The sequence below is a fragment of the Dendrobates tinctorius genome, unplaced genomic scaffold (genome assembly GCF_039654945.1).
Source record: "Dendrobates tinctorius isolate UK_male_01 unplaced genomic scaffold, ASM3965494v1 ptg000196l, whole genome shotgun sequence".
Lineage (NCBI taxonomy): Eukaryota > Metazoa > Chordata > Amphibia > Anura > Dendrobatidae > Dendrobates > Dendrobates tinctorius.
Genome location: NW_027361863.1, coordinates 7,103,329 through 7,247,507, shown reverse-complemented (window position 1 = coordinate 7,247,507; position 144,179 = coordinate 7,103,329). Strand labels below are relative to the sequence as shown.

Below are 144,179 nucleotides of genomic sequence, written 5' to 3'. Positions count from 1 at the left end.
TGCATTGTACAGTACAATTAAAGTGAACTTGAAATGAAAAACACTGTGCACATGCTGTGGATTTTTCCGCGCAGATTAGCTGCGGGTTCAAATCAGCAGAATGTCAATTCTTTGTGCGGATCTGCAGCGTTTCTTCATCCATTAGCCAATGATGGGACAGTAGTAGTCCCATCATCCGGCTAATGTGTTGAATGTAAAAAAAAAAACATACAGAACATACAACATATAACATAACATAGAGTATATACTCACAAATCACCTAATTCCCCGAAGCCCTCAATCACCTGTAATAAAAATAAAATAATAAGCCAACCTATACTCACTTTTCTGCCGTAGTCCAATTAATAACGAGTGTCCCACGACGATTTCCCGTGGAGAGCTGCCACATCAGCTGATGTGACCGCTTTCCCGGGGCTCCAGCAATGAAATGACAGGTCTAGGTAATCCTCCGCTGTGTATCCCTCTGCCGGGAAAGAGGTCCCATAAACCTAACCCTATTTCTAACCCTAAACCCTAATTCTAACCCTAACCCTAATTCTCACGCAGCATTGCTGTAAAGTGAGACTCTGAACTCAGGTAACCTCAGTGATGGACTGCAGGAGGCATTGTCTCCTGTCAGTTCATCACTGGGAGGCCTATAGAGCAGTGACATCACCTGTCAGTTCTATATGGGAGATCATTGTGGGGAACTCGTTTTTAATTGGACTGCGTTGGACAGGGAGTATACGGTTGGTTTGTTATTTTACTTTTTTTATAGTAGACCGAGGGCATCGCTTGGATCTGCGAGTACAATAAAAATATGAAAATCGTGTTGTGTTTATTTCATTAAAAGACTTTTTTCTTATATGTGTGTGTGTGTGTTTTTTAACCCTTTATTAATATAAGATTGATAATGGATAATTATCTTATTGACGCCTCTCCATTAATAACCAGGCTTAATGTCACCTTACAATAGCAAGGTCACATTAACCCCTTATATTGCCCCATATCCCACCACTACACGGGAGTGGGAAGAGAGGGGCTAAGTGCCAGAATTGTCGCATCTTACAGATGCGCCTTTTCTGGGGTGGCTGGGGGCTGGTATTTGTAGCCAGGGGGGCCAATATCCATGGCCCCTTCTTAGGCTATGAATATCAGCCCACAGCTGTCTGCGTAGCCTTTCTGGATATAAAATATAGGGGGACCCCACGTAATTTTTTTGGGGGGGTCCTCCTGTTTTAATAGCCAGTAGAGGCTATGCAGACAGCTGCGGGCTGATATTCATAGCCTGGGAAGAGGCCATGGGTATTAACCCCTTCCCAGGCTGCAAATATTGTCCCCCGGCCGTCGGCTTTCCACCTCTGGTGCAGAAAATTGCACGGGAGCCCACGCCATTTTAATTTTTTTTATTAATAAAACATATTGTTCGTTAATAAACATGGATATGGATATGTCGATGGATATATCTATGGAAATATCTATAGATTTATCTATGGAAATATCTATGGATATATCTATGGATATATTTATGGATATATCTATGGAAATATCTATGGATATATCTATGGATATCTATAGATAGATATATGGATAGATATATCTATCCCATATTTATCTCTCTATCTATCTCTCTATCTATCCATCTATCCCATATCTCTATCTATCTATCTATCTATCTATCTATCTATCTATCTATCTATCTATGTGTAATGTAGTGTGGGTTGGACAAATGTAAAAGAGGAGGTTGGACCAGAAACGACAACACAAATCTTTTTTTTTTTTGTTAAATAACATCTTTATTTAGCTTACAAAAATGCATACAAATCTGCAGGCAAAACCGCACTGAAAAACCGCATCAAATACGCACCTGCGTTTTCTGCCAAGAGCTGCATTTTTTGTGGGAAAAATCTGTGTCAGAATCCGTACTGTGTGCACATACCCTTACAGACATCATCACTGTCCCCATTGGGGCTCTCAATCTAGATTCCCCATCAGTATGTCTTTGGAATGTTGGAGGAAACTGGAGAATCTGGAGGAAACCCACACAAACACAGGAAGAACATTCAAACTCCTTGCAGATTTTGCCCTTGATGGGATTTGAACCCAGGACCCCAGTGCTGCAAACCAACAGTGCTAACCACTATGGTAACCACTTAGCCACCATACAGTGCTAACTACTGGGCCACCATACAGTGCGAACCACTGAGCCACCATACAGTGTTAACCACTGAGCCACCATACAGTGCTAACCACTGAGCCACCATACAGTGCTAACACTGAGCCACCATACAGTGCTAACCACTGAGTCACCATACAGTGCTAACCACTGAGTCACCATGGAGTGCTAACTACTGAATCACTATATAGTGCTAACCACTGAGCCACCATACTAAAACTGAGCCACCATACAGTGCTAACCAATGAGCCACCATACAGTGCTAACCACTGAGTCATCATACAGTGCTAACCACTGAGCCGCCATAAAGTGCTAACCACTGAGTCACCATACAGTGCTAACCACTGAGTCACCATGGAGTGCTAACTACTGAATCACTATATAGTGCTAACCACTGAGCCACCATACTAAAACTGAGCCACCATACAGTGCTAACCAATGAGCCACCATACAGTGCTAACCACTGAGTCATCATACAGTGCTAACCACTGAGCCACCATACAGTGCTAACCACTGAGCCACCATACAGTGCTAACACTGAGCCACCATACAGTGCTAACCAATAAGCCACTATACAGTGCTAACCACTGAGCCACCATACAGTGCTAACCACTGAGACATCATACAATGCTAACCACTGAGCCACCGTGCTGCACTAGTTACTAGATTTTTTTTTTAGCATTCTGCAGCGCTGTACGGAGATTGTCATTATTCACATCAGTCCCCGTCCCCAGGGGGCTCACAATCTACTTTCCATATTGTAGATATACAAACTGGGGTCAGTATCATAGGAAGTCAAATATATTTTAGAGGGGCCAGTAAGGCTATGTGCACACATGTGGAATTCCCGTGGAAATTTCTGAATTCCATCCCGCTGGAAATATGCGAGAAATCTGTATTTTAAATTCCCGCGATTTTCCCGCGGAAAAACTAGCGCTTTGCAAGCGTAATTACTTAGCTTGCAGAATGCTAGTGTTTTCCCAGCGATCTGTAGCATCGCTTGGAGAACTGACTGACAGGTTGGTCACACTCGTCAAACATAGCGCTTGACTCTATGATGCGGCCTCAATAGTAAAAGATAGAATGTTATAAAAAATAATAATAAATAAAAAAAATCCTGTTATTCTCACCTTCCGGCGTCCCACGCAGCGTTCCCAATCCTCGTGATGCTCCTGGCAGGTCCCGTGGCGTCATCAAAGGTCATTGTGGCAAGGCATCCCTGGGAACGCGACCTGCCGGGAGCATCTCTGAGGCCTGGCGACGCTGCGCGGGACGCCGGAAGGTGAGATTATGATGATTTTTTATTTTAATTCTATTTTTACAGGGATATGGTACCCAGAGCCTGGAGGACAGTCTCCTCTCCTCCGGACCGTGGGTACCATCCGCAAATGTTCCGCTTACTTTTCACACGGTGGGCACAGCCACATGCAAAGTAAGTGGAACAATGCATTCCTATGTGTGCGGATTTTCCTGCGATTCCGCACAAAGAATGAACATGCTGCATATTTTTCTGCGATGCGATTCCATGTGGAATGCCATAGGATGTGCGGAATGCCATAGGATTGCATGGGATGCTTTTTTTTTTTTTGCGTTTTCGCTGCAAAATTGCTCATTTAAAACCGCCGCGAAAATGCAAAAAAAAAAGCTACGTGTGAACACAGCCTAACTGTTATATATCACACTTGATAACTTTTAGCAATTCTTTTCGGTATGGTGGGAAGTTAGTTATTGATGGCGCCGTGCCCCATTCCAGCCCCTGAATTTGGATCTGGGTGATGCAGCACCCTGGAGAATGTCAGGGAGCGCTGCTTTGTCTTTGCGCAGTGCCTGGAAGACGCGACATCTCTTCCTGTTGTCTTGGACATTTCCCCTTTTTCTATATGTTGAGTATTTAATATACTCTCACATTTCCAGGAGGAATAACAGAGGGAGCGGACAGAAAGGGCCATAGACTATAATGGTGCGGGCAGAGCGAACGTGCGGTCTAGTGTGCACCATTTTCTGAAGTGTACACCGAGGTGCGCACCCTGACGCTGTCCACTACGTCTGAGTGTTCGCCTCCAGTAAGAGTATATGCCCGAAAATTATACACCTCAGTTCGCACGTTCGCTCTGCCCGCACCATTATAGTCTATGGCCCCATCGGCGCAACCAAGACGGGACCCACAAACATGGAAAAAAACGCAATGTCAAAGAACCTTATAGAGCACAGCCATGAAAATCATAAAAGTGAGAGAAGCAGCTGGACGTGTGAGGCTGTACTGCCCTCTGCTGGTCAAAAGTGTCATAACAAGCCTGAAAAATAAAAAGATTTTAAAAACCTGATATTCTTATATTTGGACCAACAACTAAAATCTAGACGTAAATGAAATCATCGACCAGTGATCGATTATATCTGTATTAATGTTATTTTTCATAACGTCTCTGTCGGGCTCCTATTTAGGTGCATGGAGCCTCTACTGTACCTCTGCATTTCTTATGTGCAGCGAAACTATGAACAGGGGACACAAAAATGGTCAAATTTATCAGCATTGTCTACCAGGAAAACTATTAGACTGAGCAGCTTTCATTTTTATCAGAGCTGTTTAGCCAATTAAAGACAGAGAATTTTTGTTTTTGCCATTAAGCTTTCCTGCTCCTTATCTAAGAGCCAGAATTTTGTACGATCGTCTGGAGTTTGATTGTTTCGCCGATTCAGCCATACACATTTTTACCTGTCTCGGTTCAAGAAACTCTTGGTTTTTTTTGTGTATCATGCTACTAGTTTGTGTCCTGCCGGCCGCTCCTCTGCCCTGGACTTTTGTTGCTCCACTCTGCTTTGCTACTCAGATGCTGCTGGACCAGCTCTGCTATATCAGCCATCACAGGGCCATACTTGCTACATCAGTTATTGCTGAGCCAACTCTGCTACATCAGCCATTGCAGTTCCAGCTCTGCGTCGACACTTTTAAAGAATTGTTACTCAGAACCTGCTCGGCACAGTCTGCTACATCAGGAATCGCTGGGCCAGCTCTGCTATATCAGCTATCACAGGGTCATGTCTGCTACTTCAGCCATAGATGAGCCAACTTCGCTATGTCATTTATTGCTGGGCCAGCTCTGTTACACAAGTCACAAGGCTAGCTGTGCTACTGTACATAAGCCATCACTTGTCCAGCTCTGCTACATTAGTTATTGATGGGCCAGCTATGCTACGTCAGCCATCGCTGTGACAGCTCTGCTGAATCTGTCATTGTTAAGCACTGCTACATCAGCACCGCTGCTTAAACTCTGCTATTCCGATAATCACTGTTCCAGCACTGATAGATTAGTCTCCGCTGTTCAAGCTTTGCTACATCAGTTTCTGCAGTTCCAGCTTTACTACATCAGTCTCCGCTGTTCCAGGCTTGCTACATCAGTCTCCACTGTTCCAGCTTTGTTCCATCAGTTTCTGCTGTTCCAGCTTTACTACATCAGTCTCCGCTGTTCCAGCTTTGCTACATCAGTCTCTGCTGTTCCATCTTTGCTGCATCAGTCTCCGCTGTACCAGCTTTGCTCAATCAGTTTCTGCTTTTCCAGCTTTACCACATCAGTCTCCGCAATTCCAGCTCTGCTACATCAGTCTCCATTGTTCCAGCTTTACTCCATCAGTTTCTGCTGTTCCAGCTTTGCTACATCAGTCTCCGCAGTTCCAGCTTTGCTACATCAGTCTCCGCTGTTCCAGCTTTTCTATATCAGTCTCCGCTGTTTCAGCTTTGCTACACTAGTCTCTGCTGTTTCAGCTTTGTTACATTAGTCTCCGCTGTTTCAGCTTTGCTACATCAGGCATTGCTGTTCCAGCTCTTCTATAGCAGTTTGGTAACTCCTCTACAGCCTTTTACATCTTCAAAACTACTTCACCCTGAATGAATTGTCATCCTGCACTGGACACAATAGTCCATGTCAATATTGCTCAAGAACTGCTCTTCTGGACCTGCGGCTTCAAGGATCCACCTGACCAGGCAAGACGTAACACACTGACATCCATAATGGCCATACCTGTGCAATGAAACTGAGCGAAGTATGAACTGTGATAAAACCCTCCGGGATCGCCTTTGCTGGGGTCAAAGGTCACATGCATTCAGCATGAAACTCAGGCGCAGAGCTGGAATTCGTGTATAACTGACACTGGGTCAGGTTTATTAACGGTGAAAGCAATGCATAAAGAAAAAAAACATAAAACAAATCCTTGCCTGTCCGGCACTAACTAAAAAAAGTACAACCTAACTACCAACTGGCGGGCTTCTCCCGTCCAGCCAAACCACAGTTGCAGTGGGCACTGCTTCCACTCACGTGTGTCTCTCACACAGACAGGCCCTGTTAGGAGCGGTGGAACGCACTAAATAAAATTATAAATAAAGTGCGTTCACCGCTCGGGGTCCACCGTGCGGTAGATGGTAAGACCGCTGCTAGGTGGTGGCAGATGTATCTGGCGGTAGAGTGCACAGGGTTAAGGCTTCACCCGAGAGCACTGGACAAGCTCTGTTGCACTCACAGAGCACATGAAGAGATAAGGCTGCAGCGAGCTCTGTTTCACTCACAGAGCTGCAAGCGTACGCAAGCTCTGTTACACACACAGAGCTGCAAGCATACACAGAGCCTGTTACACACACAGAGCTGCAAGCATACACAGAGCCTGTTACACACACAGAGCTGCAAGCATTCACAATCTCTGTTACACACACAGAGCTGCAAGTATACACAAGCTCTGTTACACACACAGAGCTGCAAGTATACACAAGCTCTGTTACACACACAGAGCTGCAAGCATAAACACATCACATGTGCAACAACGCTGAGTCTGTTTGAATGTCACAGGAGCTCAGCGACACAGACGCGGTATCTGGTCACAGGAGCGGCCCTAGCTGACGGCACCAACTCCGTCTAGACCTACCATGAACGTCTGGGAAATAGGGCGTTGCAAGTGCGAACGCACCTAGAGCTGCTACTGCAGCGCGGCGTTAACTAAGCCGCAGTAGAAACGCTGCTGTCAAGCAGGCGCAAGCTGACGCTAGCTGCTGAGCGCTGGAGCAATGGCGCACTGGCACTAGTACTGGCTCTAACTCAAACTCCCACACATTCGTAATAACCAAGGAATGGGGGTTTCAAATGAGTCATTCACCAGTCCATGCATCCATCAACAAACATACAGCAGCAAGCATGACTATACTAGCGCATGGCGGAACAGCCATGCGAGCTTTTTATAGCGTACGGGACCTGCCGGAAATCTCCAGAACTTCAATAGGAGCCAATAGGATTCAGAGCAGGAACTGAGCACCTGACTCCCGAACTCCAATAGGAGCTCGTCCTGTGAGCATGCTCAGACGCTGGCACAAAGGACTTGGCCTCTGGAGATAAATGTGAGGGCCTGGGTTTCTGCATAGGTATGGCAGAACTCAGATTCCTAACAGGCCCTCTGTGTTCCCAGGCTGAGACACTCACACAACCACCTGGCATCCTTTTATATCCTCCTCCCATTATTCATTAGTCACCAGGTGCGATACTGACCAGACTAGGCCACATAGGAAAGGTATCTGGGTGAGATATACCTGCCCTCATCCACTATTCCCACATGATTCTCACATATCCCCCCCCTCTGCTTAGACCACTCCGGTCGAGCAATGACACCCGCCAAACAGTGCACTCGGGACAGGGCATCTGCATTCCCCATCTGTACCCCTGGGCGGTGCTCCACCGTAAAAGTGTAGGCCTGCAGGGCAAGGAACCACCGGGTCACCCGGCTATTCCGTTCCTTGTTCAAGTGCATCCACTTGAGAGGGGCATGGTCAGTGATCAGCCTGAACTTTCGGCCCACCAGGTAATATTTGAGGGCCTCTAGAGCCCACTTAATGGCTAGACACTCTTTTTCTATGACTGCATACCTTTGCTCGTGTTTGTTCAGCTTCCTGCTGAGATAGAGGACTGGGTGTTCCACTCCGTCCCTCACTTGTGAGAGTACGGCGCCGATACCGGTATCAGAGGCATCCGTTTGTACCACAAACTCGCTGCGGAAGTCCGGAGTCACCAGTACGGGTTGAGAGCAAAGTGCCCGTTTTAGGCTATGGAAGGCTTCTTCAGCCGCTAAACTCCATTTAATCATGACGGAGTCTTTCCCTTTTGTAAGATCCGTCAGGGGGGTAGCGATGGCTGCACAATTGGGTATGAACCGGCGATAATAGCCGGCGATCCCCAGAAAGGCTTGCACCTGCTTCTTGTTGACAGGTTGCGGCCAGTCCTGAACCGCCTGAATCTTATCGAGCTGAGGTTTAACAATACCCCTCCCAATTACATACCCCAAATACCGGGCTTCTTCTAGCCCGATGTGACATTTCTTGTGGTTCGCGGTTAGACCTGCCTCCCACAGGTTGTCAATCACAGCTTGTACTTTCTGGAGATGAGTCTCCCAGTCCAAGCTGTAAATGACAATGTCGTCCAAATAGGCCGAAGCGTACTGCCTATGTGGCTTCAGGACTCGATCCATCAGTCTCTGGAAGGTCGCCGGTGCTCCGTGCAGTCCAAACGGCATATACACATACTGAAATAAACCTTCCGGCGTAGCAAATGCCGTCTTTTCTCTGGCAGCCTCCGCCAGAGGGATCTGCCAATACCCCTTTGTTAGGTCTAGGGTCGTTATATACCGGGCTTTTCCTAACCAATCTATTAACTCGTCGACCCGGGGCATGGGGTAGGCATCAAATTTTGAGACTGCATTCAGTTTCCTGAAGTCATTGCAAAACCGGATGGTGCCGTCCGGTTTAGGAATTAGCACAATCGGGCTGGACCAAGCACTGTGCAACTCCTCAATGACTCCTAAGTCTAACATTGCCTTCACTTCTCGGGAAACGGCTTCACGGCGCGCTTCCAGGATTCGGTAGGGCTTTACGTGAACTGTGACACCAGGTTCCGTTACGATGTCATGTTTCATTAGCGTAGTCTGCCCGGGTTTTTCTGAGAAAAACTTTTGGTTGTGAAGAAGAAACTGCCTGACCTCAGTCTTTTGCCGCTCCGAGAGAGTCTCTGCAACTCGTACCTCCGGTACGGTATGCGAGCAGACGGGACGGGCCAGCTCCGCTGACAAGGCAGACCGATCTTTCCAGGGTTTTATCAGATTTACATGATAAATCTGTTCAGGTTTCCGTTTACCTGCCTGGTATACTTTGTAGTTTACTTCACCAACTCTTTCCTTGATCTCAAAGGGGCCCTGCCACTTTGCCAGGAACTTACTGTCCACCGTGGGGACCAGGATCAACACCCTATCTCCGGGTGCAAACGTACGGATCTTGGCGCCCCTATCATAGATTCTTTTTTGGGCTCCTTGAGCCTGCATCATGTGTTCTTTGACTATAGGCATAACAGCCGCAATACGGTCCTGCATTTGTGTGACGTGATCTATCACCGTTTTAAACGGAGTGACCTGACCCTCCCAGGTTTCTTTTGCAACGTCTAACAGTCCGCAAGGACGTCGGGCGTACAATAACTCGAAAGGCGAGAATCCCGTGGAAGACTGGGGTACTTCCCTGATGGCAAAAAGCAAATACGGAAGTATATAGTCCCAGTTCTTCCCATCCTTGTCTATCACCTTTCTCAGCATCTGCTTCAGAGTTTTATTGAACCGTTCGACCAACCCGTCTGTTTGAGGGTGATACACGGATGTGGGTAACGGTTCGATTTGTAACAATCGGCAGAGCTCCTTCATTACCCTGGACATAAAGGGGGTCCCCTGGTCGGTGAGTATCTGTTTTGGTATACCGACCCGACTAAACACATGCACCAGTTCCTTGGCAATCGTCTTGGTGGCCGTGTTACGCAAAGGGATGGCCTCCGGGTAACGAGTGGCATAATCCAAGAAGACCAGGATATGTTGGTGTCCACGTGCAGACCGTGGAAGGGGCCCAACTAAATCCATCCCAATCCTCTCAAACGGGACTTCAATAATAGGTAGGGGTACCAAAGGGCTACAGAACCGGGGCTTAGGTGCAGAGGCTTGGCAGTCAGGACAAGACTCACAATATACACGAATATCGTGATGCATGCCTGGCCAAACAAAACAGTGTAATATCCTTTCGGTGGTCTTCTGGACTCCCAGGTGACCTCCCATCACATGTCCGTGGGCCAGGTCCAGCACCTGCCACCGGTAGGGTTTTGGCACGACTAATAGTTGCACCGTGTCTTCCCCCTTTTTCTCTGATAGAGTAAATCATTCTCCAGAACCATGTAAGGATATGCCAGCCTAGAGCCAGGTTCTACGGGTACCCCATTTATCACTTTTACATTTGTCCTAGCCTGAGAAAGAATCATAGAATCATAGAATCATAGAATCGTAGAGTTGGAAGGGACCTCCTGGGCCATCTGGTCCAACCCCCTGCTCAAAGCAGGATTCGCTAAATCATCCCAGTCAGATGTCTGTCCAGCCTCTGTTTGAAGACTTCCATTGAAGGAGAACTCACCACTTCTCGTGGCAGCCTGTTCCACTCATTGATCACTCTAACTGTCAAAAAGTTTTTTCTAATATCTAATCTGTGTCTCTTCCCATTCAGTTTCATCCCATTGCTTCTAGTCTTTCCTTGTGCAAATGAGAATAAAGTTGATCCTTCTACAATGTGACAGCCCTTTAGATATTTGTAGACAGCTATTAAGTCTCCTCTCAGTCTTCTCTTTTGCAAACTAAACATTCCCAAATCCTGCAACCTTTCCTCATAAGACAGGGTTTGCAGACCGGTCACCATTCTGGTCGCTCTTTTCTGAACTTGCTCCAGTTTGTTGATGTCTTTTTTAAAATGTGGTGCCCAAAACTGGACACAATATTCCAGATGAGGTCTGACCAAAGAGGAGTAGAGGGAAATAATGACTTCACGTGATCTAGACTGTATGCTTCTGTTAATACATCCTAGAATTGCATTTGCCTTTTTTGCTGCTGCATCACACTGTTGACTCATATTCAGTCTGTGATCTATTAGTATACCCAAGTCTTTTTCACATGTGCTGTCACTTAGCCCTATTCCTCCCATTCTATATATGCTTTTTTCATTTTTATTGCCCAGATATAGTACTTTGCATTTCTCCCTGTTAAAAACCATTCTGTTAGTTGCTGCCCACTTCTCCAGTTTATTTAAATCTTTTTGAATCCTCTCTCTCTCTTCTCTAGTATTAGCTATCCCTCCTAGCTTTGTGTCATCAGCAAATTTAATCAGTTTACCCTCAATTCCTTCATCTAAATCGTTGATAAAGATGTTGAACAATACAGGGCCCAGGACAGAGCCCTGTGGTACCCCACTTGAGACATTCTTCCAACTGGATGTGCAGCCATTTACGACCACTCTTTGGGTCCGATCACTAAGCCAGTTATGAATCCACCTAACAGTTGCCTTGTCCATTCCATACTTAGTCATTTTTTCAATAAGGATTGTATGAGAGACTTTGTCAAATGCTTTGCTGAAGTCAAGATATACTATATCTACAGCATTTCCTTGATCCACCCAATCAGTGATACCGTCATAGAAGGAAATTAAGTTAGTCTGACATGACTTATTAGTTAGAAACCCATGCTGACTCTGTTTAATCACTTCATTCTTATCCAGGTATTGACATACATGTTGTTTAATAATTTGTTCAAAGATCTTTCCTGGTATAGAAGTCAGACTCACCGGCCTATAGTTGCCTGGGTCCACCTTCTTCCCCTTTTTGAAGATAGGAACAACATTTGCTCTTCTCCAGTCTTCTGGCACTTCTCCTGTTCTCCAAGAATTTTCAAAGATTATGGAGAGGGGTTCAAAAATTTCTTCTGCTATCTCCTTCAGTACTCTGGGGTGTAATTCATCTGGACCTGGAGACTTGAATTCATTTAGTTTAGCTAAGTGTTTCCTCACTATCTTTCTGTTTATATATATCCTGGATTCTTCTATTCCCTTAATAGGACAGTGAATAACAGTTGATGTTGCATTTCCTTTCTGAGAGAAAACAGATGCAAAATAGGAATTTAAAAGTTCAGCCTTCTCAACATCCTGTCTTACCATTTCATCATTTTCATCCAGTAAAAATCCTATAGCATCTTTGACTTTTCTTTTACTTTTGACATATCCCCAAAATCCTTTATTATTGCTTTTGACATCTCTTGCAAGCCTCAGTTCATTTTCAGCTTTAGTTAATCTGATTTGTGCCCTGCAGGTTCTGCAGACAGCATTATATTCTTCTTTAGATATGCCTCCCTCTTTCCATTTTATAAACATTTTTTTCATCCTTTTTAGCATGTGCTTAAGTTCTGTGTTCATCCATCCTGGTTTCCTTAAATGCTTCCTATTCTTCCCTCTTTTCGGAATTGTTAACAACTGTGCTTTGAGAATTTCATTTTTCAAGATTTCCCATCCTTCCTGGACATTTTTGTCTTTAAGGATATCCAGCCATTGGATCCCTCCAATTCTCTTTCTGAATCCCTTAAAATCTGCCTTTCTGAAATCTAACCTTGACGTCTGAGTCTTCACAGGTCTTCCACCTCTAGTAATCCAAAATTCTAAAAGAGCATGGTCGCTACCTCCTAGGGTCCCAGCCACTTTTACCTCCTCAACCATTTCCTCCCTGTTTATAAGGATTAGATCCAAGGTAGCAGTTCCCCTTGTTTTCTCCCTTACCTTTTGGAAGATAAAGTTGTCAGCAAGAGAGGATAAGAATTTCCTTGACCTGTTAGTTTTGCCTGAGAGAGATTCCCAACAAATGTCTGGATAGTTGAAATCTCCCATGACAACTATGTCATATTTTTTGGAGAACTTGGCCATCTGATGCATAAAGAGTTCATCTATATCTTCGGCTTGCACAGGCGGCCTGTAGTAAATGCCTACAATGGTGTCCTTTCCATTGTTCTGTCCTTGTATTCTTACCCAAACAGTTTCCACAGAACTCCCAGTCTCTGAAGCTTCAATCTCTGTGCAGATATACGCGTTTCGAACATACAATGCGACACCCCCTCCTCGTTTATCAAGTCTGTTTCTTGCAAATAAGTTGTATCCTTCTAGTCTTGTATTCCAATCATGTGTATTGTCCCACCAAGTTTCAGTGATTCCAATGACATCATATTTCTGTTCCTGTGTTAGTAGTTCCAATTCTCCTTGTTTGTTGCCCATGCTTTGTGCATTAGTATAGAAACATTTTAGTTTGTGATTGGTTTCTCTTTCTCCAATATTTTTATCAATTAGATTCTTTCGTCTTTGTTCTTCCTTTCCACTTCTAATAGCAGAGTTCTCAATAGCATTTGTCAGGTGTATGGCTTTTTCTGGTCTTTTGCTTCCCTTCCCATGTTGTTCTAGTTTAAAGCTCTCCTTACAAGTGTAGCAAGGCGACTTCCAAATACATGCTTTCCAGTCTTCGTAAGGTGCACCCCATCTCTAGCAAGTAGTCCATCGTATAAGTAGTTCACTCCGTGATCCAGAAATCCAAATCGTTGCTGACGGCACCATCGACGTAGCCAGTTGTTCACCTGCAGAATCTTATTCCACCTCCTTGTTCCATGGCCATCCACTGGAAGGATGGAAGAGAAGACCACCTGCGCTCCCAGTTCTTTCACTTTCTTGCCTAAGTCTTCAAAGTCTCTGCAGATGGTTTCCAGGTCGTTTCTTGCGGTGTCATTTGTCCCCACATGTAGTAGCAGGAATGGGTAGTCATCTGTAGGTCTGAAGAGTCCTGATATCCTGTCAGACACATCTTTAATTTTTGCACCTGGAAGACAGCACATTTCTCTTGATGTTATATCCGGTCTGCAGATAGCGGCCTCTGTTCCTCTCAGCAGGGAATCCCCCATGACCACCACTCTCCGTTTCTTCTTCACAACATTTTTCTTTCTCCATCCAGGAGGACTCTGAGGGCGTACAAGGTTGCTGTTTGTTGGCAAAGTCTTATCCTGATGTATTTCTTCATCGTTTTCCTGCGTGAGAGCCTGGTACTGGTTCCTGAGCAGTATGGGTGCTGACTGCCTCCTGATCCTCCTGCTTCTCTGGGTCACATGTCTCCATTCCTCTGTTTCTTCAGGTGCACTTCGAATTTCTTCTCTTTCTGTAACATGAAGAGATAATTCTGCTCTGTCCAAGAACTCTTCACCTTCCTTAATGATCTTCAACGTAGCTAACCTCTCTTCGAGATTTTGCAACTTTTCCTCCAACAGGGACACAAGCTTGCATTTGTGGCATGTGAAGTTTGGCTTTTCCACTGGTAAATCTGTGAACATGTAGCAAGAAATGCAGCTCACCAAATGGCTCCTGGCCTCTTCCATCTTGAGATTTCTTAAAAACGATGAAAGATGAGCCAAATTTCGGCGTAGGATCCTTTATTTGCTCGCTTTGGAAGTCATCTTTCTGAACTTCTAAATCCAGCAAACGGGGAGGTGGACGGCTGTCGGCCTCCTCCTCTTCCCCGATCTCCTCCGTATCACCCGCCATGACTGAAAACGGGAACTGTAGGTCATTTCCCGCAGACTCTTCCCCCGAGTCTTCCGGGGAGACCTCTTCCAGGGGTTCGGGACCCACATGCGCCCTGGGAGAAGAATCATGTACACTAGTACCCTGGGGTATCAACTGATTCTCCCACAATTGCCAGAAGTGGGGAAAATCCCGGCCCAGGATAACATCATGCAACAACGCCGGGACGAGTCCCACTTTATGTTGCACAGACCCATAGGAAGTAGTAATGCATATGACCGTGGTGAGGTACGAACAGGTGTCTCCATGCACACACGTTACAGAAAATTTGTCTGATGGTCCAGTTGTGGCTGACACCAGACTGGCCTTCACCAGAGTCACCACACTTCCCGAGTCTAACAATGCCACCACATTTTTTCCATCAACAGTTAAATCACACAAGTGTTTCTCCACATCCTTTTGACCGGCATTCACACTCACTACCCGTGCAACCATAGTCATGCGGTTTTTAGAGTCTGTGACGTCGCACTGCATGGGTTCAGTCGTGAGCGGACAGTTCGCAACAATGTGTCCCATCTCTTGGCAGCGGAAACACCTAACGGGCCCCTTGCTAAGACCATAGTTCGCTACTCAGTGCTGGCAGTCCCGTTTTCCTCCCCCACTGTCTTAGGGATTTTTCCTTCTCCCCTACTCCCTGGAACAGTCTTACCGGTTCCACGTGGAGATGATGAAGAACGAGGTGTGGTAGCATCGTCTCGGAGTCCTTCCGCCACGGAGTAACGTTCAACCAGATCCACCAGTTGATCTGCCGTCGTAGGATTTCCATGGCTTACCCACTTCCTCAGGGCTGGCGGTAGGGCTCTCAGGTATTTGTCCATGACGACTGTCTGGATTATCTCTGGCGCTGTCAACACCTCGGGTTGTAGCCACTTCTTCGTTACGTGGATCAGGTCGAACATCTGTGACCGCGGTGGTTTATCCGGCTGATAAGTCCATTGATGCACTCTCTGTGCACAGACAGCGGTCGTCACTCCCAGCCGGGCCAAGATCTCGGCTTTCAGTTTGTCAAAGTCCTGCGCAGCTTCAGGCTCTAAGTCATAATAAGCCTTTTGGGCTTCACCGGAAAGAAACGGGGCAATCAGGCCGGCCCATCGTGCCTTCGGCCATTTTTCTCTCACCGCTGTCCGTTCAAACGTGGTCAAGTATGCCTCGACGTCATCTTCGGTCGTCATCTTCTGCCAGTACCGACTCACGTGAATCACTCTCGACTCGGCTTCCAGGTTAACCTCAGGTAAGCTTGCCAAGCGCTGCGCCACCTGCTGGAGAAGCGAACGATCGGTAACTGTCATGTCCACCAACTCCTTCAGCTGGGCCATCATCACCCGATTAGCTTCTTGCTGGACGGCGGTGGACTGAACCAGTGCTTTCATCACGTCCTCCATGCTCATGCTTCCCACGTGATGCCCGCGTTCTCCACCACAATGTGATAAAACACTCCGGGATCGCCTTTGCTGGGGTCAAAGGTCACGTGCGTTCAGCAAGAAACTCAGGCGCAGAGCTGGGATTCGGGTGCAACTGACACTGGGTCAGGTTTATTAACGGTGAAAGCAATGCAAAAGGAAATCTAATATATAAAGCTCAAAGTGTGTATGTATGTGTGTGTGTGTGTGTGTGTGTGTGTGTGTGTGTGAGTGTGTGTGTATGTTTGTATGTCCGGGATAGGCATCCGCACCGTCGCAGCTACAGCCACAAAGTTTGGCACAGTCACACGTCTGGACCCCGAGAGTGTCCTAAGCTATGTTGTGAGGCGAAATTTTAACCCCACGCGTTCCAATTCACCAAACAATTTTGCCCCTATCTACATACTGGGGGAAAAAGTGTGTGCGCGTCAAGCCCCGCCCCTCATTGTGATGTCACAATGCCCCTATTTGCATACTGGGGAAGCAGTGTGTGTGTATCAAGCCCCGCCCCTCATTATGATGTCACAATGGTTGCCATGGCGACGCTGATGTCATCAAAGGTTGCAAGCCCTGCCGCCGCTCATTATGATGTCATAATGGTTAACTATGGGATGGAGGATGTGTGATGGGTATATGGGCACCGGACTATGGGATGGAGGATATGTATATGGGCACGGGACTATGGGATGGCGGATATGTATATGGGCACGGGACTATGGGATGGCGGATATGTATATGGGCACGGGACTATGGGATGGAGGATATGTATGATGGGTATATGGGCACGGGACTATGAGATGGCGGATATGTATGATGGGTATATGGGCACGGGACTATGGGATGGAGGATATGTATGACGGGTATATGGGCATGGGACTATGGGATGGAGAATATGTATGATGGGTATATGGGCACTGGACTATGGGATGGAGGATATGTATGATGGGTATATGGGCATGGGACTATGGGATGGAGAATATGTATGATGGGTATATGGGCACTGGACTATGGGTTGGAGGATGTGTGATGGGTATATGGGCATGGGACTATGGGATGGAGAATATGTATGATGGGTATATGGGCACGGGACTATGGGATGGAGCATATGTGATGGGTATATGGGCATGGGACTATGGGATGGAGAATATGTATGATGGGTATATGGGCACTGGACTATGGGTTGGAGGATGTGTGATGGGTATATGGGCACTCGACTATGGGATGGCGAATATGTATGATGGGTATATGGGCATGGGACTATGGGATGGAGAATATGTATGATGGGTATATGGGCACTGGACTATGGGATGGAGAATATGTATGATGGGTATATGGGCATGGGACTATGGGATGGAGGATAATAACCACAGTTAGTTACTATGCCCGGGCACCGCCGGGCTCTTCAGCTAGTAAAACATAAAACAAATCCTTGCCTGTCCGGCACTAACTAAACAAGGTACGACCTAACTACCAACTGGCGGGCTTCTCCCGTCCAGCCAAACCACAGTTGCAGTGGGCACTGCTTCCACTCACATGTGTCTCTCACACAGACAGGCTCTCTGTGTTCCCAGGCTGAGACACTCACACAACCACCTGGCATTCTTTTATATCCTCCTCCCATTATTCATTAGTAACCAGGTGCGATACTGACCAGACTAGGCCACATAGGAAAGGAATCTGGGCGAGATATACCTGCCCTCATCCACTATTCCCACGTGATTCTCACAGAACGATTTCTCTAGGGAAGTTCTTTCACCAATGGACCTTTCTTAAACTAGTAACTATTGGACGCAAATATTAAAAATGGCCGCACAGATTCTCATTGATTGATTCTTTTGGATGAAATCATCAACTTCACACAAACATTAGGAAAAACTGCAGGCCCTATCGCCACCAACAGAACAGCCACGAAATCTATTATTGTTGATGCAATTTACTTTTATGGGATCTTTAATTATTAAGAGAATATGCAAATACAATTATCTGGATAAAAATCATCACCGCATGGATGAAAAATGCATGAGCTGAGAGAAATGTTTGTGTCTTTCATCTGTCCTCTTCCATTGCCCTGTGGCCCCTCAGGAGCTAGGAATTTCCAGATAACATGGAGAATGTGTCCTATACCCTGCAGGCTGCCATATAGAGATGGTTATCTGCGCTGACAGATCCCAGTGTGAAGCTATGCTCTGTATCTACAGACCGGATACAGCCAGTCTACAATATTGGGATTTTTCAGATTTCCTGATTTTAGCGTCAATTTTCCATTTTTTCGTTGCAAAAGGTGAAAAACCTCTCGCTACGGGTTAGAAAATCTGCACAATTCAGCGCTATTTTTTTCTGCTACATGTGAACCTCATCTGCATGTGTGGCACTTTAAAAAATCTGCAGCAATTCCGCAATTTGGGAATTTAATCCTTCCGATACAGGTGGTTTCCAGAATTGTTGATCAATACATATTGAAAATTGCAATTTTTTCTTTAGAGAGGACATGTCAGCACTCAATATGTGTCCAGTTTGGAACACGCTCAGGCTATGTTCACACTTTTTTTTCTGCAAGGAAAACCTGCTCGAAAACTTGCTACAGAAAAAATCAGGTTTTGCTATGTATTTACCGCGTTATTTTGAGGCTTTTTTTTTTAATCTATGGTGCATGTTGATAAAGTTTAGTGCCCCCCCAAAAAAAAAAAAATCACGATGCAACTTCCTTAAGGTTTTTGCACCAAAAAAGTAGCAAAACCTGGCACCTGGGTGTGAGATATGGGAAAATGATATCATTTTAATTTGTGATTAAATTCCCCATCAAGCTACAGTTTGGCCCCAAAATACTTGCATCATGACACTCAACCCCCTCTCTTGGCATTCATTCCCCAGGATCAATGTTATTCTTTAAGTAAACTCTGGGAACAAGCCTTTTGAAACTCTGGTCCCCACCAATTATCACAGGGGTGTGAACTCTACTGCAGGACCAGCCAAACTGGATTACTTTGTCTAAAGGGCCCGTTACACATAGCGATATCGCTAGCAATATCGCTGTAACCTCACTGGTTTTGTGACGTAGCAGCGATATTGCTAGCGAGATCGCTACATGTGATACTTACCTCCGACCGGCTCCCCCGCTGTCTGTCGCTGGTCGCGCGAGAACGTCCTGGACCATTTCTCGTCGTCAGCTTCCTGTGGCGCCGACGAGCGACGCATGGACGCAGGCGGGAGGACATCAGGATCGCCGCGTCTGACAGGTAAGTAGCGACCCCCGACCGCTGCTATGTCACTGGTGAGATCTGCCTGTGTGGCAGCTCACTAGCGACCACTTAGCGATGCACCAGGGGTTATGGACTATATAATGGAGGTTGGTGTTTGGCACATGGTGCGTGTGTGTCTGGAAGTTACAGGAACTTGGCTGGACTTAGCCTGAACTTGTATATAGGATCCCCGTGCTGCAGGACTATAGCAGCAAGACTCTCAACAATCCTGGGAATGGCACCTGGCGGATGCCACGGACCTGGCAGCCGCTTAGTTACGCCCGTCCCGTGCAAGGGGTGAGTCTGGGACCAGTGGTTCTCCAAGCTGGAGTACATTTATGTTTTCCTAATTTAAACCACTGAAGTTGGACTTTGAGCCTGTGTGTTGCCTCATTACTGCAGCCCTGCCATTACCTACCAGAGCGAATCCCTACTATATATATATACTAGCTGAAGAGCCCGGCGCTGCCCGGGCATAGTAACCAACTGTGGTTAGTTATAGCAAATTATAATTATCCTCCATCCCATAGTCCCGTGCCCATATACCCATCATACATATCCTCCATCCCATAGTCGAGTGCCCATATACCCCTCACACATCCTCCATCCCATAGTCCCATGCCCATATACCCATCATACATATCCTCCATCCCATAATCCCATGCCCATATACCCATCATACATATCCTCCATCCCATAGTCCTATGCCCATATACCCATCATACATATCCTCCATCCCATAGACCAGTGCCCATATACCCATCATACATATCCTCCATCCCATAATCCCATGCCCATATACCCATCATACATATCCTCCATCCCATAGTCCTATGCCCATATACCCATCATACATATCCTCCATCCCATAGACCAGTGCCCATATACCCATCATACATGTCCTCCATCCCATAGTCCCGTGCCCATATACCCGTCATACATATCCTCCATCCCATAGTCGAGTGCCCATATACCCCTCACACATCCTCCATCCCATAGTCCCATGCCCATATACCCATCATACATATCCTCCATCCCATAATCCCATGCCCATATACCCATCATACATATCCTCCATCCCATAGTCCTATGCCCATATACCCATCATACATATCCTCCATCCCATAGACCAGTGCCCATATACCCATCATACATATCCTCCATCCCATAGTCCAGTGCCCATACACCCATCATACATATCCTCCATCCCATAGTCCCGTGCCCATATACTCATCATACACATCCTCCATCCCATAGTCAACCATTGACATCATAATGAGCGGCGGGGCTTGCAACCTATGATGACATCAAAGTCACCATGGCAACCATTATGACATCATAATGAGGGGCGGGGCTTGATACACACACACTTTTTCCCCATTATGTAGATAGGGGCAAAATTGTTTGGTGAATTGGAATGCGCGGGGTTAAAATTTCGCCTCACAACATAGCCTAGGACGCTCTCGGAGTCCAGACGTGTGACTGTGCCAAATTTTGTGGCTGTAGTGGTGATGGTGCGGATGCCTATCCCGGACATACACACATAAACACATACATACATACACACTTTGATGTTATGAATGAGTCACCGTAGGAGGCAAAAACAGAAATACTAGCTAAGTCCAGAAAACCAGAGAAGTTGGCAGCTATCGGATTGCAGACCCCTGAACCTAACAACAACAACTAGCAGTAGCCGTGGGGGGTTCCTACGGTGCCCTAGACCCCTCGATCACAGCCGGAGAACAACACAGCCTAAAGACAGAAAGGGAAATCTAAACTGCCCCAGAGCAGACCCCAAAGCAATAGGCAGCCCCCAACATATAATGACGGTGAAGCAAGATGAAAAAACACTCACACAAATAGAAAGATAGACTGAGCAAATGATGGGGCCCAAGCTAACTAAATAGGACAGAATAGAAAAGCTGCTGTCTGCAATCCACCAAAACCCTCTCAAAAACAAGAGCCAACAGACTGATAGGGAAAAAAGCCCTGAAGACGCTAGGCTTCAAAAAGACTATATCAGTACTCAGGTATTTTCTGAAGACAGAGCAAAAAGGAATTCAGCTCACCCAGCAGGGGAAGGCAGAAATCCAGAAAAACAAGGCCAAACAAAACCAAAACACAAATGCAAAAAACAGAACAGAAAACTTAGCTTTTGAGGAGCAGGAATCAGACTGGTGTCCTAGAATCCCTCAGAGAAATCACCCGCAAGGCAGAAGGGTGTCGGCTGCCTTATATCCAGTCAGTAATTCCAGTCACCCAGTCATCATCATTCTGCTCAGGTGCTTTGTAATCAGCTTCACTACCTTCCTTCACCAGAAGAGGGAGTTCATCAGACCTCAATGGTGAAGGGGAAAATGAACTCACAACAGTACCTCCCCCTTGAGGAGGGGTCACCGAACCCTCATCCACACCACCAGGGCGATCAGGGTGAGCCCGATGAAAGGCATGCACCAATCTTTTGGCATGAATATCAGAGGCAGAGACCCAGGAATTATCCTCCTGACCATAACCCTTCCACTTAACCAAATACTGGAGTCTCCGTCTAGCAAGACGGGAATCCAGTATCTTCTCTACCTCATATTCCATGTTACCTTCAACCAATACAGGGTCAGGAGGTGCCACCCTGGAACAACTGGTTCAACAAACCTCTTCAACAAGGACTTATGAAACACATTATGAATTTTAAATGAGACAGGAAGAGCCAAACGAAAAGAGACCGGATTAATAATCTCCAAAATCTTGTAAGGTCCAATAAATCTAGGCTTAAATTTAGGAGAAGCCACCTTCATAGCGATATATTTTGATGATAACCAAACCATATCACCAACCTTAAACTGGGGACCAATGGTCCTATGTCGGTTGGAAAACCGCTGGGCCTTTTCCTGGGAGAGAGATAACTTATCCACCACTTGGTCCCAGATCTGGTGCATTCTCCTCACCACAGTGTCAACACCTGGGCAGGCAGAAGGCTCCACCTGCCCTGAAGAAAATCAAGGATGAAACCCAAAGTTACAAAAAAAAGGTGACATCAAAGTGGCAGAACTAGCTCTATTATTTAAAGCAAATTTGGCCAAGGGCAAAAATGAAACCCAATCATCCTGATCAGCGGAAATAAAACATCTCAAATACGACTCCAAGGTCTGGTTTGTTCTCTCTGTCTGCCCATTGGTCTGAGGGTGAAAAGCAGAGGAGAAGGACAACTGAATTCCCAGCTTGGAACAAAAAGTCCTCCAAAATCTAGACACAAACTGCACTCCTCTGTCAGATACAATGTTCTCAGGAATCCCGTGCAAGCGAACCACCTGTTGCAAAAACAGGGGCACCAGCTCAGAGGAAGATGGCAACTTAGGGAGTGGTACAAGATGAACCATCTTAGAGAACCTATCACAAATCACCCAAATAACAGTCATTCTCTGAGAGACAGGAATATCAGAGATGAAATCCATTGAAATAGGGGTTCATGGCCTCCTGGAGACCGGCAAAGGCATCAACAACCCACTAGTGCGAGAACAAGGTTTAGACCGGGAGCAAGTCCCACAGGACTGCACAAAATTCCTGACATCACGAGACAAGGCGGGCCACCAAAAAGACCGACTCACTAGATCTCTAGTACCAAAAATACCTGGATGACCAGCCAATGCCGAGCAATGAACTTCAGACGTCACTCTCTTCTTCCACTGGTCAGGAACATACAACTTTCCACTGGGACAACGCTCAGGTTTGTCCTCCTGGAACTCTTCCAGAGCACGTCTCAAATCGGGCGAGATGGCAGAAAGAACTACCCCTTCGCCTAAGATGGTAGCAGGCTTGGTCACCACAGGAGAATCAGCAAAGAAGCGCCTAGAGAGGGCGTCTGCCTTGACATTCTTAGTGCCAGGAAGAAAAGAGACCACAAAATCAAAATGTGTAAAAAACAAGGCCCACCTAGCCTGTCTAGGGTTCTAGCGTTTGGCCGACTGCAGGTAAATCAAATTCTTGTGGTCAGTGAGGACCACGACTTGATGTTTAGCTCCCTCCAACCAATGTCTCCACTCCTCAAATGCCCATTTCATGGCTAACAGTTCCCGATTCCCCACATCATAGTTACGTTCAGATGGAGAGAACTTTCGGGAAAAGAAAGCACAGGGATTCATTTTAGATGTTACAGGATCCTTTTGGGACAAAACAGCTCCTTCACCAATCTCAGAAGCGTCCACCTCTACCTGGAACGGGAGTGAGACATCAGGTTGCCGCAAAACCGGGGCACAAGTGAATCTTCGCTTCAGCTCCTGAAAGGAAGAAACAGCCTCCGGAGACCAAGTCAACACATCAGCACCCTTCTTAGTCAGATCCGTCAATGGCTTGGCAATACTAGAAAATTTTGCTATAAATTTCCGATAAAAATTAGTAAAACCCAAAAACTTCTGGAGGGCCTTCAAAGAAGTGGGCTGAACCCAATCATAAATGGCCTGTACCTTGGCCGGGTCCATTTCAATAGTTGACGGAGACAAAATGAATCCCAAAAATGAAAACCTCTGTACCCCAAAAAGGCATTTCGATCCTTTGACATACAGGGAATTCTCCCTCAAGACCCGGAACACAGTCCGAACATGTTCCACATGAGAATCCCAATCCTTGGAGAAGATCAAAATATCATCCAGATAGATAATCAAAAATTTATCCACAAGGTCCCGGAAAATGTCGTTCATGAAGCACTGGAAGACAGAAGGGGCATTAGTGAGCCCAAACGGCATCACCAGGTACTCAAAATGTCCCTCCGGAGTATTAAACGCCGTCTTCCATTCATCCCCATGCTTAATGCGGATAAGATTATATGCCCCCCTGAGGTCAAGCTTGGTAAACCAGCAAGCACCTTTAACTCTGGAGAATAGATCCGAAATCAGGGGTAACGGATACTGATATTTAACAGTAATTTTGTTGAGGGAACGATAATCAATACAAGGCCTTAATGAACCATCCTTTTTGGCCACGAAAAAAAAACCGGCACCTAAGGGTGAAGAGGATGGTCTAATATGACCCTTCTCCAACGCCTCCTTAATATAGGATCGCATAGCCTTGTGCTCGGGTACAGATAAATTGAAGAGCCGACCCTTGGGAAATTTACACCCCGGGCTCAGTTCAATTGCACAGTCATAACTCCTATGAGGAGGCAAAAACGCAGACTCATTCTCACTAAATACATCATAAAAGTCCGCCAAATAGTCAGGAACATCATGCGACTGAGGAGAGGTGGAAAAAACCGGAGCCTCACTAAGGGCACACCGACAACCCCAACTCACCACAGACACAGATTTCCAATCCAAAACTGGATTATGAATTTGCAACCAGGGAAACCCCAGAACAATGGTATCATGCAGATTATGCAACACCAAAAATCTGCAATTTTCTTGATGGTCTGGGGCGACCCGCATTACCACCTGGGTCCAAAACTGAGGTTTATTTTACGCCAAAGGAGTAGCATCAATCCCCCTCAAAGGGATAGGCGTCCGCAGAGGTGTCATCGGAAATCCGCAACGTTTAGCAAAATCCAAGTCCATTAGGTTCAGGGCTGCTCCCGAATCCACAAAAGCCTTGCGGAAAATGTGGACAGGGAGCAGATCAGAGTAATTGCCAGAAGAAACTTAGGTTGAACACCACCCACAGAAAACGTGTGTGCAAAACGTTTCTCTTGTTTAGGACAGACAGAAATAATATGCGAGGCATCTCCACAAAAAAAACACAGCTTATTACGCCTTCTGAACTCCTGATGTTGCTCCCTGGACAAAACTCTATCACATTGCATAGGTTCAGACACTTGTTCAACAGGTGGCAACACCTCTCGTGCAGTCCTGTGTTTACGTAAACGCCGATCAACCTGATTGGCTAATGACATAGAATCGTCAAGACCAGAGGGAACAGTTAATCCCACCATAGTATCTTTTACGGCTTCTGACAAACCCTTCCGAAAGAGAGCTGCCAAGGCATTATCATTCCAGGTAGTAAAGACCGCTCACTTTCGGAATTTTTGACAGTACGATTCTGCAGAATCTCGACCCTGGCTCAATGCCAACAGGGTCTTTTCAGCCTGATCAATAGCATTAGGTTCGTCATACAACAACCCCAAGGCTTGAAAAAATGCGTTCACATTAGTCAGAATAGGATCATCTGGTTTCAAAGAAAACGCCCAATCCTGGGGATCGCCACGCAGCAAAGAGATGACAATTTTAACCTGCTGCGTGGAGCTCCCTGACGAGTTAAGTTTCAAGGCAAAAAATAATTTACAATTATTTTTGAAATTCAAAAATTTAGACCGATCCCCAAAAAACACATCAGGAGTAGGGATCTTTGGTTCAGCAGCATGTGAATGAGCAAGGTAGGCGGAAATTCCCCGCACTTCCGCAGCAAGCTGCTCCACACGATCAGACAATTGCTTTATCTCCATTGAGAGAAAAAAAAATTCCCCCTACGGCCTCAGAGATATAGAGGAAAAAATATACACACTTTTTTTTTTTTACAATTCTTTCCTGCTATTGAGTACCCTAGGATCTGCGGTAGGGCGGGTGATTCTGTTATGAGTGAGTCACCGTAGGAGGCAAAAACAGAAATACTAGCTAAGTCCAGAAAACCAGAGAAGTTGGCAGCTATCGGATTCCAGACCCCTGAACCTAACAACAACTAGCAGTAGCCGTGGGGGGCTCCTACGGTGCCCTAGACCCTTCGATCACAGCCGGAGAACTACGTAGCCTAAAGACAGAAAGGAAAATCTAAACTGCCCCAGAGCAGACCCCAAAGCAATAGGCAGCCCCCAACATATAATGACGGTGAAGCAAGATGAAAAAACACTCACACAGATAGAAAGATAGGCTGAGCAAATGATGGGACCCAAGCTAACTAAATAGGACAGAATAGAAAAGCTGCTGTCTGCAATCCGCCAAAACCCTCTCAAAAACAAGAGCCAAGAGACTGATTGGGAAAAAAGCCCTGAAGACGCTAGGCTTCAAAAAGACTATATCAGTACTCAGGTATTTTCTGAAGACAGAGCAAAAAGGAATTCAGCTCACCCAGCAGGGGAAGGCAGAAATCCAGAAAAACAAGGCCAAACAAAACCAAAACACAAATGCAAAAAACAGAACAGAAAACTTAGCTTTTGAGGAGCAGGAATCGGACTGGTCTCCTAGAATCCCTCAGAGAAATCACCCACAAGGCAGAAGGGTGTCGGCTGCCTTATATCCAGTCAGTAATTCCAGTCACCCAGTCATCATCATTCTGCTCAGGTGCTTTGTAATCAGCCTCACTACCTTCCTTCACCAGAAGAGGGAGTTCATCAGACCTCAATGGTGAAGGGGAAAATGAACTCAACACTTTGAGCTTTATATATTAGATTAGATACGCTATTATAAGCGGCTTTGTGTGTGGAGTGGGCGTAGCTTGATACACACACATACACTCATTTATACAGCTCTAGCAAAAATTAAGAGATCACTGCAAAATGTTCAGTTTGTTTGATTTTTCTCTTTATATTTTTTAGTAAATTGCTCTTTTATTCTATAAACTACTGACAACACTCATGCGTCTTGGCTGCTTTCCACCAGTCTTTCACACTGCTTTTGGGTGACCTTATGTCACTCCTGGTACAAAAATGTAAGCACTTCTTCTTTGCTTGATGGCTTGTGACTATCCATCTTCCTCTTGATTACATTCCAGAGGTTTTCAATGGGGTTCAGGCAGGGGTGGGATTCAGCCGGTTGTCCCCGGTTCGGTGGAACCGGTTGCTAAAAAAGCAGCCGGTTCCCCGAAACGGGGAGCACCAGAGCCGCGATCCGGTACCTTGTTGCAGCTGCCAGCGGCACTGGCGATCAAGTTGACACCACGGAGTGGAGGAGAGGAGCTGAGGAGGGACTCTTGCGCTGCTCCCTAGCCTGCAGTACAAGCACACCACCCCGCCTGCCGGATACTGCGCACTGATACGTCACGTGCACTCACTGTGACTCGGCAGCCGCCGCGCACTAATACCTGCTGCAGTGCAGCGATTGGGCATCTGATCTCTGATTGGAGTCACACGCGCACCATTATCCAGTGTGTAACTTGAGTCTGTCTGCGGCCTGCCATCATCTTCATCATCACCCCGGTCACCAGCGCGGTGGTGTGGCAGTCACCAGTTGGCAGTTAGTGTGTTTGTGTGCACGGACGGTGGAGCAGGACGGTGCAAGGGCGCTGGGGGCGGCGGTGAGTACTGGCATTTTTTTTTTTAAAGCCGGGCCCAGTCTATTGGGGACCTGTGCTGCCCATAGGGAACAATGCTGCCTATTGGGGATTATGCTGCCTATTGGGGACCTGTGCTGCCTATTGGGAATGGTGATGTTTACTTTTAATTACCATTAGGACGCAAACAGACTGTCGTATGAATCAGAATGTAGTGCACAGCCTTGCCAGCCGGTCAGTCAAGTGAGACACCTGCATAGAAATATATGCAGCTGTCACACTCGGGTCAGGAGAGCCGCTGGCCAGAATGTGCACTGTTCTGATCTCATTCCAATTTTTTTTTTCAACTGTTTGACTGCGCCCCTACTTGTATATGTTTGAGGAAAAGGTGCGTGTAAATAGGTGTGGCTTAATAATGGGTGTGGCTTAAAATGGGTGTGGCTTAAAAATAGGTGTGGTTTTCCTACACACAAACACAGAACCTGTTGTTAAAAATTTGAATCCCACCCCTGGGTTCAGGTCTGGAGATTGGGCTGGCCATGACAGGGATTTGATGTGGTGATCCTTCATCCACACATTGATTGACCTAGCTGTGTGGAATGGCGCATTGTCCTCAGAGTTGGGGAACATTGCCTGAGCAGAAGGAATCAACTGTTTTTCCAGGATAACCTTGTACGCAGCTTGATTCATACGTCCTTCACAAAGATTAACCTGCTCAATTCCAGCCTTGCTGAAGCATCCCCAGATCATCACCGATCCTCCACCAAATTTCACAGCGGGTGCAAGACACTGTGGCTTGTACACCTCTCCAGGTCTCCGTCTAACCATTAGATGACCAGGTGTTGGGCAAAGCTGAAAATTAGACTCATCAGAGAAGATTACCTTACTCCAGTCCTCTATGGTCCAATCCGTATGGTCTTTGGCAGACTTCAGCCTGGCTCTCCTTTGCTTCTCATTGATGAAAGGCTTTTTTCTAGCTTTACATGACTTGAGCCCTGCCTCTAGGAGCCTGTTACGAACTGTTCTTGCTGTGCACTTCACCCCAGCTGCCATTTGCCATTCCTTTTGTAGGTCACTTGATGTCATCCTGCGGTTGCTGAGTGACACTTGAATAAGATGACGGTCATCCCGGTCAGTGGTGAGTTGTTTTCGCCCTCTGCTGGTCTGTAGCTTTGTTGTCCCCAATGTCTGTTGCTTGACCTTGTTGTAATGGACTGCCGTCTTAGAAATTTTAAGGATGGCGGCAACATGACGCTCAATATTTCCCTCTGCTAGTAAAGCCAGAATCGAGCCCTTCTTTTCCTCACTCAAGACTTTTCTTTTCAACTCCTTTGGCATGGTGAAAAGTTATTTTTTCATTCCTATTACTTTTGGGATATTACTAGCACTTGTTTTGCCATCCAGCTTGTCCTATTGCAGGAGGATTGTGATCATCACAGCAGGGTTTTTCATACTTTACTTTGTTATATAAGATTTGGTTCAGGTGATCACCTAATCAGAAGCACAGTAAGTAGAATGAGGTGTCCTCTGGATGGAATTCACCTGACACTGGAATGGAATGGCTGTCAGACATGGAGAGAAGCTGATTTTTATAAAACTGTGCAGTGGTCTCTTAACTTTTGCCAGAGCTGTATATATGTATATATACAAGTATTTTTTTTGGCATTTTTCCTCTCGTAGATCTCCATAGTATTTGTTCTAGTGCTCGTATATATATAAATAAACATGTTTTTCACATAATCTTACAAGCAAAATTGGCTGGAAAAAAACAAGTCATAAAGCGCTGCCGGCCCGTCCTCGTTCGTCTGCAGGCCACTCGGCCCGCTCGCCCTCTCCGCCGCTAGTTCTCCATTTGTATTTCTTTCCTCTGTATAAAAAAATAAATAAAATTGCTTTTTCATGCAATTTTGGAAAGGAAAAGGCAAATAACCGCAGCATTAAATAAAAATTGCAGAAAAATAGAAGAATGGAAGTAAAAAGCAAAGAAAGCAAAAATAAAAATTGACCAGCGGGAAAGGGTTAATGCCACTTCCATCAGTAAGGAGCATTTCACTGCAATCTACAGGGACAGAAGCAGCAGGAATCGGGCCAGCTCCAGATGCCGCAGAGAGCTGAGTGTCAGTTCACACTGTGCGGCAGCAGCACAGCCCGGACCCGGCGCTGCTCCATCTCCGTCCTATGCTGCGGTAGCGGGGCGCGCGCTCCGGACCCGCCTCCTGTGACGTCAGAGCAAGTGACTCCAGAATCCGCCCTCCGTGACGTCACAATGACTCCAAACAGGAAATGCTGGAGAGTCCGCACAAGAGGAAGAAGAGGAGAGGAAACACTGGAGGAGCGAGAAGGATGATGTGCCTGTGAGAGGAAGGTGAGAGGTCTGCTGCCGGTACCGCACTCACCCGCACCGTGTGTACTGCCGCGTATACAGCTCCGGCAGTGTCCTCACACAGCGTCCACCCCGCACAGCGTCCACCCCACATCACACAGCGTCCACCCCACATCACACAGCGTCCACCCCACACCACACAGCGTCCACCCCACATCACACAGCGTCCACCCCACACCACACAGCGTCCACCCCACACCACACAGCGTCCACCCCACACCACACAGCGTCCACCCCACATCACACAGCGTCCACCCCACACCACACAGCGTCCACCCCACACCACACAGCGTCCACCCCACATCACACAGCGTCCACCCCACACCACACAGCGTCCACCCCACACCACACAGCGTCCACCCCGCACAGCGTCCACCCCACACCACACAGCGTCCACCCCACACCACACAGCGTCCACCCCACACCACACAGCGTCCACCCCACACCACACAGCGTCCACCCCACATCACACAGCGTCCACCCCACACCACACAGCGTCCACCCCACACCACACAGCGTCCACCCCGCACAGCGTCCACCCCACATCACACAGCGTCCTCCCCACACCACACAGCGTCCACCCCACACCACACAGCGTCCACCCCACATCACACAGCGTCCACCCCACATCACACAGCGTCCACCCCACATCACACAGCGTCCACCCCACACCACACAGCGTCCACCCCACATCACACAGCGTCCACCCCACATCACACAGCGTCCACCCCACACCACACAGCGTCCACCCCACATCACACAGCGTCCACCCCACATCACACAGCGTCCACCCCACATCACACAGCGTCCACCCCACATCACACAGCGTCCACCCCACATCACACAGCGTCCATCCCACATCACACAGCGTCCACCCCACACCACACAGCGTCCACCCCACATCACACAGCGTCCATCCCACATCACACAGCGTCCACCCCACACCACACAGCGTCCACCCCACATCACACAGCGTCCATCCCACATCACACAGCGTCCATCCCACATCACACAGCGTCCACCCCACATCACACAGCGTCCACCCCACATCACACAGCGTCCACCCCACATCACACAGCGTCCACCCCACATCACACAGCGTCCACCCCACATCACACAGCGTCCATCCCACACCACACAGCGTCCACCCCACACCACACAGCGTCCACCCCACATCACACAGCGTCCACCCCACATCACACAGCGTCCACCCCACATCACACAGCGTCCACCCCACACCACACAGCGTCCACCCCACACCACACAGCGTCCACCCCACACCACACAGCGTCCACCCCACACCACACAGCGTCCACCCCACACCACACAGCGTCCACCCCACACCACACAGCGTCCACCCCACACCACACAGCGTCCACCCCACACCACACAGCGTCCACCCCACACCACACAGCGTCCACCCCACACCACACAGCGTCCACCCCACACCACACAGCGTCCACCCCACACCACACAGCGTCCACCCCACATCACACAGCGTCCACCCCACATCACACAGCGTCCACCCCACATCACACAGCGTCCACCCCACATCACACAGCGTCCACCCCACACCACACAGCGTCCACCCCACACCACACAGCGTCCACCCCACACCACACAGCGTCCACCCCACACCACACAGCGTCCACCCCACATCACACAGCGCACACCCCACATCACACAGCGCACACCCCATACCACACAGCGTACACCACATACCACACAGCGTCCACCCCACACCACATAGCGCGCACCCCACACCACACAGCGCGCACCCCACACCACACAGCGCGCACCCCACACCACACAGCGCGCACCCCACATCACACAGCGCGCACCCCACATCACACAGCGCGCACCCCACACCACACAGCGCGCACCCCACACCACACAGCGCGCACCCCACACCACACAGCGCGCACCCCACATCACACAGCGCGCACCCCACATCACACAGCGCACACCCCACATCACACAGCGTACACCACACACCACACAGCGTACACCACACAGCGTGCACCCCACATCACACAGCGTACACCACATACCACACAGCGCACACCCCACATCACACAGCGTACACCACATACCACACAGCGCACACCCCACACAGCGTACACCACATACCACACAGCGTCCACCCCACATCACACAGCGTCCACCCCGCATCACACAGCGCGCACCCCACATCACACAGCGCGCACCCCACATCACACAGCGCGCACCCCACATCACACAGCGCGCACCCCACATCACACAGCGCGCACCCCACATCACACAGCGCGCACCCCACATCACACAGCGCGCACCCCACATCACACAGCGCGCACCCCACATCACACAGCGCGCACCCCACATCACACAGCGCGCACCCCACATCACACAGCGCGCACCCCACATCACACAGCGCGCACCCCACATCACACAGCGCGCACCCCACATCACACAGCGCGCACCCCACATCACACAGCGCGCACCCCACATCACACAGCGCGCACCCCACATCACACAGCGCGCGCACCACACCACACAGCGCGCACCCCACATCACACAGCGCGCGCACCACACCACACAGCGCGCACCCCACATCACACAGCGCGCACCCCACATCACACAGCGTGCACCACACACCACACAGCGTCCACCCCACACAGCGTCCACCCCACACCACACAGCGTCCACCCCACATCACACAGCGTCCACCACATACCACACAGCGCACACCCCACATCACACAGCATCCACCACATACCACACGGCGTACACCCCACATCACACAGCGTACACCACACACCACACAGCGTACACCACACACCACACAGCGTACACCACACACCACACAGCGTACACCACACACCACACAGCGTACACCACATACCACACAGCGTCCACCCCACATCACACAGCGTCCACCACATACCACACAGCGTCCACCCCACATCACACAGCGTCCACCACATACCACACGGCGTACACCCCACATCACACAGCGTCCACCACATACCACACGGCGTACACCCCACATCACACAGCGTACCCCACATCACACGGCGTCCACCCCACATCACACGGCGTCCACCCCACATCACACGGCGTCCACCCCACATCACACGGCGTCCACCCCACATCACACGGCGTCCACCCCACATCACACGGCGTCCACCCCACATCACACGGCGTCCACGCCACAACACACTGATCACAGACACGTCACACACTGACCACAGACACAACACACAGCATACACCCCACATCACACACTGATCACAGACACATCACACGGCGTACACCCCACATCACACGGCGTACACCCCACATCACACACTGATCACAGACACATCACACACGGCGTACACTCCACATCACACACTGATCACAGACACGTCACACACAGACACGTCACACAGCGTACACCCCATATCACACACTGATCACAGACACATCACACGGCGTACACTCCACATCACACACTGATCACAGACACGTCACACGGCGTACACCCCACATCACACACTGATCACAGTCACGTCATGCGGCGTACACCCCACATCACACACTGATCACAGTCACGTCACGCGGCGTACACCCCACATCACACACTGATCACAGTCACGTCACGCGGCGTACACCCCACATCACACACTGATCACAGTCACGTCACGCGGCGTACACCCCACATCACACACTGATCACAGTCACGTCACGCGGCGTACACCCCACATCACACACTGATCACAGTCACGTCACGCGGCGTACACCCCACATCACACACTGATCACAGTCACGTCGCGCGGCGTACACCCCACATCACACACTGATCACAGTCACGTCGCGCGGCGTACACCCCACATCACACACTGACCACAGACACATCACACAGCGTACATCACACAGTGTACACCACACATCACACACTGATCACAGACACATCACACACTGATCAGACACATCACACAGCGTACACCCCACATCACACACTGATCACAGGCACATCGCACAGCGTACACCACATATCACACAGCTTATACTGCACGTCACACAGCGTATATCACACATCACACAGCGTATACTACACGTCACACAGCGTACACCACACATCACACAGCGTGTATCACACGTCACACAGCTTATACTACACGTCACACAGCGTGTACTACACGTCACACAGCGTGTACTACACGTCACACAGCGTGTACTACACATCACACAGCGTGTACTACACATCACACAGCGTGTACTACACCTCACACACCACACATCACACAGTGTATACCACACATAACACAGCGTACACCACACATAACATAGCGTACATCACACATAACACAGCGTACACCACACATCACACACTGATCATAGACACATCACACGGCGTAGACCCCACATCACACGGCATACACTCCACATCACACACTGATCACAGACACATCACACACTGATCACAGACACATCACACAGCGTACACCCCACATCACACACTGATCACAGACACATCACACGGCGTGCACTCCACATCACACACTGATCACAGACACATCACACACTGATCACAGACACATCACACAGCGTACACCCCACATCGCACACTGATCACAGACACATCACACAGCGTACACCCCACATCACACACTGATCACACACATCACACAGCGTACACCCCACATCACACACTGATCACAGACACATCACACGGCGTACACCCCACATCACACACTGATCACAGGCACGTCACGCGGCGTACACCCCACATCACACACTGATCACAGGCACGTCACGCGGCGTACACCCCACATCACACACTGATCACAGGCACGTCACGCGGCGTACACCCCACATCACACACTGATCACAGACACGTCACGCGGCGTACACCCCACATCACACACGGATCACAGACACGTCACGCGGCGTACACCCCACATCACACACGGATCACAGACACGTCACGCGGCGTACACCCCACATCACACACGGATCACAGACACGTCACGCGGCGTACACCCCACATCACACACGGATCACAGACACGTCACGCGGCGTACACCCCACATCACACACTGATCACCGACACGTCACGCGGCGTACACCCCACATCACACACTGATCACAGACACGTCACGCGGCGATCACAGACACGTCACGCGGCGTACACCCCGCATCACACACTGATCACAGACACGTCACGCGGCGTACTCCCCACATCACACACTGATCACAGACACGTCACGCGGCGATCACAGACACGTCACGCGGCGTACACCCCACATCACACACTGATCACCGACACGTCACGCGGCGTACTCCCCACATCACACACTGATCACAGACACGTCACGCGGCGATCACAGACACGTCACGCGGCATACACCCCACATCACACACTGATCACCGACACGTCACGCGGCGTACTCCCCACATCACACACTGATCACAGACACGTCACGCGGCGATCACAGACACGTCACGCGGCGTACACCCCGCATCACACACTGATCACAGACACGTCACGCGGCGTACACCCCGCATCACACACTGATCACAGACACGTCACGCGGCGTACACCCCGCATCACACACTGATCACAGACACGTCACGCGGCGTACACCCCGCATCACACACTGATCACAGACACGTCACGCGGCGTACACCCCGCATCACACACTGATCACAGACACGTCACGCGGCGTACACCCCGCATCACACACTGATCACAGACACGTCACGCGGCGTACACCCCGCATCACACACTGATCACAGACACGTCACACACTGATCACAGACACATCACACAGCATACACCCCACATCACACACTGATCACAGACACATCACACGGCGTACACCCCACATCACACACTGATCACAGACACATCACGCGGCGTACACTCCACATCACACACTGATCACAGACACGTCACGCGGCGTACACCCCACATCACACATTGATCACAGACACGTCACGCGGCGTACACCCCACTTCACACACTGATCACAGACACGTCACGCGGCGTACACCCCACTTCACACACTGATCACAGACACGTCACGCGGCGTACACCCCACTTCACACACTGATCACAGACACGTCACGCGGCGTACACCCCACTTCACACACTGATCACAGACACGTCACGCGGCGTACACCCCACTTCACACACTGATCACAGACACGTCACGCGGCGTACACCCCACTTCACACACTGATCACAGACACGTCACGCGGCGTACACCCCACTTCACACAGCGTACACTACACATCGCACAGCGTTTTTCACACATCACACACTGATCACAGACATATCACACAGCGCACACCCCACGTCATACACTGACCACAGACATATCACACAGCGTACACTACACATCGCACAGCGTGTATCACACACTGATCACAGGCACATCGCACAGCGTACACCACACAGCTTATACTGCACGTCACACAGCGTACACCCCGCATCACACAGCGTGTACTACGCATCACACAGCGTGTACTACGCATCACACAGCGTGTACTACGCATCACACAGCGTGTACTACGCATCACACAGCGTGTACTACGCATCACACAGCGTGTACTACGCATCACACAGCGTGTACTACGCATCACACAGCGTACATCACACATAACACAGCGTACATCACACAGCCGATATTACACATCACACAGCCGATATTACACATCACACAGCCGATATTACACGTCACACAGCCGATATTACACGTCACACAGCGTACGCCGCACGTCACACAGCGTACGCCGCACGTCACACAGCGTACGCCGCACGTCACACAGCGTACGCCGCACGTCACACAGCGTACGCCGCACGTCACACAGCGTACGCCGCACGTCACACAGCGTACGCCGCACGTCACACAGCGTACGCCGCACGTCACACGTCGCACAGCGCACGCCACACGTCACACAGCGTACGCCACACGTCACACAGCGTACGCCACACGTCACACAGCGTACGCCACACGTCACACAGCGTACGCCACACGTCACACAGCGTACGCCACACAGCCGATATTACACATCACACAGCGTGTGTCACACAGCGTACGCCACACGTCACACAGCGTACGCCACACGTCACACAGCGTACGCCACACGTCACACAGCGTACGCCACACGTCACACAGCGTACGCCACACGTCACACAGCGTACGCCACACACTGTATATGACACATTATACACTGATCACACATTGTATATCACACTTTAGATATATAAAAAAAAAATAATAAAAGGTTATTTCCACTTGTTCTGCCGCCAACCCTCCCTGATGGAGCCTCCAACTTTGGATCTTCCAGCACTGACCATTATGCCATTATGGGGTGCGACTCAGATTTTTGACTTTGTGAGAAGAACCGAACATGAGGGAGCGAGCAGAGAACTGTGGGGGCCAGGACACACACGAGTGTGATCCCTGGGTTAATACCCTCCCTCTGCTTATTACGAGATGCTTTATTTTCCTAAGGAATCAATTCAGTTGAAATTTAATTGTCCGGCCAATTTATACAATTTTTAACACCACAAATAAACACCTGTCACATGGTATCCTGGCACACTGGTCATATTAACTCCTCACCGTCCTTTACAATTCAACAAGTGTGATGACGCAATGTATCACAGCCCTCGTTACATTGTATCATCGCACTTGTTACATAATGTGGAGTCGGTAAGCCAAACCTCCGACTCCTCAATTTCCCTTCCTCCGACTCCGACATATATTGCTTATATGTAAGTGAAAAATGTATTGTTGTACAATGTGAACATCAGACATTTAATCATTTCTATGATCCAATAATCAAGATATTTAGATAGAATAGAATATATATTTATTGGAATACAACTTTAGAACACAAAAAACTGTAATAAATTGTAAATATGTAATACACTATGTAATAAACTATGGAAGTGGCAAAAAAACAGTTTTCAACAAAAACGTACTAAATAACATTTGTGCAGTCTATGAATTTGTTCTAAGAAATAAAATTGCCTCCATCAGATCCTCCTTCATATAGGAGACGGAGTGAAATCTTTTTCCTTGCGGCAACGCTTTGCCTGCTCCATGTCATCCAAATACTTGTCAAAGTCAAACTCCGCATCTGATGAGGATGAAGATATGGCAGCAGTAGCACTGTCAGGCTACCTCAGTCAGAGCTTCTTTTCCTTTAGTAAGCTGTTGATCTTCAAGCAATATACGATGACTCGGGTCCACATAAACAGCTGCAAGAAAAATGTTATTTTCCAATAGCTGTGTCTCTCTCCATTTCATTGAAGGAGAAATGCCATCTGCGATTAAACCTCCTCTTTGGGACAGGCAAAATAGCAAGTTCTTCCACTCCCTTATGAAAATGCCAGGAGTTAAATCCTCAGCTTGTAATGTTTTTGTCACTGTAAATGGGTGATTAAGCAATTCCTTCAATTCAGCCACCTGTGTCCATTGACCTTCATTTAGGGTTACCAGTGGGTTCGCCATATCTATAAGAAACGGTTTTAATTCAAGCAATCGCTCAATCATTAAATAAGTGCTGCCCCACCGAGTGGCTTGATCAACAATTGCCCGTTTCCCAGCACGTCTCTTCAAGATGGAATCAATTTTAGGGGTTCTGGCGGCAATAACCAATTTCCTTACTTTTCCAATCAGATTTCCAGCATGTCCCTCTTGCAGACTATAGGCCCCGTCACACACAGCGATATCGCCAGCGATCTCGCTGTGTGACATGGATCAGCGAGCGGCCCCCCTGCCTGGTATCGCTGATCGCGCTTGAACGTCCTGGGCCATTTTTTGATCGTTGGTCTCCTGCTGGCCAGCGCGCATCGCTGCATGTGGCAGCGAGAGACCAGCGATCAGCGACGCTGGTTTCCAAGTTAAACAGCGGGTAACTAAGAGCCACGCGGCTCTTAGATACCCGCTGTTTACATTGGAAACCAGCGTGCTCGCTGGTCCTGATCACTGGAGGGGCTGTCTATGTGACAGCTCACCAGCGATCAGCTAGTGATGTCCCAGCGATCCCATCCACGTCGGATCGTTGGTGGGATCGCTGGGCCATTGATACGTGTAGCGTGGCCTTATCTCATTGCCAGCTGCAGCGTGTGCACAACACAGCGCATGTGATGAACAGGAAAGTGTTTTGAAGCAGCTTCAACAAGATCATCTATTTCTACATTATAATGTTGCTGTTCTTCTGTAGTAATATCTGTTTGTTACATGAACAGCACTGTGGCCTTCCATCTCAAACATACTGAATCCTAAATGTTCCTCTAGCTGTTGTTCATTACTCTCATTCATCAATGTAATTGTACTTATGTTAGAAGCATTGTCCGTTACAAGAACCTGTTCCTGTGTGAATGTAGCCTTAGATCAGGAATAGAACAGCCATTTATAGGACATTTCATAACTTTCCCAAATTCCTATGAAAAAAAATATTCAGCACATTCTGCATTGAATTACTGTACCCAATTTATTATATATTATAGGAGTCGGTCCATTTTATTCCGACTCCACCAGAATGAGCTCCGACTCCACAGCCCTGGTTACACTGTATCATCGCACTCGGTACACTGTATCATTGCACTCGTTACACTGTATCATCGCGCTCGTTACACTGTATCATCGCGCTCGTTACACTGTATCATCGCACTCGTTACACTGTATCATCGCACTCGTTACACTGTATCATCGCGCTCGTTACACTGTATCATCGCGCTCGTTACACTGTATCATCGCGCTCGTTACACTGTATCATCGCGCTCGTTACACTGTATCATCGCGCTCGTTACACTGTATCATCGCGCTCGTTACACTGTATCATCGCGCTCGGTACACTGTATCATCGCACTCGTTACACTGTATCATCGCACTCGTTACACTGTATCATCGCACTCGTTACACTGTATCATCGCACTCGTTACACTGTATCATCGCACTCGTTACACTGTATCATCGCGCTCGGTACATTGTATCATCGCACTCGTTACACTGTATCATCGCGCTCGTTACACTGTATCATCGCGCTCGTTACACTGTATCATCGCGCTCGTTACACTGTATCATCGCGCTCGGTACACTGTATCATCGCGCTCGGTACACTGTATCATCGCACTCGGTACATTGTATCATCGCACTCGGTACCAGGGCTGTGGAGTCGGTAAGCCAAACCTGCGACTCCGACTCCGACTCCTCAATTTCCCTTACAACGACTCCGACTCCACGACTCCCGACTCCCACACATATTGCTTATATTTAAGTGAAAAATTTATTGTAGTACAATGTGAACCTCAGATATTTAATCATTTTTATGATCCAATAATCAAGATATTTAGATAGAACAGAATATATATTGGTGTACTACCCGGTTTTCATTCTTTTTGGTACAGATACTGTACGATATGGATAGACAGATATGGATAAATGGATATATAGATAGAGCAGATTTCTAATCTGCTTTTGCTATTGAAAACATTATCTATGAGCTCAAAAACCTTTCAGGTGATGCAGTTTTTTAAAAAGCTGATCTGCTTTTGCAGCTGAAAAACGTATCCTCAAAAAACACAGGAAAAACGCTGTGTGTGAATGTAGCCTTAGATCAGGAATAGAACAGCCATTTATAGGACATTTCATAACTTTCCCAAACTCCTATAAAAAAATATTCAGCACATCCTGCATTGAATTACTGTACCCAATTTATTATATATTTTAGGAGTCGGAGTCGGTCCATTTTATACTGACTCCAACTCCGACTCCACCAAAATGAGCACCGACTCCGACTCCACGACTCCGACTCCACAGCCCTGCTCGGTACATTGTATCATCGCGCTCGTTACACTGTATCATCGCACTCGTTACACTGTATCATCGCACTCGTTACACTGTATCATCGCACTCGTTACACTGTATCATCGCACTCGGTACACTGTATCATCGCACTCGGTACACTGTATCATCGCACTCGTTACACTGTATCATCGCACTCGGTACATTGTCGTTACACTGTATCATTGCGCTCGGTACACTGTATCATCGCACTCGTTACACTGTATCATCGCGCTCGTTACACTGTATCATCGCGCTCGTTACACTGTATCATCGCGCTCGTTACACTGTATCATCGCGCTCGGTACATTGTATCATCGCACTCGTTACACTGTATCATCGCACTCGTTACACTGTATCATCGCACTCGTTACACTGTATCATCGCGCTCGGTACACTATCATCGCGCTCGTTACACTGTATCATCGCGCTCGTTACACTGTATCATCGCACTCGGTACACTGTATCATCGCACTCGTTACACTGTATCATCGCGCTCGTTACACTGTATCATCGCGCTCGGTACATTGTATCATCGCGCTCGTTACACTGTATCATCGCGCTCGTTACACTGTATCATCGCGCTCGGTACATTGTATCATCGCACTCGTTACACTGTATCATCGCGCTCGGTACTATCGCGCTCGTATCATCGTATCATCGCACGCTTGCTCGGCTGTATACAGGCAGACGTCGGCTTATCTCTGCCGCATACATTGAATATTTTGTGTCTGCCTGTCACAACTTTCTGTTTCTTCAACCAAATATTGTCACATCAGAATTCCCAAAACTGTTGCACCATCTACATTGCAGAATTTCCTCCACTTCTCCTTCTGATGGATCTGTTCCTGTTTTTGAGCAGAAATATCTAGATGTTACTTAATACCCTTGTGTGGCCGTACTCGCAGCCATGTGGTTCTGATCCAGTGTTCTCTTCCGGACAGATTTTTCCTATTTTTATCATGTGTGATTTTGTACAGATGATTTTTTTTTTTTAGCTTAATCTACCTCCAAAACGGTAACAAGAATCATCTAAAAACCACCTGAAAGCCTCCGCCTATTAATTTAGTTTTAGAGGAAAAATAAAGTGCCGGTCAATTCTTTGAAGTGGATGTAATAATAATTCTTATTTTTATGGCGCCAACGTATTCCGCAGCACTTTACAATTTTAGAGCTACACCTAAAAGGAGCGTTTCCTGCAGCTGCTTCCACTTGAAAAACCTGTTTCTGAACCCTACAAACCTTCCTTTTAGGCATATCCTACAACCCCCTATGTGGAATGAGCTGCGCTACAATCCATGTAGGCGACATGTAGCAGAGCTGATAGAGAAACCGTAGAGCAGTGCAGGTGTTTAACTGCTGACTGTGGATCTGGGTCACTTCTCTCACATTTATGAGATTCGTAAATATTTGTGCTTCCTCATCCTAAACAATAAGGTCAAGAAGGTAATGTTTGTCCTAGGGAGGAATGCCTGGAATTATCCACCCATTGTCCCCGATTCTCTCACTAATGACCACAATATGACAACAAGTTCAGCTGATTGTATCTTCTCATCTCCCTTAACCCCTTCACTACCAAGGGTGGTTTGCACGTTAACTACCGGGCCAATTTTTACAATTCTGACCACTGTACCTTTATGAGGTCATAACTCTGGAACGCTTCTATGGATCCCGGTGATTCTGACATTGTTTTCTCGTGACATATTGTACTTCATGTTAGTGGTAAAATCGCATTCAAATAACTTGCGTTTATTTGTGAAAAAAATGGAAATTTGGCGAAAATTTTGAAAATTTCGCAATTTTCCAACTTTGAATTTTTATGCCCTTAAATCACAGCGATACGGCACACAAAAAACTTAATACATAACATTTCCCACATGTTTACTTTACATCAGCACAGTTTTGGAACCAAAATTTTTTTTTGTTAGGAAGTTATAAGGGTTAAAAATTGACCAGCGATTTCTCATTTTTGCAACACCATTTTATTTTTAGGGACCACTTCACATTTGAAGCCACTTTGAGGGGTCTATATGATAGAAAATACCCAAAAGTGACACCATTCTAAAAACTGCACCCCTTAAGGTGCTTAAAACCACATTCAAGAAGTTTATTAACCCTTTAGGTGCGTCACAGGAATTTTTTGAATATTAAAAAAAAAATGAACATTTAACTTTTTTTCACAAAAAAAATACTTCAGGTTCAATTTTCTTTATATTACCAAGGGTAACAGGAGAAATTGGACTGCAAAAGTTATTGTGCAATTTGTCCTGAGTATGCTGATACCTGATATGTGGGGGGGAACCACTGTTTCGGCGCATGGCAGAGCTCAGAATGGAAGGAGCGCCGTTTGACTTTTTAAATGCAAAATTGGCTGGAATTCAGATCGGACGCCATGTCACGTTTGGCGAGCCCCTGATGTACCTAAACAGTGGAAACCCCCCCAAGTGACCCCATTTTGGAAACTAGACCCCCCAAGGAACTTATCTAGATATGTGGTGAGAACTTTGAACCCACAAGGGCTTCACAGAAGTTTATAACGTACAGCGGTACAATTAAAAAATCATATTTTTTCCACAAAAATGATCTTTTCACCCCCAATTTTTATTTTTCCAAGGGTAACAGGACCCTAAAAGTTATTGTGCAATTTGTCCTGAGTACGCTGATACCCCATATGTGGGTGTAAATGACTATTTGGGCGCATAGCAGAGCTCGGAAGGGAAGCAGCGCCATTTGACGTTTTTGGCTAGAATTGAGATCGGACACCATGTCACGATTGGAAAACCCCTGATGTACCAAAACAGTGGAAACCCCCCACAAATGACACCATTTTGGAATCTAGACCCCCCAAGGAACTTATCTAGATGTGTGGTGAGAACTTTGAACCCCCAAGGGCTTCACAGAAGTTTATAACGTACAGCAGTACAATTAAAAAATCATATTTTTTCCACAAAAATGATCTTTTCACCCTCAATTCTTATTTTTCCAAAAGTAACAGGACCCTAAAAGATATTGTGCAATTTATCCTGAGTACGCTGATACCCCACATGTGTGGGTAAACCACTATTTGGGCGTATGGCAGAGCTCGGAAGGGAAGCAGCGCCATTTGACGTTTTTGGCTGGAATTGAGATCGGACACCATGTCGCGTTAGGAAAGCCCCTGATGTACCAAAACAGTAGAAACCCCCCACAAATGACACCATTTTGGAAACTAGACCCCCCAAGGAACTTATCTAGATGTGTGGTGAGCACTTTGAACCCCCCAGTGCTTCACTGAAGTTTATAACGTCCGGGCGTGAAAATAAAAAAATCGTATTTTTTCCACAAACATGATCTTTTAGTCCCCATTTTTTTATTTTCCCAAGGGTAACAGGAGAAATTGGACCCCAAAAGTTGTTGTCCAATTTGTCCTGAGTACGCTGATACCTCATATGTGGGAGAAAACTACTGTATGGGCACACGTCGGGGCTCGGAAGGGAAGTAGTGACGTTTTGGAATGCAGACTTTGATGGAATGGTCTGCGGGTGTCATGTTGCGTTTGGAGAGCCCCTGATGTACCTAAATAGTGGAAACCCCCCACAAGTGACCCCATTTTGGAAACTAGACCCCCTAATGAACTTATCTAGATGTGTGGTGAGCACTTTGAACCCCCCAGTGCTTCACAGAAGTTTATAACGACCGGGCGTGAAAATAAAAATATCGTATTTTTTCAACAAACATCATCTTTTAGTCCCCATTTTTTATTTTCCCAAGGGTAACAGGAGAAATTGGACCCCAAAAGTTGTTGTCCAATTTGTCCTGAGTACGCTGATACCTCATATGTGGGAGAAAACTACTGTATGGGCACACGTCGGGGCTCGGAAGGGAAGTAGTGACGTTTTGGAATGCAGACTTTGATGGAATGGTCTGCGGGTGTCATGTTGCGTTTGGAGAGCCCCTGATGTACCTAAACAGTGGAAACCCCCCACAAGTGACCCCATTTTGGAAACTAGACCCCCTAATGAACTTATCTAGATGTGTGGTGAGCACTTTGAACCCCCCAGTGCTTCACAGAAGTTTATAACGACCGGGCGTGAAAATAAAAATATCGTATTTTTTCAACAAACATCATGTTTTAGTCCCCATTTTTTTTATTTTCCCAAGGGTAACAGGAGAAATTGGACCCCAAAAGTTGTTGTCCAATTTGTCCTGAGTACGCTGATACCTCATATGTGGGAGAAAACTACTGTATGGGCAAACGTCGGGGCTCGGAAGGGAAGTAGTGACGTTTTGGAATGCAGACTTTGATGGATTGGTATGCGGGTGTCATATGCGTTTGGAGAGCCCCTAATGTACCTAAACTATTGAAACTCCCTACAAGTGACCCCATTTTGGAAACGACCCCCCACCGAGCTTATCTAGATGTGTGGAGAGCACTTTGAACCCCCAAGTGCTTCACAGAAGTTTATAACGCCTGGGCGTGAAAATAAAAAAAACATTTTTTTCCGCAAAATTATATTTTTGCCCCCAATTTTTTATTTTCCTAAGGGTAACAGGAGAAATTGGACCCCAAAAGTTGTTTTGTAATTTGTCCTGAGTAGGCTGATACCCTACATGTGGGGGTAAAACACTGTTTGGGCACATGGCAGAGCTTGGAAGGGAAGGAGCACCATTTGACTTTTTCAACGCAGAATTGGCTGGAATTGAGATCAGACGCCATGTTGCCTTTGGAGAGCACCTGATGTGCCCAAACAGTGGAAACCCCCAATTATAACTCCAACCCGAACCTCAACACACCCCTAACCCTAATCTGAGCCCTAGCCCTAACCCTAGCCCTAACCCTAGCCCTAACCCTAACCCTAGCCCTAACCCTAACCCTAGCCCTAACCCTACCGGGAAAATGGAAATAAATACATTTTCTTTTAGTTTTATTATTTTTCCCTAACTAAGGGGGTGATAACGGGGGGTTTGATTTACTGTTTATGGCGGTTTTTATGTTTGGCAGCTGTCGCACGCTAAAAGACGCTTTTTATTGTAAAAATAGTTTTTGCATCACCACATATTGTGAGCTATAATTTTTCCGTATTTTGACCCACCGAGTCATGTGAGGTCTTATTTTTTGCAGCACGAGTTGACGTTTTTATTGGTACCATTTTCGGGCACGTGACATTTTTTGATCGCTTTTTATTCCGATTTTTGGGACGCAGAATGAACAAAAACCAGCGTTTCATGAATTTCTTTTGGGGGGGTGCGTTTACACCGTTCCGCGTGCGGTAAAATTGATAAAGCGGTTTTATTCTTCGGGTCAGTACGGTTACAGCGATACCTCATTTAGGTCGTTTTTTTATGTTTTGTCGTTTTTTTGCAATGAAAACTATTTTATATAAAAAATAATTATTTTTGTATCGCTTTATTCTGCGAGCTATAACTTTTTTATTTTTTTGCGGATGATGCTGTATGGTGGATCGTTTTTTGCGGGACAAGATGACGTTTTCAGCGGTACCATGCATATTTATATGCGTCTTTTTGATCGCGCGTTATTGCACTTTTTGTTCGGTGGTATGATAATAAATCATTATTTTTTTGCTTCGTTTTTTATTTTTATTTTTTAAGGGGTTCGCTAAAGGGGTTAACTAATGGGACAGTTTTATAGGGCAGGTCATTACGGACGCGGCGATACCAAATATGTGTACTTTTATTGTTTTTGGGTTTTTTTATTTTGAAAAAATGGATTTATTGGGGAATATTTTTTTTTTTTTTACTGATTTATTTAGCGATTTTTTTTAAATTATTTTTAACACTTTTTTTTTTTTTTTTTTTTACTTTATTACCTTGTCCCAGGTGGGACATCACTGTCCTGTGACAGATCGCTGATCTGTCACATCACAGATCACTGTGACAGATCAGCGATCTGTCACAGGCACTGCTGCAGACTTCCTCATGCCTGCGCTTTGCAGGCAGTGAGGAAGTCAGCTCCCTGCAGGCCCCCGTCGCCATCTTGGATCCGGGGGCCTGTAGGGAAAGAGCCCCCCGCAGCAGCGCTGCACATTGCGCTGCCGTGGGGGGCTCAGGGAAGCACGGAGGGAGCCCCCTCCCTGCCGATGCTTCCCTTTAACCCCCGGTACACCGCGATCGCGTTTGATCGCGGTGTGCAAGGGGTTAACGTGTCGGGGGCGGTCCGTGACCGCCCCTGACACATTGTGCCGGGTGTCAGCTATGATAATTAGCTGACACTCGGCCGCGATCAGCGGCGCTCACCACGTGGGCGCCGCTGATCGCGATGACGTAATATTCCGTCCATGGTAATTAGGTCCATGGACACATGGACGGAATATTACGTCAATTGTAGGTAAGGGGTTAAAGTGTAACCAAACCTTGGAAATTTTTATATAATATATAATTTTTTTTTTTAAATTTTGCTATGCTAATTGAGGCTTTGACTAGTTTCCCTAGTTTCTTCCATGTTATCACGTCCCTGTGAGCATAATAACAGTTTGCAGGAGCCGACATCATCTCGTGCATGCGCGCGGCTTTTTTCACCCACGTCATTGTGCCAGCTGAGTCTTGTTCCTGCTGAGTCCAGCTGTTCTTCGGCTCCTGGACGTGAGCCAGCTTCTGCACTTCAGGTCATGTGCACTGCACCTCTGAAGCCAGGAAGCGTAAACCCGATTACAGAGGTGCAGTGACGCTGTCGAAATGAGCGGTGCGCATGCGCATGATTTGGCCATGATGTTAGCTCCTGAAAATTACAGTTGTGCTCAAACGTTTACATACCCTGTCATAATTTTTGCTTTCTTGGCCTTTTTTCAGAGAATATGAATGTTAACATCAAAACTTTTTCTCCACTCATGGTTAGTGGTTGGGTGAAGTCATTTATTGTCAAACTCCTGCGTTTTCTCTTTTTAAATCTTAATGACAACCCAAAACATCCAAATGACCCTGATCAAAAGTTCACATACCCCATTTCTTAATACCGTGTATTACCCCCCTCTAACATCAATGACAGCCTGAAGTCTTTTGTGGTAGTTGTGGATGAGGTTCTTTATTTTCTCAGATGGTAAAGCTGCCCAATCTTCTTGGCAAAAATCCTCCAGTTCCTGTAAATTCCTGGGCTGTCTAGCATGAACTGCGCTCTTGAGATCTCCCCAGTGGCTCAATGATATTGAGGTCAGGAGACTGAGATGGCCACTCCAGAACCTTCACTTCGTTCTGCTGTAGCCAATGACAGGTCGACTTGGCCTTTTGTTTTAGATCGTTGTCATGTTGGAACATCCAAGTACATCCCATGTGCAGCATCCAGGTTGATGTTTGCAAATTTGCCTTCAGTATTTGCTGATAATGTGCTACATTCCTTTTTCCTTCAACTTTGACCAAGTTTCCTGTGCGTTTGTAGCTCACACATCCCCAGAACATCAGCGATCCACCTCCGTGCTTTACAGTAGGAATGGTGTTCCTTTCATTATAGGTCTTGTTGAACTCTCTTCAAATATAACTTTTATGGTTGTGGCCAAAAAGTTCAATTTTGGTGTCATCACTCCAAAATTACCTTGTTTCTGAAGTTTTGAGGCTTGGGTGAGATACTTTGTGGCATTTGCACAGTAATGGCTTTCTTCTGGTGACTCGTCCATGCAGCCCATTTTTCTTCAAGTGCCTCCTTATTGTGCATCTTGAAACAGCCACACCGCTAGTTAGTTTTCAGAGAGTCCAGTATTTCAGCTGATGTTGTTTGTGGGTTTTTCTTTGCATCCCGAACAATTTTCCTGGCAGTTGTGGACAAAATTTTTGTTGGTCTACCTGTCCGTGGTTTTGTTTTTACAGAGCCCCTGATTTTCTATTTAACCACAGTTTGAACGTTGTTGATTGGCATTATCAGTTCCTTGGATATCTTTTTGTATCCCTTTCCTGTTTTATACAGTTCAACTACTTTTTCCCGTAGATCCGTTGACAATTCTTTTGCTTTCCCCATGGCTGACAATCCAGAAACATCAGTGGCTGGATGAAAGATGCAAGAGTCTGTCTTGATCCCAGTAACTCATTCAGCTTTCATCCCTCATTCATTCAATTACATGAAGTTTGTCAGTGCTGTATGCTGAAAAACAGTCGCACACCATGATGTTCCCACCTCCAAACTTCACTGTTGGTATGTTGTCTTTTGGGTGATATGCAGTGCCTTTTGGCCTCTAAACATGGTGTGTGTTATGGCATCCAAAGAGTGCAATTTTTGTCTCATCAGACCAGACAGTATTCTCCCAGTATTTCACAGACTTGACAAAATGTTCTTGAGCAAACTGTAAACGCGCTTGAACATGCTATTTGTTCAGCAATGGAGTCTTGTGTGGTGAGCATGAATATACAGGCCATGGAGGTTCAGTGCATTAATTATAGTTTTCTTTGAAATAATTGTACGTTTTGATTCCAGGTCTTTTTGTAGCTTTCCACATGTGATCCTTGGCTCTTGGACAACTCTTCTGATAATTCTTTTCACTCCTCTGTCTGGAATCTTGCAGGGAGCACCTGATCTTGGCCGGTTTATGGTGAAATGATGGTCTTTCCACTTCTGGATTATGGCCCCATCAGTGCTCACTGGAACCTTCAGCAGTTCAGAAATTCTTCTTTAATCAATGCCATCAGTAAGTTTTGCGACAATAAGGTTGCAAAGGTCTTGAAACAGCTCACTGGTTTTACCCATCGTGAGATGTTTCTTGTGTGGCATCTTGGTAATGAGACACCTTTTTATTGACCATCAGCTGATATTATTTTTCCCAAAGTGGCAAAATTGCTTTCTAATTACTGATTGATTTCAGCTGGTGTCAGGACTTTCTATGGCTTTTTGCACCTACCTTTCTACATGTGTTCAATACTTTCACCCTGTGTCATTTCTCGTTATTATGCATGACTTAATTTATGGATTTCTACGGTGATTCCTTTGCCTGTGTGGATTGGATGGGTTTGTTACCGACATCTGGTGAGAATTTCATGCCAATAACACCCTTAGAATATTGGTGACGTGTTCAATATTTATTTCACCTGAGATTTATATATCTCCTTAAATCATGCTGCAGATCATTGAGGGTCCAGATCCTGAGTTCCGCAATGATCACTTAAAAGACGGCTCAGAAGTGCACAATTTAAGAGGCAGAAGCACACGCAGAGTACCGAACCATAGGCCTCCGATTCATCCGCACTACTGTTATTCACGCCACTATAATGTATAATGCGCTCATCAGTTTAAACCTTTCATATAAGTATGTTTGTAAATACCTTATGTTGCCATATTTGCCTGTGAGTGGCGCTATCGCTTCTTGCTCAGTCCCGATCACGTGATCCACTGGCTGCCGCCGCTGCTGATGTCACGTCAACTTCCAGACTCCATTGCATCACGGAGGCATGACCCACTCGCACACGCTGACCATGGTTGACTGGTCTGTGGTCAGAGTTTCACCACACGTCACAGCCCAATAGCCAGCGCGCTCTTGTGGACAATGATATAGGTCTGTTAATGGTTGAGTCCAAGCTTTGGGACCCCCCACTTATTATGAAGAGAGGGGAACTTCCAATTCTTCATGTTGTGTATTTCTGCTGGAAGATGCCGGGAGTGAAGCCACAGAGAGTGGAGTCTCCCAGCTACCAGAGATGGTGCACTCCCTATCAAATGTCAGGTTGGAATACGACTTCTAAGTTTCCAACATTTTACAATTTTATCTGCCGCCACCTTAATCACCAGAGCTGCAGTCATAATGTTTTGGACTTCAGAGCTGAAATCCTCCTGGTTTAAAGTTTTATTTCCCTGCACTTTAAAAGTCAATCCCAATGGACCCACAGTCAGGTAATAAAAAAAAAAATTCTGTACTCGGCTCCTTGACCAGTCCCACTCCTGTTCAGTTATCCTCCCTCCGGTCTGCTGGCATCAACATCTGGTGTAGGTGGGGCAGGTGGTTCCCATGATTGGCTGCAATGATCCCTCTGGATGTTAATGCCCTTAAACCGGTAGTAGGCACAGTAGTGAGTGTGGAAGAGTGACCTTAGGTGGTAAGTGTGAGATTGGAGTAGTGAGTGTGGAAGAGTGGCACCAGGCTAGGAGGCGAGCGTGGAATTATAGTAGTGAGTGGGGAAGAGTAGCACCAGGTCAGGAGGTGAGTGTGGGTTACAGTAGCGAATGAGGAAGAGTGGCACCAGGCCAGGAGGTGAGTGTGGAATTACAGTAGTGAGTGGGCAAGAGTGGCACCAGGCCAGGTGGAGAGTGTGGGTTACAGTAGTGAGTGGGGAAGAGTGGCATCAGGCCAGGTGGAGAGTGTGGGTTACAGTAGTGAGTGGGGAAGAGTGGCACCAGGCCAGGTGGAGAGTGTGGGTTACAGTAGTGAGTGGGGAAGAGTGGCACCAGGCCAGGAGGTGAGTGTGGGTTACAGTACTGAGTGGGGAAGAGTGGCACCTGGCCAGTAGGTGAGCGGGGAAGAGTGGCACCAGGCCAGGAGGTGAGTGTGGGTTACAGTAGTGAGTGGGGAAGAGTGGCACCAGGTCAGGAGGTGAGTGTGGGTTACAGTAGTGAGTGGGGAAAAGTGGTACCAGACCAGGAGGTGAGTGTGGAATTACAGTAGTGAGTGAGGAAGAGTGGCGCCAGGAGTGTGGGTTACAGTAGTGAGTGGGAAAAAGTGTCATCGGGCCAGCAGGTGAGTGTGGGTTACAGTAGTGAGTGGGAAAAAGTGGCATCGGGCTAGCAGGTGAGTGTGGGTTACAGTAGTGAGTGGGAAAAAGTGGCATCGGGCCAGCAGGTGAGTGTGGGTTACAGTAGTGAGTGGGGAAAAGTGTCACCGGGCCAGGAGGTGAGTATAGGTTACAGTAGTGAGTGGGGAAGAGTGGCACCAGGCCAGGAGGTGAGTATAGGTTACAGTAGTGAGTGGGGAAGAGTGGCACCAGGCCAGGAGGTGAGTGGGGAAGAGTGGCACCAGGCCAGGAGGTGAGTGGGGAAGAGTGGCACCAGGCCAGGAGGTGAGTGGGGAAGAGTGGCACCAGGCCAGGAGGTGAGTGGGGAAGAGTGGCACCAGGCCAGGAGGTGAGTGGGGAAGAGTGGCACCAGGCCAGGAGGTGAGTGGGGAAGAGTGGCACCAGGCCAGGAGTTGAATGTGGAATTACAGTAGTGAGTGTACAAGAGTGGCGTTATGTGGTAAGTGTGAGGTTGAGAGTGGTAGAGTGCGGCCGGGCCAGCAGGTCAGAGAGGGATTAAAGTAGTGAGTGGGTAAGAGTGGCGCCGGGTCAGGAGGTCAATGTGGGATTACACCAGAGAGTGGGAAAGAGTGGTGCCAATCCCAGAGGTGAGAGGTATTAAAGTGAAGTGGGATAGAAAGGAGCTGGACCAGAAGGTGTGGGATTACAGTATTGATTGGGGAAGAGTGGCGCCAGGCCAGGAAGTGAGTGAGGGATTTATTTATTTTTTTTTTTATTTACCCCATCCTGGAATTAACGCGATAAACCCCTTTAAGTTCTGCACAAAGCAAAATTAGCTTCATATTGGTTTCATCTTTTCAAAGCAAACTGCTTGACATGCAGAACATCAGAAGACGTGTAAGTGTCCTCTACTGACAGCAAACAGAGATCTTCACATATGAAGGTGTATTTAATATTGAGCTTGAGTTACAGAAATCTTGACCTCTCAATAACCCCCTTTAAAACAAGCTGATACAATTACATTTAAAATGTTGCGATGCAGGCATGAAAATTCCGTTCGTTGACAGCAAGCAGAGATCTCGCCTTATTAATATATTACAGAATGAGAGCAAGTTGCATGAGCAAGAAAGAAATACAATTATATCTGACAAAGAGCCAGGAAAGAATATTCCATTCACTGACAGCAAACGGTGATCTTGATATCTAAAGGTCTATTCTACATGACACAAAACAGATTTACAGTTATATGAAATATTCCAGACAGGAATACGGCAAACAGAGATCTTGACATTTAAAGGGATATAATACAGGTTGAGCTGGAGTTGGCCAAAACCAGACACTTCCCCTTTATGAAATCTAACGTTAATTTTCAGATCGGAATATTTTCTCTACTGACAGCAAACAGAGCTCTTGACATTTAAAGGGATGTTACAGATTGAGCTCGGGTTACGTCAGATCAGCAGCAGTCCTCTTTGCACAAGGACTTACAGTTATATTTACCAATCCAGATGAAAATATTTCACCCACTGACAGCAAACGGTGATCTGTGACATTTAAAGGGATAATGCGGATTGAGCTTAAAGTTACCTAAAATTGAAAAGCTCCTTTCCACGAGAGCATATAAGTATGTGAACCCTCCGTGTAGAAGACCCAGGTGTGGGAGGTGACAGCTGGGACGTTACAGTGTGGCACCGGTGACACAAAGCAATTACCCTGCGGCCCGTCCCACGTACAGGCTGCTGCGCTAATCAGCGTGTAACCTGTTTATCTGCTGCCTGAGCTTCATATCCTCTTCAGATTCCTTCTGACCTTTGAACATATTTTTCTGATACCGGCGCTGTTACTTCCTGGTGATCGATGCCAATCCTCTATGGTGTTCCTGGCATCGAGCACAGCCATGCACTGGAGGCTCCGCAGACGCTTGGCCGGGAAGAAGAGGTCCGAGCTCCTTTTGTCCCATTCCAACAGCTTCCTCTGTTCTTCATTTCCAGGAAGTTTTCCTCTCGTCCGCTGTGTGCCATACTGTAACTTTTTCTTCCTTGTTGCAGCATGCAGGCGACAGAGAGGGATGCAGCTTCTCCCGGGGACACGGGCTGGTCGGAGGGCGTTCCATCCATGGCGGAGTCCCAGCCGGGGTCTCCTCAAGTCGCCAGCAAGTCGCAAGCCTTTGATCTCTTCAACCTGGTGGTCTCCTACAAGAGGATAGAGATCTACCTGGAGCCCGTCCGGGACGCCTGGGACTCGGTCAGATACCTGCTGAGGTGAGCGTCACTCCCTGTACTGGATGGAGCAGAGCTGAGTTTGCCATTTAACTATCTATGATGCTTTTTTGATTCCGTTTGCATCTTGCAAACCTGAGGCTACGTTCATACTAGGCGTTTTTGCAGCACTTTTTTATGCACTTTTTAATCCAAATTTTAGGCTACGTGCACATTAGGCATTTTTGCAGCGGTTTTTTAATGCACTTTTTATGCAAATTTTAGGATAAGTTCACACTAGGAGTTTTTGCAGTGTTTTTTTTAATGCATTTTTTATGCAAATTTTAGGTTAAGTTCACACTAGGAGTTTTTGCTGCTTTCTATGTTTTTTTTTTTTAAATACAAATTTTTAGGTGCATCTTACAGTACCAGCAAAGTCTGAGATCTCAGAAATCTCATGCACACAGCTTTTTTTTTTTTTTTTGTCATCAGGATTTTGTGCTTTGCATGGTTCCTGGCACAATGGAGCCTGTCACTTCTTCTTACAGCGTTTTTTCACCCATTGAAATGAATGGGTGGTGAAAAAAGCGCACCCAAAACGCTACAAAAAAAATGCAGGTATCAGGTTTTGTTGATTTTATTTATTTATTTTTTTTTTTTTGTGCCAAAACCTGATTCTGATGGAATAGGACTTTTTTTCAACACTAAACTTTATCAGCGTGCACAAGAGACAAATCTAGCGTGCCAAAACCGCACATGAAACGCACAAAAAAATGCATTAAAAAAAGCAGCAAAAAATAATCAAGAAAAACATTATTTTTTTTTTTTGCAGCTTCTTTCCTGCCAAGAAATCAGGTTTTACTGATGGAAAAAAAACACCTAGTGTGAACTTACTCCTAACTATCTTTGATATGGGTTTTTTTATTTTTTTTTATTCCATTTGCATTTTGCAAACCTTACACTTATTTTACTGCGGCAGAAACGTGCATTTTACCGCATCGTGGTTCCCCCATGAAAATTAGCTCCATCCAATTTGATTATCCAGCTGGCATTTAACGTAGACTACTACTTTTTTTTTTCCGTGTGCAGATTTTTTTTTTTCACTGCGAGTGAGTAAATGAGACATGGATTTCATCTGGTTTCAACCTTTGTGCAAAAATCAGCATAAAATCCGACACTTATTCTAGTGTCGTGTAAAGTAAACCCAACAGTCATGGTCAGAATTTCTGCGGCTTTCTAAAAGAATTAGTGTTTCAAGATCCCTGCTTGCAGCCAGTGAGTGGTAACAACGTGGAGCGGATGTAGTAGGCTATGTTCACACGTTGCGTTTTGGCAGCTTTTTTTTGCAATTTTAATTTTTATGCTTTTTACAGCACCAGCCAAAGCTGAGATGTCCGAGATCTCCTGCACACGCTTGGTTTTATTTTCCTGACAACGATTTTTAAATATATTTTTTCAGCATTTTTTTTTTTTTTTTCACCCATAGAAAGCAATGAGTGAGTGCAAAAACGGTGTAAAACTTTAGCAAAAATAACAGATCTTTCCTGCATTTTTCCTGCATTTATGGGTGACTAAAAGTAACTTTATTAAAATGTGCTGTAGACAAATGACACCAAATAAAGCGCTGTGAAAAGACCACAAAACGTGCTTTGGAGTCAGTTTTTACTGCCAAGAGAACAGGTTTTGCTATAGAAAAAAAACACACCGCTAAAACACAGCCTGATACATTGTAGCAAACAGAACAGAAGAGAATTTTGTGCTCCTGTTGCTTTGTTTAGGCTGGAGACAGTGGTAGTAAATTCTTATCTCTGGACTAAGCTTTCCTTTCCATGTTTTTATTCACCAACAGCAACAAGAGATCTGAAAGATGGGGAGAGGTGTAAACACCAAGGGCTCAATTCATTATTGCATTTTTTTTTGTCTACTTTTTAGGGTATGTGTCCACGTTCCGGATTGTCAGCACTTAGAACACAGCGGACACCCGCCCCGCCCAAAGTGCTGCCCCCTTTTATACGCGCAGTGATTCTGCATGTGTTCTACATAGGACGGTGCTATTTATCTTGCGGACACGGAGCGTCTCCACTACATAAATAGACATGCTGCGTTCTATAAAGACACGTCGCATGTGCGTATACGCGGGTCTGCCACCTGCGTGCTTGTAAGTAAAGTGGAGCTGGGATTTCATAAAAACACCTCCACTATGCTGTAACATCAGAACACTGCGGATTGGAGGCTGCAGCTATATGCAGCGTCCAATCCAAAGCAAATACGCCACATGGAAACATACCCTTAGTGGGTTTTTTCCTCCTGTTTATCACTTGCACCTTTATTTTTCTTTTAATTTGTGATTTTATAAAGTTTGTTTTATGTGTTAGCTGCGTCGTCTCCTCCTCCTCCTCCTCCTCCTTTTCTCCTCCTCCTCCTTTTCTCCTCCTCCTTCTCCTTTTCTCCTCCTCCTCCTCCTCCTCCTTTTCTCCTCCTCCTTTTCTCCTCCTCCTTTTCTCCTCCTCCTCCTCCTCCTCCTCCTCCTCCTCCTTTTCTCCTCCTCCTCCTCCTCCTCCTCCTTTTCTCCTCCTCCTCCTCCTCCTCCTCCTCCTCCTCCTCCTCCTCCTCCTCCTCCTTTTCTCCTCCTCCTCCTTTTCTCCTCCTCCTCCTTTTCTCCTCCTCCTCCTTTTCTCCTTTTCTCCTCCTCCTCCTTTTCTCCTTTTCTCCTCCTCCTCCTTTTCTCCTTTTCTCCTCCTCCTCCTTTTCTCCTCCTCCTCCTTTTCTCCTTTTCTCCTCCTCCTCCTTTTCTCCTTTTCTCCTCCTCCTCCTTTTCTCCTTTTCTCCTCCTCCTCCTTTTCTCCTTTTCTCCTCCTCCTCCTTTTCTCCTCCTCCTCCTTTTCTCCTTTTCTCCTCCTCCTCCTTTTCTCCTTTTCTCCTCCTCCTCCTTTTCTCCTTTTCTCCTCCTCCTCCTTTTCTCCTCCTCCTCCTTTTCTCCTTTTCTCCTCCTCCTCCTCCTCCTTTTCTCCTCCTCCTCCTCCTCCTTTTCTCCTCCTCCTCCTTTTCTCCTCCTCCTCCTCCTCCTCCTTTTCTCCTCCTCCTCCTTTTCTCCTCCTCCTCCTCCTCCTCCTTTTCTCCTCCTCCTCCTCTGGCGTCTCCTACCCTGTGGCTTCAGGCGCTATATACCACATTATACCATTCACTTTTATTTTCTGTGCTATGATTGTATTTACACCGTTGCCTCTATATAAATATCCCTTTGAGGTTTTTGGTTTCTTATGTTCCTCTTCTTTTTTCTTTTCCTTTTTTTTTGCTTTGTTTCTATTCCTCTTTGTTTTTTTTCCCTTTCTTTTCCTGTTTCTCCTTTTTTTTTTTTTTTTACGCCTTATTTTTCCTTCCTGATCTGAGAGATTGAGATTTGTATTTTATGACACTCGTGATAAATGGTGATCTCTTATTTTTTCCTATTTCCTATAGTTGTACATTTATTTTTCTTTTTTTAACAGTCTGATGAAGGTCTTGCATTGATTGAAACGCCTCTTGATTTTTTTTCAGGATTTGCTTCAATTAATAAATATTCCTGTTGGATACTCCAAAAAGAGTGCCAAGTGTTTTTGCAGTTTTATATAAATGTCTTGTCTGAATTTTTTTTTTTTTTTTGTCAGATTTTTGGATGTTTTATGACTCTTTATGCTAAAAAAAAAAGCTTTAAAAAATCTAAAAGAAAAAGAGTATTTTTGAACCAAATTCTTGAACCGCATGCGCCACTTTGAAGAATTTGGTGTGGAAAACGTCAACAAATACCAAAAGATGGAAAAAGAAAAAGTAACTTTAACTCCTTCACGACTTATGATGTCATATGTTGTATCTTCTCCTTTGATGCTGGCTCCGGCGCTGAGCCCACATCTTTACCGACATATGTCAGCTGATTTTATCAGCGTTCGTGTGCCCTAACAGCCACGGGTGGAATCGTGATCCACCCGCGGCTGTTAACATGTTAAATGCCACTGTCGATCTCTAACATCAGCATTTAACTCGAGTGTTCCGGAAGAATGTCACTAACTTCTCCCATAGGCGTCTCTCTCACATGACCGCAAGGCGCCGATGGCTTCGCAAGACATCCCGTGGTCTGCAAGAGACCCCCGTGGTTGTCATTGCTGGACTGTGGTCGGCGTTCATAGCTGATGATCAATTCTGAAACACATAGCAGGGCTGCAGCTCTGCTGTGTGTAGCACAACTGATCTGACGATCGCGGCTTCACATCTCCCATGGAGACTACTGAAGCAAGTAAAAAGTAAAAAATGTTTTTAAAAATATAAAAAAAAATTGTATAAAATATAAAAGTTCAAATCACCCCCCCTCCCTTTTCCCCTATTCAAAATTAAACAAAAAAATAAAAAATATCCAATCAGTAAACGGTGTAGCAAGAAAAAAATTTGAAACACCAGAACTAGGATTTTTTAGCTACCGCAACATTGCAATAGAATGCGACCACGATACCGGATATGACTATTGAGGCAGTGCGGCGCTGTTTAGGGACCAGTCATGCTTTTCTAATTGCATGGCTCCTGTATTTGGCTGGTTAAAAAAAAATATTTCCAGACTGTCTGATAATCCAGAAAAATTAATAATTCAGGTTCTATCAGGTCTCCTTGATGCCAGATTAAAAGAATTTACTGTACTTTCCAGAATGTGTAATAATTAGTATTTTTATTGCTATTATTTTATTGTTGATTTTGTTATTTTTTAATTATTGATGTGATATGATTATTACTGTAATTTTAAAAAAATATTTTTTATTGCTTTATTGTCATTAGTTATTATGATTGTTTATAGTTTTTTAATTGATATTTAAAATTTCACCTATTTATTTTGCCATTATTTTTATTATTGTAGATAATATAATAGAAACATCAATGACAATAATAACATCAATAATAAAATATAAAAAATAACTTAAATTGCAATAATAATAAATAATATTTTGCCCTGTGTTCAATTTTTTTCACTGTTTTTTCCCCTAGATGGCAAACGCCAGTCGTTTCACTTCTCACCTGTTTTCTGGTGAATATTTTGCTGCTCACGATGAATGAAGGTAAGCGGTGATGATCCCATGGATCCTGGCAGGGAACTTTTACTTGCGTGCTTCATGCACTGCTTTTACACTGCTCAAAAAAATAAAGGGAACACTTAAACAACAGAATATAACTCCAAGTGAATCAAACTTCTGTGAAATCAAACTGTCCACTTAGGAAGCAACACTGATTGACAATCAATTTCACATGCTGTTGTGCAAATGGAATAGACAACAGATGGAAATTATTGGCAATTACCAAGACACTCTCAATAAAGGAGTGGTTCTGCAGGTGGGGACCACAGACCACATCTTAGTACCAATGCTTTCTGGCTGATGTTTTGGTCACTTTTGAATGCTGGTTGTGCTTTCACACTCGTAAAATGAGACAGACTCTACAACCCACACAAGTGGCTCAGGTAGTGCAGCTCATCCAGGATGGCACATCAATGCGAGCTGTGGCAAGAAGGTTTGCTGTGTCTGTCAGCGTAGTGTCCAGAGGCTGGAGGCGCTACCCGGAGATAGGCCAATGCACCAGGAGACGTGGAGGGGGCTGTAGGAGAGCAACAACCCAGCAGCAGGGCCGCTACCTTTGTACAAGGAGAAACAGGAGGAGCACTGCCAGAGCCCTGCAAAATGACCTCCAGCAGGCCACAAATGTGCATGTGTCTGCACAAACGGTTAGACACCGACTCCATGAGGATGGCCTGAGTACCCGACGTCTACAGATGGGGATTGTGCTCACAGCCCAACTCCGTGCAGAATGCTTGGCATTTGCCACATAACACCAGGATTGGCAAATTCGCTACTGGCGCCCTGTGCTCTTCACACAGGTTCACACTGAGCACATGTGACAGACGTGACAGAGTCTGGAGATGCCGTGGAGAGCGATCTGCTGCCTGCAACATTCTTCAGCATGACCGGTTTGGCAGTGGGTCAGTAATGGTGTGGGGTGGCATTTCTTTGGAGGGCCGCACAGCCCTCCTTGTGCTCACCAGAGGTAGCCTGACTGCCATTAGGTACCGAGATGAGATCCTCCGACCCCTTGTGAGACCATATGCTGGTTCGTATGGCCCTGGGTTTCTCCTAATGCAGTACAATGCCAGGCCTCGTGGCTGGAGTGTGTCAGCAGTTCCTGCAAGATGAAGGCATTGAAGCTATGGACTGGCCCACCCGTTCCCCAGACCTGAATCCGATTGAGCACATCTGGGACATCATGTCTCGCTCCATCCACCAACGTCACGTTGCACCACAGACTGTCCAGGAGTTGGCGGATGCTTTAGTCCAGGTCTAGGAGGCGATCCCTGTAGGGAGGTCAAACAGGCATGTGGAGGCCACACACAATACTGAGCATCTTTTCCTTGTCATGAGGCATTTTCACTGAAGTTGGATCAGCCTGTAATGTGATTTTCCACTTTGATTTTGAGTATCCTTCCAAATCCAGACCTCCATGGGATATTCATTTTGATTATGTTTTTCACACCCAGACGAGGCCCCTAATAACAATCTGAATTGGATGCAAAAATGAATTCCTCTCTCCCTGTTTGGGTCTCCTTTGGCTCCTGACACCACTGCACTGGAACCTCATGTCGTTCAGGGTAACGACATTTTATGTTGTGGGGTCCACGACATCCTAGCGATGACTGGCAGCAAAATTCTCAGAGTTCAAGAGGACCCAACCTAGGAGGGAGGAGTGATGAGCAACAGGTAAATTTAGGGGTTTGGGCTGAGGTCTGAATTTGATTTTGGGATTTGCCTGAATTTAATTTTGACATCTAGTCTGGATTTATTTAAGGGTCTGCTCTGTTGTCTCAAAGTATTTTGGGGTCTGATCTGGAGTGTGAATTTATGTAGTTGGTTGGTCTGGGTTCTGAATTTATGTAGGAGGTTATGTGAAGTCTGAATTCATGTAGAGGCTTGATCTGGGGTCTGAATGTATGTAGGAGGTTGGTTTGGGTCTAAATTGATGTATGTGATTGGTGTCTGAATATATAAAGGAGGTTGTCTGGGGTCTGACTTTATGTAAGGAGAGTTTCTGGGTATGACTTTACGTAGAAAGTTAGTCTGAATACATGTAGGAAGTTTGTCTGGGGTCGGAATTTATGTGGGACTTTGAGCTGAGGATTGAATTTATGTAGAGGGAGGTTCTGGGGTCTGAATTTATGTAGGAAGTTAGACTGCGGTCTGGTTTTATGTAGGAGGTTGGTCTGGGGTCTGAATCTATGTTTTGGGAAGGTTCTAGGGTCTGAATTTATTCAGGGGGCTTGCTCTGAGGTCTGAATTTATGTAGGGAATTGATCTGGGGTCTGAAGTTATGTAGAGGGTTGGTCTTGGGTTTGAATTAATTATGGAGTCTGACCTGAATCAATTTTTGGGTAAAATTGAATTTCTAAGTCATGAATTTTGCAAAAATTGTAGCAAAAAAAGGCGCTAATAATTTTCAAAGGCTTCACAGCTGCCTTCAACTCTATGGTTTGTCTGGCATTGATGGGTATTCTAGTGGCAGCCATATTGGTTGTCGCCCATCTTTACCACAAAATGATTTAACCGAAGCAACGCCCCCTCTTGTTCTCGTTAGTATTGCAACTTAGACTCACTGAAGATACCAGACACAACCTATAGACAAGCATTGTGCTGTTTTTTTGTAGTTTTTTATCCCTCACATTGCCGTTAAGTTTCCATTCTTGTCTTTGTATTTACTTTTCAGGTGTTACTTTTTTTTTTTCATAAAATGATATTGCTGAATACACATCCTCCAGGCCTGGGACATGTGAATGGCTCCATTGTTGTAGCCGACTGTGTGTGACGTGGGGTGTTTGCTCGCGTCGGTGTGTCCATATAATGCAACAAAGGCCTGTAATCATCTTCATTAGAAATCCGAGCGTTATGTTGCAGGTGGCAGGTTGTCGTGGGGCGTTTTGTTCCGATGCGGCGCCAGAGTAACAGCAGACGGTAACATGTGATGATCCATGTAAAGCACGTCTGACCGATGAATACTTGATGACGGGTGTGAGATGAAATGTTCACTCATGGCGCCCACACACTGTGCTGTCGTCCTTTGTGACAAGGAGTGGATGGGGAATCCCTCTGTCCCCTGGATGAACAGAATTGAATTTCTTTTTCCAAAAATATTTTTATTAACCCTCAGTGACCAGGCCATTTTTCCGTTTTGTTTTTTTTTTTTTTGCATCCACAGTTTTTATCAATACCATTTTGGGGTCTATGATCACTTTTTATTGGATTTTTTATGACCCCCCCCCCCCCGGGGTCCACTGTATCTACATATGGTCTCACAATGAGCCTGTGTTCTCATCCCGGTACTTAATGCCAGTCAGGGTACTTCTGGACAGCACATGGAGGGCTGTCCGCCTTCCAAAGAAATGCCTCCCCAAGCCATTACTGACACATTGCCAAACCGGTCATGCAGGAGGATGTGGCAGGCAGCGGGACATTCTTCACAGCGTCTACAAGTCACAATTACATGTGCTCAGTGTGAACCTGCTGTCATCTTTGAAGCACACAGGGCACCAATGTTGAATCTGCTAGTTTTGGTGCTCTCTGGCCAATACTAATTGCCCTGCATGTTTTTGGGTCGGCAGCACAACACCCACTTGTAGACTTGGGACCCTCATACCACCATCATGGAGTCAGTTTCTGAAAGTTTGAGCAGACACACGGATGTTAGTGGCCTTCTGATGTTCATTTTGGAGGGCTCTGGCACTGCTCCTCCTTTTCCTTCTTGCACAAAGGAGGATGAGCTGCACTACCTGAGCAACATCTGTGGTGTTGTAGACACTGTCTGATGCTACTGTACATTACCTCTAGGGGTGAGAGCAATGACAAAATGCAAAAGTGACCAAAACAGCCAAAAAGGATGAGAACTGAGAAATGGTCTGTGGTCACCCCCTGCAGAACCACTCCTTTTATAGGGGTTGTCTTGCTAATTGCCTATCATTTCTACCTGTTCCATTTGCACAACAGCAGGAGAAATGGATTCACAATCGGTGTTGCTTCATAACTGGACAGGTTGATTCCACAGAAGTGTGATTGACTTGGAATTTCATTGTGTTGTTTAAGTGTTCCCTTTATTTTTTTGAGCATTGTATGTACACTTTTTTATGTACGGTATGTTGGATTTCACTCTATTATTCGACCCTTTCTATGGGACTGTTTACTTGTACTATGCACTGCAATACCACAGTACACGCGCCAGGGTGCGGGAAGGGGTTAAGGTAGTTCGATGAGATTATACAATGGAATCTTTTTTTTTTTTTTTTTCTTTTCTTTTCTTTACTGGAAAAAAGGAAAAGCGCCCCTCCTGTCCATTGACTGTGTCTGTTTTTGCATCTCGGGTTCAGATTGCCATGTTTTATGGACTTTTGGATTGATCACTGGTCTCCCGACCTAAATTGACAGCCTCATATATGCCTATAATGCTGTAAGTTTGGATCAGGAGTCTTCCGGTCGATCCTGGCGGACTGTGAGGAAAATGCCCATATGAACTCGACCTTACTCATTATCCCTTAGGCTGATCCTTTGATCCCTTGGTCCAAAATGTTGGTGTATTTATCTCCATACATGGATGGCGCATGTACAGCTGACACTCCGATCCTGGAGTTCACAGCCACTGTGGCTTTGGGGGCAAAAAAAACCTCTTTTTGTAGGACCTGACATGCCTCTCCCCTGATTTCACTGAGGATTGTGTAATACTTCATTCCTCCTGCGGAGGCGCTGCAGTGAAATTGATCACCTGCTCATAAGCTGATCATCCCATAGGACAGGCTGGATATTGTATGTCGTTGTGTGCAGATGTATTTTATTTTACATTGATTTTATCTTTGATTATCCCAGTTGCCTGGTTCTCGGTGGGCGCCCTGCTGGTCTCCATACCTGCCCTTATCGGCTACCTCCAGGAGCTGTCGCACTCGAACCTCCCCGAACCTGAGCTGGCCAGAAGGAAATACTACAGCGTGCGACGTGAGGATCTTAAGAAAGTAAAACTCACCCGTCAGGAAGCCGTGGCCGAGTTCAAGAGCTTGTAAGTCCTTCTTCATTCCTCGAATTCTAGATCTGCCCGATCCAGTATTACATCTCGCATCGTCTGAGCGACGCCTGTGGTGCAAAAAATAAAGATTGGAGATTGCGGAGATTCTCTGTCCTAGACAATAACACGGTCACTGTTGGTTAATGTGTACTATCCCTTTAAATTGTGATTATCTTATCGTCATTTAAAGAGGTTGTCTAGGGGATGAAAAACTATTCTTAAATGTGGTCAAACTGGTTATAAAAAAGAAAAGAAGTGATGGCTATCCTGATCCCATTCACATTCCAACACTAACCCAGTCCCGTCTCGACCCACCTGAAATAACCGAAAAAGGCCGCATATCTAATCACTGGCTGACGCAGGACAGTGCTATTATTTCCAGCCTTTCAGGAAGTAGAGGCCAAGGATCAGGTAATTATCAGGATGGGAGCCACAAGGAATCACTTGTTAATAATCCTTTTAATCACCTGGACATCCCCTTTAAGATATTGAATGATGTCTAATTAGTGTTTTTCCTGCCATTTGATTGGACAGTGTTTAATTTGGAGAGGATGCCACCGGGAGATGCTACATAGAAGTGACCTGTGCCCCTCTTTTTCCTGTCAGGTGTTTTTCAAAACGTGAATCGGAAAAAAAAAAACCTTAGAAAACACTGAACATATGAGCAGCAATGTGTTTTTACAATGGAAATGAATAGGAGAAGCCCTCTAAGCATTTTTTAACCTGAGTTCTCTTTTTTTTTTTTTTTTTAATCCTAAGGGTTTGTGCACATGATGTCTTTTTCAGGTGGATTCTGCCTGGTATCCCCCTGACAAAGCGCCGCAAAAAATGATCATAATGGACAGTAATTTAGAAACTACACCTTGTTCCATCTTGTGTCACTTCTTTTTACCACTTCAAGGTTTGGAAACGTTGAAGCGGTTAAAAGACGAAGCCTGTTGTTCATTCTTCAGGTGCCTCGTTTGGAAGCCGCCCGCTCTATATGCTTGAAAGTATAAAGCAAAGACAGCTGAGCGGTCACAAAAACGACTAAAGAGATGTCAGAAAGGGACCGGCAGCGTTTTGTCTTTGAAAACTCTGCGCATCTTGAAGATGCCGTCTGCATATCGCTCTGCAATTTCTGGAGCTCTTGTAGAAATGAATAGAGAGATGAGTGCATGCGCATCCTCCTATACATTCTATGAAAGCATGTGCATATACATTCCATGAAAGCATACGCATCCACCTGTGGATTCCATAAAAGCATGTGCATCCACCTATACATTCCATGAAAGCATACGCATCCACCTATACATTCCATGAAAGCATGCGCATCCACCTGTACATTCCATGAAAACATACGCATCCACCTATACATTCCATGAAAGCATGCGCATCCACCTATACATTCCATGAAAGCATACACATCCACCTATACATTCCATGAAAGCATGTTCATATACATTCCATGAAAGCAAACACCTCCTCCTATACATTCAATGAAAGCATGCGTATCCACCTATACAATTCATGAAAGCATGCGCATATACATTCCATAATAGCATGCGCATCCACCATTACATTCCATGAAAGCATGTTCATATACAGTACATTCCATGAAAGCATACACATCCTCCTATACATTCCATGAAAGCATGTGCATATACATTCCATGAAAGCATGCACATCCACCTATACATTCCATGAAAGCATGCGCATCCTCCTATACATTCCATGAAAGCATGTGCATATACCTTCAATGAAAGCATACACATCCTCCTATACATTCCATGAAAGCATACACATCCTCCTATACATTCCATGAAAGCATGTGCATATACATTCCATGAAAGCATGCACATCCTCCTATACATTCCATGAAAGCATACACATCCTCCTATACATTCCATGAAAGCATGTGCATATACCTTCCATGAAAGCATACACATCCTCCTATACATTCCATGAATGCATGTTCATATACATTCCATGAAAGCATACACATCCTCCTATACATTCCATGAAAGCATGCACATCCACCTATACATTCCATGAAAGCATGTTCATATACCTTAAATGAAAGCATGCGCATCCTCCTATACTTTCCATGAAAGCATGTGCATATACCTTCAATGAAAGCATACACATCCACCTATACATTCCATGAAAGCATGTTCATATACATTCCATGAAAGCATGCACATCCTCCTATACATTCCATGAAAGCATGTTCATATACCTTCCATGAAAGCATGCGCATCCTCCTATACATTCCATGAAAGCATGTGCATATACATTCCATGAAAGCATACACATCCTCCTATACATTCCATGAAAGCATGCGCATCCTCCTATACTTTCCATGAAAGCATGTGCATATACCTTCAATGAAAGCATACACATCCACCTATACATTCCATGAAAGCATGTTCATATACATTCCATGAAAGATGCGCATCCTCCTATACTTTCCATGAAAGCATACACATCCACCTATACATTCCATGAAAGCATGTTCATATACTTTCAATGAAAGCATACACATCCTCCTATACATTCCATGAAAGCATACACATCCTCCTATACATTCCATGAAAGCATGTTCATATACCTTCCATGAAAGCATGCGCATCCTCCTATACATTCCATGAAAGCATGTGCATATACCTTCCATGAAAGCATACACATCCTCCTATACATTCCATGAAAGCATGTTCGTATACATTCCATGAAAGCATGCGCATCCTCCTATACTTTCCATGAAAGCATGTGCATATACCTTCAATGAAAGCATACACATCCTCCTATACATTCCATGAAAGCATGTTCATATACCTTCCATGAAAGCATGCGCATCCTCCTATACATTCCATGAAAGCATGTGCATATACCTTCCATGAAAGCATGCGCATCCTCCTATACATTCCATGAAAGCATGTGCATATACCTTCCATGAAAGCATACACATCCTCCTATACATTCCTTGAAAGCATGTTCATATACCTTCCATGAAAGCATGCGCATCCACCTATACATTCCATGAAAGCATGTGCATATACCTTCCATGAAAGCATACACATCCTCCTATACATTCCATGAAAGCATGTTCATTTACCTTCCATGAAAGCATGCGCATCCTCCTATACTTTCCATGAAAGCATGTGCATATACCTTCAATGAAAGCATACACATCCACCTATACATTCCATGAAAGCATGTTCATATACATTCCATGAAAGCATGCGCATCCTCCTATACTTTCCATGAAAGCATGTTCATATACCTTCAATGAAAGCATACACATCCTCCTATACATTCCATGAAAGCATGCGCATCCTCCTATACATTCCATGAAAGCATGTGCATATACCTTCCATGAAAGCATACACATCCTCCTATACATTCCATGAAAGCATGTTCATATACCTTCCATGAAAGCATGCGCATCCACCTATACATTCCATGAAAGCATGTGCATATACCTTCCATGAAAGCATACACATCCTCCTATACATTCCATGAAAGCATGTTCATATACCTTCCATGAAAGCATGCGCATCCTCCTATACTTTCCATGAAAGCATGTACATATACCTTCCATGAAAGCATACACATCCACCTATACATTCCATGAAAGCATGTTCATATACATTCCATTAAAGCATGCACAGCCTCCTATACTTTCCATGAAAGCATGTGCATATACCTTCAATGAAAGCATACACATCCTCCTATACATTCCATGAAAGCATACACATCCACCTATACATTCCATGAAAGCATGTTCATATACCTTCCATGAAAGCATACGCATCCTCCTATACATTCCATGAAAGCATGTGCATATACATTCCATGAAAGCATACACATCCACCTATACATTCCATGAAAGCATGTTCATATACATTCCATGAAAGCATACGCATCCTCCTATACATTCCATGAAAGCATACACATCCACCTATACATTCCATGAAAGCATGTTCGTATACATTCCATGAAAGCATGTGCATATACCTTCCATGAAAGCATACACATCCACCTATACATTCCATGAAAGCATGTTCATATACATTCCATGAAAGATGCGCATCCTCCTATACTTTCCATGAAAGCATACACATCCACCTATACATTCCATGAAAGCATGTTCATATACTTTCAATGAAAGCATACACATCCTCCTATACATTCCATGAAAGCATGTTCGTATACATTCCATGAAAGCATGCGCATCCTCCTATACTTTCCATGAAAGCATGTGCATATACCTTCAATGAAAGCATACACATCCTCCTATACATTCCATGAAAGCATGTTCATATACCTTCCATGAAAGCATGCGCATCCTCCTATACATTCCATGAAAGCATGTGCATATACCTTCCATGAAAGCATGCGCATCCTCCTATACATTCCATGAAAGCATGTGCATATACCTTCCATGAAAGCATACACATCCTCCTATACATTCCTTGAAAGCATGTTCATATACCTTCCATGAAAGCATGCGCATCCACCTATACATTCCATGAAAGCATGTGCATATACCTTCCATGAAAGCATACACATCCTCCTATACATTCCATGAAAGCATGTTCATTTACCTTCCATGAAAGCATGCGCATCCTCCTATACTTTCCATGAAAGCATGTGCATATACCTTCAATGAAAGCATACACATCCACCTATACATTCCATGAAAGCATGTTCATATACATTCCATGAAAGCATGCGCATCCTCCTATACTTTCCATGAAAGCATGTTCATATACCTTCAATGAAAGCATACACATCCTCCTATACATTCCATGAAAGCATACACATCCTCCTATACATTCCATGAAAGCATGTTCATATACCTTCCATGAAAGCATGCGCATCCTCCTATACATTCCATGAAAGCATGTGCATATACCTTCCATGAAAGCATACACATCCTCCTATACATTCCATGAAAGCATGTTCATATACCTTCCATGAAAGCATGCGCATCCACCTATACATTCCATGAAAGCATGTGCATATACCTTCCATGAAAGCATACACATCCTCCTATACATTCCATGAAAGCATGTTCATATACCTTCCATGAAAGCATGCGCATCCTCCTATACTTTCCATGAAAGCATGTACATATACCTTCCATGAAAGCATACACATCCACCTATACATTCCATGAAAGCATGTTCATATACATTCCATTAAAGCATGCACAGCCTCCTATACTTTCCATGAAAGCATGTGCATATACCTTCAATGAAAGCATACACATCCTCCTATACATTCCATGAAAGCATACACATCCACCTATACATTCCATGAAAGCATGTTCATATACCTTCCATGAAAGCATACGCATCCTCCTATACATTCCATGAAAGCATGTGCATATACATTCCATGAAAGCATACACATCCTCCTATACATTCCATGAAAGCATGCACATCCACCATTACATTCCATGAAAGCATGTGCATATACCTTCCATGAAAGCATGCGCATCCTCCTATACATTCCATGAAAGCATGTGCATATACATTCCATGAAAGCACACACATCCTCCTATACATTCCATGAAAGCACACACATCCTCCTATACATTCCATGAAAGCATACACATCCTCCTATACATTCCATGAAAGCATACGCATCCACCATTACATTCCATGAAAGCATGTTCATATACCTTCCATGAAAGCATGCGCATCCTCCTATACTTTCCATGAAAGCATACGCATCCACCATTACATTCCATGAAAGCATGTTCATATACCTTCCATGAAAGCATGCGCATCCTCCTATACTTTCCATGAAAGCATACACATCCACCTATACATTCCATGAAAGCATGTTCATATACCTTCCATGAAAGCATACGCATCCTCCTATACATTCCATGAAAGCATGTGCATATACATTCCATGAAAGCATACACATCCTCCTATACATTCCATGAAAGCATGCACATCCACCATTACATTCCATGAAAGCATGTGCATATACCTTCCATGAAAGCATGCGCATCCTCCTATACTTTCCATGAAAGCATGTACATATACCTTCCATGAAAGCATACACATCCACCTATACATTCCATGAAAGCATGTTCATATACATTCCATTAAAGCATGCGCAGCCTCCTATACTTTCCATGAAAGCATGTGCATATACCTTCAATGAAAGCATACACATCCTCCTATACATTCCATGAAAGCATACACATCCACCTATACATTCCATGAAAGCATGTTCATATACCTTCCATGAAAGCATACGCATCCTCCTATACATTCCATGAAAGCATGTGCATATACATTCCATGAAAGCATACACATCCTCCTATACATTCCATGAAAGCATGCACATCCACCATTACATTCCATGAAAGCATGTTCATATACCTTCCATGAAAGCATGTGCATCCTCCTATACATTCCATGAAAGCATGTGCATATACATTCCATGAAAGCACACACATCCTCCTATACATTCCATGAAAGCACACACATCCTCCTATACATTCCATGAAAGCATACACATCCTCCTATACATTCCATGAAAGCATACGCATCCACCATTACATTCCATGAAAGCATGTTCATATACCTTCCATGAAAGCATGCGCATCCTCCTATACATTCCATGAAAGCATGTGCATATACATTCCATGAAAGCACACACATCCTCCTATACATTCCATGAAAGCATGCACATCCTCCTATACATTCCATGAAAGCATGCACATCCTCCTATACATTCCATGAAAGCATACGCATCCACCTATACATTCCATAAAAGCATACGCATCCTCCTATACATTCCATGAAAGCATGCACATCCTCCTATACATTCCATGAAAGCATGCACATCCTCCTATACATTCCATGAAAGCATACGCATCCACCTATACATTCCATAAAAGCATGTACATTCCATGAAAGCATACGCATCCACCTATACATTTCATGAAAGCATGCATTTGGGCCTTGATTTCTGGAGATCAGACAACCCCTTTAAGGAAATAGTCATACTGCTTCTTAAATGTATTGTCTCAGGTTCAGTTGCTAGGTGCTTGTAAAAACAGTATATTGCGTATTAATAATCATTTCCATTCTCAAAGATGGATTGATTTTGAATTCTATAGTTTCCTACTCATTGCTGAGGTTACAGGCCGCTTCTGCAGTCGGTCAGCGGTGGCCCGTTTTCCCAGCAAGAAGCGCAGCACTTATAGGCTTGAAAGCGCTGCTCTGAAGCTGGATGCAATGCTGGATCAAGTCAGCTTTAGGGCTCCTCTGATGCTATAGAGGTAAAGCTCCTTCTGCTTCAGGCATCAGAGAGGTCACATTTCAGACCAGCGGCTCAGACATGACTCTGGTCTGAATTGTCCATCATCAGGAGAGCATCGCTCCTTTACCTTCTGGATTCCTGCTTACCAGGGGGTGGAGCGCTCCTGAAGATGGACAGTTCAGACCAGAATCATGTCTGAGCCGCTGGCCTGAAATGTGAACTCTCTGATACCTGAAGCAGAAGCGGCTTTACTTCTGTAGTTGTCAATCGTCAGGAGCGCACTGTCGCCTGACAGGCATAAATCCAGGAAGCGGAGGAGCGGTGCGCTCCTGATGATGGACAGTTGAAACCAAAGTCTGAGCCGCTGTTCCAAAATATGTGCTCTCTGATACTGCATACCTCTGTAGCGTCGAGGAGGTAAAACTGTCAATCTTCAGGAGCGCACCGCCCCTTGACAGGCGGTATTCTGGACACATACAGGTCAGACATTTATTTCAAATTTTGTGGATATGCCACAAGATGGAGCTTATATAGAGAAATTGGATGTTGTGTCTATATAGCCACATGCCCTAAAGGTGGCTCATATCTGTGCACTAAGACAGAGACCCTGATTCCACCTCTGGGTCCCTTACTGGGCTTCCTACTGTAGTTTTGATGAAATCGGTATCTTATATGGTCAGCTCTGTTAATCCTGTAAATGATGAGCTCTGCATAAACCGCCTACGTCATTGATTGACTGCTTTCTATCTACACTGTGCATAGGCAGAATGCTGCCAATCAAAGCTGGGTGGAAAAGGGATAGCCTGTACTTATAAAAAACAAGGGAACAATGTTTTATTAGAACTACAGCAAGCAGCCCAGTAAGTGACCCAGAGCTGGAAACTGTTTTTTTTTCCCTCCAGGTTTCTTCGCTGTATAACTCTCCTGCCTTGTGTTTTTCAGCTTGATTCACCTGGAGGGCATCCTCAACCTGATCTGTGGCACTTGTGAGCGAGTCTATCAGGTCGTGCACTGGCAGAATCCTTCCGCTTCAATTCAGTAAGTAACTCGGAAGATTTCTCTTTTATAGAAAGTCTCCAATCTGTGGCGCTCCTCCTTTTGCAAAACTACAACTCCCAGCATGTCCGGACAACGAGCCACCGGTTGCAAATCCCAGAAGGTTGTTGGTAATGTTTATTTAAGGTGCAGGAATTAATATTCCTTATGTTGCCTGTAGGAACCGGAACTACTGACTAAAGGCCGTGCCCTGGCATTCACTTGTCTGGGGCTCAGCTGCAATACCGGGCACAGCCTGTGAACAAGGGGGGGGGGGGGCTGTTTCTGGAAAATAAATTTCTCTTTCCTTGCGGAAATAGCACTGTATGTAAGTCAATGAAGCTGAGCTGCAATACCACTCTCAACCTGTAGACAGCTGTGGCGCTGTTCTTACAGAAAAGTTACATAGAAGGAAAGCTCTCCTAATCCTGTGAAACAACTTGGATGTATGAGACTGGTAGAAGGACATTTTTTGTGTAGAAATGACCTAGTGTTCGCTTGTCTTCTCAGGTTGTATGGATTATTACTGGGCTCTATTTGCATTCTCTATCTCCTGCCCTTGTGTTGGGTTTTGGTGATTGTGAACAGTACATTATTCCTGAGGAACGCTGACTTCTACAGAGGTAAGAATGTTTGTGATGCATCCTGAATGAAAAATGATGCAACAGATCTTCATTAAAAATCTCCTTCCATTAAATGTCTTCAGCTGCTGGGCTGATCTATACGTCTCCGTGGTAACAGACTACACACAAACCCTGTGTAGTCGGATCCTGCAGTTCTACGTTCTTCTATCTTTCCCCTACTTCTTGCTACTGTACCAAATGCATGTTATATATCTTTATTTTTCATTTTTATCATTTTACTTAAATACATATATTTTAGGGCTAAAAATCACTTTTTTCAATCGTATTGTCGTAAAAATTGTTGCACCGTTTCACTTTTCCAGGCTCCTTGTTCCTCTTTTGCATTTGACTTTGATGTGGTCAGTGATTCTATATCAGCTTAGACGAGCTCAGAAAAAGACTGATAAGAGTTAGGAACTGTTCTGTTATACTGTCGGAATGATTTCCCTGGTTTCTCAGTTAACTTGTTCTGCTGCCAGAATAGCAACGCGGAGGCTGTAGAATGCGAAATGAAGGTGGGGGGAGATGCAGAGTACAGGTGTGTATTTACAATGATGTATTTACAATGATGGTCCAGCCGTCTTGAGGGAGTGAGGGATGGATGGAGATAGTGAATGGGCTACACACGCACACTTACACATAGAATGACTTTGATTAGTGAACGTGATAGGCTGCTCTGAACAAATGCGTTTTGAGGGAGCCGCTAAAACTATGCAAATTGTGGAAGGTCCTAATTTCTTGGGGTAGAGCATTCCAGAGGATTGGTGCAGCGCGGGAGAAGTCTTGGAGTCGGGAGTGGGAGGTGCGGATTAGTGCAGAGGTTAGTCGAAAGTCGCTTGCTAGGCCGATAGACAGACAGAAATGAGGGAGGATATGTAGGGGGGTGCCGCCGCACTGTGGCGAGCTTTGTGGGTGAGAACAAGTACTTTGAATTGGATCCTATAATGAATGGGCAGCCAATGTAAGGACTGGCGAAGAGCGGATGCGTCCAAGTACCGATTAGACAGATGGACGACCCTGGCTGCTGCATTAAGTATGGACTGGAGATGGGAAAGTCGAGTAACGGGGAGACCAATTAATAGAACGTTGCAGGCGGGAGTGGATCAGGGCGACAGTGAGGGTTTTTGTTGTTACCATGGTGAGAAAAGAGCGGATTCTGGAGATGTTCTTTAGGTGTAAGCGGCAAGAGCGGGCAAGAGATTATATATGGGATGTGAAGGAGAGATTGGTGTCAAACATAATACCCAGACAGCGCACCTGCTGCCGGGGTGTTATTATGGTGCCACCCACGGAGAGGGGAATGTCAGATTTAGAGAGGTTTGTAGACGGTAGGAGCAGAAGAAGTTCAGTTTTTGAGAGGTTGAGTTTCAGATGGAGAGCGGACATGATGTTGGAGACTGCGGACAGACAGTCACTGGCGTTCTGTAGTACAGCGGGGTAAGGTCAGGAGATGACGTGTTTAGTTGTGTGTCATCAGCATAAAGATGATACTGAAAGCCAAATCTGCTGATGGTCTGTCCAATTGGGGCCGTGTAGAAAGAGAAGAGAAGGGGGCCAGGAATGAGCCCTGAGGAACCTCGACAGTGAGAGGAAGAGGAGATGACATGGAGCCATTGAACAAAACACTAATGGAGCGGTCAGAAAGATAGGAAGAGAACCAGGAGAGAGCAGTGCCCTTAATGCCTAGTGACTGGAGCCTAGAGAGTAGGAGACGGTGGTCAACAGTGTCGAAAGCTGCAGAAAGGTCGAAAAGAATGAGCAGAGAGTGTTCACCGTTACATTTTGCCTGCAGAAGGTCATTGGTAAATTTGAGTACAGTTTTAGTCGAATGTAGGGGGCGGAAGCCGTACTGTAAAGAGTCTAGGAGTGAGTGGAGAGGTAACGGGTAAAGCTGGAGTAGACTAGGCGCCCCAAAAGTTTAGAGATGAAGGGGAGATTAGAGACTGGTCTGTAGCTGTTTGTGCAGGATGGGTCGAGAGCGGGTTTCTGTAGTAATGCAGTAACGATAGAATGTTTGATGGAAGATGAGAAAATGCCCGAGGAGATTGTAGTTAGGTGAGTTGTCATGACTGGACAGAGAGACTGGAGGAGATGTGAGGAAATAGGGTCGGTAGTGCATGTAGTCGGACGATAAGAGAGAGGAGTCTGGAGACTTCTTCTGTGATGGGGTCAAATGTGGAAAGTGAGCCAGGGGAAATGCAGGGAGGGATGGGAGTCACAGCACTTGGTTAGGAGCGGATTTCCTGACGGATATTAACTATTTTTTCTATAGAGTGGGAGGCCAGGGCATCAGCACAAATGTCTGTGATGGGGGCTTGTGCTTTTGGCCTGAGGAGGTAGTGAAAGATGTCAAAAAGTTTCTTGGGGTTGTTGGCTAGTGAGGAGAACAGGGTGATTGAAGTAGGTCTGTTTGGCGAGGTGAAGGGCAGAGTTATATGTCCTTAATATAAATTTGAAGTGTATGAAGTCATCTGGTGTGCGAGTTTTCCTCCATAAGCGTTCAGCACTCCTAGAGCATCGCTGGAGAAGTTGAGTTTGCGATGTGAGCCAGGGCTATTTTACGCTGTGTTTGGAGGTTCTGAGGGTGAGGGGCGCTACTTGGTCAAGGGTGCTTCTAAGAGTGTTGTTTAGTGATGAACAGCCATATCATGACAGGAAAAATAGGAGATTGGGGACAGTGATGAGTGTAGGGAGTCTGAAAGTGTCTGAGGGTTAATGGCTTGTAGATTTCTGGTAGGTAGGAGTGAGCTGGGGTGGGCGAGGATTTGTGAGTGTAAAGGAAAGAATGTTGTGGTCAGAGAGGGGAAGCGGTGAGTTATTAAGGTAAGAGATTGAACAGAGCCGGACAAAGCCAAGTAAAGGGTGTTACCGTCATTGTGTGTCTCAGAGGTTGAAAGCTGCTAGAGGCGTAGAGAGGTGGTTAGTGATAGAAGCTGGGATGGAGATGTGGAAGTGGGGCTGTTAATGGGGATGTTGAAGTCTCCCAGGATAAGGGTTGGGAGTTCTGACAATATGAAGTGCGGCAGCCAGGCTGAGAAGTGGTCAAGGAAGTGAGTGGGTGAGCCTGGGGGCCGGTATATGACCGCTACTCTGAGGGAGAGGGGACGAAAGAGCCTGATGGTGTGGACCTCAAAAGAAGAGAATGAGAGTGATGTAACTGGGGAGATGACCTGGAAAGTGCTTTGTGGGGATAGGAGAATGCCGACTCCACCACCAGGTCTGTTTGTGGGTCTCGGGGAATGGGAGAATTGTAAGCCACCATGGGAAATGGCAGCAGGGGAGACGGTGTCAGAGTCCTGATTCCAGGTTTCATTGAGAGCCAACAGATTAAGAGAGTTGTTCAGAAAGTAATTGTCCAGGAAAGGAAGTTTGTTACATACAGACCGTGGATTCTAGAGGGCACAATTAAAAGAGGGAGAAGAGGAAGTGCAAGCAATATTAATAAGATAATTATTATTGTTTTGATATGAGGTAGGGGTTGAGGTTGGGGAATGGTGGATCGGGGTTGGGGGAGATGTCCCCCGAAATCAGTAGGAGTAGGAAGATAAAGAGGCAAGTAGTTATTGGAATAGTAAGAAGTTTTTTTTCTGCGATGTGTATGGGAAAGATGGGCTGAGATTTTTCAGGAAGGTGAGAAGTGCATGGGAGGTGTACATGGAAGAGGGAAGGCGAGAGGGGCTGATGTGTACGAGTCGTGATGGAGAAGGGATGGGACGGTGAATGTGGATGGCAAGGACTTACCTGACTCCTGCCCTGACTAACTGCCATGGAATATCTGCCTTTTGCTTGATGCTTAGCTAATGTGATGCTTTGCTGAATGCGTGAGACCTCCACTAAAGTCATCAGGTCCAAGAGCTATTTAATAATGTAGGCAGTGGAAATTTGACAAAAACCCTGTTTGTCTAATAAATAGGAAAGTGATTCCGCATATCTCAGGCATGGAAATTATGGGATCAGATATTTTTTTTTTTTTTTTTTTTGCCATGACACCAGAATGCTACATCATCAGACTTGGCCCTGGTGTTTCAATGCCACCTGTAGGGGTGGGGATGTGTTTTATAGGAGTGTGCTATAATCACTGCAGTACCACTGCAATGCCAAAGTAAGTGTGCTTAATAAAAATTAAAAAAATCATTAGTATTTTTTTTTTAATTAATAAAAAGATTACAAAAATATATAAACACCCCTAAAAATTTAAATCCGGTCCTTTTTCCAATCCAAAAATATAGAAAGAAAAAATGTGCAAATTGGGTATTGCCACATTGTGAAACTACCGATGCACCTAACCTAAATATAGAATTAATTAGGCCCAAACATTATAGATGATAATAATAAAAAAAAAAAATCGGGAGAAAAAAGAAAATATATATATTTTTTTAGAAACCTCTGAATTTTGCAAGAAAGTAGATGTAGGTATATATGTGTGTGTGTGTGTGTGTGTGTGTGTGTGTGTATATAATACACTTTATCAGTTTGATTTTGCTGTCATTGTACTGACCTCAGTAATCAGTGATCCAGGTCCATTTCTACTGCACATTGAATAAAAAAAAAAAAAGAAACAGAGCTGAAAAAAACAATGGAAACAATTGCATATTTTTCGATGTTTTATCCCACTTACATTTTTTTGCACATCATATATTTATAGAGAATTGTGACATTCAGATCTACAAACTTGTCCCATAAATAACAAGCACTTGTATGGAAAAAAAAGTAATGGCTCTTCGAAGAAAAAATGGGCTTCTGTGGGAAGGGGATAAAGCCAGAGTCCTGATCGTCGTTCTCTGACCACGTCCTCTGCTGCGTTCCCTCCCTAGTTTGCTGTGAATTAGACGAGAGTCAGGTTTTGAGTTTTTCTTATACCTTACACGCACTCTCCACTGTGTACACATTACACACACACTCCACTGTGTACACATTACACACACTCTCCACTGTGTACACATTACACACACTCTCCACTGTGTACACATTACACACACACTCCACTGTGTACACATTACACACACTCTCCACTGTGTACACATTACACGCACACTCCACTGTGTACACATTACACACACTCTCCACTGTGTACACATTACACACACTCTCCACTGTGTACACATTACACACACTCTCCACTGTGTACACATTACACACACACTCCACTGTGTACACATTACACACACACTCCACTGTGTACACATTACACACACTCTCCACTGTGTACACATTACACACACACTCCACTGTGTACACATTACACACACTCTCCACTGTGTACACATTACACACACACTCCACTGTGTACACATTACACACACTCTCCACTGTGTACACATTACACACACTCTCCACTGTGTACACATTACACGCACACTCCACTGTGTACACATTACACACACACTCCACTGTGTACACATTACACACACACTCCACTGTGTACACATTACACACACACTCCACTGTGTACACATTACACGAAACGCTCCACTGTGTACACATTACACGCACGCTCCACTGTGTACACATTACACGCACGCTCCACTGTGTACACATTACACACAAGCACTCTCCACTGTGTACACATTACACACACACTCCACTGTGTACACATTACACACACTCTCCACTGTGTACACATTACACACACTCTCCACTGTGTACACATTACACGCACACTCCACTGTGTACACATTACACACACTCTCCACTGTGTACACATTACACACAAGCACTCTCCACTGTGTACACATTACACACACTCCACTGTGTACACATTACACGCACACTCCACTGTGTACACATTACACACACTCCACTGTGTACACATTACACACAAGCACTCTCCACTGTGTACACATTACACACACACTCCACTGTGTACACATTACACACACACTCCACTGTGTACACATTACACACAAGCACTCTCCACTGTGTACACATTACACACACACACGCACTCTCCACTGTGTACACATTACACGCACACTCCACTGTGTACACATTACACACACACTCCACTGTGTACACATTACACACACACTCCACTGTGTACACATTACACACACTCCACTGTGTACACATTACACACACTCCACTGTGTACACATTACACACAAGCACTCTCCACTGTGTACACATTACACACACACTCCACTGTGTACACATTACACACACACTCCACTGTGTACACATTACACACAAGCACTCTCCACTGTGTACACATTACACGCACTCTCCACTGTGTACACATTACACACACTCTCCACTGTGTACACATTACACACAAGCACTCTCCACTGTGTACACATTACACGCACTCTCCACTGTGTACACATTACACACACACTCCACTGTGTACACATTACACACAAGCACTCTCCACTGTGTACACATTACACACACACACGCACTCTCCACTGTGTACACATTACACACACACTCCACTGTGTACACATTACACACACACTCCACTGTGTACACATTACACACACACTCCACTGTGTACACATTACACACACTCTCCACTGTGTACACATTACACACAAACACTCTCCACTGTGTACACATTACACACAAGCACGCTCCACTGTGTACACATTACACGCACGCTCCACTGTGTACACATTACACGCACGCTCCACTGTGTACACATTACACGCACGCTCCACTGTGTACACATTACACGCACGCTCCACTGTGTACACATTACACGCACGCTCCACTGTGTACACATTACACGCACGCTCCACTGTGTACACATTACACGCACGCTCCACTGTGTACACATTACACGCACGCTCCACTGTGTACACATTACACGCACGCTCCACTGTGTACACATTACACGCACGCTCCACTGTGTACACATTACACGCACGCTCCACTGTGTACACATTACACGCACGCTCCACTGTGTACACATTACACGCACGCTCCACTGTGTACACATTACACGCACGCTCCACTGTGTACACATTACACGCACGCTCCACTGTGTACACATTACACGCACGCTCCACTGTGTACACATTACACGCACGCTCCACTGTGTACACATTACACGCACGCTCCACTGTGTACACATTACACGCACGCTCCACTGTGTACACATTACACGCACGCTCCACTGTGTACACATTACACGCACGCTCCACTGTGTACACATTACACACGCACGCTCCACTGTGTACACATTACAAACGCACGCATGCACACTCCACTGTGTACACATTACGCACGCGCACTCCACTGTGTACACATTACACGCACGCTCCACTGTGTACACATTACACGCACGCTCCACTGTGTACACATTATACACGCACGCTCCACTGTGTACACATTACACACGCACGCTCCACTGTGTACACATTGCATACACACGCACGCTCCACTGTGTACACATTATACACACACGCACGGTCCACTGTGTACACATTATACACACACGCACGCTCCACTGTGTACACATTACACGCACGCTCCACTGTGTACACATTACACGCACGCTCCACTGTGTACACATTACACGCACGCTCCACTGTGTACACATTACACGCACGCTCCACTGTGTACACATTACACGCACGCTCCACTGTGTACACATTACACACGCACGCTCCACTGTGTACACATTACACACGCACGCTCCACTGTGTACACATTACACACGCACGCTCCACTGTGTACACATTACAAACGCACGCATGCACACTCCACTGTGTACACATTACGCACGCGCACTCCACTGTGTACACATTACACGCACGCTCCACTGTGTACACATTACACGCACGCTCCACTGTGTACACATTATACACGCACGCTCCACTGTGTACACATTATACACGCATGCACGCTCCATTGTGTACACATTATACACACACGCACGCTCCACTGTGTACACATTATACACACACGCACGCACTCTCCACTGTGTACACATTACACGCACGCTCCACTGTGTACACATTATACACGCACGCTCCACTGTGTACACATTACACACGCACGCTCCACTGTGTACACATTACACACGCACGCTCCACTGTGTACACATTATACACACACGCACGGTCCACTGTGTACACATTATACACACACGCACGCTCCACTGTGTACACATTACACGCACGCTCCACTGTGTACACATTACACGCACGCTCCACTGTGTACACATTACACGCACGCTCCACTGTGTACACATTACACGCACGCTCCACTGTGTACACATTACACACGCACGCTCCACTGTGTACACATTACACGCACGCTCCACTGTGTACACATTACACGCACGCTCCACTGTGTACACATTACACGCACGCTCCACTGTGTACACATTACACGCACGCTCCACTGTGTACACATTACACGCACGCTCCACTGTGTACACATTACACACGCACGCTCCACTGTGTACACATTACACACGCACGCTCCACTGTGTACACATTACAAACGCACGCGCGCTCCACTGTGTACACATTACGCACGCGCGCTCCACTGTGTACACATTACACACGCACGCTCCACTGTGTACACATTACACACGCACGCTCCACTGTGTACACATTACACACGCACGCTCCACTGTGTACACATTACACACGCACGCACGGTCCACTGTGTACACATTATACACGCACGCACGCTCCACTGTGTACACATTACACACGCACGCACGCTCCACTGTGTACACATTACACACGCACGCACGCTCCACTGTGTACACATTACACACGCACGCACTCTCCACTGTGTACACATTACACACGCACGCACTCTCCACTGTGTACACATTACACACGCACGCACTCTCCACTGTGTACACATTACACACGCACGCACTCTCCACTGTGTACACATTACACACGCACGCACTCTCCACTGTGTACACATTACACACGCACGCACTCTCCACTGTGTACACATTACACACGCACGCACTCTCCACTGTGTACACATTACACACGCACGCACTCTCCACTGTGTACACATTACACACGCACGCACTCTCCACTGTGTACACATTACACACGCACGCACTCTCCACTGTGTACACATTACACACGCACGCACTCTCCACTGTGTACACATTACACACGCACAGCTCTGCTCAGCATTTGGGAATCGTCTGACATGCATTCACACCTCTACATTACACACACCGCTCTGCTGTGCACACTTTGCCTCTGAGAGCTGGGAGTGCGTGTGATATGTGCACAGCGGAGCTGTGTGTGTGTAATGTGTAGAGCGCAGAGCTGCAGGATATCTGTGCAGCATTGCTGACTAGGGTCTGGCCTTTAGTAGAATGAGTCTCACACAAGCGTCTGGTGTAGTCTTGTATGTAGTCTGAATATAGGAGCCTATGACAGCTCTCGTGATAACCAGGCGCTTTTCATCCATATTGCCGCACATCGCAGCAGCCAGTCAGCCAAGGGTTTCAGCTCGATGTCTGAGAGGCTCAGAGGCGACCGTGACAGACAGACGTTATTTAAGCGTCGTCTTTCCTCTGCTCGGGTCGGGTGCAGAGGGCATCAGCAGTAGGTTGGAGCTTTACATGCTGAAAAGTCTGCGACTTGGAGCTGGGAGGCGAGTACATTGGTCAGACATGGCGTGCCGCCACAGGCTACATAACCGAATGGAGATTTCCTCTGTAATTGCCCCGGGCAGAGTAAGCAACGCATGCCCGTCACGCGAGGGTGAGAAGTCATTACAGGCGGAGACTGCATCAGTCAGATGAAGCCATGGATGCCCTTAAGGAGAGGATGAAGAAACGTTTCAGAGGAGTAGGGTTGCCTCTAGGGCTGTCCCAGTCAGAGGAAGCCATACTCCTAAAGAGAGGATGAAGAGACATTACAGAGTAGGGGGGCTGCCTCAGTGACTGTCCCGAACAGAGTAAGCCGTGGCGACTATAACGAGAGGATGAAGAGCCCTTATACCGTGTTTCCCCGAAAGTAAGACCCTGTCTTACATTAATTTTACCCCAAAAAGTCCCACCCTGTCTTACTTTCGGGGGAGGTCTTACCATTAGCCGAAAAAAAATGACAATTTCTTTTTAACCATTAAATTAACATTTATTAACATGCTGTTATACCCCATAACAGTGCCGTATCCCACTGCACACAGCCCCACACCCCATAACAGTGCCGTATCCCACTGCACACAGCCCCATACCCTATACAGTACATGTTTCCCTACTTGGTTTTTAAATGCTGGACGTTTTCCTCTGCGGTGCGGCTGTGGGTGCGGAAGGCCTGTGCTGCAGGGAACGCTGTGCCAATCAGCAGGGAAACAGCGGTGACGTGGGGCTGGGGCGGCCAATTACAGCCCAAGCTGCTGGACCAATCAGTGCTCGAGCCGGGGGCCGGCGGTGACGTGGGGAACAGGGGCGGCCAATGAGCTGTTGAGCTGGGCGGATTGCGGGGTTAACACGGCGAGTTAACCCCATGAGCGCTGGACCCGCCCAGCTGCACCTGAGGACACCTCTGGAGCCTGGGGACCCAATGGGGGACAGCGGCGGCCCAAAGGTAAGGGCCTTACATTTCACAGCGGCCCCCAACCCTGTCTTTCATTCGGGGGAGGCCTTACATTGAAGGACCCCCCCGTAACCCCCACCCTGTCTTACTTTCGGGGGGGGTCCTACTTTCGGGGAAACAGGGTAGAGAAGGGGGTTACCTCTGGGGCGGTCCCAGTCAGACAAAGCAATGCCCGCCCATATGGAGAGCGTAAAGGGACAATATACAGTTGTGGCCAAAAGTATTGACACCCCTACAATTCTGTCAGATAATACTCAGTTTCTTCCTGAAAATGATTGCAAACACAAATTCTTTGTTGTTATTATCTTCATTTAATTTGTTTTAAATGAAAAAACACAAAAAGAATTGTCCTAAAGCCAAATTGGATATAATTCCACACCAAACATAAAAAAGAGGGTGGACAAAAGTATTGGCACTGTTCGAAAAATCATGTGATGCTTCTCTAATTTGTGTAATTAACAGCACCTGTAACTTACCTGTGGCACCTAACAGGTGTTGGCAATAACTAAATCACACTTGCAGCCAGCTGACATGGATTAAAGTTGACTCAACCTCTGTCCTGTGTCCTTGTGTGTACCACATTGAGCATGGAGAAAAGAAAGGAGACCAAAGAACTGTCTGAGGACTTGAGAAACCAAATTGTGAGGAAGCATGAGCAATCTCAAGGCTACAAGTCCATCTCCAAAGACCTGAATGTTCCTGTGTCTACCGTACGCAGTGTCATCAAGAAGTGTAAAGCCCATGGCACTGTGGCTAACCTCCCTAGATGTCAATTTTTCTTTTCCGTCCACAAGAGATTTCAACGCAAGATTGTGCGGATGTTGGATAAAGAACCTCGACTAACATCCAAACAAGTTCAAGCTGCCCTGCAGTCTGAGGGTACAACAGTGTCAACCCGTACTATCCGTCGGCGTCTGAATGAAAAGGGACTGTATGGTAGGAGACCCAGGAAGACCCCACTTCTTACCCCGAGACATAAAAAAGCCAGGCTGGAGTTTGCCAAAACTTACCTGAAAAAGCCTAAAATGTTTTGGAAGAATGTTCTCTGGTCAGATGAGACAAAAGTAGAGCTTTTTGGGCAAAGGCCTCAACATAGAGTTTACAGGAGAAAAAAAGAGGCATTCAAAGAAAAGAACACGGTCCCTACAGTAAAACATGGCGGAGGTTCCCTGATGTTTTGGGGTTGCTTTGCTGCCTCTGGCACTGGATTGCTTGACCGTGTGCATGGCATTATGAAGTCTGAAGACTACCAACAAATTTTGCAGCATAATCTAGGGCCCAGTGTGAGAAAGCTGGGTCTCCCTCAGAGGTCATGGGTCTTCCAGCAGGACAATGACCCAAAACACACTTCAAAAAGCACTAGAAAATGGTTTGAGAGAAAGCACTGGAGACTTCTAAGGTGGCCAGCAATGAGTCCAGACCTGAATCCCATAGAACACCTGTGAAGAGATCTAAAAATGGCAGTTTGGAGAAGGCACCCTTCAAATATCAGGGACCTGGAGCAGTTTGCCAAAGAAGAATGGTCTAAAATTCCAGCAGAGCATTGTAAGAAACTCATTGATGGTTACCGGAAGCGGTTGGTCGCAGTTATTTTGGCTAAAAGTTGTGCAACCAAGTATTAGACTGAGGGTGCCAATACTTTTGTCTGGCCCATTTTTGGAGTTTTGTGTGAAATGATCAATGTTTTGCTTTTTGCTTCATTCTCTTTTGTTTTTTCATTTAAGACAAATTAAATTAAGATAATAATACGAAAGAATTTGTGTTTGCAATCATTTTCAGGAAGAAACTGAGTATTATCTGACAGAATCCAGGGGTGTCAATACTTTTGGCCACAACTGTAGCCTAGGGATTGCCTCTGTTACTGTCCTAAGCAGAGGAAACTATGTCCACCCATAAGGAAAGAAGTAAGAGACTTAGTGAAGTAAAGGAGCCAGCCCTGTAAGCAGCCATAGTGGGGAAGCAATAGAGGCTTGCTGTGAGATCGAGACAGTCCCCCGAGGAGATGCCAGTGGTGTGTGTTGTGCCACCTGAAGCAAAGAGGGACGGTATAATACCGGACGAAGGGCTGCCGTGCTACCCGAGAGCCCTATTTATGTGGATCATGAGACCTGTTAACTATATGTGACCCAGGGTCAAGAAAGCGAGGGAAGGTCTAGGGTCTAAATCTGGGGTCGAGGAAATTACCTTTTAACACGACCCCTAAATATTTCTTGGTGTAGATAATCACATCAGCACAAGTGCACCCAAGGAATCGCCAGCAGCAATGTTCACTGCTCCCATTGTCCACCGGGGGGCAGTGTGCACTGCAGATTTCGCAGCCCGCTTCATAGATCGCTGCCCAGACAGATAATCGTTCCATACTGTATTATGTATCGTGAAAGCAATAAGTAAGATGAATGGAGCGTTTCCCCCGGTATCTGGACCGATGACTCCTCAATCAATAATAAGTAATCCGCGCCGTTAGATTTCATTTTCCGTCCGCCATAGTCATTAGATTTCTCTTACTAATATAATTAGCCGTTGTATGTCTCATGTAAGCTTTAATCATCTTGTAGTCAGCGGTTTATAGCAATATTTATTATGGAGTCACAGCAGATCTAGGAGAGCAGTCAAAGGGCTTTTTTTTTTTTTTTTTTTTTTTTTTAACCCTTAACTGCAATCACTATAGACAGCAATTCACAGAACAAATTTGGACGCCCCCTGGCCTCATCCGTAAGCGACTGACTCCCTCGCCCCGTCCGTGTGGAGCTACAATGACCATCTTGCTCCTAGAATAATTTTATGTTGAAATTCACAGATATAGAGCAATTAAATAAGAATACTGCTAAAACTAAATGTATGTATTCGCATTGGATTAAATTTTTTGTAAAAAAATGCAGTACTAAAAAGTTGCCACTAGATGGCAGTGTTTTCACTCCATAGCAGCATCGCAGGTAGGCCGGGTGTAAGCTTCAGGCCTCCGTTGCGTGTGAGCATTGAATGCATGCAGGCAGCGACTGTATCTCCCCATGTCGGAGCAACGAGTCAGATTACTCTTGAAGTGTTAAGAATGAATAAAGGTTGCAGACCAAATGTGTAGTGTTTCACCACTCCATAAAAATCTGCTACCATATTTTACATGGCTGTTAATCAAAGTTACCGTAATAATTAAAATTCATGTATATAATATTGCCAGAAAATACTTTTATGGATTGCCCACTGATGCAATTTCTAAATGCTAAAATAATGGCGCGTGTGACGCAAAACAGAACTCACTGTGAGATAATGGCTAGTGCTTTTACAGCCTGCTGTAAAGCAAAATGTATTTCTGTAGTGCAGCCTGACATCTAGTGGCCATTAGAGAAACTGCATCAATCACAACTGATTTTCAGTCAGGTTTGTCTCATCAACACATCTCACTTTATTAATTGAAGCTGCACAGCAATTCTGTGAATGAAGCGTGCCCGGCTTTAGTAACCTCCGGAGATCAGCTGTAACTAGAGGAAACGTGTAGCGATTTTAGAATGCTTTAGGTTTTAGCTGGGAGGGAATCGCAAGTAAAAAAAACAAAAACCTCCCTTTTCTGATGTTCTCAGACATGTGTAAAGGGGTAGCCTGGTGTTCTGCTTCTCCCATATCCTATAGTCATATGTCATCTGCTCCATCTCCCCTCTCACAGCATGCAGTCTCAGAGACACTAGCTGCAGCTGCATCCCCCTACCTTTTATTTCTATTTACAATAGAATAATGTCCCCCATCCTGGGTCCCTTCCAGGGATTATGTCCCCCATGCTGGGCCCCTTCCAGGGATAATGTCCCCCATGCTGGGCCCCTTCCAGGGATAATGTCCCCCATGCTGGGCCCCTTCCAGGGATAATGTCCCCCGTGCTGGGTCCCTTCCAGGGATTATGTCCCCCATGCTGGGCCCCTTCCAGGGATAATGTCCCCCATGCTGGGCCCCTTCCAGGGATAATGTCCCCCATGCTGGGCCCCTTCCAGGGATAATGTCCCCCATGCTGGGCCCCTTCCGGGGATTATGTCCCCCATGCTGGGCCCCTTCCGGGGATTATGTCCCCCATGCTGGGCCCCTTCCGGGGATTATGTCCCCCATGCTGGGCCCCTTCCGGGGATTATGTCCCCCATGCTGGGCCCCTTCCGGGGATTATGTCCCCCATGCTGGGCCCCTTCCGGGGATTATGTCCCCCATGCTGGGCCCCTTCCGGGGATTATGTCCCCCATGCTGGGCCCCTTCCGGGGATTATGTCCCCCATGCTGGGCCCCTTCCGGGGATTATGTCCCCCATGCTGGGCCCCTTCCGGGGATTATGTCCCCCATGCTGGGCCCCTTCCGGGGATTATGTCCCCCATGCTGGGCCCCTTCCGGGGATTATGTCCCCCATGATGGGCCCCTTCCGGGGATTATGTCCCCCATGATGGGCCCCTTCCGGGGATTATGTCCCCCATGCTGGGCCCCTTCCGGGGATTATGTCCCCCATCCTTCCCCTTTTGAGGAGGCACATCCAGGTGAAATTAGTGCTGGTGTGGGTGGAGCCCTCTTCCGTATGGACCTGGTCGCAATCGCACCCTCTGCAAACACGATCGTTACGCCCCTACTGATCCATTTTAACACTGATGCAAACGGATGCATGTTATAGCGAGTATATCCATTTTTTAAAAAATATGTACGATGCATGGGTTTTTTTTGTTTTTTTTTAAGAAAGGATTTTTTTAATGATATGGCAGGGAGTGTCAGGATAATATGTGATCTGTTTTCTAGAGGGGGGAAAAAGAAGGATGAAAGTTGCAGATGCAAATGTTACAATGTAATAATAATGCTTTGTGCGTTGCGTTGGTTGGACACAGGCGGAGTCCCATGGCTTTTTGGTTTGCTGCCTTTTATTTATTCCTCGGTTCAGTCTTTCCAGGGATAAAGAAGGGACAGATGTTTGCATTTGGATTGCTGGAATGCAAATTTTGTCCATTTTCGTTCTGGCACCCTTGGTGTTCCCGGATCAGACACTTCGCTATCCGGTGTGAATAGAAGGAAGTGTCTTGCATATGTGTGTGCACCCCGCATAGATCCTGGACCCAGTCTCTGAGCGGAGTGTCAGATTTTGGATGGATCTCGTGGTCTGGAGGCAATCGTGCCGGTAATTACAGGCGATGTGCGCCGTTCCATCTGGCCGGAGCGTCAATACTTGATGGGACCTTGTGCGATTCGTCCAAATGTCACTTTAACGCGGGCGAGAGCGTTAAGGACAGCCGGGAACACGGGCAATTATGCTCGCTGTGAATATTTATGTTGTGCCTTGCAAAATTTCCTGATCTGTATCAGAGGGGACGGCAGATGTCGGGCGGCTGCGGCTTACATGGCACCGGGAGCAGATTGCTCTATTTGCACAAGGACTCACTGCATCTGGTCAGTTCGAGACGGTTGCATTTCTCAATGATTGCAAAGTTGGCCCGCACCGATGAAGAAGAAGAAATATTAGTTGACATCTTATAAATGGATAAAGGTAACAAAATGATAGAAAATGCACAAAAAATAAATCCCAGTTTCCTTAAAGGGGAATATGACCGAAGTATCATTTATAGTCGGTGGGAGGTCAAAATAGCTTAGAAATGGATTACATAAAAAAAGGATCGAAAATTCAAGGGAAAAAAAAACTTTTTAAAATGAGCTTCAAAGCAACGAAAGTGTCGGGTGCAAGATGTGCAATCTATTTTTGCAGCACGCATTGGCATTGCAGAGAGAATTAACTTAAACCCATGGTGCAAATGTGCTCCGGCACTCGGCTGTAAATGCTGCACAGTTCCTCCCCCTTTGCGTTTGATTGATGGCCGGTCTTTCTGCAACACTATTGTCTTCTGCACAGAAATCTGGAATGTGCGCCTTGCTTTCCCCTCTGCGGCTCATCTTCTCTACTTGTCCTGCAGTGCCCCGTTGACTTGTGCAGGGCAGAAGGTGGTGACATTGGAGCTGTCAATCAAAGGTAAAAGGGAGGGATTTGGGAAAAAGGATTAGGACCGCCCTTGTTGCACTTGCAACTTAATTTGCATGTAGAATTCCAAATGTGGCTGGAAAGGATTTGGGTTTTTTTTTCCCAAAATAGGCGAAGATTCTCTGTATCGGGGCATAACATAGGTATGTATTGTATGGTGGTATTAGATTTTGGGCACTTTATGGCGGCATTTGGGAACTGTATTAGTTTTTCAAAAACTTCCCTAAAGGGTTATTCAGGATCCATAGGATAGGTGATAATTTGCGGGGTCAGGGGGGGGTCCGACCAAAGTAAAAACGTAGCTCAAAAATGCAACTTCGTAATGAAGTCTGCACCCCCCCATTCTGTGGCGCCACTGCTGGAGATCTCCGAGTGCGCAAAATGGCAAAGTAGCCTTTTGACTTAGAGAGAAATGTGATAGGGTCAGATTGATCTATAATTTTTCTTTTTTAAGTCTGAGTCACATCTTTTGAGATTTATACAAATTTAGACTAGAGATAAGGATCCTGAAGAATGTTCTGGAGTATCGCCTGCCAGGATCTTTAATGGCTCTTGGCAGAACTAATAGTCTTGGATCCAGATCAATTGTACCGTACAGAATAATAAAAGGTGCTCTTTAAAGTGGAGATTTATCTTAAAAGTTTTGCAAAAAAAAAAAAAAATTCTGATGGTTGGGGAACACAATAGGTGTTACCGTTGGGTGCAAATATTTTGCTTAAAGGGGACCTGTCATTGAAACTAATCTTCGGAACACTTTCTATAACTGTTGGCCAAACGTTCATTTAGCTGACCATTATTCCTCCCAATTGGGCTGAGTACACATGGGTTCTCAGTGGGGAAAATGGAATAAGACCCTGCCAGATTCCTCCGCAAACGTCATTTGTTAGTTAACGGTGTACTGATCCCAGCGCCTCCAGCGGGAATAGCCACCCATTTAATGGGGGGATACTGGGGGCTGTGACATATCTTCCAACCTAGTGAAGCCAACTGGAATGGAGGGTGGATGCTGGTTAATTTGGCTTCTTTTGTTCTTTTTAAGGATTCCATTTGTAACTTTTAAAAAAGAGCAAACCTTTTGAACATTTTTAATTTTGACCCACAGAGAATTAAAACGTCTTACCGTTAAAGTGGTTGTCTGTCAGAAGATATTGATGACCTGTCGTTTACTACTTCTGGACTGCCCATTGACTATTACTGTCCGGACGGTCCACGTTGTACTCTGCAGTGACATTCTGAAATGTCATTGCAGAGTAAAGTGGCTGCATGACATTGTGCTGATAAGGGAGTGGGGAGCCAGCAGTCAAATACAGTCCGACTCCACATTGAAGAAGGCAGAGATGGCTTAATATTGCCTCTGTCTTTCTGATCTCTGTATAGAGGGCACTGCCTGATATTTAAAAAAAAAAAAAAAAAAAATTTACGGAAAGGGGAACAAATTATTAAATGCATTTTAGTGGTCCTTTTGAGGTCCTATAAAAAAAGCGAAAAACCAACAGAAGTTTTCTTTATTTTCCCAACTATATTGCAATGATTTCGGGAGGGTGAGTGAGATAGCATGAAAATAACATTAAAAATTTGCAAAACTATTTTGGATATTTGAAAAAAATAACTGCTGTTTAAACTGCAAGTATGGGAAAAAAATGAAAATGTACCTACTTAGCAACAGCTTTAATCGCCTTGCTTTGAAGGTCATTAGTATCAGATGGGTAGGGGTCCAGCATCGGCGACGCCTCAGAACAATGGTTGGCAGGTCTGGCAATGGCTGGATGTGAACATTGAAAGATGTGTTCTGCCAGCCACGTTCAAAGTGTAGCAGCCGCTGCCAGGTGCTGCAGAACAGCTACTATTCTCTTGACATTGGTGAGTTGTCAGGTCCTACCGATCTGATATTGAAGACCTATAGTAAGGATCTGTCACCAATATCATGCGACCGGACAACCTTTCTTAGGTTCATGACCTTGTCATAACCACTCTTGGAGACATTTCAGCATTTTAAGGAGCTCAGGAATACAGACGATCTCTGGCCCCAGTGGGAATCACATCTTGCCCTATAATTAAAAATGAAAAAAGTTTGGCATGAGAAAAAAATTTTTAGGCTAAGTGCAGACGTACTTTTTTGCCTTGCAGATTTTTCCGCGCAGAATTGAAGAAATCCGCAGGTCAAATGACCGGCATTTTTCCTGCGGATTTCTTCCTTTTTTATTGCGGTTTTCTTCCGGTTTTTGTGCGGTTTTCCCCCTGCGGATTTGGAGAATGGAGCAGGTGGAAAACCGCACAAAAGAAGTGACATGCTGCATATTTTGAACCACAAGAAAACCGCGCGGAAAAATCTGCAGCGTCTGCACAGCATTTTTTTTTTCTTGACTGACATGCTACTGTACATCACAATGCGGATATGCAACGTTTCTGCGCGGTAAAATCCGCTGCGGATCCGCTGGAAATCTGCATCGTGTGCACATAGCCTTAGGGTGTGTGCACATGTTGCGGATTTTGCTGCGGAATTTTCAGCGCGGATTTGTGTAAATCCGCAGGTCAAAAGACCTGCGGTTTATCGGCAGATTTTCTGCAGTTTAGCCTGCGGGTTTCCCCTGCCGTTTGACACCTGTCATGGAGCAGGTGTCAAACCGCAGCGGAATCCGCACTAAGAATTGACATGCTGCGGTTTTGAAACCGCAGCAAATCCACGCGGAAAATTCTGCACCGTATTTTCCCATAGACTAAAAGGGCACTGTACACCGCAGCAGAAACTGCAACGTGTGCACACACCCTTAGGCTCATTGTCCTCCTGTGATATGTCCAGCATTAACCAGAAATCTATCCTCTGTGGGGACCTACAGATGTAGCAGCCACCGACATGATGGCTGCCACGAACTACAGGTATAGAATCAAGGTGAAAATTGGTGGGCTGTGCAAATGGCTTTGATGGTCGCATTCATGATGGCGGCTGCTACCTCCATGAAGTCCGTATGAATCTACTTAAGATGTCTTTCATGACTTATTTCTTTGTCTTTTAGTTGTCGCAGAATGTAAAGCATCTCTACAGCAAAGAGGCAGCAGCGGGACGGCTCCAATAGAACCAACGCAAGCAGCGCAAGAGGTCGAGCCCGTGCCGGTTGCGGATCGAACCCCCACCCCAGTATTGAGCACCTCAGAAGTGAGTAACTATTGAAGGGATCATCCAGCATGAAAAAAAAAAAAAGAAAGAAACATGGCTGCTTTCTTCCAGATACAGCGCCTCACCTGTCCATAGGTTGTGTCTGGTATTGCAGCACAGGTCGGTTGATTGGATTGGGGCTGAGATGCAATACTACGCAGGACCTGCGGACGGATGTGGCGCTGTTTGGATGTAGAGGGAAAAACCGATGAGTAATAACATGTTGTTGCTTTACTTTGACACTTTCTCAGCCCTCAGAGAACAGTTTGGCAAAATGTCGGCCGGACGGATTCCTGCAAATACAATAAAAAAAAATATATTTCATGTTCATAAGAATCTGAGATTTTCTGGAAATTTGTAACGAGTTTTTTTTTTTTTTTTTTTTTTAATGGATTGATTTGCTCATCTCTAGTCGCGACTTTCTTTCCTTTCACTGACGCCATGTAGAAAAAAAAACCTGAGAAAATGGTGATCAAGCGAAACACATGAGGGAGAGTGAGGAGAATAAAAATAATAATAATAAAAGATGTTGCCCATAGTAACCTATTGCCTTTTGAAACCAATCAGTGCTCAGCTTTAATTTCGTATTCTTTTTTTTTTTTTGAAAAATGGCTGCTATGGACCGAAAAGTGTAAGAAAGACTGTTGCCCCATAGCAACCAATCACAGAACCGCTTTCGTTTCATATTTTCCTTTTGAAAAATAAAAGCTGCGCTGTGATTGGTTCCTATGGGCCAGAAAGCGTAAGAAATGCTGTCTGGTGCCCAAAACCAACCAATCAGAGCACAGCTTTCATTTTGCTCTTAGAATAATAAAAGTTGTGCCGTGGTTGCTATGGGCAACACCGTCTATTAGAAATCTGCAGAACCGTTTCTTTGTACAGTGGGGCTATTGTTCCCTGTTATCAGCCACTTCCTGGTATATTTTTTTTCTATCCTATTACGTATTCTCTTGATTTTTGCAAACAAATCCAATGTGTTTTTCATTAAGTAAGGAAGAATGATCAGGATATTAGTTCAATCTCCTTTTGATCATTCGCGTTCTCCATAATTCATCTTGCATTCAACATAAATGATTTTCCTCATCTGAGGATCATTAGATTGCATTATAATGGTTACACGATTCCGCACATTCCTTCAATACTCCCCGGACCGTGCGAGAGACTCGTTTGTCCTCCTCAGCAATCAGTTGCCTCCCCATCTGGATTTTTGGCCGGAGATACCGAGATCCCACAGAGTTGTATTCCTGCTCCGACACTGACGGAGCGTCCTAAATCAGACCTAGCCTGGCAGAGCCGCTGCGCCGAGTCCAAGCCTGGCCCCGAGCCCGACTCTCCTTTGTGGGCTGCGATACGATCCTGCTTGTTTCTATGACGATGAATGTGTTTTCGGGAAAAAAATATCTGCCCCTTACGACTAAATTTAATATTTCTCCTGTTTTGGGTTGCTATATTGTGGAACGCGTGCTATTTGACGGCCAAGATAAAATCCGCGGCGTATTACGGTACAGGGCAAAGAGCTGACATTTTGCAGATCTCGCAGGCAGCAAATTCTGGGAGTAACACATGTGGCACTATGCTACAGAGATGCAGCAAAATGCCCCCAGCAGAGATGAACAAATTGACTGATTTAAATTACACAAAAACAGCTAGCTGCCATTTTTCAAAATGGCATCGGAGGTGGTGTATGTTCAGATTAACCTCTGGTGGTCTCCAGCAAAATGGCACCAGAGGCGGTGTATGTTCAGATTAACCTCCAGTGGTCTCCAGCAAAATGGCGCCGGAGGCAGTGTATGTTCAGATTAACCTCTGGTGGTCTCCAGCAAAATGGCGCCAGAGGCAGTGTATGCTCAGATTAACCTCTGGAGGTCTCCAGCAAAATGGCACCAGAGGCGGTGTATGTTCAGATTAACCTCCAGTGGTCTCCAGCAAAATGGCGCCGGAGGCAGTGTATGTTCAGATTAACCTCTGGTGGTCTCCAGCAAAATGGCGCCAGAGGCGGTGTATGTTCAGATTAACCTCTGGTGGTCTCCAGCAAAATGGCACCAGAGGCGGTGTATGTTCAGATTAACCTCCAGTGGTCTCCAGCAAAATGGCGCCGGAGGCAGTGTATGTTCAGATTAACCTCTGGTGGTCTCCAGCAAAATGGCGCCAGAGGCAGTGTATGTTCAGATTAACCTCTGGTGGTCTCCAGCAAAATGGCACCAGAGGCGGTGTATGTTCAGATTAACCTCCAGTGGTCTCTAGCAAAATGGTGCCAGAGGCAGTGTATGTTCAGATTAACCTCTGGTGGTCTCCAGCAAAATGTCGCCAGAAGCTGTATATGTTCAGATTAATCTCAGGTGGTCTCCAGCAAAATTGCGCTGGGGACTGTGTATGTTCAGGTTAACCTCCGGCGGTCTTCAGCAAAATGGCTCCTCAATATAAATTATAAGTATTTCACACACGGCCCCATACATCTCGGCGCCGAAAAAAAACAAAGATTCATGCAGAGGACTAGTGAATTTTTTTTTTTTTTTTTTTTAAACGTGGTTCCTCCCCTATATTTTATCAGACTTTGGAGTCTGGAGAAACCTCAGAGGCTTTAAAACATCTTTTCACGGCAACTGGGGCACTTTTCAATTTGGACAGAATCAAGTCGGCCATAAATTTATTAATTTGCAAAACTTAGTTCTTCTCTAGTCTTTGGTCACACAATTGATTAATAGCGACAGACCTTTTTTTTCCTCTCTTCTCAAGATCTTCCCTCTAGCAAACATGATTTTAACTAAAAATATATGCATTTAATTAAAGGAAAAAAAAAAAAAAAAAAAATATATATATATATATATATATATATATATATATATATATATATATATATATATATATATATATATATACACACATATATATATATATACTTTTTTTTTTTACTTAAATGCATATATATTTTAGGTAAAAATCATTTTTGCAATTCTATTTTATTATCTGTATTTTTCTGAGCTTCTCTCAGACCGCAGACCGTACCAAAATTGAATGTGCAGAAAAACAAGAATCCTGTAAAAGCCAAACTGTGCAACATTTTTAATGGAACAGGATTGCAAAATATGATTTTTAGCCTGAAATACATTCCTTTAAAAAAATGAATAATAGCTCCAAAGGTGGAGAATTCCTTTAGGTCCTTCTCAGGAATTGCCAAAACCAGATGGTATCACACTTTTGGATGCAGCTAATGGGGTTTTTTGGACTGGCCATTCCGAAAATCCAACTGTGCTTTCAAAGGGATGGGACCTAGCTTTCCTGTCCAGAGTACAGTTCTGCTGATTGATACATGCCAAGTCTCTAAAAGCTGTGTAAAACTCCTGTGTTGGATATAACAGCCGTAATACTGATTACCTGATTATAGAAAAAAAAAAATCTAAAAAGAAAAGGAAATGTAAAAAAAAAAAAATTGCATTTTTTTTTCAATTTTTTTCATTATATTGTTCCTCTGTTAGTCCTCCTGGAAATGGACTTCTATTTACCGGAAACAGAGGATACGTGTGCTCCTCAGAAGGAATAGCAGGAATATACAATTCCAGGTTCTTAGGGAACAAAATAGGCACCCCTACTATAAGGATAAAGCGTTCTGCACATTTTGGCCCATTATACCTGTGCACCCCGCAGAACGGATGCCAAATATTCTTGTGGGGCCTAGTCAGGGGTCCCAAAATTATCCCCCCACTGATCAGAGAGCTGATAGAGATTTGTAGCAGCGGTTGTGTTAAGCAGATTGCTCTGTAGGATATACAACTGTTTACATGGAGTAACACATCACTGCATGTTGGAAACGATTAATTTTTCCTGGAACCCGAAAAACTCAGTGGATTTGGCGTCTACTAGAGAGACGGGTGACGACGGGGTATAAATGAGTGTTGCACCGTCGTACACCATATGTTCTCAGTTTGCGGTGGTTAGTGACCTGCTGAGACATTCTCATCTCAACGAGTCCTAGGATACCGTGATGTATTATGCTTTCGATACGACAGAGTCGTTAAGCGTCGAACCTATCACAATGCAAAGGACATGATAAGCTGATGTGGGAAAGACATTACTATAAATTGCTAAATACCTTATTTCAGTGCGGATTTAACACTACTATATACATCAGATAACACAGGAGCCATCATTCACAATAGGTGGTATCACAGCTCACCTCCTCCTCTTGTGTAATGACTGATAACACCTCTATATACAGTAGATAACACAGGATCCACCATTCACAATAGATGTCAGCTCACCTCCTGAACAATGACTGATAACACCTCTATTATGACTGATAACACCTCTATCTATGTTATGACTGATAACACCTCTATCTACAGTAGATAGCACAGGATCCACCAATCACAGCTGATATCACAGCTCACCTCCTCCTATTGTACGATGACTGATAACATCTATATACAGTAGATAACACAGGATTCACCATTCACAATAGATGATGTCACAGCTCACCTCCTCCTCCTCCTGTACAATGACTGATAACACAGGATCCACCATTCACAATAGTTGATGTCACAGCTCACCTCCTCCTCACAATATGTGATGTCATGGTTCCCCTGTAAGCTTTTTTTATATATAGATCATGATGTTAAAATATTAAAAGTAATAGAAACATCTAATTAAATAAAGGTGATTTTTTTTTTTTTTTTTTTTGCTGACCCGTTCCCTTTAGGTGTTGACCCGTTCCCTTTAGGTGATGACCCGTTCCCTTTAGGTGATGACCCGTTCCCTTTAGGTGATGACCCGTTCCCTTTAGGTGATGACCCGTTCCCTTTAGGTGATGACCCGTTCCCTTTAGGTGATGACCCGTTCCCTTTAGGTGATGACCCGTTCCCTTTAGCTGATGACCCGTTCCCTTTAGCTGATGACCCGTTCCCTTTAGCTGATGACCCGTTCCCTTTAGCTGATGACCCGTTCCCTTTAGCTGATGACCCGTTCCCTTTAGCTGATGACCCGTTCCCTTTAGCTGATGACCCGTTCCCTTTAGCTGATGACCCGTTCCCTTTAGCTGATGACCCGTTCCCTTTAGCTGATGACCCGTTCCCTTTAGCTGATGACCCGTTCCCTTTAGCTGATGACCCGTTCCCTTTAGCTGATGACCCGTTCCCTTTAGCTGATGACCCGTTCCCTTTAGCTGATGACCCGTTCCCTTTAGCTGATGACCCGTTCCCTTTAGCTGATGACCCGTTCCCTTTAGCTGATGACCCGTTCCCTTTAGCTGATGACCCGTTCCCTTTAGCTGATGACCCGTTCCCTTTAGCTGATGACCCGTTCCCTTTAGCTGATGACCCGTTCCCTTTAGCTGATGACCCGTTCCCTTTAGCTGATGACCCGTTCCCTTTAGCTGATGACCCGTTCCCTTTAGCTGATGACCCGTTCCCTTTAGGTGATGACCCGTTCCCTTTAGGTGATGACCCGTTCCCTTTAGGTGATGACCTGTTCCCTTTAGGTGATGACCCGTTCCCTTTAGGTGATCTGGTCGAGAGCTCAGCTGTGTTCAGTACAGCTGATGGGATGATTTTCTGGAGTCAGACCCTGGTAGCTGACACATTGCTCCTTCAGCCATTCACTTTTGTCACCAGAGGAGGACCTCCATGACAGAGCAGTGCTCCCGGGCCCTTCTGTCCCTCCATTGCCAGTTATTCATTACTGGGTCCCTAATAGTTGAATATAATGGCGCGTTTCAGCTTCTTGACGGAGTTTTCCTGTAACACCTGAACTTTTCATTTCAGCGTCCAGCGATCGTAAACTAGTTGGTTCTTTGCAGCCAAGTTTTCGTTTTGCTGACGCCGTGTATGTGCACGGATTAGATGAAGATTAGACTTTATAATGATATTGGAGCGCCGGTATTTCTCTCCATGAATGATGAGTTTGATCTTTATAGTGAGTTTATTAAAGCAATCACCTGAAGTCTGCAATATCCCTCCGATCACCGGAGCTGTCGTCCCGTCTGACGTTTTCAGTTCCATGGAAAGAAAAAGAAAAGAAAAAAAAAAGATTAGAAAGATACTTTTGGTGATGTAGGGCAAATACCGTATATGTGTGCACCCATCTTAATTTTTGAGTTCACCCATTGCACACAGGTGCGTAAAGTCCAGCACGCAGCTATGCGATCTCCATGGACAAATCTTGCTAGTTTTACCGGTCACCCCGAAGAACTCGGTGTTATTAAACAAGGCGCTGTCGTTGGATGCCATCATCTTGTGATCATGAGAGGCGTCTAAAAGAAGTAGCAGCTCAAACATGCAGGTGTAGACCACACAAACGTACGTGTCGAGACCCCAGATTGCTGAAGTGCATGGCATGTAAAAATCATTGACTACATAGTTACAAATTGCCCCTAGAAGTGGCATCAATCCAAGTACTGTGCATCAGAAGCTTCATGAAATGGGTTTCAGTGGTCAAGCAGCTGCCGAGGAACCGTATGCACAATGCCAGGCATCTGCTAGAGTGGTGGAAAGCACGTCATCACTGGAGTAGCAAATCAGGCTTAGTATCTAACAGTCTCATGGTTGTTTCTGGGTTTGGTGGGTGTGTTGGGAACGCTATGTACCGCGATATATAGTTCCTATTGTAAATTGGACAGAGGTCATAATGATATGGGGGCAGTTCTTTTAGGTTTGTCCCCTCTGTTCCATTGAAGGGAAATCTTAATTTTTCCACATACAGGACATTGTGAATAATTGAAGCTTCCAGCTTTGTGAGAACAGTTTGAAGGCCCTTTTCTGCTCCCCATGACTGTGCCGAGTGCACAAGCTCCATACAGATATGGTTGGGAGAGTTTGGTGGAAGAACATGACCTGACCTTCACCCCATCCAACAACTAAATCGTAGACTTTGTGCCTGGTCTCCCCGCAACATCAGGACCTGACCTCACAAACACTCTTCTGGTGAAAAGCCCTACAAACACCTTCAAAATCTTCATAAATTTGTGTAGACGAATGGACCAACGCCATACCGTCCTTGGTTTTTGAGAGGTCCACCAAGAATCTGCTTTGTCCTGCCAGACTCCGGTCACTCATAAATGACGTGGATGACCACTTATCCCAGTGGCCACCATGTGATATTACATTTCCAAATCTATTTTACATTAGGGAAATGGCTCCATCATACTCATTACTGACAAAGTCGATTATCCAAGCTCTCAGTAGCTGATTGCCGAGGCCCCTCTCGTAGTAAAGCGATTGCCTGTGACGAGACAACTTTTCCATGGAAAAATAGAATCTAAACACTGAACAAACAGGTAATCCTGGGAGATTCCAGCCCAGGAATGAAATGAAAAGTTAAAGTTGTGCCTATATTATTTATTATGGATTTGTAAAGTTCTCATGTAGAATATATATACAAACATGTTACATAGCATTGATGAAAAATGTCTAAAATTAATAGTAAATATTAAAGATGTCATAAAATAATTTTGTTTTATTTTTGTACAGGATTTCTCTCCGGGGAGTGTGGAAGAAGCCGAAGAAGCAGAACCTGATGAGGAATTTAAAGATGCCATAGAGGTGGGTGAATGAGGCAACGCGTAGTTCCGGTATTGGAGAACATTTTGTTTTTGTGCCATTTTCTTAGATTTTGTTTATTTTTTGAGGGGGAATGTTTTGAAGTCATCGATGCATTCAGTGTCGATAGACTTGATGAGGAGGACAAAGATAGGTGAAAAGTGCTTGGTCGTTGGAAACCCCACCTATTACTGGAATAGGAGTTCTGCGCATGTGTGATTACTTCTTCACCCATCCTTAGGTGATAAGTTGTAATTTTGGGACAACCCCTATACTTGTCCCGATTTGCTGATATCGGGACGATCTGTCAACAGTCCCATGTGTCTGTGATCTCCTGACTGTCACCCAATGGTGGACGCTTGTGGGATAAAAGTTTTGGAAATGCCGGAATCTGATGTTCCCCCAACATTTTCATCTCCCCATTGGAAGAACCATTCGCGCTTGGTGGAGTCGAGAGATTTAGCTATAGGCTGAGCAACAAACGGAACAATACCTTAAGCGGATTCTCAGAGAAAGTCTTTTTTGCTGCTGCAAATAAGGATCAGACAGCAAAGATTTGGTGGAGCAATGATGAAAGACCTAGAAATATTTGTGTCTGGAAAATCAGACTTCTGGGGTTTTTTAGGTGACTTGTTATGAATGTTGAAGGTGGGTATTGGAGAATGTGTTCATGCTATCTTTAGATGTTTTTCATCTGGTTTTTAGACCTTAGTCTTAACCAATGGAAGTCACATTTTGAAGCAGAAAGGACCATGTGGAGACACTATTAGGGTTGTCTCAGTTAAAATTTTAAAGTGCTTGTAAAAACAAGAACTTTGTAATTTTTGTGCTTTATAGTTTAATGATCTGCAAGTGGCCGGTCTCCTGGGCAAAGAGCACTCAGTTTCAAGCTTTCTGCTCTCCAGTTTGCAAGCACAGTTCAGGATCAGCGCTGTTGCAGAACACGGGTGGACGTATCATTGGTGCAACTTACAGAGCCCCATGGGTTAAAGGGGCCCATTTCCACTTCCAAAGTAGATGTCGTTGTGCATTATTACAAGCTATTAGACTGCAAAGAAGCCGTATACTGTTCATGCGCAGCGGCCCTCATCTGTCTGTGCCCACCATTGCTGCAGAGGCAAGGCTGCCAATGCTTGCAGCATAGGAGAGCTCATAGCCCAGACCAATGGTGCCACCACGTCGCTGGTCTGAACTGTCCATTATCAGGAGTCCACCACCCCTGGCAAGCAGAAAGACATGAGAAAGAAAAGTGGTGTGCATCTGAAGAAAGAAGATTATACAGTCCATTCAAAGGAGTCTTCTTACATTTTGATGGCCTAATTTAGGATAAGCCGATCAGGAGTATTTACGGACCCCTAGCGCCTCCACCGATCAGCTGATTGAAGGGGTCCTGGCTTCTTCGTTATTTGTGAGGCACAGCACAATGGTGGAACAGCCTTGGTCTTATCACTTAAAAGGTATGAAGATGCTGTGAGTTGGAATTGATGCAATTACTATAAAAGTGCAAAGCAGTGCCCTGTAAACAACGAAGGAGATGCAATGCTCACTGGAGCCATGGCTCATTCAGTGTGCAAATGGGCAGCAGTGCCACCAATTTTATATTGATGCCTAGCCTAAAAATAAACCATAAGAACTGTAGTCCCCAAAGACCTTGTTATCTTATCAAATGCCTCTTGCAAGAAGGACCCATCTCATTACCGAAGATGTGTATGTGGGGTTGAAGACTCGAATCATTAAATTAGTACAGTTTGTTGAAAAAGTTGAAGAACCCAACTGAAGATCTCAATCCTGGAAACACTTTTTCATGTGGTCTCCATGAGTCACAGTCAACTTGATAGCACATAGTAACGCATTAGGAAGGTAAACTAAGGCTGCAATGGCTATTGCACCCTCTTGCAGCCAGAGACAGGTCATCAAGTCCATCTTTCTGCAATAAGGTTTGATATAGCGTAGGTTCAGTGTCATAGCTTTTTCCATTCCATCACTTCTTCACCACTCACGCAGTTGACATTACGCAAAGCCGATCATCAAATTTCTGTAGCGGCTACGTATATGGACCTTACATTAATGTGAGAGAGGAGGACGATCTGAATAGTAGCTGCAAGATATGCAATAATGGCCAAAAGTGTTGGCACCCTTGAAATTGTTCCAGAAAATGATGTGTTTATCCCAGAAAATTATTGCAAATACAATAATTACAATTATAATGTTTATTTCTTTTGTGTGTATTGGAATAACACAAACAAACAGACAAAAAAAGGCAATTTGGACCTAATTTCACACTAAACCCCCAAAATGGGGCAAACAAAATTGTTGGCACCTTTCCAAAATTGTAGTTCTACAGCGCTGTTTCAAGCATGTGATACTCATTCAGACTCATCAGTTGCAAGTAACAGATGTGGGCTACATGAAAATCGCACCTAAAACTAGATAAAAAGGGGCAGCGTTAACTCAATCTTTGCATTGTGTGTCTGTGTGTGCCACACTAAGCATGGAGAACAGAAAGAGGAGAAGAGAACTGTCTGAGGACTTAAGAAACACAATTGGTGAAAAATGTCAACAATATCAATGTTACAAGTTCATCTCCAGAGATCTTGAAGTTCCTTTGTCCATGATGTGCAACTTAATAACGTTTACAACCCATGGCACTGTAGCTAATCTCCCTGGACGTGGACGACAGAGAAAAATTGATGAAAGGTTGCAACGCAGGATAGTCCAGATGGTGGATAAGCAGCCCCAATCAAATTCCAAAGAAATTCAAACTGTCCTGCAGGCTCAGGGTGCATCAGTGTCGGCACAAACTATCCGTCGGTATTTGAATGAAGTGAAATGCTATGGAAGGAGACCCAGGACGACCCCACTGCTGACATAGAGACATAAGGAGCTAGACTGCAGTTTGCCAAAATGTACATAAGTAAGCCAAAATCCTTCTGTGAATGCATATTGTGGATAGATGAGGCCAAGATAGAGCTTTTTGGTAAAGCACATCATTCTATTGTTTACCAGAAATGGAATGAGGCCTACAAAGAAAAAAACACCGTTCCTACAGTAAGAGATAGTGGAGGGTCACAGATGTTTTGGGGTTGTTTTGCAGCCCCTGGCACTAAGTGTCTATACCGTGTGCAAGGCATCATAAAATCTGAAGATTGCCAACAGATTTTGGTTCACAATGTAATGCCCAGTGTCAGAAAGCTGGGTTTGCGTCCTAGGTCATGGGTTTTCCAGCAGGACATTGACCCCAAACATACTTCAGGAAGACCCCAGAAATGGATGGAAACAAAGTGCTGGAGAGTCCTGAAGTAGTATCAATGAGACTGGATCTAAATCCCATTGATCACCTGTGGAGAGATCTTAAAATTGATGTTGGGAGATGGCGCCTTCACATATGAGAGACCTGGAGCAGTTTTTAAAAGAAGAGTGTTCCAAAATTCCAGTGGAGAGATGTAAGAAGCTTGTTGATGGTTTTAGGAAGCGATTGATTACAGTTATTCATTTCAAAGATGTCAACAATTTTGTCTGGCCCATTTTGGGGGGTTTATGTGAAATTATGTCCAATTTGCCTTTTTTTCATGTTTTTGCGTTGTTCCAATGCTCAAAAAAGAAAAAAAAATGTGTAATTGCAATAATTTTATGGAACAATTTCAGGAGTGCCAACACTTTTGGATATGACTGTAAGATCAAGGAAGTTGTGCTAGCAATGCACCGCTTCTGCTTATGGAGATGCAATTTAGGGCAGTGCTTCTTGGGAAAAACTACACAAATTAGAAGTAAATTGCTCTTTAGTGCCACCTATGGGTAGCTATCCTGTCAATTTTCAACCTTTTGAAAGGCTTTGAAACATCGGCAGGACAAGAAATCCCCGATTGTAGACAGTTCTTCTTTAGGGTTGATTCTCCTCGTTGGTGTAGACCTCTGGTTGGTTTGGCTGAGATGTCTCATGGCAGGTTGGTCATTGACGTATAGGAGGCACTTAAGACTTTTTTTTTTTTTTTCTACTAAAGGAAGCAACTTTGCATGCTTTCTTATTCCTTAGGTAGCTTTGCATTTAATACTTCTTACCAGTTGGATTTTCGTAAGGAAAATCTGTACCTTCCACGGATGTTCGAATGAAGAGTTATTTTAGATAACATTGGCAAAAATTTAACATTTTCTTGCAATATTGGATTTCTCCAATGGTTTGAACCATCCATTCATTTTTTTTTAAACTATTTTTCTATCTCGAGGAGTTGATTCTTAATTGTTTTATTGTTTTATTTTTTTTTTCTTTTTGTCCATGCTGCTTGAGAAAGGAGCAACAACTGATGGGCATGGTGAGCGGCGGACGTGTCGTGGAGAGAGACCTTCCCGAGACAGCTGATCTGTTACGTGGTCTCCTCCCCAAAGATTTTTCTCCTTCTCTTCCTCAGGTGATGTCACGATCAGACCTGACGCATGCTGTGCAGGTGCTTTTCTTGAACTGATAGTTGAGGAGAATGGCCAAAGATGCCATCTTGACTTGTTGTTGCCTAGTTGGTATAAATGGGGCAAACCTTAGACTTTAAATATTGTAAGAATAAGGATTTTTTATTTTTTGTCTTCTTGACTTCATTCAAGAATGTTTAAGATTTACGTGATTTACATGAATTTTGGCCAAATTTTCCAATGGTCTAATGTGTTGGCCTACCAGCCAATGGCAACAAAAAAAAAAAAAATAATAAAATAACGATCTGGCATGTTGGATTTCAATGGGGAGGATGCAGTGCCAGACACATCTTGCTCCGCTCTCCTCATTGGGATCATTTGCATGATCTGGCGGGGAGCCATGCTTGCATGTTTATGTGCGGGTCGGGAGGAATGGTTATTGAATTGATGGGTCCATTGTAGAAATGAATGAAATTATTTCTGAACTTTGCAAAAAAAAAAAAAAATCACCAGGATCCAGGAAAATGGCGGCCAGCTGGGAAGAGGTTAAAACATTTTTACAAACCCCCTCGGCCCTCTTCTGTACTTTTTACGCTGCCTCCGGTCCTCCGGTTGGCTCGTCTTTCTTTAGTCTTCTGTCTTCCGTCCTCCATCCGGTCTGATCTTCCATTCGTATGGCACTGCACCGTTACGTGCGGTGCGACATGTCGTTGATGGGATGAGCCGATCCGGGGACAGGTAAGGCGGGGGGGTCAAGGAGGCCTGTGTATAAGATTTGATTTTTCTTTTAATCCCTTCCCGGGCTTTGTGCGTCACGTTTTTACGATGTGAAATAATCCCCAAATTTCAGGAGCATTTGCTCAAATTTATCGCTTTTTGGGTTAAGCCGATAATATACTAGTTAGTGGTCTATAGAGTGTCGGATTAGGTAAGCATGTAGCAGATACGCATGTTTATGGAGAAATCGTCAGATTAGAGAGCATATGTTGGCATCTTAAAGGAGTTGGAAAACTTATTTCTATACACTAAGTTAGTAGAGGGGGGTGTCCTTTCTTCAGGATCCTCAGCGCTTGGAGCGGAAAGTGGTCACAAAGAGCATGTCTCTCGCTGTATAGGATCCGTCCTGTGCTACATTACTCGTTCATGCGTAATGCGTAATTTCAGCAGAAAAATGTAACACATTAGATTACGACTAGTGATGAGTGAGCGTGCTCGGATAAGGTGTTATCTGAGCATGCTCGGGGGCTAACCGAGCGTCTTCGTCGTGCTCGAATAATATGTTCGAGTCCCCGCGGCTGCATGTCTCGCAGCTGTTAGACACACGCAGCGCATGCAGGGATTGCCTGTTTGTTCGACAGTCGCAACATATGCTGGGATTGCCTGTTTGTCATGTGTTGCAGCTGTCGAACAGCCGTGAGACATGCAGCCGCGGGGACTCGAACATATTATTCGAGCACACCAAAGACGCTCGGTTAGAACCCGAGCATAATGCCTTATTCGAGCATGCTCGCTCATCACTAATTACAACTGATCACTGGGTGATCCTGCAGGAGGGTACTCTATGATCACCCTATTGCCACAGGACCCTTCCTACCAGTAGGGATTATCCAAAGTGGAGAACTCCCTTTCCCTTAAAAAAAAAAAAAAAAAAAAAAAAAAAAAATTTGTGTGATGTTTTCACTTGCTTTGTGACAATGAACCATTCGATTATTGGCTAAATTTCTTTTAATGCAACATCACAAGGTTCAGCTCGTGAAACCCAAGTAACCTAAAGACCGAGAACCCCCGATTCATCATTTAACTTTTTTTTTTTTTTTAGTCTCGACGTCTTTCTTACGTTATTCGTTGACTTTTTTTTTTTTTTTTCAATAAAGTTGCCTGACCACCGTTGATGAATTTTGCACAAAGTGAAAAGAATCGGTCTGTATTTTTGCCTTTTGATCCGTTTTGCGATTTTTACGGTGCCAAAAAAAGTCGCACATTTTGTGAAATAGTGCAAAAAATTGCACCCAAATTGATGAACATAAAAACACTCTGGGATGGATGGATGGGAAGAGGGGGGACGCCAGAGTACATTTGCACCAAATTTTTCAACTCTTTAAAAATATCATAGTCGATGAATTAGCCGAAAACATCTGGAAACCCCAAACCCTGCCACAATGGTGAACATAAAAAAAAAACAAAAAACAGTTGAACATATATTAAAAAAGAATTTGGCACAAATAAAAAAAAAAAACGAGACAGAAAAAAGAGCAAATTCAAAACTCAATCGGGCCCTCTGTATCCCAATGATCATTCTTGTGGTCTTTGTCACTTTCGTTTTTCAGGAGGATGATGATGTGTCCCAGTGCCTGTCCGAGTATGAACTGAACATGCAGGACAATGGTTTCCTCAGCAGAAACGACGCTCTCAGAAATAAAGTATCCAAATTGACCGAGAAACTGCGCAAGCGATATCCCACCAATAATTTCGGTAGGTACTTGTGTTTATTCTATAGGCAAAAGTTAGAAATTGATCATTGGTGGCAACCTCATTCTAGTGAAGATGATACCAGTAATAAAAATGTGGCTTGACACATTAAAAAATAAATATATACCTCTGAGGAAGCTGAATTTCGGCGAAACGCATGTGGATTTTTCTGCCCCTCACAGGGATTTTCTTCTATCACTGAATTCCTTTATCCTTCTTCCCTGGATTGGTATTTAGTGTGTAAAGCCACATTTTTTTTTACTAGTATTTTCCATGTAATATATCTGGTGCTGTGCTATTTTCTCACATTGTTAATTTTTTTTCTTTGTCTTTTTAACAGCCTCAGGTTTGTTTCTTTTCCTTTTTGAATTCCATGATTCTCCACTATACAGTGTACACTACCTGTTATTTCTGTGCTGTGCACTTCTAAATTGTATGGTCAAAATATGGCACTATAGGGACTGAATGACTCTGTGGGTACTATATGGGCAAAATATGGCACTATAGGGACTGAATGACTCTGTGGGTATTATATGGGCAAAATATGGCAATATAGGAACTGAATGACTCTGTGGGTATTATATGGGCAAAATATGGCACTATAGGAACTGAATGACTCTGTGGGTATTATATGGGCAAAATATGGCACTATAGGAACTGAATGACTCTGTGGGTACTATATGGGCAAAATATGGCACTATAGGAACTGAATGACTCTGTGGGTATTATATGGGCAAAATATGGCACTATAGGAACTGAATGACTCTGTGGGTATTATATGGGCAAAATATGGCACTATAGGAACTGAATGACTCTGTGGGTACTATATGGGCAAAATATGGCACTATAGGAACTGAATGACTCTGTGGGTATTATATGGGCAAAATATGGCACTATAGGGACTGAATGACTCTGTGGGTGTTATATGGGCAAAATATGGCACTGTAGGGACTGAATGACTCTGTGGGTATTATATGGGCAAAATATGGCACTGTAGGGACTGAATGACTCTGTGGGTATTATATGGGCAAATATGGCACTATAGGGACTGAATGACTCTGTGGGTATTATATGGGCAAATATCGCACTGTAGGGACTGAATGACTCTGTGGGTACTATATGGGAAAAATATTGCACTGTAGGGACTGAATGACTGTGGGTATTATATGGGCAAATATGGCACTAATAGGGACAGACTCTGTGGGTATTATATGGGCAAATATGGCACTAATAGGGACTGAATGACTGTGGGTACTATATGGGCAAATATGGCACTGTAGGGACTGAATGACTCTGTGGGTAATATATGGGCAAAATATGGCATTGTAAGGACTGAATGACTCTGTGGGTATTATATGGGCAAATATGGCACTGTAGGGACTGAATGACTCTGTGGGTATTATATGGGCAAATATGGCACTATAGGGACTGAATGACTCTGTGGGTATTATATGGGCAAATATGGCACTGTAGGGACTGAATGACTCTGTGGGTACTATATGGGCAAAATATTGCACTGTAGGGACTGAATGACTCTGTGGGTATTATATGGGCAAATATGGCACTAATAGGGACTGACTCTGTGGGTATTATATGGGCAAATATGGCACTAATAGGGACTGAATGACTCTGTGGGTACTATATGGGCAAATATGGCACTGTAGGGACTGAATGACTCTGTGGGTAATATATGGGCAAAATATGGCATTGTAAGGACTGAATGACTCTGTGGGTATTATATGGGCAAATATGGCACTGTAGGGACTGAATGACTCTGTGGGTATTATATGGGCAAATATGGCACTAATAGGGACTGAATGACTCTGTGGGTATTTTATGGGCAAATATGGCACTGTAAGGACTGAATGACTCTGTGGGTATTATATGGGCAAAATATGGCACTATAGAGACTGAATGACTCTGTGGGTATTATATGGGCAAAATATGGCACTATAGGAACTGAATGACTCTGTGGGTATTATATGGGCAAAATATGGCACTATAGGGACTGAATGACTCTTTGTGAGTATTATATGGGCAAAATATGGCACTGTAGGGACTGAATGACTCTGTGGGTATTATATGGGCAAAATATGGCACTGTAGGGACTGAATGACTCTGTGGGTATTATATGGGCAAAATATGGCACTGTAGGGACTGAATGACTGTGTGGGTATTATATGGGCAAAATATGGCACTGTAGGGACTGAATGACTCTTTGTGAGTATTATATGGGCAAAATATGGCACTATAGGGACTGAATGACTGTGGGCATTATATGGGCAAAATATGGCACTATAGGGACTGAATGAATCTGTGGGCATTATATGGGCAAAATATGGCACTGTAGGGACTGAATGACTCTGGGCATTATATGGGCAAAATATGGCACTATAGGGACTGAATGACTCTGTGGGTATTATATGGGCAAAATATGGCACTGTAGGGACTGAATGACTCTGTGGGTATTATATGGGCAAATATGGCACTATAGGGACTGAATGACTCTGTGGGTATTATATGGGCAAATATGGCACTGTAGGGACTGAATGACTCTGTGGGTACTATATGGGCAAAATATGGCACTGTAGGGACTGAATGACTCTGTGGGTACTATATGGGCAAAATATTGCACTGTAGGGACTGAATGACTCTGTGGGTATTATATGGGCAAATATGGCACTAATAGGGACTGACTCTGTGGGTATTATATGGGCAAATATGGCACTAATAGGGACTGAATGACTGTGTGGGTACTATATTGGCAAATATGGCACTGTAGGGACTGAATGACTCTGTGGGTATTATATGGGCAAATATGGCACTGTAGGGACTGAATGACTCTGTGGGTATTATCTGGGCAAAATATGGCATTGTAAGGACTGAATGACTCTGTGGGTACTATATGGGCAAAATATGGCATTGTAAGGACTGAATGACTCTGTGGGTACTATATGGGCAAATATGGCACTGTAGGGACTGAATGACTCTGTGGGTATTATATGGGCAAATATGGCACTAATAGGGACTGAATGACTCTGTGGGTATTTTATGGGCAAATATGGCACTGTAAGGACTGAATGACTCTGTGGGTATTATATGGGCAAATTATGGCACTATAGGGACTGAATGACTCTGTGGGTACTATATGGGCAAAATATGGCACTAATAGGGACTGAATGACTCTGTGGGTATTATATGGGCAAATATGGCACTGTAGGGACTGAATGACTCTGTGGGTATTATATGGGCAAATATGGCACTAATAGGGACTGAATGACTCTGTGGGTATTTTATGGGCAAATATGGCACTAATAGGGACTGAATGACTCTGTGGGTATTTTATGGGCAAATATGGCACTGTAAGGACTGAATGACTCTGTGGGTATTATATGGGCAAATTATGGCACTATAGGGACTGTATGACTCTGTGGGTATTACAGTGCCTACAAGTAGTATTCAACCCCCTGCAGATTTAGCAGGTTTGATAAGATGCAAATAAGTTAGAGCCTTCAAACTTCACACAAGAGCAGGATTTATTAACAGATGCATAAATCTTACAAAGCAAAAAGTTATGTTGCTCAGTTAAATTTTAATAAATTTTAAACATAAAAGTGTGGGTCAATTATTATTCAACCCCTAGGTTTAATATTTTGTGGAATAACCCTTGTTTGCAATTACAGCTAATAATCGTCTTTTATAAGACCTGATCAGGCCGGCACAGGTCTCTGGAGTTATCTTGGCCCACTCCTCCATGCAGATCTTCTCCAAGTTATCTAGGTTCTTTGGGTGTCTCATGTGGACTTTAATCTTGAGCTCCTTCCACAAGTTTTCAATTGGGTTAAGGTCAGGAGACTGACTAGGCCACTCCAACACCTTGATTTTTTCCCTCTTGAACCAGGCCTTGGTTTTCTTGGCAGTGTGCTTTGGGTCGTTGTCTTGTTGGAAGATGAAATGACGACCCATCTTAAGATCCTTGATGGAGGAGCGGAGGTTCTTGGCTAAAATCTCCAGGTAGGCCGTGCTATCCATCTTCCCATGGATGCGGACCAGATGGCCAGGCCCCTTGGCTGAGAAACAGCCCCACAGCATGATGCTGCCACCACCATGCTTGACTGTAGGGATGGTATTCTTGGGGACGTATGCAGTGCCATCCAGTCTCCAAACGTCACGTGTGTGGTTGGCACCAAAGATCTCGATCTTGGTCTCATCAGACCAGAGAACCTTGAACCAGTCTGTCTCAGAGTCCTCCAAGTGATCATGAGCAAACTGTAGACGAGCCTTGACATGACGCTTTGAAAGTAAAGGTACCTTACGGGCTCGTCTGGAACAGAGACCATTGCGGTGGAGTACGTTACTTATGGTATTGACTGAAACCAATGTCCCCACTGCCATGAGATCTTCCCGGAGCTCCTTCCTTGTTATCCTTGGGTTAGCCTTGACTCTTCGGACAAGCCTGGCCTCGGCACGGGAGGAAACTTTCAAAGGCTGTCCAGGCCGTGGAAGGCTAACAGTAGTTCCATAAGCCTTCCACTTCCAGATGATGCTCCCAAGAGTGGAGACAGGTAGGCCCAACTCCTTGGAAAGGGTTTTGTACCCCTTGCCAGCCTTGTGACCCTCCACGATCTTGTCTCTGATGGCCTTGGAATGCTCCTTTGTCTTTCCCATGTTGACCATGTATGAGTGCTGTTCACAAGTTCGGGGAGGGTCTTACATAGTCAGAAAAGGCTGGAAAAAGAGATAATTAATCCAAACATGTGAAGCTCATTGTTCTTTGTGCCTGAAATACTTCTTAATACTTTAGGGGAACCAAACAGAATTCTGGTGGTTTGAGGGGTTGAATAATAAATGACCCTCTGAATAAACTTTTCACAATTTAAAAAAAAATTAAACAAAGAAATAACATTCTTTTTTGCTGCAGTGCATTTCACACTTCCAGGCTGATCTACAGTCCAAATGTCACAATGCCAAGTTAATTCCGAATGTGTAAACCTGCTAAATCTGCAGGGGGTTGAATAGTACTTGTAGACACTGTATATGGGCAAATATGGCACTGTAGGGACTGAATGACTCTGTGGGTATTATATGGGCAAATATGGCACTAATAGGGACTGAATGACTCTGTGGGTATTTTATGGGCAAATATGGCACTGTAAGGACTGAATGACTCTGTGGGTATTATATGGGCAAAATATGGCACTATAGGGACTGAATGACTCTGTGGGTACTATATGGGCAAAATATGGCACTAATAGGGACTGAATGACTCTGTGGGTATTATATGGGCAAATATGGCACTCATAGGGACTGAATGACTCTGGGTATTTTATGGGCAAATATGGTACTGTAGGGACTGAATGACTCTGTGGGTATTATATGGGCAAATATGGCACTAACAGGGACTGAATGACTCTGTGGGTATTATATGGGCAAAATATGGCACTGTAGGGACTGAATGACTCTGGGTATTTTATGGGCAAATATGGTACTGTAGGGACTGAATGACTCTGTGGGTATTATATGGGCAAATATGGCACTAACAGGGACTGAATGACTCTGTGGGTATTATATGGGCAAAATATGGCACTAATAGGGACTGAATGACTGTGGGTATTATTTGGGCAAAATATGGCACTATAGGAACTGAATGACTCTTTGTGGGAATTTTTGGGCTCAGAATGATTCTATAGAGGACACATACACTTGCAATGGATGATTCCCGTGCACCACTCTGTTGTCCGTGCACACTTGGTGCAACCCTCCGCAAGATTGTAGCCATATAGAGAAATCCAGGGGACCAGGCGTTTCGCCGGCGCAGGACCTTTATCAAGCCATAGAAGTAAGGGACCTTGCATATGTGTTTTTCTATGGCTCGATAAAGGCTGACTATACGCTGACCATCTTTTAGTAACGTTTGCTCGCTTTGTCTGCGGCTTTTTGGCTTCATACTCATATTGAATACAAATTCGCCACAGGCGTTGCCATTAGAAATTAGTATCTGGGAAATGCATGACCCTCTGAGTCGTGCAAGGAGTGCGAGGAATCTCTGACAATTTTTGGTCTTTGGGATGCTTTTTTTTTTTTTGGAACAAACTCACCTTTTGTTAATTGTAATGGAGCAGAACAAATCTTTTCCCAGCTCAGCAAGTAAAAGCGGCTGCATGGGACGCACATACTTGCCATCTCCTGAGATCTGTAACGTTACACCGCCAGACCATGCATGTAAGATAACTCAATGGCAGACAAACATTCTTTTCACTCGGGCGGGCCTGTAGATTAAGAGTTTAGTGTAAGCTCGGCCTGCTTGCTGGAAATCTGAGCCGACTGCTGGGCATTTCTGTGTTGGATGGGGAGAAGAATGTAAAATAAACATGGAGCACGCCAGGGGGCACCGAGATTGGGAATAATTGGGAGCTGAATACTTACTGGATTAACCCCTTGTAGTTATCAAATCTGCAAATTGGAGACAATTGAGGGTAGACTTAGGGTACTGTCACACTTAGCGATGTACCAGCGATCCCGACCAGCGATATGACGCGGTCAGGATCGCTGGTACATCGCTAAGTGGTCGCTAGTGAGCTGCCACACAAGTAGATCTCACCAGCGACATTGCTGGGGACCAGGGTCGTTACTTAGGCCTCTTTCACACTTCAGATTTTTGTGTCAATTAAAATCCGCCAAAAAGGCGGACGTGCGGATCCGTTCTTAACTGATGTGAACAGATGCCACAGGATCCGTTTTTTGACGGAGCCGCAAAATGAGGAAATTGAGAGCGAGAGAGAGAGAATTTTTTTTTTTTTGTCCGGCACCCAGACAGAATTTCGGCTTAAATCAGTGTCTGGAGGATCCGCCGTCCAAAAAAAACATTGCAAGCTCCGTTTGGAAATCTTTGAGGATGTTGACGGACAGCAACATTATGGCGGATCCTCACAAAAACGGATGCAACGGACGGCAATAATGAAAGTCAATGGGGAAAAAAACGGATCCGCAAAAAAAAATTGCGGATCCATTTTGTTCAAATCCTGGCGGATTTTGACTGATTGTAAAAAACGGAAGTGTGAAAGAGGCCTAACCTGTCAGACGAGGCGATCCTGCGTCCTCCCGTCCAGCTGCACGCGTCGCTCGTCGTCACAGCAGGAAGCACCGCAGGAAGCTGACGACGAGAAACAGTCCTGGATGTTCTCGCGCCATCAGCGATAACCAGCGGGGGAGCGGGTCGTGGGTAAGTATCACACACAGCGATATCGCTAGCAATATCGCTATAACGTCACAAGTTATAGCGATATTCCTAGCGATATCGCTTAGTGTGACAGTACCTTAAGAAAATGATTGGCAGGGATATGTGTAGTAGAATAGATGATGTAGCAATGGAGGGATGAAGAACGGCAACATGGAAGAAACGCAGGAAAGTCTCTATAGATAGGTGTGAGCTACAGATATTATATGATGGAGAAAAGTATTGGGCCCTACGTCTTAATCATTGAATTTAGGTTTTCCACTCTATCACCTGCTGCTCCGGTGTATAACATCCCCCCCACCCCAGTGTATAACATCCATCCCCGCCCGGTGTCCCTCCCCCCCCCCGGTGTATAACATCTGTCCCCCCCCCCCCCCGGTGTATAACATCCGTCCCCCCCGGTGTATAACATCCGTGTCCCCCCCCCCCCCCGGTGTATAACATCCGGCACCATTCATTTCCTCAATGTTTAACACCCATCCCCTTCTCCTTCCAATGTATAAAATCCATGTCCTCGCCCCCAGTGTATAATCTCCGCCCCCCCCCCCCGCCATGCCATCTGCCTTTACTAATATGTGACAGAGTGGCCGGTGGTGCAGAACTCACTGATGCCAGTGCGGTCTTTGGAATAGGAGCCACCGGGGTAACGAGTCTGTCCATAACATTTCTTCCTCCTGAATCTTCACCCATCACCAGTGAGTGATATTATGGAGAAGTGGAAGGAACTGCAGTAACCTATCCATGAAGTGGAGACCCCATAACGTTACAGAGCGGGGGTTCTGCTGAACTCATAACTGCAGAGTCCAGACTTCACTGGTATAACTTGAGCACAAACACTGCGTCCCCGTCGGCTTCATGGCCGAGCAGCTGCATGCAGCCGTACATCACCAAGCACAATGCCGAGCGTTGGATGGAGTGGTGTAAAGCCGCCACCACTGGACTCTGGAGGAGACGTGTTCTGTGCAGTGACGGATCACACTTCTCTATCTGCGTCTGATGGAGGAGTCTGGGTTTGGTGATTCCAGGAGGACGTTACCCCCTGACTGTATTGTGCCCCTGTACAGATGGTGGAGGAGGATAATGCTATGGGCTGTTATCAGGGGGCGGCCTCGGCTCTTTAGTACCAGTGAACAGAAATCCTAATTCTTCAACTCAAGACATTGTGGACAATTGTAGCCTCTTTCTTTGAATAAACGGTTTGGGAAGACCCTTCTCTGCCCCCCATGACTGTGCCCAGTGCACAAGCTCCATACAGATATGGAGGTGGAACATGAGCAGCCTCACAGAGCCTGGACCTCAGCTCCATCCAGCACCTATGGCGCGCCCCCAGGGTCTTGCCAGGTCGGCGGGGTACTCAGAGCCGGGCCCGGTGGATTTCAATGGGAGTTGTCACGGTAGCTGTGACCGGGTCCGGGGCCCTGGGCATCCATTGTAAAAGGGGAATGTTGAGTGTGTGGATGATGATTAAAGTTTATGAGTGAATGATTCGTGACGCCACCTGTGGTGTTCGGCAATGAAGATGTTAAGCCGACGCTGCAGACAGATCCTCTGGGACAGATGGTGTGGTGCAGCAATGATGCTGTAGCCCTCCACAGGCAGGGCTGTAGTCCCAGGGCAGTGTAGGTGAAGAGATAGGGAGGAGACGTAGATGGTGCGGTGTCAGGCACAGCGATGTAGCAGTGCTGAGTGTGTTGGCGCGGGACTAAGTGGAGGACACCAGGGCATGTAGTTCTAAAGCTTTACTCACAGTCTGTGATGCATACAGGTGCTTGCCTCGGTGTTGTGTCCTCCGGGTCAGGAGCTCAGCCAACTTCCAGGCAAGATGAAGTACTCCGTTCCAACACTCCGCCAACATATGCCTTTTCTGAACGTCTCCCTTTTGCACCTATAGTAAAGTACTCACAGTACTGAGTTACAGTGGAGTGCCTCCTGTCAGATGTTCTTAGAACTCTACTTGTACGGCAGACAGCTGTAGCCTGCTTCGGGGACTCCTTGCTACTAAGTCCCGGCTCACTCTCGTTGCTGTTGTGCCCCCAAGTCTGGTGTGGGAATAAAGTGGTCACTACTTCTATTCCTCCGGTGTCTGCTGCAGGACAATTAGTATCCGTACAACCTCGGGGACCGGACCCCGGCCATGCGCTGAGAACTTGAGGAAGGGCTCTGCTCTAACCCTAATCCTTAGTTCTTTTCTTCTCCTTACGTTCCGTACTAATCCTTCCTTCTTATGGAGAGAGTCAGGCTTTCCATGTCTCTTTCCTGTGCCAGCGGACCCAGGTCACTGAGGTCGGCTGCAGCACTTCCTTCATCCATCCCACTCAGGGGATCTTCACTCCTCCACTGACTGAATCCTATCCTCTTCCCGCTCTCTTGTGCAGACTAAGCTCCACCCGCCTCCCAGCACGCTTCGTGTTCCAAGCAGGGAGCCACCAAAGGTGCTTTGCTACACTACTGTGTTGTGTGGGATGCAGGTGTAGGAGTGTGGTCAGGTGTCTCCACCTTACCTGGATGGTGGGGTACCACACCTCAGGAGGAGGTGCAGTACCTCTGTGGTGACTGAACCCTCAGGGGCGCCACACCTAGACCGGAGATTGTGAGCCCGGACTCCCCAACATCAGGCATTGACCTCACAAATGCTCTCCTGCATGAGGGGCAAAAATTCCCACAGACGCCTCCAAAATCCTGTAGAAATCCTTCCCAGAAGAGCTGAAGCCGGTATATCTGCAGAGGGGCGACTCCATATTAATGTCTATGGATGTAGAATGAGAGGTCAGAGAAGCTCCTAAAGATGTAATGTGGAGGGGGCACATACTTTTTATCTATACAGTGTATTTCCATATGTATATGATATATGCACTGCTGCAGACTTACAGGGTAATGCCTCTTTAAGTAGACCCCGTATTAATAAGAGGCACGTCCAGCCCCTGTGGTTGCTCACGTGGGTGATCCTTTTCCCGTTGACATGTATTAGGATCGATCACTCAGTTCTGGTAATAATTGTTCATCTCCTATAATTGGAGCTGGAGGAGTTCCCTGACCTGGGAGGAAATCGCTGTCATTTTGGAGCTGAATGCAGTGATATCATCTGGAGAACTCCCTCCTAATGGTAGAAGAATAAATGATGCGTCCTCCTCCATGCCGGGCGCAGCCGCTCCATAGCTCGACAATTTTATACTTTTAAGTTCCCATCGAGCATTTGCCCAGACCTGGCAGAATCGGCAGTGACCTGTACTGGGACCGTGGGATGACCACAGACCTTATTATGACATTTCCCCGATCTCTCCTGCGTCTGCTTGGAAAATCGTCATGAATGTGAAACATTATCCCTGTGTATTCACCAACCATGAATCTGCTTGAGCGGTATAGATTTTCTGAATGGATCTACAGATAATTTCTTCAGCAGTAGGAATAAATGCATTTGGATCTTTCCAATACAACATTTGCCAATTTTTGTAGACTTTAAGGGCACGTCCACCTTTTAAACACTATTTTATGAATTACCTGTGTATATAATCTAAGCAAAGTTATCTATTTTCTACTGATCCTGGATTAAAGTTACTGTACTAATCCTGAGTTACATCCTGTATTATACCCCAGAGCTGCACTCACTATTCTGCTGGTGCAGTCACTGTGAACATACATTACATTACTGATCCTGAGTTACATCCTGTATTATACCCCAGAGCTGCACTCACTATTCTGCTGGTGGAGTCACTGTGTACATACATCACATTACAGATCCTGTGTTACATCCTGTATTATACTCCAGAGCTGCACTCACTATTCTGCTGGTGGAGTCACTGTGTACATACATTACATTACTGATCCTGTGTTACATCCTGTATTATACTCCAGAGCTGCACTCACTATTCTGCTGGTGGAGTCACTGTGTACATACATTACATTACTGATCCTGAGTTACATCCTGTATTATACTCCAGAGCTGCACTCACTATTCTGCTGGTGCAGTCACTGTGTACATACATTACTGATCCTGAGTTACATCCTGTATTATACTCCAGAGCTGCACTCACTATTCTGCTGGTGCAGTCTCTGTGTACATACATTACATTACTGATCTTGTACTGATCCTGAGTTACATCCTGTATTATACCCCAGAGCTGCACTCACTATTCTGCTGGTGCAGTCACTGTGTACATACATTACATTCGTGATCCTGAGTTACATCCTGTATTATACCCCAGAGCTGCACTCACTATTCTGCTGGTGCAGTCTCTGTGTACATACATTACATTACTGATCCTGAGTTACATCCTGTATTATACTCCAGAGCTGCACTCACTATTCTGCTGGTGCAGTCACTGTGTACATACATTACATTACTGATCCTGAGTTACATCCTGTATTATACTCCAGAGCTGCACTCACTATTCTGCTGGTGCAGTCACTGTGTACATACATTACATTCGTGATCCTGAGTTACATCCTGTATTATACCCCAGAGCTGCACTCACTATTCTGCTGGTGCAGTCTCTGGGTACATACATTACATTACTGATCCTGAGTTACATCCTGTATTATACTCCAGAGCTGCACTCACTATTCTGCAGGTGCAGTCACTGTGTACATACATTACATTACTGATCCTGAGTTACATCCTGTATTATACCCCAGAGCTGCACTCACTATTCTGCAGGTGCAGTCACTGTGTACATACATTACTGATCCTGAGTTACATCCTGTATTATACTCCAGAGCTGCACTCACTATTCTGCTGGTGCAGTCACTGTGTACATACATTACATTACTGATCCTGAGTTACATCCTGTATTATACCCCAGAGCTGCACTCACTATTCTGCTGATTTCGGAGCTGAAATCTGGTTCAGTACCTACAGAGAACTTGTGCTCTGGACTGTCGGAGATATACTCTCTGGATATTGTTCTGTCCTTATGAGTGTGTGATTGCTCTGGATACAGCAGCTACCCTGTGCTGAAGTTGACGCCTGAGGCTATTGACCAACATCAATATAAATGTTAATATTTGATCAGTATTATAGACTTTGTGTAGCTTTGTTGCCTGGTTTGTTTGTGAGCGGTGGAGCTGTTATTTGGCAGCTGTATTATTTGAGCGCTCTGTGGCGGTATTTCATTAGCCATCATTGCTCCATTACTCAGCATTGTGTGATGGTGGCAGCAGTATGTGGCATTGCTATTTAAGCAGCTATATGGTGTTATTTGGCCAATATCTGTTTCTTTTTCTGGTTTGATAGTTAACCTTATGGGCAGCAGCGGCCACAGCCAGGACCTATAGAGCGTGCGGCCGGCCCCGGTCTGAATGCCCCTTTCATTCTGTACGTTTTCATGTAAGTCTCGGGCGGCTGTAGAAAAATACAGATAAAACAAAGAGAAACGCTCAGAATTAAACTGAAAGCCTGATTTCGGCGCGGTGTTTCCGTGTGGACACATTTCTGCCCACTTGTGTACGTTGTGTGGATTCCGCACATTTCATCCTGCTGGGCGGTAACACTCTGTTTATTTCATTAACTGCCAATAATCTCTACAGCAACATTCAGTTTTCCTGTGCGAGACAGCAAATGTTATTGAATTGATTCATTTTCCCAAGATCGGTTATTTTCTTTACGTTCTACTGTGAAAACAAAAGAGAAATCTCTCGCTCTCCGGCCTCCATTCTGCACACGCTCTGCCAGGCTGAAGCGCTGGATATTAGCATATGTACAGATCCTGATTACATCCATGGGCAGACCTACCGCAGAGGGGAAAGGGGGCAGTACATACTAGATGACGGATATCATCATGATGTCCAAAACGTAAAGGGATCGTATAAGAATCCATGGGTGGTAAAAACCAAATAGTCCTCGTCTCTCCCATAGAGCTGCCAGTATAGCCCCACTTGGGTGCACACATCAACATTTCAATCCCAAATGGGTGAACGACACAAAGACCTTTTATAATCGAATACTATCAAAAACTCCAAGATCGATTTCTGCACAATCGGGACTATTGGCTAATGTGTACAAAAAGTCACTGTCTACATACAGTTGTGGCCAAAAGTATTGACACCCCTGTAATTCTGTCAGATAATACTCAGTTTCTTCCTGAAAATGATTGCAAACACAAATTCTTTGGTATTATTAAAATGAAAAAACACAAAAGAGAATGAAGCAAAACATTGATCATTTCACACAAAACTCCAAAAATGGGCCAGACAAAAGTATTGGCACCCTCAGCCTAATACTTGGTTGCACAACCTTTAGCCAAAATAACTGCGACCAACCACTTCCGGTAACCATCAATGAGTTTCTTACAATGCTCTGCTGGAATTTTAGATCATTCTTCTTTGGCAAACTGCTCCAGGTCCCTGATATTTGAAGGGTGCCTTCTCCAAACTGCCATTTTTAGATCTCTCCACAGGTGTTCTATGGGATTCAGGTCTGGACTCATTGCTGGCCACCTTAGAAGTCTCCAGTGCTTTCTCTCAAACCATTTTCTAGTGCTTTTTGAAGTGTGTTTTGGGTCATTGTCCTGCTGGAAGACCCATGATGACCTCTGAGGGAGACCCAGCTTTCTCACACTGGGCCCTACATTATGCTGCAAAATTTGTTGGTAGTCTTCAGACTTCATAATGCCTTGCACACAGTCAAGCAGTCCAGTGCCAGAGGCAGCAAAGCAACCCCAAAACATAAGGGAACCTCTGCCATGTTTGACTGTAGGGACCGTGTTCTTTTCTTTGAATGCCTCTTTTTTTCTCCTGTAAACTCTATGTTGATGCCTTTGCCCAAAAAGCTCTACTTTTGTCTCATCTGAGCAGAGAACATTCTTCCAAAACATTTTAGGCTTTTTCAGGTAAGTTTTGGCAAACTCCAGCCTGGCTTTTTATGTCTCAGGGTAAGAAGTGGGGTCTTCCTAGGTCTCCTACCATACAGTCCCTTTTCATTCAGATGCCGACGGATAGTACGGGTTGACACTGTTGTACCCTCGGACTGCAGGGCAGCTTGAACTTGTTTGGATGTTAGTCGAGGTTATTTATCCAACATCCGCACAATCTTGCGTTGAAATCTCTTGTCAATTTTTCTTTTCCGGCCACATCTAGGGAGGTTAGCCACAGTGCCATGGGCTTTACACTTCTTGATGACACTGCGCACGGTAGACACAGGAACATTCAGGTTTTGGAGATGGACTTGTAGCCTTGAGATTGCTCATGCTTCCTCACAATTGGGTTTCTCAAGTCCTCAGACAGTTCTTTGCTCTTCTTTCTTTTCTCCATGCTCAATGTGGTACACACAAGGACACAGGACAGAGGTTGAGTCAACTTTAATCCATGTCAACTGGCTGCAAGTGTGATTTAGTTATTGCCAACACCTGTTAGGTGCCACAGGTAAGTTACAGGTGCTGTTAATTACACAAATTAGAGAAGCATCACATGATTTTTCGAACAGTGCCAATACTTTTGTCCACCCTCTTTTTTATGTTTGGTGTGGAATTATATCCAATTTGGCTTTAGGACAATTCTTTGTGTTTTTTCATTTAAGACAAATTAAATGAAGATAATAATACCAAAGAATTTGTGTTTGCAATCATTTTCAGGAAGAAACTGAGTATTATCTGACAGAATTGCAGGGGTGTCAATAGTTTTGGCCACAACTGTACATTAATTACATTACCTATCTAGTTGGCATCCTGAGGTCCATCCTGTATTATACCCCAGAGCTGCACTCACTATTCTGCTGGTGAAGTCACTGTGTACATACATTACATTACTGATCCTGAGTTACATCCTGTATTATACTCCAGAGATGCACTCACTATTCTGCTGGTGCAGTCGCTGTGTACATACATTACATTACTGATCCTGAGTTACATCCTGTATTATACTCCAGAGATGCACTCACTATTCTGCTGGTACAGTCGCTGTGTACATACATTACATTACTGATCCTGAGTTACATCCTGTATTATACTCCAGAGCTGCACTCACTATTCTGCTGGTGCAGTCACTGTGTACATACATTACATTACTGATCCTGAGTTATATCCTATATTATACCCCAGAGCTGCACTCACTATTCTGCTGGTGGGATAACACTTTAACTGAGCACAGTCGCTCATCTTTAATCTCCATCATCATTCTATTAGCTAACCTTCTATGTTGCGCCTACAGCCAGTGACCACCTCTGATCAGCGAGGAGGGAGTCTGGGCCACCAGCAGTGTAGGAGACCCGATCCTTGTTTCTTTCTCTTTGCCTTTAAGGCTAATTTCACATTTGCATATGGAGGAGCTGCGAAGGGATGCAGACTTCCTCCGTGAAGCTCCGCCCACTGCTGCACCCCCTCCGGGCAGCTCCGCCTACGTCCGCATGCGGCCTGTGTACCCTATCTTTAGCATTTGGTACACCGGGTGGGCGGATGTATGCGGATGACTCCGCATGCGTCGTTTTGACGATGCGGCAACCGCATCAAAATTCCAACTTGTTGCTTTTGACGCGGGTTGCCGCATGGTCAGAACGCGCGGCCTGCGTACTCAGCGCATACATCCGCAACGCATCGCATAGCCCGTGGTTTGAGACCAGAATCCGGAGCTGCCTTCGTTCCATATGCGGACCGCGGGATATAAACTAAAGTTACTAAAACAGGAATAAAAAAACAAAGCAGACATGCTTCTCCATAAATTGGCTTTATTGTCTATAAGGAAGGTTTATGATTCCGCCAGAAGTTACATTCGCAGGCGGCAGTAAAGTTTGAGCCTCCGCTTACGCTGTGCCGCCGTGCCTCCGCATTAAAGCCCATGCCTGTGATAGGACTAAAAACATTGTGATGAACTCCCTTGTCGGATTTTCCGTGAGCGCCGCCGATCTCGTTCCAGAAAGCATCTATTTCTGTTAGCCTCACGCCGAGGCAATCACAGCTTTATTATGCGCGTGATAAATGTGTTCTGCTGTAATGGCCGCCATCGCTGTACTATGTCGAGGAGAAATCGGTGCATCCGGAGGAGGCCGGAGCGCAATGTTTAGCGCAGGAACCCCGAGGAGATGGAGAACCAAGAATAGATGGCTTCATGTACAGCAGCTGTGCACGGGGAGCGAGAACGTGCGCAGAAATCCTCTGCTGACCTGCCCTTTGCTTCTCCCATTGTACTAACAGACCTCAATATTTTTTTTCTCTTTTGTACTCGAGGAGTGATAATTTACGTAAGACATTTCTGATGGAAAAGAATTTGGAACCAGGGTGGCATATATGTAGTGAGAATTTCTTACCATAGCTGTATATTCTTAATGGTTCAGAAATGTCTGTAATGCAACATTTTTCAAAAATAGTTCCCTGCTGGATTTATGAAGATATTTTGGTCGTCTGACTCCGGCATCTGCAGTGGTATAGATGGGTGCTGGACCAGTACATCTTTTTTGCAAGACACTTAGTTCCACCTCCTTGTTCCTATATTTCTGCTTTTGTTTGGTGGTCGGCCAGGGAGTATCCACTGCGAAGCCTGCAGATAACGCTTCACGAGCCAGGACTTGGAGTTCTGTTCGTACTGCGAGCTTTATTAGGAATATTATTACTCCAGTCTCAAGTACGTTTCTGGCATAATTTACACTACCTGAGTGGCAGAAATTATCATTGATCAGTCAAGTGCGTCCTTGGTAATGCCGCGTCCCAGCTCCTTATTCTAAAAGATGGCGAAACTGGCCAAGAGTGGAGTAAACACACCAAAAGTCGCAAGAATTCCTAGTTGCGCAAAGTTTTTTTCTACTTTGTAAGGTGTTTTTACTCCAACCAGAATTGGTTAAAATTGCAAAAACTAGTTGATGAATCAGGCCCTATTTCTTCTTTTCCATCCTGTATTGTGTTTTCTTTCTTTCTCTTTCCTTCTTTCTTTCCTTCATTCTTTCTCTCCTTTTCTTTCTCTCCTTTCGTTCTTTCTTTCTCTCCTTTTGTTCTTTCTTTCTCTCCTTTTGTTCTTTCTCTGTTTTTGTTCTTTCTTTCTCTCCTTTTGTTCTTTCTTTCTCTCCTTTCGTTCTTTCTTTCCTTCTTTATTTGTTTCGTTCTTTCTTTATTTCATTTTCCTTCTTTCTCTCCTTATGTTCTTTCTTTCTCTCCTTTCATTCTTTCTTTTTTTCTTTTTTCTTTCTTTTTCTTTCTCTTTCTATCTTTTTCTCTTTCTTTCTTTCCTTCCTTCTGTTTCTTTCTCTTTCTTTTTCTTTCTATTTCTTTTTTCTGTTTCCTTTTATATTGTCCTTTTAGCTCTCATTTTTATTCTATGTATTCTCTGTTGTGTTTGCTTTCTTCCTTCTTACTTTTATTCCCTTTCTTCTCTTTATGTCTTGTCTTTTTTTCATTTTTCATTCATTATATATTTACATTCTTTTTTGTGTGTTTGATCACCTTCCATGTTTCCTTCTCCCCTTTTTATCCCTTCCTTCACTTCACATGATTCCAAAACTTTTGTACCTCCATCTCTCTCTTCCTAGCTTCCTCTTGGTAAATACATATTGACGTCTCCACCCTACATGTAACTTCCCGCCACCTTTTCTTATGTTCTGTTTTTCTAGCAGGGCTATAAGGTGACAAACTCTGAGTTTCCGATAAACAGACTGAATAGAATTATGTGATCCAAATGTGCTTCTGTCGTAAAACGAATACCCCGAGAGGCCGCTGCGCTGAACCTGGCCCCGGGGCTGCAGAGTGATCTTTGATGACCCTCAGACTATTATGTAGAACATGGTGGTGACAGAACTTTACTGCGTTTTATTAATGACCCCGGGAATTGTGGCTTCTGCAGCAGTAGTGGCATGTATTATAAATGTCTGCTGAGATGAAGGAAGAAAAGACTTTGAAGCCTCCAGATAAAAATGTGCATATTACAAGCCCTATAACTCCGGCTGAATGCTTTATGTCTGTGGACAAGGGATATTACAATTCTTTAATAACCTTGTGAATACAATGGAAAAGAGCCAAAGATATAAAACTAAAGTTTTTCCTTTTTGAGTATATATGCATACGATCCCCAATGCCTTTCTGTGGGGTCCTCAATATGGGGGCAGTTAGGGTGTCCATGTCTAACAGTAAAACTTGCCTTATTGCCCATGGCAGCGGCGTTGAAAAAAAATGATTGATTAGCTGTTTCTGATAACTAATCTCAGCTTTCTCCATCCCGAGCGTCTCTGGGACTATATGCTTGTTGTTGGGGATTGTACCAGAAATGATACCATGGCTTTCCTAATAACTGCCCCATTATTCCAGGGATTGTTCCTACAATTGGATCTCGAGAGAGAGAGATTCGTGGCTTTTCGCTGAGGGTTAATATGTTCTAAAGCATACCTGTATATTCACACACAACCTGTAAAAAACAAAACAAAAAACAAAACACTTTTTGCCATCATCCCCCAAAATATGGTAAAACTAATTTTGGTCCTCATAATACCAGTCTGAAAAATCTAGGAACTGTCCCAATCCCCATGTGCTCTAACTTACCATTCACCTGCCTCTCCGTTATGCCTATATGCAGTTTGAGAGACAGGAAAGTAGGTGAAGAGAGACAAAAACCTGCCCCCACTGCCTGATGAGAGACAAGCTGACCCCATCTGACCCCACTGCCCGACGAGAGACAAGCATCTGACCCCACCGCCTGACGAGAGACAGACACCTGACCCCACTGCCTGACGAGAGACAGACACCTGACCCCACTGCCTGACGAGAGACAGACACCTGACCCCACCGCCTGACGAGAGACAGACACCTGGCCCCACCACCTGACGAGAGACAGACACCTGGCCCCACCGCCTGACGAGAGACAGACACCTGGCCCCACCGCCTGACGAGAGACAGACACCTGGCCCCACCGCCTGACGAGAGACAGACACCTGGCCCCACCGTGACGGAAACCTGCCTCCGCTGCCTGACGAGAGACGGAAACCTGCCTCCGCTGCCTGACGAGAGACGGAAACCTGCCTCCACTTTCTGTAAAAATAAATACCTGCCCCCCACTTCGTGTAGATGGACAGAAACTTGTCCACTTCCTGTGGAAACAAAAGGCCGTCCCCCACTTCCTGTGTAAACCAAAGACTGGCCCCCACTTCCTGTAAAAACAAGAGACCATCAACTGGTTATGTCACGACTGTGAGGTGGACAGATTATCACAGCTGGGACTGGGGCAATAATAAAAAGCATAATTTTTGCGCTATTTTTGAATTGCACAAAAAAACAGCAATGACTACAGAATCAGACTAGACAGGAATTGTTTGTAGTCTGTTACCATGGAAACTCACAGGTGTGCATAGGACCAAATACTGAAGATAAGAGACTTGCTTCTATTTAATAGCTGAAGAGCCCGGCGCTGCCCGGGCATAGTAACTAACTACAGTTAGTTATAACAAAATATAATGATTATATATATATATATAACGGCAAAACAAGGTCCAGCAATAACGTGCGCAATTTGTGTGGATGGACTCCTACATCCTGATCTGGGCACAACGGAGTTAACCAGGTCAGCTGAGGTTCCAGGTGGTTCACAGGAGTGAGCTGGTCTACATTGTTGGATTTATATTTATATATATATATAATATATATAGCTGAGTGTATAGCCCCGCCCACTGCGCATAGCCACATTCATTATAATATCCCACATCATCCCATCAGCAAGAGCTACCGGACTACTACCCCTAATATCCCACATCATCCCATCAGCAAGAGCTACCGGACTACTACCCCTAATATCCCACATCGCCCGTCAGCCAGAGCCACCGGACTACTAATATCCCACATCATCCCGTCAAAGCCACCGGACTACTACCCCTAATATCCCACATCATCCCGTCAGCCAGAGCCACCGGACTACTACCCCTAATATCCCACATCATCCCGTCAGCCAGAGCCACCGGACTACTACCCCTAATATCCCACATCCTCCCGTCAGCCAGAGCCACAGGACTACTACCTTTAATATCCCACATCATCCCATCAGCCAGAGCCACCGGACAACTACCACCAATATCCCACATCATCCCATCAGCCAGAGCCACCGGACTACTACCTTTAATATCCCACATCATCCCATCAGCCAGAGCCACCGGACTACTCCCCCCTAATATCCCACATCATCCCGTCAGCCTGGAGTCAGAACCAGAGCGCTGAGTGGAACGGTCCTAACTTCCATACTAGGGATCCCTTTAAGAGAGGCCTGGCGTCAGAACCAGAGCGCTGAGGGATTTACCCTAACTTCCATACCGGAGATCCCTTTAAGAGAGCTTGGGGTCAGTACCAGAGCATTTGAAGGAAATTGCCCTGACATCCATTCCAGGGATCCCTTTAAGAGAGGTCTGGGGTCAGAACCAAAGCACTGGACGGATTTGCCCTGACTTCCATACTGAAGATCCCTTTAAGAAAGGCCTGGGGTCAGTACCAAAGCGCAGAGTGGATTTGCCCTAACTTCCATACCAATGATCCCTTTAAGAGACCCTGGGGTCAGAACCACAGAGCTGAGTGGAACGGTTTTAACTTCCATACCGGAGATCCCTTTCAGAGAGGCCTGGGATCAAAACCAAAGTGCTCTGTGCTCCTTTCTGGGGGCAGACAATGGCTGGGAGCTTATGTTCCCGGGGATGCTAGATTTCTCCCACCCAGTCAGTGTCTGCTGAGGTGTTGTCAAGTGGGAAAACTTGCTCATAGCAACCAATCGCAGCTCAGCTTCTTTTAACCAGCTGTGGTGAAATGAGAGATGCTTAGTGATTGGTTGCAAGGAAAACTGTTGCTCATAGCAACCAATCACAGCTCAGCTTCTTTTGAACAGCTCTGGTGAAATGAAAGATGCTTCGTGATTGGTTGGTGATACACACATACATACATACATACATACATACATACATACATTCAGATATATATATATACTATTTATGAAGTTGTCTGACGGTTAGACACATTGGAGCAAGATTCTGTGCTGTAGAGGCATAGTAACACCTCTCGCTCCTTCCGTCTGGCAGCAGATGATCTCACGGTCGGTCTGTCTTTACATGGGAATGGCTTATGCTTATGAGCTCACGGTGCAGTCCGTGTGTACGTCGGGGCACGTGCGGCATGAAGCGCTGTCTGGATGGATTGTTCTTCTGTGTTTATCAGGTCTAATTACTTTATAGTGAATGGTTCGTATAACTATGATGGATTCTAAAGGTGAAAATGAGCTGCACCTGGTGAAATCCTGCAGCTGAGGAAGCAGGTGACCTCTGCAAATTGGCTTCATTTTCGGCTCCAGAAAGCAAATAACGTCTATTACATATTGAAACCGTGGTGACTTCTGAAAAACAATACACCCCAGCTGGGGGGTGGTAAAGATACATTGAATATTTTTTGTTGTCACCCAAAACTTTAAGGGATTTTCCACTATAGGAAATTCTTTAATGCTTTAATTTCCCCACATAAAGTTAAAAAAAATAAACATAAATCTGCTCTGACTGAATACTGAAAAGCTGCAGCCAATCACTGTCCACTGATTGGCTGCAGCTGTCACGTGGCCTAACAGTCACAGCATTGACATCGCAGGAAGTCTGTTAGGTAGTTATGTTTTTTTTGCTTTTTTATTTCAGGTGGAGGACTTAAGCAATTAAGAAGGGGGTTGTCAAGTAGAGGACAACCCCTTTATATGATAGGAATACCTTTTAGCGGCATTTTTACCAAAATGCATGTTTTCTTTTTTGCTAGGAATTATTTTTTCACAATAGGTTTACAATAGTAATTTTGTATCCTTTTGGCTTCTACAGCCTCTATGTATCACTGTACGTGGCAGACTGCAGAAGGCATTAACAGTGAATCAGTTAGTGAGATTATTCTAACCCCCTTCTCTCTCCAATCCAAAGCCATCTTCTAACCCTCTCTAGGTCTACATCAAAGTCCAACTTTCATCTCATTCTGAAGTTTGCTATGCACTGTGATGCACAAAGGCTGTAGAAGCCAGAAAGTTCAAAATTTTAATGAAACCCTGTAGCAAAATTGCAGTTCTTTCTAACATATGCAACATTTTGACATTCCAAGTTGATACGACAACACCACTAAACTTTGGATGTTTTTCAAATTGCAAAACGACTTTCAGGGGACCTCCGTTTTCCCAATTGGTGGTGGTTCTAAATTTACCTAGCACCCAATTGATAATGTCCTGAATCTTTACATTACCAGATGCTCTTTTTCTAATATTTATGGCTCTTTCCATGCTTTCCTATTAGTTGTGACAGCGCTGGTGAAGCTTCTACTTACAGCACCTGTGAGATACGATGACCGAGAACTTCCAGAAAAAAAAAAAGTTTAACTTTTTTATTCCAAGGCAAATGCAAAAATCCAGAGAACGAACACCTGCAGGTCTCAATCTAGAGATTTTATTTGCTATTTTGGCCTGATGCACACAGTGTGCGGCAGACAGTAAATCAACATAATACCGTAAAAGATGAAAATTTATAGAAGTAACCATTTTTTTACAATGTAACGATTACCGGCGGGGGAGTAGAGGAGGGAGATGTTGGGTATGGGTGATGTCTTGGAGGCTGGAGCGGTCGGCTCCTCTCCCTGCTCATACAAGAGCGGAGGTGTAATGGAAAAAAGATGCTCTTCAAGAATATTTCATCCAAAGCTTGGACTGAGGTTCTGCTGAAATATGGGATGAATGTTTAGATCGAGATAACAAGTGGGCAGGATTTAGTTCTCATTTCCAAAACGTAAGTCTGGAGCAAAATTTCCAAATGGCACCAGATAAGGAACTTCAACCGGTAAATAGAAGCTCCGGAGTTGTTCCTGAGTTAGGGAAAGTTGTCTAACGCCCTGCTACGGTGGCCGTATTTGCTGCCCCAGAAAGTGATATTATCACTGTCCAAATTCTGTTACATTGGTAAAAAGTAACTTACGAGCTACGTTGTCATGTCGCGGAAATGCTGTGGAGCTTCGATCCCGTTTTCAGCAAAATTTGGCACAGGCACACAGCACGTTTCTGCAGATGACCCGACCCACAACGGAAATGCCGCAGCAATTATCCTTTTTTGACTGCGCTTTTCTTTTGTTCTTTGGGGGTCTCCAGACCCCACAGCGTAAGCAAAGCCAGGGAGGGGTCAAAAAATGATACGCGCCTTTCGAAATGCCGCCTCTGCCACCGACTCCAAAGCTCTTTGGTCCACCATGTTTCTTCTGATGCTGAGGCCAGTGGTAGGCATCACACGGTCTCGTGAGGAAGGCGCATGCACCTAATTTACAAGTGTCTCGTGAGGGGGATGCACGCCATCGACATACATCCCTATCCGTGACGGAAGAGCCAAAGATCAACATAGTGAACCCAGGAAGGTGGCAATAGGACAGGTATGATGTATTTTATCATTTAATCCCTTCCCTGGCCCTCAAAAGAAGCCAGCAAAATGGCAGCCAGGAGGTCACCACTTTTGAAGATTTGTGAGTATTTTGCCAGAACCATACATTTTGGGGAAATTTTTAATTTGGTTAGTTGCAGATCAATTTGCATATCTCTAATTTAGGTCATTAACTCATTACAGGGTAATAGGTATATGGAGCCCATGGGAGGCAGCAACTCGGATACCCTGGAGCCTCCAGGGGCCAAAATGATTCTTTGCCACATCTGCTGACACCAGTATTATAAATGGCACTTGGAAAAGGATTGGAGTTAATGTAACAAATTTTATATTGTGCCCATGATGCAATAAATGTAAACTGCTGAGGGCCATACTTGGCCACCAGTCGTATTTTGCCGCCCTGTGTAGATGAATCCATAATATCGGCAAATTAGAAGGTCCTTGCAGAAAGTGGCCATCTACATAGTCCGGGCGACATTGCCTGACATAGTATAACATTCCTAATGATGAATATTTAGCATCTACTTTATAATATGTGTAGAACTCAGACACCTGAAATAACAGCGCAGGAATGTGTCTGCTTAACCCAAAAGTGCGTTACGGACCTGTCATTGGTTTCCATCAAGCTCGGCACCATGCGTGTGTATGTAATGTGAGCGCTCTGCTGGGTGCGTGTTGCGTTCTCATCCCCTGGTATATAACATCTCACCACCAAAGGTGCGCTGGCCTCCATTGTAAATGACTGCTGTTCTCCAGAGAGGCCTGTGCAACGTCTCCGGGTCTTGGGTTGTCATCGTTCACATAATGCATACGCTTGTCAAGCTGTCCGTAGCCATGAGGAATTCCAGGATAGATTCCACGAATGACACCGACTTCATTACACTTAACACTTGCTCTTCTCTATTCCCGAGTTAATGACGGGGCCGGAGCTGCGGAGTCGCTGCCTTTCAGCTGTCGTAGCTGGATTGTGAACTAATGGGAGTTTTGTGCAGGATAATGGTTTGGGGTCTCCTATGATGTACGTTCCCGGCGCTGCCTGCCCAATTATCAGGATGCTTTCTGAATAAGGTTTCATTGTGAGAGAGAAGTTCTACCTAAAAGCAGAAGTCACATCCTATCAACTGTAGAACAGAGTAGTCCGGATCGAAGAGCTGTGTCCTCCCCACGGTCTGATGAGAAGAAAGCTGATTAAATGTGAAAAGTTGTAGGACCATCCCACACACTTGGTGCCCCAGTTCCTCACCATTTTGAAGATATCTGCTTGTGGTCGGAGAAGAATGGATAAAAAGCAAAAATGCTTCAAACCAGAACTCCTCTCACCATTGGGGGTGTCTCGCAGTGTAAGGCTTTGTTCATTTTTCGTTTGTTAGACACATCGGAGGTAGACATGTACTCGGACGTGCCCTATGCCACCCGCGAGTGCCAAAAGAGTGTCCTTTGGCCCACTTCTGTGGACTCCAGGCTGATGCTCTGTAACCGAACCTGCAGATATTACATTAGTATGTCCTGGTTTCATTGTCTAAGGCTGTGTTCACATGCAGTGTTTTTTTTCAGCACTCTTTTCAGGAAAAAAACGCAGCGTTACGTTATTCAGCTTTTTCGCAGCGATTTATTGGAAGTAGCAATCCAAAAAGTCACTATCGACCCTTTAACCGAGGCTTGCGACATGACTTGCATAAAAGCCAAACCAGAATCTCAATTTGCAAATATGGTGTTTCGCAGCATTGTCCCTCATCAGTGCAGTATGAGATCTCATTTTGATGTTTGTGAGGCTTCTGACTGGGGTCTAATGGGTAATGTTTTCCTTTGTGGAGGGTGACATGCCAGACCTGGTATGCTGTAGTGAGGAGGATTGCATGCCAGGCCTATCATATCACTCTCCACAAGGAGAAACATTACAGCTTAGACCCCAGTCAGGGGCCTCTAATACAACCGGCTCAGATCTCATGCTTTTCACATATGAGGGGCAACCTCCCCCGAAACACGTGTCTGTAAATTGAGATTTTGATTTGGCTTTTACCCTAAGTCTTGTGGCAAGGCTCATTAATGGGTTGATAGAGACTTTTAGGATTGCTACATCCAATAGGTGGCGCTATAGAGTTCTAGTCTTCTTCCTCTCTGCAGAGGCAATTTGCATCTTTAATTTCCAAGAGGAGCATTGCATGGCTTTTTATCCTCCTCACGCTGGCATGTCACTTTTCACAGCCTTTGATAAGTGTTTTCAATGCTGTTTACACGCGTGCTTTGTCTACAGTACGTGTTTAAGAACATTAGTTTTATTCACCAAAAACGCTATGTGAAAACAGACTGCAAAACATCTGAAAGAAGCGACATGTTGCAGTTTTAAATTACATTACAAGAATTCACATGTGGCAGATTTAAATCTGCTGCAAATCTGCAAGGAAAAAAAAAATCAGCGTGTGCAAGAGACTTTGAGATTCTGAGTCACTTGGGAATCTTTCAGGTTTTGTGACAAAACTGTTCAGTAAAAGCGCGACAAATGTGAAATTCTCACAGACCCTTAATGTGTTTTTTGGGGTTTCAGAAAACCCATGTTACTCACCCTCCCCAGGTCCAGCACTGAGCCTCCATTGCTGCTACTAGTGTCTAAATTTCCTGCAGCGCAGCAGCCAATCAGTGAGCTCAGCGGCTCGTCCTTTCAACTCAGGCAGGGCAGCAGAGCTCACTGATTGGCTGCAGTGCTGTCAACATGATGTCAGCGCTGCAGACAATCAGTCACCGGTGCAAGTGGAGATAAAGTGCAAACTGCTCCTGGGGATGAAGGTTTTCCAAAACCGAAAAACAGATTTAACAATGTGAAAAGATATTTAGGCTGAGTGCAGACGGAGTTTTGAGCCCTGCAGATTTTTCCGTGCAGAATGGAAGAAAACCGCAGGTCAAATGACCTGCATTTTTCCTGCGGATTTCTTCCATTTTTCACGCGGTTGTCATGCGGTTTTTGTGCGGTTTTCCCCTGCGGATTTGGTAACAGGGGAGATAGAAAACCGCACAAAAGAAGTAACATGCTGCGGATTTTGTACCGCAGGAAAACCGCGCGGAAAAATCCGCAGCGTCTGCACAGCGTTTTTTTTTTTTCATTCATTTTAAAGGTACTGTACATCACAATGCGGATATGCAACGTTTCTGCGTGGTAAAATCCGCTGCGGAAACTCTGCAAATCTGCATCGTGTGCACATGGCCTTAAAGCTTCTTGTCATAGATGGGCGTTTGCTACAATGTGCTGGAGCTCAATGCATCCGTGGTTTGCAACAATGCATCAGTGCAGGTGAAACGCGTCGGCCCGTTCTGACTACTTAGCAAGACATTGCCGAGACGTGATACAAATGTAGCAAACGATCAGCTGTGACAAGTCTCGCTCTTTGGGTCAGAATGGAGAACTTCACTGAAAGACTTCGATTGATCTGAACGGTTTCAATGGAATATTTTATTTTTTCCTGCCCCGACCCTTAATTACCGAGCTGTCTGCAGGGGTCTCCGTCAGCTGTAAACTAAAGATGCCCCGAGCAGGACCAGCAGGCATCACCTGATCGCCCACCGACAGCATTGTGAAAGTAGTGTCTGTGATGAGACAGGCTGAAAGCTCTAGGGCCCATGACCCAGTCTCTATGATGTGTATAGCGGTATATTTTATGAAGGACCATATGCCACATCCTGATAAGTGAGCGCGCTCGTTACTTGAGTTTTCATCGGGTACTGCAGAACGTACCCAGTATTGTGGCTGCTCTTGTGAAGTGTTTGCGTCCCCGCGCCCGCATGTTTCGATGCTGTTACACAGCCACAAAACCTTCGGGGATTGACCGCGTATGTCAGGTATGTCCCCGAGCACCTGATACAAACTCTTAATAACTAGCACGCTCATCACTATTCATTACCACTTCTGTATCTCTGCAATTAAGGTTTCTATTTTTTTTTTCTATTTTGCAGGTACATGTAATGGATGCAACGCAACATTTTCAGTACTGAAAAAGAGGGTAAGTCTCATTAATTACCTGAAAATATTAAGGGGATTTATTTTCATTTTTATGTTTTACTATTTACTATTTTTCCCAGCGTACAAGGATATATCTACTCCAGCACTGCCAGCTATACCTAAGAATATAACTACTATGATATGACCTCCTATGTACAATAATATAACGACTATAATACTGCCTCTATATACAGGAATATAACTACTATAATACTGCCTCTATATACAGGAATATAACTACTATAATACTGCCCCTATGTACAAGAATATAACTACTATAATACTGGCCCTATGTACAATAATATAACGACTATAATACTGCCTCTATATACAGGAATATAACTACTATAATACTGCCTCTATATACAGGAATATAACTACTATAATACTGCCCCTATGTACAAGAATATAACTACTATAATACTGCCCCTATGTACAATAATATAACGACTATAATACTGCCTCTATATACAGGAATATAACTACTATAATACTGCCACTATATACAAGAATATAACTACTATAATACTGCTCCTACATGCAAGAATATAACTACTATAATACTGCTGCTATGTAGAAGAATATAACTACTATAATACTGCCCCAATATACAAGAATATAACTACTATAATACTGCCCCCTATGTATAAGAATATAACTACTATAATACTGCCCCTATGTACAAGAATATAACTACTATAATACTGCCCCTATGTACAAGAATATAACAACTATAATACTGCCCCTAGGTACAGGAATAGAATTACTATAATACTGCTCCTATGTACAAGAATATAACTACTATAATACTGCCACTATGTACAAGAATATAACTGCTATAATACTGCTCCTATATACAGGAATATAACTACTATAATACTGCCCCTATGTACAAGAATATAACTACTATAATACTGCCCCTATATACAAATATATAACTTCTATAATACTGCCCCTATGTATAAGAATATAACTACTATTATACTGCCTCTATATACAAGAATATAACTTCTATAATACTGCCTCTATATACAAGAATATAACTACTATAAATCTGCCCCCTGTGTATAAGAATATAACTTCTATAACACTGCTCCTATGTATAAGAATATAACTACTATAATACTGCCCCTATGTATAAGAATATAACTACTATAATACTGCACCTATGTACAAGAATATAACTACTATAATACTGCCCCTATGTACAAGAATATAACTACTATAATACTGCTCCTATGTACAAGAATATAACTTCTATAATAATGCTCCCTATGTATAAGAATATAACTACTATAATACTGCCTCTATATACAAGAATATAACTTCTATAATACTGCCCCTATGTACAAGAATGTAACTACTATAATACTGCTCCTATATACAAGAATAATACTTCTATAATACTGCCCCCTGTGTATAAGAATATAACTACTATAATACTGCCTCTATATACAAGAATATAACTTCTGTAATACTGCTCCTATGTGCAAGAATATAACTACTATAATATGCCCCTATGTACAAGAGTATAATTACTATAAAACTGCTCCCTATGTACAAGAATATAACAGCTATAATATGCCCCTATGTACAAGAATATAACAGCTATAATACTGCCCCTATGTACAAGAATATAACTGCTATAATACTGCCCCTATGTACAAGAATATAACTACTATAATACTGCCCCTATGTGCAAGAATATAACTACTATAATATGCCCCTATGTGCAAGAGTATAATTACTATAAAACTGCTCCCTATGTACAAGAATATAACAACTATAATACTGCCCCTATGTACAAGAATATAACTGCTATAATACTGCCCCTATGTACAAGAATATAACTACTATAATACTGCCCCTATGTGCAAGAATATAACTACTATAATACTGCCCCTATGTGCAAGAATATAACTACTATAATATGCCCCTATGTACAAGAGTATAATTACTATAAAACTGCTCCCTATGTACAAGAATATAACTTCTATAATACTACCCCTATGTACAAGAATATAACTACTATAATACTGCCCCCTATGTACAAGAATGTAACTACTATAATACTGCTCCTATGTACAAGAATATAACTTCTATAATAATGCTCCCTATGTATAAGAATATAACTACTATAATACTGCCTCTATATACAAGAATATAACTTCTATAATACTGCCCCTATGTACAAGAATGTAACTACTATAATACTGCTCCTATATACAAGAATAATACTTCTATAATACTGCCCCCTGTGTATAAGAATATAACTACTATAATACTGCCTCTATATACAAGAATATAACTTCTGTAATACTGCTCCTATGTGCAAGAATATAACTACTATAATATGCCCCTATGTACAAGAGTATAATTACTATAAAACTGCTCCCTATGTACAAGAATATAACAGCTATAATATGCCCCTATGTACAAGAATATAACAGCTATAATACTGCCCCTATGTACAAGAATATAACTGCTATAATACTGCCCCTATGTACAAGAATATAACTACTATAATACTGCCCCTATGTGCAAGAATATAACTACTATAATATGCCCCTATGTGCAAGAGTATAATTACTATAAAACTGCTCCCTATGTACAAGAATATAACAACTATAATACTGCCCCTATGTACAAGAATATAACTGCTATAATACTGCCCCTATGTACAAGAATATAACTACTATAATACTGCCCCTATGTGCAAGAATATAACTACTATAATACTGCCCCTATGTGCAAGAATATAACTACTATAATATGCCCCTATGTACAAGAGTATAATTACTATAAAACTGCTCCCTATGTACAAGAATATAACTTCTATAATACTACCCCTATGTACAAGAATATAACTACTGTAATACTGCTCCTATGTACAAGAATATAACTTCTATAATACTGCTGCTATCTATAATCCGATTCTCATAGGTATTTCTAGTCTGTATAATCTAGCAATGTAAGTATCCCCGCATACAGTGATACAGATTGGGGTGATGTGTGGTGTCTGGCTTGAATTGAAGAAGCCTAAGGATACCTATGTTATTTTCACTTTGGTCAGCCCGGAACTTACCCAGAAACTCTGATTGCAGCTGATGGGGGGGGGCTTGTGTTCCTGACTGTGCACTAACCACACCTAGTGTACACCGGCCACTCCCAATGTGCATCAGCCACACCCAGGGTGCAGTGTCCACTCTAATTAGCATGGTTGATTATACGCTATATAAGCCATGTCCCCTACAAGTCTTTGTATTCCTTTTATACTGTCTGTTCTCGATGACAGATTCCCATTAATTCCGACCGGATACTTCAGACCCTTTTTCCTGTGACTTCCACTAAATCCACAAGTTGTGCCCTTTTAATGATGGGCATAACCCTGTACGTGGCTGGACAATCCCTTTAAGGGGTTATGTTATGTTGATGTTGGTATATAACCAGCATCCGATTTTTGCTTTGCAGAGAAACTGCAGTAACTGCGGGAACGGCTTCTGTTCACGATGCTGCTCTTACAAAGTCCCGAAATCATTGATGGGGGCTACAGGTAAGTCCTGAGAATGAGGAGTCCTGGCTTGTGGGTTGTGCGACCTGCACTCGTGGTGGCAACGCTGCATCACCAGAATAGTCCATAGATTCCTGTGGTGGCCGCAGTGGAAAAGACACTTATTTCCATAAAACACACACATCCGATCCTGTAGATTTGGGATCCCATTACCTTGGATTTTGGGGTGTGGGAATGGTTTACTGGTGCAGTGGCATCCCTGCCTTCCTGGTATTAAAGGAGGTTTACAGGATTAGAAAAGCAAACTTCTATTCGTTGGAAGAGTAGCTCGGCTCTATGGGCTGCAATACTACACACAACCTGAGGACAGGGGAGGCGCTGATTTTGGCAGTATGCAGTCATGTTTTTCAAATCATGTAAAATCCCTTTTTTCAAAGCGGTTTTCTTTGCCTTTGTCATATACTAAATTAAAAGTTTTCAAATTTAAAATAAAATATTTTTTCTTATTATCAGATTGTGAGACTTTTTGCGCTGTAAAGCCTTAAGACAAAAAGAGTGTTTTTTATTTTATGCAAAAATCAAGATTTTGCTCCGTTTTGAAAAATTTGGCCCAAAAAACGGCAACAAATACCACAAGACAAAATGAGAAAAAGAGTTTTAAAAAAAGTTGGAATATAATGAATCAAGACAAAGAATATGCAAGAGATGTATCAAGTAGTTCACACTGTTTGGTGAATCTATTATTTTTTTTTTTTTCAACTTTGCTTATTGTTACTTTTCATTTGGGACAAAGTGTAACACAAAGGGTTCGAGTCTTCTTATTGCGTGTTTTTCTTTTTTTTTTCCTTTTTTTTTTTTAATTCACTTTTCTTTTTTTTTGCCTTGTGGTGTTCATTGACGATTTTTGCTTCATTTACGTTTTTTTTTTTGTTAATGGCAAAAAGTTTTGCTAAAATGTTGTAAAATTTGCTCTAAACATTCCAGTTGTACATAAACTATCACTCCAGGGGGTTCAAATTGGAGTAAATTTGCACTTCCCAAAAAATTAGCGACTTTTCAAAATGTCATAATTGATGAAAACCAAAACCACGGCCACAATGACAAACACGTGAAAACAGACCTAAAAAAAAGGGGGCTTAACTTAAAAGATTTTTTTTAAAAAGTACCAAAAAGTATAACTTTAATAATGAATTGGGCACAAAGTACATTAGAAAGTTGTAGAATTTAAATAATAATAATACGCAAATAAAAATACCAAAAATTTGAAAAAATATTACAGATATGTCAGCAGAAATTGTTTTTTTTTGTGTCTCTTACTGATAATATATGATGCACTTTAATTTCAGCTCCGGATGCACAAAGAGAAACTGTATTTGTCTGTGCCCTGTGCAACCAGGCGCTGTGTAAATAGGATCGGACTTTTCACTGTGGACGTGGGATTGGAACGTTTGCTACATGTGGAGAAGATCTCTGACCTAGCTATACAGATGGCATCTCAGGGGCGTGTCTTCATGGCCTCATCCCTCCCCCATGGCTTCATCCTGCCCCTGAGGATCTTATACTGTATGTCCTGGAGTGGATATGACTACTGGATTTAATAAGAAGCCATTGTGACTGCTCAGAAATGAACTATTAGCTACATGTAGACCAGGTCTTAGGGTCAGCTTCTGTGGCTCCTAAGGGGCCCTGTTCAGATCGGGGCCCTGCCCTGCCCTGTGGACTATGTTAGTCTCCAGTTTACTCACTTTACATAGGAAAAGAGCAAAGAAGAATCCAAGGATCACCCAACATCTTGCTCAAACAAGGGGCGTACGCTAGGCTTCCTTGACCCAATAGCCCGGGTGCGGTCCCCTTGCCCGGTTCTGTACAGGCTAATACATCTAAAGAAAGAACGATTCATAGGAAAAGTCCTGGCGGTGTAGTTCTCAGTTGCACAGGACGGACCCCTCCTGGTTATCTTGATGGCAGGAATAGTGGCCCCCACTAGAGGAGAAATGGCTGATGACGATGGCGGTCCTCCGCTTGTAGAATTTACTGTTTCCATTCTGAAGACAAAAGGAAAAAAAAATCAGTGAACCTGGTCTTGTGATCTAACGCAGATGCAAGCGAGAAGGTCACATTGGTGAAGTCAGGGATTTTGGAACCAACGATGATTTACAAGGCACGAGAGAGTAATTGAACCCCTTTGGCACTGTGTAGAGACTTCTGTTCTGATCAGTCATCGTGGACAGTGCAGTCGATAGCATGTTGTAGAGCAGGAGGAGCTGAGCGGATTGGTATATGGGTGTATGGGAAAAGATTCAGTGTAGCTTGTAATTTATTTCTCTAAATCCCTGCCCTTTTTAAGCTCAGGAGTCCAGTGGGCGGTCCTTCTCAGTGTCAATCACCAAATAAGACCACCTATGCATAGAATAAATACATTTTGATCAATAAATTACAATCTATGTTAGATATTTTGCCATAACACCGGGTATCGATCTGCTCAGCTTCTCCTGCTGCTGTCAGACATAGGTCTGCGTAGGAGCTGTGAACCCCAAACGGATGGAGTTTTTTTTATTATTATTATTTTCATCAAAACTATTTGCAAAGTGTTTTTTTTTCTTAAAAGTAGCCGAGCATTAAAGGTTTAGATGTTTAGAATGCAAAGGAATAAAATCATAATTTATATTTTGACACTAGTGCGCAGATAAAGGGGTATTCCCAGCCTGCCCAATGGATATGCTATAAAGGACTGATAAATGCAGGGTCTTGCACCCACTTGGGACCCCCCTAAACCTCCAGGTGGAGAATGATAGGAGAGGTGACGGCGCATGCGCAAGGCTCCCTCCATTCCTACTATGGGGGATCTATCGGATCGGGGGGGCCGGATGACTCCCATTGTGCACGAAGGTGCAGGACCCCAGGGTGCGACTCACATCTGTAGAAATGGGAATACCCCTTTTTGACTATCGTGTCCACCAGTCTCGCGGGTGGTCATTAAAGTAATTCTTCCACAGCTGACCCCCTAAAATATCTCTTTCTCTTTAAGTTTTTATTCTAAAAATGTCCATTTTCGGCACATTTTCCCGGGCTACGTGCAGAGGTTTTATGGGATGCACTAATGCTACAATATTTCGGATATTATGCCTTGACGCCCCCCTTCTTATTAGCGGTGTCTCTTTCTCTAACTCTCCTCACGTCAGTCCTGCTCTCTTGCTGGTCCTGTCACCGACTGACTAGTTTCTGGAAGGATCTATTTACCTCTGAACTAGCTCCTCCCACCAACTGTCACCTTTCTCTCCCTGATTGGATGTCCTCAATCACGCCACTTCCTAAGCTCCTCCCCCTCTACCTATCTTTCCCACTTGCTTCCCAACACCCTTTCCTAGCCAGCCTGGGATGAGGCCATCCTTCCAAAGGGTACACCCAGATGCCCTGACTAACTAGCGCGTGTTGTGTGCGAGTGATAGGAGTCCTGGGTGGTGCTCCCTCCTTACCTGATGGTGGGGTACCACACCTCTGCATGATGTGCAGTACCTCTGTGGCGACTGGACCCTCAGGGGCGCCACACATGCGCCAGTTCGGAGTTCACTTCTGGGTCATTATTAGTCCCGACACGTGTGCAACCGATGTTTATTACTCTGCTGGCGCAGGAGTAATTACTCTGCAGTATTTGCTTTTGTGTCGGCATAGGAATCGGATCTCACTTCTGGATCATTAGGATCTGCAGAACTGTACGTGAGAAAAGTGATTACTCTGCCTCCCCACGAACAAGCATTCTGCCCGTGTTTAGCTCTTCGTCAGAGGGAACACCATTTTGGTTCATGCATGCGCCAGTCCTGATCTTACTTGTCCGTCTTCCACAAGGGATTTTTTTTCTGCTTTATATTTGCATAGCACAGAAGGTCTTTCGTATCTCGTTAGGTTTGCCCGGTATCATAGTGGTCGTACTAGTCCAGGAAGCTGAGATCCGTGGTCCTGTTTGCACTGAAGGACCCATTTTTTTAGTTTTCTGATCTCTTGGTGATTGGCTATCCCTGACTTGAAAGGATATAATGTAATCTACTAATTTAGTAAATTGTGTAATTTTTAAACAAAAGAGTTATGAAGCTATAATGATATATTTTATGTATATATGCAGAAAAAACTTCCTGGAGAAAGAGGTCACTTTTTTGATGGATGAGGGTCTTTGTTTTTGTAAAAAAAAATAAATAAAAACGAGTTATATAGCTGTCTATCATGGCTCCGCTGCATAGAAGAGCGCGACCCTGTAACGTTATCTTCTGGTTCTTGTGGATGTCATGCCTTTCTGTTGTGATTTACTTATGTGTCGCTTTAACAGTCGTTTGTTGCACATTTAATATTGTATTTATTATATTTATTGGGTTTTTTTTTGTTTTAGTACAATAGTTGCACAGTTATCACTGTTATACGTTATTACTGTCTGTGCTGACTTTCTTCTCATGACGACCCCCTTTTAGAAATGAAGCTGCCCGGGGGGGGGGGTGATCGCTGAGAGTCTGGATCTTTGATCGTTGCAGCTGGCTGCACGTTTCCTCTGCAGCGGCCACTGCTGGGGAAATAGAGTATTACACGTCGGTTATTTATAGGGAACCTGTCAACTGGTTCATGCTTCCTAAACCGCGGACAGCTTGAATCCTATCCTGGTTGGACGATTGTAGCATGGTTTGTTTCGGAGGACGTATACTTTGTAGATCCGACAGGTCTCTCCCATAGTAGCGATAGACCCACCGGTCACCTGGAGCTGCACTGGAAAAAGTTGGCTGGACTGATCTGGTCCTCCAGCTATGGTCTCCGGATGGATCTTCCACGTATATTTTTTATGCAATAGTTCGGACAGGTTCTGATTCATCCTGTACTGAATCTGGACGTCATGAATGTGATGGCAAGTTCCCTTTAAACCGTGTGTATCGTAAGCAGGCTGGGTCTGCTATATGCTATATCCGGGACTATATATATATCTGGTGGTCCTCCAGAGCTGTCTGTCTATGTCTGTCGGTCTATGTCAGGTCATCTGCCTATACATAATCACTTAGGAATATTATTGGGTTTCCAGAGATTAATTAGGAAGTGTTCCCGTGACATCTGATGTGGAACTACAACTCCCAACATGTCCTGATCGCTGCACGCTGGAGATCAGTGGATGATGGTATCCATAAGATGCAGTGTCACAGCTTACTAGTGAGGTCAGGACATTCGGAGATACCATTCTTCATATGCCCAAGTGTATTTGAGGTAGCCCTCTCCTCCCTCCCTCCTGTAGTTAATGTCCACCATTAAACACCCTTTTGTTCTTAAAACCTTTTAAAGTTCTAAATATGTTTGTGATATTTTATTAGAGTGGTTTAAGCTCCCATTTTTCTCCTACAAAGTTCCAAATCTGCTGCATAAAAATACAGTAAAATGATAACATTCTCATTACCTGCAGTCACCACTAGAGGGAGCCCAGTAGTTTACTGAATACAATTCATACATTGAGCTCAATGATGACTCAGTCAGCAGGAATCTCCCCCTAGTGGAGGCTGCAGGTAATGAGAATGTTATCATTTTACTGTATCTTTATGCATCTTGTAGATTTCCTACTCAGTCATAGTTTAATCTTTTTTTTATTGTTGTCTTTAGTTTTACATTAAATCTTCTTACACAGGGGAAAAAATAATTGTCACAGAATCAACTGTTTGTTTTATGTGTGGCTCCAATTTTTGTTTTTATATTTTATCCTGCAAAAATACATTGTCTTGTTTATTTTTCTGTTTTGCTTAACATGTGGATCAATAAATACATCACCAGGTGGATTATTTGTGTGGCTCTTACTTCACATTCCTGCTCGATGTCCTAATCTGGGGTCATTACTGACTATTTCCAAGATGTGAAATTTTCCATTTATTAGTAAAAGAGAAGTTAATATAGTCATAGAGTTTGGTGATAATATTGGGGCGGTCGTATAGACGGATGGCGGTTTATACAACAGTCTAAAAAAAATTTTAAAAAATGGAGTAAATTGCAACCATTTTTTGCTGCCCTAAAGTCATAAAGGCTATGTTCACACATTGCGTTTTTGATTCTTTTTTTCGCAGCTTTTTTATGCAAACTTATAGATGCATTTTGCAGTATCGGCAGAAGCTCTTGAGATTTCAAAAATCTCATGAACAGGATTGGATTTTTTTTTTCCTTAATAAATTGGAAAACTTCTGCACTTTTTAAAAATCTGCGGCACCTTGATTCTTCCAGTGTTTTTACAGCTTGTTTTTCACCCATAGAAAGTAATGAGATGGTGAAAAAAGCGTTTTTACAGCATTTTTGGTGAAAAGCCTAACTATTTCATCAAACGGTTTTTATTGATATTTTAACATATTAGAATAGGAAAATATGTGGGATAAAGGGGAGATGGGTGGGAAAACTTCCTACATGCCTGGGAATGGAAGAAAAGGTATAAAAACATAATAAAAGGAAAAAAAAAATCTTACAAAAACGGTCTGAACAATAACAAAGAGAAAATAACTATTAAACACATCGGCATAAAAATGTAGAAAAAAAAA

At 44.8% G+C, this 144,179-nt stretch overlaps 1 protein-coding gene across 3 annotated transcripts; it reads left to right on the top strand.

Moving 5' to 3' along the window:
* Window positions 1–29,695: 29,695 nt before the first annotated feature.
* Window positions 29,696–143,435, top strand: ZFYVE27 (zinc finger FYVE-type containing 27). Of its 3 annotated transcripts, XM_073552845.1 has the most exons (13): window positions 29,696–29,821; window positions 53,352–53,564; window positions 58,509–58,579; window positions 63,410–63,596; window positions 71,814–71,909; window positions 72,417–72,529; window positions 92,051–92,190; window positions 99,651–99,722; window positions 104,009–104,125; window positions 106,448–106,592; window positions 134,084–134,130; window positions 137,601–137,682; window positions 138,987–143,435. In XM_073552845.1, exons 2-13 carry the CDS (start codon window positions 53,353–53,355, stop codon window positions 139,049–139,051), a joined length of 1,347 nt encoding a protein of 448 aa, XP_073408946.1. In that variant the 5' UTR covers window positions 29,696–29,821; window position 53,352; the 3' UTR covers window positions 139,052–143,435. The 3 variants fall into 3 exon arrangements, with proteins under 3 accessions (XP_073408946.1, XP_073408947.1, XP_073408948.1); XM_073552846.1 differs by lacking the exon at window positions 104,009–104,125; XM_073552847.1 differs by lacking the exons at window positions 104,009–104,125; window positions 138,987–143,435 and having other exon boundaries at window positions 137,601–137,693.
* The last annotated feature ends 744 nt before the right edge of the window (window positions 143,436–144,179 follow it).

Coding starts and splice junctions, on each gene's coding strand:
- ZFYVE27 (XM_073552845.1), top strand. CDS start 53,353: ATGCAGGCGACAGAGAGGGATGCAGCTTCTCCCGGGGACACGGGCTGG. Junction 72,530..92,050: donor GAACGCTGACTTCTACAGAG/GTAAGAATGTTT, acceptor TTTGTCTTTTAG/TTGTCGCAGAATGTAAAGCA. Junction 106,593..134,083: donor ATATCCCACCAATAATTTCG/GTAGGTACTTGT, acceptor TCTATTTTGCAG/GTACATGTAATGGATGCAAC.